This window comes from Hoplias malabaricus, chromosome 16, assembly GCF_029633855.1.
Source record: "Hoplias malabaricus isolate fHopMal1 chromosome 16, fHopMal1.hap1, whole genome shotgun sequence".
In the NCBI taxonomy this organism is placed as follows: domain Eukaryota; kingdom Metazoa; phylum Chordata; class Actinopteri; order Characiformes; family Erythrinidae; genus Hoplias; species Hoplias malabaricus.
The window spans coordinates 15958420-16094921 of record NC_089815.1 but is presented as its reverse complement, the minus strand read 5'-3'; the positions used below and the strand labels follow the sequence as shown (position 1 = coordinate 16094921).

At 37.8% G+C, this 136502-nt stretch overlaps 6 protein-coding genes and 1 long non-coding RNA gene across 10 annotated transcripts; 4 read left to right on the top strand and 3 right to left on the bottom strand.

Annotated features, from left to right (window-relative positions):
• The first annotated feature begins 2523 nt into the window (after positions 1-2523).
• Positions 2524-12404, top strand: plekhb2 (pleckstrin homology domain containing, family B (evectins) member 2). Of its 2 annotated transcripts, none has more exons than XM_066647109.1 (8): positions 2524-2856; positions 3100-3155; positions 3744-3896; positions 4027-4129; positions 4799-4838; positions 5104-5190; positions 9011-9089; positions 9307-12404. In XM_066647109.1, exons 2-8 carry the CDS (start codon positions 3119-3121, stop codon positions 9441-9443), a joined length of 636 nt encoding a protein of 211 aa, XP_066503206.1. In that variant the 5' UTR covers positions 2524-2856; positions 3100-3118; the 3' UTR covers positions 9444-12404. The 2 variants fall into 2 exon arrangements, with proteins under 2 accessions (XP_066503206.1, XP_066503205.1); XM_066647108.1 differs by having other exon boundaries at positions 2527-2856; positions 9011-9131; positions 9307-12401.
• Positions 12405-12468: 64 nt separating this feature from the next.
• LOC136671437 (vacuolar protein sorting-associated protein 4B-like) lies at positions 12469-21811 on the bottom strand. Its single transcript, XM_066647107.1, has 11 exons — positions 21610-21811; positions 20493-20604; positions 19361-19505; positions 19225-19283; positions 18963-19082; positions 18166-18322; positions 17085-17233; positions 16917-16998; positions 16421-16640; positions 15507-15647; positions 12469-14335 (listed from the first exon to the last, which is right to left on the bottom strand). Exons 1-11 carry the CDS (start codon positions 21622-21624, stop codon positions 14234-14236), a joined length of 1302 nt encoding a protein of 433 aa, XP_066503204.1. The 5' UTR covers positions 21625-21811; the 3' UTR covers positions 12469-14233.
• A 1654-nt stretch (positions 21812-23465) lies between these two features.
• On the bottom strand, positions 23466-43289 carry ankrd29 (ankyrin repeat domain 29). Its single transcript, XM_066647122.1, has 10 exons — positions 43140-43289; positions 34361-34471; positions 33892-33990; positions 32993-33091; positions 29084-29182; positions 27822-27920; positions 26865-26963; positions 26329-26424; positions 25253-25351; positions 23466-24254 (listed from the first exon to the last, which is right to left on the bottom strand). Exons 1-10 carry the CDS (start codon positions 43149-43151, stop codon positions 24171-24173), a joined length of 897 nt encoding a protein of 298 aa, XP_066503219.1. The 5' UTR covers positions 43152-43289; the 3' UTR covers positions 23466-24170.
• A 3676-nt stretch (positions 43290-46965) lies between these two features.
• Positions 46966-51301, top strand: cts12 (cathepsin 12). Its single transcript, XM_066647121.1, has 7 exons — positions 46966-47203; positions 48209-48331; positions 48758-48922; positions 49255-49476; positions 50304-50472; positions 50605-50710; positions 51138-51301. The coding sequence occupies exons 1-7, from the start codon at positions 47066-47068 to the stop codon at positions 51235-51237; spliced, it is 1023 nt and encodes a 340-aa protein (XP_066503218.1). The 5' UTR covers positions 46966-47065; the 3' UTR covers positions 51238-51301.
• Positions 51302-55580: 4279 nt separating this feature from the next.
• Positions 55581-109174, top strand: lama3 (laminin, alpha 3). 3 transcript variants are annotated; one of them, XM_066647812.1, is made up of 36 exons: positions 55581-56076; positions 58880-58993; positions 59600-59718; positions 63064-63144; positions 63563-63660; positions 63768-63806; positions 66719-66870; positions 66957-67067; positions 67500-67602; positions 68902-69042; positions 70882-71051; positions 75705-75821; positions 77409-77551; positions 77884-78025; positions 78142-78241; positions 79377-79499; positions 79613-79783; positions 80364-80515; positions 82226-82414; positions 83589-83737; positions 84016-84178; positions 85823-85950; positions 86604-86742; positions 88452-88556; positions 92370-92521; positions 93903-94008; positions 95199-95339; positions 96562-96672; positions 99066-99163; positions 99774-99951; positions 100154-100306; positions 103092-103257; positions 103614-103744; positions 104746-104839; positions 107249-107362; positions 108610-109174. In XM_066647812.1, exons 1-36 carry the CDS (start codon positions 55906-55908, stop codon positions 108750-108752), a joined length of 4707 nt encoding a protein of 1568 aa, XP_066503909.1. In that variant the 5' UTR covers positions 55581-55905; the 3' UTR covers positions 108753-109174. The 3 variants fall into 3 exon arrangements, with proteins under 3 accessions (XP_066503909.1, XP_066503910.1, XP_066503911.1); XM_066647813.1 differs by lacking the exons at positions 58880-58993; positions 59600-59718; XM_066647814.1 differs by lacking the exons at positions 104746-104839; positions 107249-107362; positions 108610-109174 and having other exon boundaries at positions 103092-103293; positions 103614-103748.
• LOC136671926 (uncharacterized) lies at positions 78279-102526 on the bottom strand. The gene is made up of 4 exons (XR_010795756.1): positions 102475-102526; positions 102285-102402; positions 101973-102075; positions 78279-78491 (listed from the first exon to the last, which is right to left on the bottom strand). It is a non-coding gene; the product is annotated as an uncharacterized lncRNA (long non-coding RNA).
• A 2190-nt stretch (positions 109175-111364) lies between the features above and the next one.
• Positions 111365-136216, top strand: ttc39c (tetratricopeptide repeat domain 39C). The gene is made up of 14 exons (XM_066647800.1): positions 111365-112207; positions 114492-114540; positions 118562-118690; positions 118859-118973; positions 124061-124430; positions 125802-125970; positions 126525-126618; positions 126710-126817; positions 127267-127376; positions 128134-128257; positions 128653-128750; positions 129326-129430; positions 129959-129997; positions 131211-136216. The coding sequence occupies exons 1-14, from the start codon at positions 112062-112064 to the stop codon at positions 131298-131300; spliced, it is 1746 nt and encodes a 581-aa protein (XP_066503897.1). The 5' UTR covers positions 111365-112061; the 3' UTR covers positions 131301-136216.
• The last annotated feature ends 286 nt before the right edge of the window (positions 136217-136502 follow it).

Here is a 136502-nt window from a genome sequence, read left to right as displayed (position 1 = left end):
TGAATAAATAAATAAATATAGGAAATCAAGTAGCACTTTTTATTTATATATTGGTACTTTTTACAGCATGTTTTGTTCTTTAATCAACATCCTGCTAAGTTTTGTTAACTGATAAAAGTTAGAAAAAGTAAAATAAAAATAAAACATGAACACAACAGGTATGTAAAACAACTCAAATATGTGTGGGAATGTGTGTGTGTGTGTGTGTGTGTGTGGGGTGGGATTCAAGAAAATTATAGATTAAATTATAGGTTTCTGCTGCCCAGAAACCAAAACACATCATGATACAATGCACAAAGATAAAGGGCTTTGAGCATTACAGAATAAAGCCCTGATTTAAGCTGGCGTATTGACCAAATAAAATTACCAAATACTTTTAAATAATAGGATTTAATGTCTAACTAAAACAGTAAAACTTTTTTCAGTCTTGCTTTTTCCATCCGTTTAAACGCCATGTTATGACATTTTCTGTAAATTTATGTAAAGCATAGTTACCTTTCATTGCAGTTCCCATGGTTTTAGAGATGCCCATACAAACAAGGAGCCAAGTTTTCCTCCTGTGTCATATATTCCATTTATCCTGACAACTTTGACCATTTCTTAAAAAAAAAAAAAAAAAGCTCAGCTCCCACGTCCATGCTCACTCATACTATCCCTCTGGTGGCCGACAATTGGTTTTGCATGGTTAATCTGTTCAAAAAATCAAGCGGATTAAGACAAAATGAAATCCACCCATGGCCAACCATTGGCCGAACATTGTTGCACAAATCTGCTCCAATCTGGGGCCTGCTGGCCTGGGCTGATTGGGTGAATGAGGTTTGGATGAGATTATTTTGAGCACCACTGAAATTAAGTATACTGTGCCAAATGACAAGTGATGTCACTTATGAGAACTGTCCTCAGAACTCAGATTTAGTAGATTGGCCACTGTGGGAATTACTGCATCATGTTGCTATCATGTTACTGTAACTTGGTAGTTATTTTTAAAAGCCCCATTCTGGTCATTGATTATGCCCCTGAAAACTCATCTCTGTTCTTCAAAATTACATATTTAAAAGTTATTTCCAAGAAAAATAAAATCCCATTATGCCTTAGAAGAAGCTTAGATAACTCTAAACTTTACCTGCAGTCCATTTGATGGGAGTAGTTCCTTAGGCTTGTGACGTATGAAACCCTGACTATCTGAATTGGCCCTTGCCAGTCACTTCTGAACACTACAGTTTTAAAGACATTCTCACCAATGTCATTAACTGCTTATTTTGAGCACAATATATATTCTAGCATATGAACAGCACCACAGGTTAACACAATTAAACACTTGGTTTTCACTGAAGGGCATCTTTTAAAGCTATATTTCAGTTGCCATTTTGAAAAATGCTAATTTCTTTCATTAGTGGCCTTTCATTTGACCTTCTTGCAAGATGCCATAATCTTGGTTTTGACACTTGTGCCAATTAGAGCCATGAATAAAAAAAACTACTTTTACCATCTGTCAAAAACAACAGTACAAGTGGAAACATACCGTGTTAGACTTACTCCATATGGAGTTGGATTCATCAGTGGATAAAAGTGCTCTATCTAGTGGTGAAAGAACTGAAGTACTAGTCACTGTATATTACTGTTCAATATAATATATGCCGTCATCCCAATAGTGGGGATATCGGTTTCTTATCGGAACAAGCCAATCTAATATAGAACTGAAGGAGTATATAATCACTTTTTTTGTCAATTCGCTAATCTGTTTCTAATGTCCGCCATCATGATGTTCCCTACCCGGTGCCCGGTGTGTTATGGCACAATGGGCCAATATCAAACGGATCCAGTTAACAGATCCAGGCCAACGCTGGCGCACTGCAGGGCCAGTTCTCAGTATAGTATATGCTCAAATGCAGGCGACATCCGGTAGCCTCATTGTACATCTGGATCACCTCTGGCCCAGATCCGCACACCGGCATTTCAGATGTTTGTCCTGCAGCATCTGCATATCCTACATTAGTTTTACACATTTAAAAGGAATTGAACTCAATTTACATTATACCATGGAAATAATGAGATCTTTATTGAAAGCTTCTTTTTATTAGACACAATGTTATTGTGTAATTTGCACAAATACAAATTACTCCAGCTGATATTTTACATATTGAAAGTTTAAAATGTCCATGCTTGGGCCTCCTGTATACTGAGGCAATTCATATAATTTATTGTTAACTAAAAGTTGTTTTACAAATTCGATCCGCTATCCGCAGCTGACTTTTGTGCGGATCTGCCGGAGGACAAATGGGTACGGATCGGAGTCGTTCGCTGTCTGGGATGGTATTACAAATGAAATGACAAAATGCTGTTTTTTAATTATAATTAGTATTTACATTTTTTACATATGGCCTATGCTGGAGTGTAAAATTAAATATTTTTTCATGATATTTGCACCTGCATTTGTGCCAGGCCTGTCTTTCTTTCGGCACTCACGGTTCAGCTACGGCACTGGGAAGTGCTCTATGGGCCAAAATCACGAGCCGGGCTTTACTTGGGTTATAGCGCGTTCTGTGTAGGCCAAACTTTCCACGACACCAGGCGGACTTGTTGCTGAGTTGATGCAGCCGTGTCATACTGAGTAAACACCGTCTAATTCAAGGCCAAATGTGCAGCTGTTTTTACAGCTTTCAAATCCGACAGTTTAAGACAACACCGACATGACATTTTCCCTCAGTTCCCTCAATCCTTTTATGTAAACCAACTGCATTTCCCAGCTTCCTTGGGTATGCCACGCCTACATCCGGGTAATGGGCAGCTGATTTACATGACGTCACTCCCCAGAGCAGTTCATCGCTGACCAACAGAGAGGGAGAGAGTGGGAAGGTAAAGCATTTTATTTACTCTTTTTAGCCACATCACTTTTAAACGGAGTTTAAATTCATCAACACACGCTAAGATATATTTTCTTCAAAGCGAAACATGTCGTTAGCGGTCTACACAGCTTAGAACCTTCACTTAAGCAGTAAATATTGACTAGCATTAGCTGGAAACACGGAGAATACACTATCAAAAAACTGACATGACAGTAAGGAAACACAAAAATAACGGCGACTGTAAATTTTACAGGTGATTGTTGTCTTCAATCATGGCGTTTGTTAAAAGCGGGTGGCTCCATAGACAGAGTGAGTAGTCTTATTGTTTGATATTTATTATTATAAAGTATGTTATACCTTTATACTTAGATACTGTCATTCCATTATAGTTAATTTTGAATTAAATTTTTAACAAATCAACTTAATGTCTAGAAAGACATAATTAGATTATGTGTCCCATAGAAGTATGATTCACATGAGATAATGTATCATATTGCTTTGCTGAATGAACCTGTTTATACCCTGTAGAGTTGAGGGAGTTTTCCAAAAAAGCAGGATTTTTCAGTTAGCCAGCTAACTTTTGCCCAAAGTTGAGGACTGGCCAATAGAGATCTCCATCAGCTCTGTTCCAATAATATACATTATATATATATATATAACAATCTTTAAAGAGCCTAAATAATATTCAATAATAATATTTTTATGCTCGCACCTTAAAAATTTTCATTAGTTACAGTATATTTTGCATTCTAAAGCAGTATTTGAGTAGTGATTTCATGCATTGATGTTGATGTTGTCAGTCTTACCCATGACTTAAATTGTTATTTTTAGATGTCATGTGCTTAGTCAAACATACTGAATCACTTTCTTGTGTTGTAACCCTACATTCAAACACAGGTACCATCTTGCGTCGATGGAAGAAAAACTGGTTTGACCTCTGGTCAGATGGCCGTCTCATTTTCTATGATGACCAGCAGCGGCGTGACATGGAGGATGAGATCCACATGAAAGTGGATTGTATCAACATCCGTAATGCCAATGCATGTAGAGGTAAGAAGCACGTTTTAATATAGATTTTTCCTTATTCTTTATTTCTGTTTCAGTATCTTTTTTCTCCTTGTGATTGATTAGCAGGATTTATGTGATTTCATGAACTCATTCTATGCTTACTTGTTGTTAGATCTGACCCCTCCTGAAGGAAAAAGCAGGGATGCCCTTCTTCAAATTGTGTGTCGTGATGGACGTGTCATCAGCCTTTGTGCAGACAGTGCAGACGATGCTCTGTAAGTCAGCTAATCCAGGCTCCTTTTATTTTTGCGTAGGACTAAGTGTGTCACACTGTCATCAGCATTGGGCCCATGTTAGTAATTTCTGAATCTAAAATGGGTTTCTGTATTACAGATATGAATATGAAAATAGAAACTACTGTTGCAAACAAAGTTCTAAAGCTTATAGGTTTGTCATATTGTCACTTTCCAATGGAAAACATGTATTGCCAGTATTGCTGATTTGTAGTTTACCACATCATTTGAGCACAGCAGCTGTCCTTTACATTAGGGGAAAATTTCATAATGAATGGACGAATAGAAATTCTCCAAAATTACTTGGAATAAAATAATTTTTACCTTGACGTTCATTTAAAATTAAGAAAGTTTGTTTGCTATTATCATAATAGGATATAGGTCATTCTGGAGATGCATGGTTTTCTTTGGACAGAGACGATATGTTCACTTTTCCATTCAGTGTCCTTGGACTCTCTGATAAATGAAGCTGTTTCAAAAGTAAGATTATGGATTGTACACTAGTCTGTATTGCAAATTGTGATTCAAAATAAATAGTGATCACAGTAAATACATAAAAGAAACACATAATGTTGCTGAGGGTAACTTTCACAGGCAAGACCCACGATGTATTCATCATAAATAACTTTACCTTTTGCTCCTTCCTCCAAGAGCTTGGACCATGGCCCTCCAAGATGCCAGAATCAACACTGTGAGTCATTTCTTACACACACAAACACATAATGGGTGGAGCAATTGACTTTTTAAGCTTTGTGCCTGTGTGTTTCTCTATACTTTGACCTGAGGGCTGTCAGCTTTTGACATAATAGAGAGAATTTTGTATGTACTTCATTAATGCCCAAGCTATGCATTCATAAGCAGTAAATGTTCCACATTTTCCTGTGTTAATTGCTTCAGTTTAATCCAGTTTTGAAAAGCTGTAGTGTTTATAATCATGTCCTTCATTCCTCTAACAGGTGGTGGCACCCCCTGAGTTTGGGTTTACTCAGAATGTTACTGCCTCTGCTCCTCCTTCATATGCAGAATTAAATTCAACTCCTCAGGTACACACACGTTTACTTTACTATACTCTTGTTTATATGAAATACTCTTTTGTATATATTTTAAGAGGTGATACTATACCACACTTTCTGATATTGATTCGGAAACCAATCAACCAGTACTAACGACAATTAGATGAAAAAATAATGCTCAATTGGAAATTTGCTATTTGTATTGTGAGCATTTCACATAAGACAAGCATCTTTACTTTTGTAAGCCATAACTGGAAGACGTATGATCAAACAGGAAGAAACAGCTGCAAGAAATGTACAAACCGGATTCCAAAAAAGTTGGGACACTAAACAAATTGTGAATAAAAACTGAATGCAATGATGTGGAGGTGCCAACATCTAATATTTTATTCAGAATAGAACACAAATCACAGATCAAAAGTTTAAACTGAGAGAATGTATCATTTTTAGGGAAAAATATGTTGTTTCAAAATTTCATGGCATCAACAAATCCCCAAAAAGTTGGGACAAGGCCATTTTTTCCCACTGTGTGGCATCCCCCCTTCTTCGTACAACACTCAACAGACGTCTGGGGACAGAGGAGACCAGTTTCTCAAGTTTAGAAATAGGAATGCTCTCCCATTCATGTCTAATACAGGCCTCTAACTGTTCAATCGTCTTGGGCCTTCTTTGTCGCACCTTCCTCTTTATGATGCGCCAAATGTTCTCTATAGGTGAAAGATCTGAACTGCAGGCTGGCAATTTCAGTACCCGGATCCTTCCCCTACGTAGCCATGATGTGAATGCTGCAGAATGTGGTCTGGCATTATCTTGTTGAAAAATGCAGGGTCTTCCCTGAAAGAGATGACGTCTAGATGGGAGCATATGTTGTTCTAGAACCTGAACATAGTTCTCTGCATTAATGGTGCCTTTCCAGACATGCAAGCTGCCCATGCCACAAGCACTCATGCAACCCCATACCATCAGTGATGCAGGCTTCTGAACGGAGCGTTGATAACATCTTGGGTTATCCTTGTCCTCTCTGGTCCGGATGACATGGCGCCCCAGTGTTCCATAAAGAACTTCAAATCGTGACTCATCTGACCACAGAACAGTCTTCCATTTTGCCATACTCCATTTTAAAAGATCCCTGGCCCAGTGCAAACGTCTGTGCTTGTGGAGCTTGCTTAGAAATGGCTTCCTGTTTGCACTGTAGAGTTTCAGCTGGCAACGGCAGATGGCACGGTGGATTGTGTTCACTGACAATGCTTTCTGGAAGTATTCCTGAGCCCATTCTGTTATTTCCTTGACAGTGGCATTCCTGTTTGAGGTGCAGTGGCGTTTAAGGGCCCAGAGATCACGAGCATCCAGTAGAGTTTTACGGCCTTGACGCTTACGCACAGCAATTGTTCCAGATTCTCCGAATCTTTTGATGATGTTATGCACGGTTGATGATGATAACTTAAAAGTCTTTGCTATTTTACACTGGGTAACACCATTCTGGTATTGCTGCACTATCTTTCTGCGCAACAATGGTGGAATTGGTGATCCTCTTACCATCTTGGCTTCAGAGAGACACACACTCTGAGAAGCTCTTTTTATACCCAATCATGTTGTCAATTGACCTAATTAATGTTAATTGGTCTTCCAGCTGTTCATTATATGTTCAATTTCCTTTTTACAGCCACTTATTGCTACTTGTCCCAACTTTTTTGGGATTTGTTGACACTGAAATTTTGAATCATATTTTTCATTTAAAATGTTACATTTACTCAGATTAAACTTTTGATCTGTCATCTATGTTCTATTATGAATATAATATTGACATTTGCCATCTCCACATCATTGCATTCAGTTTTTATTCACAATTTGTTTAGTGTCCCAACTTTTTTGGAATCCGGTTTATACTCCTGCTTCACAGATGACAGTTTTTTTCTGGTTGTTGTGCACAAAACTTGTATATTATACACATTCATTACACACAGACTCATATATTTCAAGTGTTTTTTTTTTTCTTTTAATTTGATGATTATAACTGAGGGCGGCACGGTGGCGCAGCAGGTAGTGTTGCAGTCACACAGCTCCAGGAGCCTGGAGGTTGTGGGTTCGATTCCCGCTCCGGGTGACTGTCTGTGAGGAGTTGGTGTGTTCTCCCCGTGTCCGCGTGGGTTTCCTCCGGGTGCTGCGGTTTCCTCCCACAGTCCAAAAACACACGTTGCAGGTGGATTGGCGACTCGAAAGTGTCCGTAGGTGTGAGTGTGTGAGTGAATGTGTGTATGTCTGTGTTGCCCTGTGAAGGACTGGCGTCCCCTCCAGGGTGTATTCCTGCCTTGCGCCCGATGATTCCAGGTAGGACCCTAAATTGGATAAGCGGTTACAGATAATGGATGGATTATAACTGACAACTAATGAAACTCAGTATCTCAAAAAATTAGAATATTGTGAAAAGGTTCAATATGGAAGACACCTGGTGCCACACTCTAATCAGATAATTAATTATTAATTAACAGTTGTCCAAAAGACGACCATTAACACTTTACACAAGCAGGGCATGGCACAAAAGGTCATTGCTAAAGAGGCTGGCTGTTCACAGAGCTCTGTGTGAAGCACATTAATAGAGAGCCAAAGGGAAGGAAAAGATGTGGTAGAAATAAGTGTACAAGCAATAGGGATAACTGCACCCTTGAGAGGATTGTGAAACAAAAATGTGGGGGAGATTCACAAAGACAAGACTGCAGCTGGACATGGGTTTCAGCTGTTGCATTCCTTGTGTCAAGCCACTCTTGAACAAGAGTCAGCGTCAGAAGCGTCTCGCTTCCAAAAAGGACTGGACTGCTGCTGAGTGGTCCAAAGTTATGTCCTCTGATGAAAGTAAATTTTGCATTTCCGTTGGAAATCAAGGTCCCAGAGTCAGGAGGAAGAGAGGAGAGGCACAGTCAGTGATGGTTTGGGGTGCCATGTCATCTGCTGGTGTTGGTCCACTGAGTTTTTTGAGGTCCAAGGTCAAAGCAGCTGTCTATCAGGATGTTTTAGAGCACTTCATGCTCTGATCAACTTTATTGAGATGCACATTTCATTTTCCAACAGGACTTGTCACCTGCACACAGTGCCAAAGCTACCAGTACCTGGTTTAAGGACCATGGTATCCCTGTTCTTAATTGGCCAGCAAACTTGCCTGACCTTAACCTCATAGAAAATCTATGGGGTATTGTGAAGAGGAAGCTGCAATACGCCAGACCCAAAAATGCAGAAGAGCTGAAGGCCACTATCAGAGCACCCTGGGCTCTCGTAAAACCTGAGCAGTGCCATAGACTGATCGACTCCATGCCACTCCACATTGCTGCAGTAATTCAGGCAAAAGAAGCCCCAAATAAGTATTGAGTGATGTACATGCTGATACTTTTCATGTTCATAATTTTCAGTTGGCCAGCATTTCTAAAAATCCTTTTTTTGTATCGGTCTTAAATAATCTAATTTTCTGAGATGCTTTTCTTTCAATTTGGGGCTTTCATTAGTTGTCAGTTATAATCATCAAATTAAAAGAAATAAACACTTGAAATACATCAGTCTGTGTGTAATGAATGAGTATAATATACAAGTTTCACTTTTTGAATGGAATTACTGAAATAAATCAACTTGTTCATGATATTCTAATTTTATGACCAGCACCTGTAAATTGTTACTGATTCCAGCCTGACACTGGTGCCCACACGCTATCTATCAATATTTTAATTAAAACAAGTATTACCTGAACATTTCTGTATTGTTTCTAATTCATGCTATGGAATGTATGTAATAAAAGAAATAACTTCTGAGTATTTTTCCTTAACAAATTAATTTATATGAATTTTCTTTATTTATTTTTGTCCAGGTGTACTATCCAGACCAATATGGAGGCTACGTTCCTCATCCTCCTCCACCCTACACAGCCCACGTGGTTTACTCTGCAGGTGGGCAGCAGTATACATATGCATCCCCATATAATTACCAAGGTAAATTAAGTTGCTGCTGGTCAACTGTCATCATTAAGTGTATCTGGGTGTACCTTTTACTTATTTTAATAATAATAAATACATTTTATATCTGTGTGAACACACCCTTGGGTAGCTGATTCATTTTTAATTGAGATTCTAGATTCTTTTAAAAAAATAATTTTTCCTCCCTCAGGAACCTACCCTCCACGTGAAGTTAACCATGTCATCATTGAGGATCGTCGCCGTGACGATGCTGGAGATATGGCTCTCGGGGTGCTAGCTGGTGCTGCAACAGGATTGGCTATCGGTTCCCTTTTCTCCGTGTTTTAACGTCCTCATGGGGTTAAGATCCTGTCGTTTCTGTCCTTCTGAGACCCCTTGCAGTTCACAGTGTGTTCTGCTACAGTCTTAGCATTGCTGCAACCCCTCTGTAACTTTAATTAGGTCTAATGCATTAGCTGTGTTTGGGGATGCGTTTGTGATCTGTTTGGCTGTTAATCCCTCTCTATGTACTAAAGCCTCATGGTAGCATTTTACAACAGGGGTGCAGTAGAACTGAGTTTGTTTTGCACTTGCACTGCTATATGTGAAAAAATATGAAGTAGTTGTAAAAACAAAATCATGTTCAAAGGCTTGAGAGTGACTCTATATTAAAACAAGGTCATCTGCATAGATTACCTTTGAAGGTTATAAAGGGACTAAATGAAGAAAGACTGCACTCACTGTGGTGTCTGTTAAATTTGAAATGATTGGCCTTGTAATCTTTCCATTTCCACCTCAGTATTGCTGGCTCTAGCAATTGATTTAAGACATACAAACAATAATAACTAACACTGACAAGGAAACCAAATTTAAAGGAGATTAAAGGTGATTTTTGTTATAAAAACTGGTAGTACTACAAGCACACTATATGAAGCATCCAGGAAAGATGGTCATTTTCAAAAAGGCTTATATTAGCTTTGTTTTTTGGACGATGGGTACTCTTTAGCAAAGGCATTGACATTTCTGAGTGTCTTGCTGTGTCTATCCATAGACTTCCATTATGGAATTTTGAAGGGAATCAAATGGCTGTTGTCAAATGTCGCTTGGTTTGAGAATTACAGAGCTTTTTATTAAATAGGCACTTTAACTGTTTAATAGCAGTGCACTAAAATGTGTGGTATGGACATGATCCTTGCGGTAATTTAGAATGGTTATAAAATACAAGTTAACTGCGAGGTCAGTAGGCTGTTTCTGAAAGTAGCATACACAGACCTGTGTGCATCTTCAGTGCCCATTGCCACAGGTATCATATCTCACAAAGTGCATTTATTATTTATATCCACATCAAGAAAAAGTAGCAGTTTTAAAGGAATGGCATTCTTTCCCATGTTTTACCCATATGTAGTTAATCAGACATGGAATTATACACAGAACATATACACTGGATTAGGAACACCTACCTTGCATCTACACTCATTGTTCATTTCTACAATTACAGACTATAGTTCACCTGTTTCTCTGCATAAATTTATCCAAATTTCACTCTGCTCTTCAATGGTCAGGAACCCCCACAGTGCAAATACAATGTGTCATTCTCAGAGCTGTAGTGTCACTGATGTTAGTGTGTTGCTTTGGCACGAGTGGATCAGACACAGCATAAATAAGTTTAAATTTAAGCTTATATTTTCAAACACTGTGTCCTCTCAGTCCACTCTGTTAGACACACCAGCCTTGTTGGTCAACCTTGTAGATGTATCGTCAGAGAAGTTTGTGTTGGTCGTCCTCTAGTCCTTCATCAGTGGACACAGGGTGCCATTCACAGGATGCTGTTGGCTGGATATTTTAGTTGGTGGACGATTCTCAGTCCAGCAGTGGCAGTGATGGGCTTTAAACATTAACAACCCTGCTGTGTCTGATCCGCTCGTACCAGTGTACAGCACACTAAGACACCACCACCATGTCAGTGTCATTGCAGTGCTGAGAATGATTCACCACCCAAATTATACATGGTCTGTGGGGTCCATTGAAGAGCAAGGTGAATCACATGAATAAAGTGTGCAGAGAAACAGATGGGCTACAGTCTATAATTGAAGAACCACAAAGTGCTCCTGTATGGTCAGTGGAGTAGACAGTGTGTGAAGATACAAGGTAGGTGTTCCTATTCCAGTGATCATTTAGTGTATATTTCCATATAAAGATTTTTTTTTTTAACTTTCTACTACCTAGCTCCCAACTTTACAACATTTGCCTGGTTGCACCTGTGCTGCACTAAAAATAGGCAAATTCATTGGGTAAAGGTCCTTTTTCAGAAATATTCCGATAAAATATTGTTTGGCTTGACGTTGTATTTCTTTTCTGCTCTGAACGATGACACTTCAGAATGTTGCCATCAACTTGTTTACATCCGTTCTACTGATCTGCAGCAGAAATCTGCTTTGGATATGAATGTCTGTTCTGCTGCTCCCAGTCGTAATAATCATTAGAGATTGAATGTAAGAGTAAACACTAGAGCCTCTTCTCCCTCTGGCTTCAGCTTTACTTCTTAGTTTGTGTGTGTGGCCTTCACCGAAACCTCATTTGACCTACACTCCTAAGTGCTTATTTCCTATATTTTCATGTTGCTTTTTCCAGAATTGGTCCTCTTCCATATATAATTATTTATTCTGAATGTGTTATGACAAGTTTTCTTTGTGTTTATTTTTCATATTGGTTGAGTAACAATTGTCTTTCATATGAATCAGCACAAATTGTGACTTAGCAAGGTCAGGAATGAAGAAATTTGCAGGGAATATGTGTTTACATTGGATTGAATCATCTGTTCATTTAGTCAGTTTTTTTTTTCATTTCAGACATTGCAATGGTTGTATGTTTTCTTGTATTTACTGGTAACGCTTGCTTTTTTTGTTTTATAATGGGAACATTTTCCAGTAAAGGACGTACCACATTCAGATCACAGTTTGACCAAGGTCCAGTTGACATGCTGAATTGTAGAGATGATTAACAGATATGACCTGGCCTGTATTTTATGTGTTATGTTGTGATTTAATCCAGATGAAATGTGATGCTCTTATTCTAAATATTTTCTCTTTGTTATTGTTTGGTTCTCTTCAGTTGCACTAGTTACTCAAACATTTAACTGTTTGCTGCATTGCAATATTTTTCTTTCATGATTGTAATCAATAAAGTACATAACATTCATTAAAGCAGTGCAAAAAACTTTCTAGTTCAGAGAAACCAATCCCAAAATCAGTGTTGTCTCAGACCTCTGCAACACATATTTAGTTAAGTTAGTTAAGTGAAAAACTAAATTCCAATGCCAGTGCCATCTAATTGATTACAGTATCATACAACACAGAATGAAAACTTTTCATTTGTTTATTTAATAAACAGGAGAAATATGGTTTCTGGAGCTGTGGTGGTTATATTTGACATAAAGTTTAGTCCTACATGCACTGGCAGGAAAATATACCCTATCTAAGACGTAGCAATGCACAAGCTTCTTAAATTTAACGCTATTTTCATTCCAAATATTGCAACCTCTCACCTACAGTATGAAGAAAAATTGATTTACAGCTGGATGACTTTGTTTACATCTCAACCACTAAATGATACTGCTTTGTTTCAAACTGCCACTAACATAACACCACTGATGATAATTCACATCAGCTGACAGATGTCCATACTAGCTAGCAATATGAGCAGGTATGGGTAGAGGGGCCATCCTACCCACCCAAACATTTAAACTGTATTTTCAATAACATCCAACAATAAACAGTGGCAAAGGGTAAATCACTGAAATCACAAAAAATGAATTATGGGAATCTAATAAACATTGATTTTCTTTATCACACAAATAGGCCAGCCACTTGTAGCATAGCTAAAATGTAATACAAACCCTTTAGGATTCAAAGAACTATGGTCAGGTGTCCAACGTTCAACACCAGGCTGTGGAATCAGATACTGTCCTGCTAAGAGGCCTTCTCTCTAACCTTTCAATCTTTGGCATTCTGTGCATTCAATTATTAAAATGCTCTTCTATTCTTTACAACACTGAACATTCAAGGGTGGTTCCCTCTACATGGATTAACCCTAGTCCTGGACTACACAGCATACTGAATGGTGATTTTCCTATTAAAAAGAAGTACAAAGTCCAATACGTCCAAGGCTTAATCCCTGTCTGGGAAACCACCCATCAGGCTTGGTTTTTAAGTCAGAGTAGGTTGTGTGATTTAGGGCCTGTTTCTCAAACAGTGATTAAGACTGGTCCTGAATTACAAGGCATTCCTTATACCCTCTAGCTGATTTTTGCCACTGAATGGTGACTTTAAGCTCACTTGCAGCTTCAGAGAATCTCATTTGATTTTATGCTTTCCTACAGTGCTTAAAGCTGTTTTCTTATTGATTGTCTGTGTTCAAAATGGGTGCATCTGAAAGCAGCTGAATTCACTCATTAAAATGGTGCATAAAGTATACTTCATATAGTATAGAAAATATGTTATATGAACTCACATACCACAAGGCTCTTCGATAGTCAGCAAACCCCCCACATTGCTTTGGAAATATCCCATTGAATGCTTGTATAAAATTTGTAACAGACATATTTAGTTAGACTTTACATTTAGATGTCACCACATAAATCTAACTATGTGACTCTGTATCCACTTGCAGTCAAATATTCCTGTGTAATTGACCTTATTCAATAAATAAACTCAGTTCATCAAAACACCCAACACCCTATTGCAGCCGTCCAAAAGAGAACCCAGAGTATCGGCAGGACAAAACATTTACAGTATAAGTAAATTAGCGTCTAAAGTAATTCATGTAAAGTGTTTGTATTCCAGAAATTTTAACATTTCCATTGGTCCATTCTTCATGAAAGTTTCACCCAGTACAAACTATCTACTGTGTTCTAATTATTTAAAAAAATAAAAATAGAAAAACACAGAGATATATGTTTTTGGACAGTGACCAAAGGTAAATAATTAAGTACAAAAGCTATTTCTCAAAAAGGACATGTGAAAGAGCAAGGGGCTTAACTGCCATAATGAGGTAATCACAAATGCATTACTGTATATTCCATTGTTCTCTATGAAGGAAACTATGAAGGAAAACAATAAAATGTTAGAAATATAGTGTATTTAGCCCTCTTGCCCAAAGTCCTCTGTAAACTTCTTAAGCTTTTCCAGGTCTTGCTCATTCACAGTGGGCTTGGTCTTTTCCAGCGACCTGAGCATGTCCGCCTAGAGAGAAGACACATGGACATTATATATAGTTATAGGTTAATCATTGTTCTCTTCACTTTACTTCCTGTATGCCTACACAAATACATGACACACCCACTCAAAAAAACAAACAAACAAACCCCAAAACAGCTATTCTGTCTAAAACATATTACACTGTATGATCACTGGATTAGGAAAATCTAAGTTGTATCTACACTCAATGTCCCTTTTATTAGCTCCACTGACCATACAGGAGCACTCTGCCGTTCTACAATTAAAGACTGTAGTCCACCTGTTTCTCTGCATATTTTCTTATCCCCATTTCACCAATCTCGTCATCGGTCAGGACTCCCACAGAGCAGTTATGAATTGGTTGGTGGATCATGCTAGGTGCTGCAGTGACACTGACGGTGTGGTGGTATGCTAGTGTTTGTTTCACTGGTATGAGAAGATAAATTAGCATAAATTCAAGTATCTTGCTAATTTTAGCTGGTAACCTGTCCTCGTCATCTGAGGAGTCAAGTACATAGCATAACACAGTAAAAGGGTTTCATTAAGCTGTTTGGTTTCCTACAAGTTTTAGAATAACTTGTAACTTAGTGATTATTTTGTTTACTAAACTATTTTTGTCACCTATCAACAGAATGTATGTAAGCCAAGTTAACTTTAGTTTAGTTTGAAGGATTCCCATTACTATACAAATTCAAAATTAACTTGTCTACCACATGTTTTGAGGTTCAGTGAACACGTCAATGTTTGTGAAGAGTGCTAACTGCACAAGACTTACTAAGCTTACAAAACTTTGATTCATTTCCAGCTTAGAAAGATATTCAGTTCAGCAATTCATTGTTAAGCAGGAAAAATTAATCCACGGCCGAATTGCCCTTGAGCAAAGCACCTATTTCTCAAACTGCTCCCTGGGCACTGAGGCAGTTGGCAGCCCACTGCTCTGCTTGTGTGTGAGCTCACTGTCACTAGTGTGTGTTTACTACCATGGATAGGTTAAATGCAGAGAAGCAATTTCCCTAAGGGAATGAATAATTGTAATTTGTCTGTTCTGCTTGTTCTTCATCATCATCACCTTCTATATGTATGTAATCTTCCACTACCTCAACTTCCCTGAGGCTATAAATGTTTGCACTGTAGTGTGATTCAAATCAATTTTAAGGTCTTTAAACATAATTCTCACCATGCTGACAACAGGCTCCAGCAGTTTATCACCTGGGACGTCTACCCAGGTCATCTCAATTGCATTAGGGTCACCCGGAGAGCATGGGGTCAAAAGATCATCTACCACAACATTAGGGTTGTTCCATGTCATACCTCTGACCTGTAAACACAAAAGATATCATTACTAAAATCTGTGTGGATAAGGAAAGCATTAGGGTAGTATCCCCAAACTGAATATTACATTAAATGTTTTCTACATGAAATATTAAAAATGCTTTTATTGTCATAACACAGGAGTACAACTAATCTGTGCCTCTGTATTTAATTTAATATACACTTGGAGCGGCAGGCCATTCAAATACCCAGGGGCTTAGGTTTGTGGCCCAAGTGCACATCAGCCATGGTAGTTGAGGAAGGAGAGAGCTATGTTAACACAATTTCCACAATTTCCCCTGCCAATCCAGGGGTCTGAATGGGCAACATTCTAGTCCCATGCCTGTTTAAATCTGCTTAAATTATTTTAAAACAGTGATTGTTATCTTAATATCTGTGACAATTCAGATGAGACAGAAATGGAATGTATATCAAATGCAGCAATAAACATGTTTTTGGAGAATTGGCCTCTTATTATAATTTATTTAATTTTAGGTTCTAACCACAATTCAAAATAAAATAATAATAATAATAATTGTTCTTACATGATTCTTTTCACATTAGGAAGCAGTCATTATACCATTACAGTTTCATCCACCACCCCATTCATTTTTTTTCCATTTACTACCTGAAAATTACCCTGGAGAGATTTAGCACCGCTCACAGTAAATGTTTAAGGTCAAAATGCACTTAGGATATTTCCCACAAGTGACTGGTCTTGAAAGAACTGCAAAACAAGATCAGTGTTATTCACAGCTGATTAGGTATTTCCTCTCTTACCTTTTTGAAGTGTGTGGCTGACTGAACTTTGCGTATTGGCTGCATGAGGGCATCTCTGACGATGATGCTGATGTCCGCACCAGAGTAACCCTCAGTTTTCTTCCCCAGGGTAATAAAGTCTTCCTCAGTGAGTTTATTGGGGGTAGTGCCAAGATTTAGCTTGAACATAAAAGATCTAGCATGCTCCTCTGGAAGTGGGATGTAGATGCGCTTCTCAAACCTGAATCACACAAACACAGAACCAGAAATATACCAATATTGACATTTAATTATGGAATTAAATAAAGGGCAAAGGCCATAATTATGCATGAATTTTGTTTGGGAAACCAACTCATTCTTTATACAGAACGGTTGGTACTGATATAAATAGTTTTTTTTAATAATTGAAAGGAAAATTTTAAAATGCTATTATCAATATTCTGCACCACATAAAGGTTATTTATTAGCCTCAAAAGTGTATTCTTTATGCAATGTACTGCTATATTGTGTTACTCACCTTCTCCTTATTGCAGAATCCAGTGTCCAAGGAATATTAGTCGCTCCGAGCACCAAAATTCCCTCATTGTCATTTCCTACACCTGCAAATCCAACCAAGAAAATATCATCCAACTAATATTTCTATCTACTGACAGTAGTCCTGTGATGTAAATGGATAAATGCTCACCTTGCATCTGGACCAGGAACTCAGTTTTGATTCTGCGGGCTGCTTCACTCTCATTATCACTCCTTGAGCCGCACAGAGAGTCAATCTCATCAATAAAGATGATGGAGGGCTTGTGCTGCCGTGCCAAACTGAAGAGATTCTTCACCAACCTGGGGAAATAGATGAAAAAAAAAATTATTCTAAGATAAGGTGACCTCTATTAATCTATGAAAGAAAATTATTTGTTTCACTATGCACTAAGGTATAACAAAGACACATTGTGTGTATGTATATTGGACATATACCAAAAGTGAGCGCCCTAATATTTCACTTGAAAGGACATGGATGACAACCACCGAGTTACTGACACATTTATTTTTGTAATCTGACATTAGAGTGCCTACAAATGAGTGATCTTATGAAGAGATGTTTAAACGGCAGCAATAACAGAACTTTCAAAAGTCTCGGTTAGTTTCAGTTGGTTGTCATGGGGTAAAAGATTTAAAAGTCTTTGGGAAAATAAAAATGGTATATGTTTTGTGTAAAATACCCCAAATCAATACTTTTAGGAGAAATGTTACTAACTGGTGTTACTAGTTTACTGGTGAAACACACCACTATACCCACCACTATATACACCTCTGTGTGTGTGTGTGTGTGTGTGTGTTCACAGCTATAGATGTGTTAAATGCTGAGTCTAAATTTCCTTGCACTGTCGTTTAATTTTTTGTTTTTTAAAAAGACAGGTTAACTAACATATATAATAATGATAAAACATTAAAAAAAACTAGACAAGACTAGTTTTGTAAGAATTCCTCATTGGTGGAAAAGCGCTATGTGACATATGGCTGAACTAACAACAGACGGCGTAGTAGCACCACCTTAAGTTCTCTCTGTGAAATATTGCTGAACTAACTGTTCTTATTCGCACATGTATGTTTCAGCATTGGGAATGAATGAGTGAGTGAGTCAGTCAGTCAGTAAAAGAAAAGGCCTCTTCCAAACATTTAAATTTTCAGCACATTAACAGTTAAAATATTTTTTTTTATTTTGGTTACTGTGTCTATGCCATGGTCTATAGTGTGGTAATTATCACACTTACTTCTCACTTTCACCCAGCCACTTGGACACCAAGTCTGAAGAGGAGATGGAAAAGAAAGTGGAATTATTGGCCTCAGTGGCCACTGCTTTGGCCAGGTAAGACTTCCCTGTACCTGGAGGACCAAAAAGCAGAATCCCTCTCCATGGAGTTCTTTTTCCTAGTGATGAAGGAATATGGATGTACATTTGTCAAAATGCCTTACCCACAACAATCAAAAAATTAAAAATAAGTACAATTATTTTATTAATAACATTTATTTGTTTAAGGCTACAACAACTAATTGACAGATTTGATAATAAAACACAAACTGATAATAAAAAATAGTTGGGAATAAATTTCTTTAGTGACTAGTTGGTCCATTGTGTATTCCATTGTAACATGGACATACACAGTTGAACCATATCATTATGACCACTCTTGCTGTTTTCTACACTCACTATTCATTCTCTCAGCTCCAAAGACCACACAGGAGCACTTTATAGCAAATTCACCAGTGCTAAATCAACACTATTAGTGTTAAATTAACAGCTTTAGTGTAATAATTTAACACTCTCAATGTTAATTTAACACTAATAGTGTTGATTTAACACTGGATAATTTGCTGTGGAAAATTACAAAAACGTTATCCATCTGCTGCTCTGCATACATTGTTTGGCCCCTTTCAAACTGTCCATCAGTGGTCAGGACCCTCTACTTTTTGAATGTAAAAAAAAAATCATTGTTGCTTTGTAAGTGTTGATCCATAAGTTTCTTCATAATCAGGGTATAAATATTAAAGAGTCGTATTTGACCGCTACCTGTGAAAAGGTGAGGGAATTTGATTGGCAGTATCACTGCCTCTTTCAGTGCCTCTTTGGCTCCTTCCAAACCAGCAACATCATTCCACTTCACATTTGGCTTCTCCATGACAATGGCACCTGCAATACATACAACAGCTAATATAAAGTAGAGTATCTACCATAAACAGCTATGAGATATTTTGATCGACATTTGAGAAACAACAGATAAAGCTGAACAAAACTAGAAAATGTTTGAACTGAGTTCAAACTTAGAACACACCTTGAAGCTGATTTTGCAGTTTCTTTTTCTCAGAGTTGTCGCCATCATCACTTTCATTCCTGTAAAAAGACCACCGTATATGGAAATGTGCTGAACAATTTATCAGAAGACAGATTAGATACAGACAGATTCTTACCCTTTATCATCAGACACTTTGACAGGCTTAGCAGGTGGTGCTTTCTCTTTCTTCTTGAGGTACTCTTTCAGCTGCTCAGCTCTGTCTAGGTAGTCTGTGCACTTTGCTCGAATACTCTGCTTGGCTTTATCTCCCTGAGCCTCATCTGAAGGATACAGAACAGTCTATTACATTTTGATGTGATGTATGAGGTCTTTGCCATCTCCGGCCAAATGTATTCAACATTCTAAAGAAGAAAACTGTTGTAATTTATACAAGTATATTGCACAAGTATTGAAATATTCCCTACCCAGATATACGTGATCCAATTCAAGAATGGCTTCTTTAGTCAACTAAGGAACTGGATCAGGGGTGTTATTCTTACAGCTGTGCAAAGCAGGGGGACACTTAGTCTTTGTTCACACTACGATGAAAATTCCAATTTTCCGATCCAAGTTTCTTAAAGGTTTTTTTAGACCAAGTGTGCTTATTGCAAGCAACAAGTGACCAAATCCCATTTGGATGATTATACTGTAGTCTTACTGGCTTTACCACCTTTGTCATAATAATGACAAGGGCATATAAATGCTGAAGGCATGCAGGCCATTGAACACTATTAAAAATAAAGGTGCTGCAAAGGGTTCTTTGCACATTTGTCTCCAAATGCAAAATATTTGCTAATTTTTAATTTAATTTTTAATTGGTAAATAAACTTTACATCAAGTGAAAGTCCTTCAAACCATTAAAATATTCTTCACACTCATAAATTTCTTCCATACATATATACATATTTCTTTCATACATATATATACACACACCACATTAAGAGAGAGCTTCAGTTCAGAATCACTGTTAGTTTAGGTAAAAAAAAACCGAAACGAAATAACGTAAGTTTTTAAACTTCTTAACATGTCCTTCAGGTGTTTTTTGTGATAAAAGATCTAAACAGTCAAAACTCATTTTACAATGAGATTCTCAAAACCACAGATTCAAAAAGTCAAGGTTTCATAAATCCCACAAATAAGGAACCATTCAATACTAGAGAAATTCAGGTGTTGAAGAATTTGTTAAAAACAGAAAATGAAACCAAGTAAAAGAGCCAGTACACAGAAACAAGTGCACTTAAGTAGATCATAAAGGCTTGTTCACTTACACTTCACTGCATGTAAAAAGTACTGAACAGAATGCTGGTACAAGCGAAGAGCTTCCTCATAATTTTTGGCCTTGTCCTCCTCTGCAGCCCTAGTGGCTAAGTCAATGGCTTTCTGTAAGACAAAAAAGGGAAGGAGTTTAAATGTGACAAACATCTAGTCTAACAGGAATCTCCTGTTTGTAACTGGCCCCTTTTCCATAGATTAAATTCCTAGTTTGGTGATTTAAAAATCTGTCAGGTTGGACAACTTACATGTTAGAATAATAATAATAAAAAAAAAAAATAAGACTTTATCATTTATGTACTTTGGAAACCTCACTTGATGAAACTCTGTAGACCTGTTTGGCTACTTTAAGCAATAGGTGCATACAACAACATATTCAAAATGAAATGTAAAGCATATATATATATATATATATATATATATATATATATATATATATATATATATATATATATATATATATATATATATAAAATATTACTCTTACATATGGAAGTGATTTTGAAGAGTATTCATAAAATAAGGGTAATTCCTTCTTAAGTTTAATCATCTGGGCCTGTTTTATTGGTGGCTCACAACTCACTTTAAAGCATTAGAGCACAACATTTTTATTTAAGACTGAAAAAATCCAAACAGACATTTATTTCCTAACGATGACAGATACTGAATGGTCACTCCATAGGGAACAGAAAAATTATAGACCCTTTTCAACTCAAGTTCAATTTATTAACATAACACAATTACTGCATTGTAGTTTAAACTAATGTCCAGGTAGTTTACTCACTTGTTATGAAGAACACATACACTGGTAACATTAATTACAATTTAAACAGGCTTTACACCGTGTTTGTAGCCCAGTAAATATGGTTTAGATTTTAAGGGAAAACATGGAGCGTTTGTTATTGTTTTATGCCGTTGGCATCTTTCTTCCTCTGATAACAGAGACTAATATTTACCACACAGACAGACCGTGAGTTCAAACTAGACAAACAGAAATGTTAAACGTCTTTGTAAAGCTGAAGATGTTGTTTATTCGCCTTCTACTACTGTCCCATTTAAGGTGGAACGGAAAACAGGAATACAATCCAGCCTCTGGTTTGTAAAGTTCCTTACCTGCAAATTAGCCATTTCAATCGCGATAGAAACAGAATGTTTCCTGATAACTCCGTAAAAAATAACTGATGTGTTTATTACATTTCTATTCCACCAAACCTCGTCATAAACCGCAGCAATGTTGTGGAATTTATGTCTTTAACTCAATGTACGTTTATCTCAGTCTCTTCTTCAGGGCTCTTCCGCGGTGCTGGAGCGTGACGTCATTGGCCACACGCCCACAGGAGGATATGTCGTTTTTTTTATTTTGTAAAACCTCACCTATCAGCCAATACATTAAAACGACCTGTGTTTCTGCACTCATTTGATCAGCTCCATTAACCATATAAGTTAACTTTGTAATTATATATTTACAGATTGTAGTAAACCTGCTGTGCATACTTCATTCATTCTTCTTAACCTTTACCATGTTTAGGGGCCCCCAGAGTACCTCAGAGCAGGTATTATTTAGGTGCTGGATCATTATCATGGACACTGGCCTGGTGGTGGTGTTTTAGTGAATCAACTGCTGATGTTCACTTCATAGTCCACCAACCAAAAATAAAACCTAATCTTAAATCTAATCTTAAATACAGTATAAAACATCTACTTCATGAGCTTCAGCAGCTGAAAGGACATTCTGAAACAACTGATAAGCATATTTGAATGAATAAATCACTGACACGCTGACAAATATCTCATGAAGGTATAGGAACCACAGCTGTTTCCAAACTCAATTGGAGATATAAGCAGGTGTTGAAGTGCTGTCAATTACATGGAATTACATCATCAAAAGGGGCTTTCTGGATGGATTGTTGTTAATGTGGGTACACAACACCATACAGGAGTAGACAGAGAGAATGAGAGAATAAATACATTTTTTCCAAGGATAATATTGAAACAAAACTGTGCATTTTTATGCTTTGTGACACTTTCTGTGTATTTTTTTATACTATTTGTGTATTTTATTTTTACACATTTGGGACCAAAGGACATGAGCACTGGATTTTTTCGTTGATCACTTGCAGTATCTTTCATGATCCTACTGTAATAAACATATATACTGCACCAAGTCTGTCATGATTTTTTTTTTTCTCACCACTGCAGTAAATATTAGTCATTCATTGTAGACAGTGTGTTACCAAAAATGCACACATTTGACACTCAAGCAAAACATGTAGTGTTGTCCTGGAAAAAAGACAGTGGTCACAGCATCTACTGTTTGCTGGTAGAACTGATACATTGAAAATAATGCGGTTTCTGTAAGCTATCAACTGTCAGTATTTTGACATTTGTTGTGCTATGATTTATATGTTGTATCCAAAACCCCCCTTTTTGGCATTATCAACATTATATATATAATCTCAGAAGTCATGCCAAGCTAACTGGTAACTTTTGATGCTTAATTAAAAAAAAAAAAAAAAAAACACCATGATGGCTGATTCCGTTCACCACCACTGTAAAGATAATCAATGTTCTGCAATTAACAATTTCACATAAAAATTGTCAGTATGAGGGCAGCACGACTGCATGTGTACCTGCGACACACTTCCATGGACCTGGGCTTGTGGGTTTGAGCCCTCCCATCAGGTGACTGTCTATGATTTTGTGAGTGTGTTGTGCCTTGTGATGGACTGGTACCCTGTATAGTGTGTGTTCCTACCTTGTGCCCAGTGATTCCGTATAGACTCTGGACCACATCCCTGAGCTGGATAAGTGATTATAGAAAATTAAAATATAATACAGAATTTTTTGCTTTTGGTGTACTTCTCCTTTAATATACTTTCTGAGTTGTTTACTCTGTAACAATGCTAATTTCTGTGATTAATATTTTTATTATGTATTTGCTTAAATAGTTTAAATAATACAGACTAAAATATTACATACACTTGAACCCACTTTAAAAACACTTTTGTATTACATTTGAAAATATTCCATTTAACTCACACCTTTGTTGTAAATAAAAACAGGGAAACAACGCCGCAAAAGAGCTCAACAACTTTTAAGCTAACACAGCTATAATCATCCTTTAGGCTGAGCATATGTATTGCACAATTCTCCCTTTGTCATGAGGAACACAGAAAAATAATTCACAGTTTCACAAACAAACTGCACCACTTTCGCTGCCTCGATGTTCTGTAAGGACAACACAATGTAGTGAATTCTGTAAGATACATGAATACAGAAAAAAATAATACCTTTAGAATATTAAAAAACAGAAATATGGGATGAAAATTGTCAGTGCAGTTTTTTGTTAATATTCTGTTATGCATTAGGGAATTAAGTTTATCACTCATTGCCCTTTATTGTCTCTATAAGCAGTGTTGGGATTTGATTTGTTGACAAAAGCCACATACAATGTACTTATAAGAGTGTTTCACCAATGCATCTTCCGGACAACAAACCATTTTGCTTCTGTGTTCATGTAAGTGTTTGTGTTTTTCAAATAATGGTGCTAGTGCAAGCAGACACCATATGAAATATTTTTTGTTTGATATTTGGCTCTGCATATTGGCGGAGCATAGTGCATTTGTTATTGGACACTAAACCAAAGACTGTAAAATACCAACAGCCAACGGTCATCAACTTTCTCCGTTTAAGATTTGTGAATGCAGAATCCTCAGGATGCGCTCGTTCTTTGTAAGATCTGCTGGAAGGTCATTGTTCTGATGAAACATAGCAGAATAAGGTCAGTAACAACAATATGGTCAATGGCTGTGTCAGCAATGGGTGCACCATAAAGTAGCAGAAATCACTCACTTAGTCTGTAAAATACTTTGCATAAATAAGTTATTAACTTAATTCCACTTATCCCAGAAGTAATCGATTATCCAAGACATGATGGGTGTCTGAAATGTTATACATTACTTTTGCACCGGAACAAAAAATTAAACTAATAAACTGTTTTTGTAACAAAAGATCTTGGAGGGGACATAAACCTAATAATAATTGTTCGCTACATGAGCTTCTTTTTCCATCCCTAAATAAACACCAGACATTAAATTTCAGACACTATAACTTTTCAGTGAACCACTCCATTAATTACATACTTAATATATCCATAATAAATCCTAGGAGTAATAAGTGAATCATAAGTCTAAGGTTCAATTTGTAAAATAAAAAATACTTGAAAGAATGGTATTACAGTCTCTGTAATACTTTGCATCAGCCAGGAGAGGTCAGTATTAATTTGAAAAATAACTGCTTAACTGCTAACTAAAAGTAACATAATGCAATCTTAAAATATATATGAAAAACACAAAATATGAAAACAGAAAACATATTTTTATTACTGTCATAGGTATTTTGATGCTCTTTAAGACTATCTGATAAAAAAAAGTATTGATGACTGTAAGGTAGACTAAAATGCTGTTCTTAAGTCACCTTTTTTTAAAAAACTTTCTGAGCTACCTTAAAGCTTTTTAAAATTAGCTTATAATAAGTCTGGAACAAAGTTTTTTCAATTTAAGACAGCAGTGTTTCTATTATATATTTTAGAACTCATTAATGTGCAGGCTCACCAGTGTCTACATGAGGTATCCCATAAAGCTTTAACAAAATCCAAATCATCTCAAAACCTAGAGAATGTGAGTGTTGTAAGATGGGGTGTGAAAATAAATCCTGAAGGCTGGTAAAGCAACAGATATCCATGAGGTATATATACCTTGTTGCGTAAGTTAGGATCAGCATTTGCTCCCAGGAGAAGCTTAACAGTTTTCAGATTTCCACCCATGACTGCAGCATGAAGAGCTGAGGAGCCATTCTAAACAACATGCAAAAAAAAAAACAGAAGACAATACAGAAATGAGGGAAGCAGTAAAATGGTGTTACTTACAATTTTATTTTATTGGAACCGTTCGGTGGTGGCCAGAGGTCCTCTGTTCCCTGGACCTAAAAAAATGCCTGTTCAAGTGTTCAAGGGTACAGAGAGTTAAGAGGTGAATTGGGACACCTCTCAACTTCAGCGCTCCACCATCCACCGCAGTGAGTGGCTCGGTGTTTTACTGGAGCCTCGAACAGAAATGTGTTGAACGTTGTTGAGGTAATATTTATCATAGTCTCATCTTTATGTTTGGAGAATGTGTCTGTGGCACAGCCATTTGTTTTCTACTATGTATTTAACCAACAGAAATCTTGTCTGTCCCTATAACGACACGAATACACGGACACATCCCATTGCCGACTTTCTGACGAGTAAATTAGCTACATATGCAAAGCTTTTTTTTCAACTTTATACGAAAACGGACAAAATCTCCAAATTATTAAAGCCAGAACACCAGAGCGAGGTGTTACTCAAAATAAACGAGGCTGTGAATTATTTACGGCAGTTTTATCAGTCGGACCCTTATAGAAATCAGAAAATGTTAAGGTGCTTGGTTTTAGAACTATTCAAAAACAAGAAATAAACTAATTTTATAGTTTATTACTTGATAATATCATAAACAAAGACATTGATGTGAAGTACCTAAGCTTCTCCAGACCTTCCAATGACAAGGGTATGTATTTTGGGCTTTTCTGTACTAGAAAAACCTCTTGCCTATTTTCTACTTGCTACTTGTTGTTTGTTTGTTATTTTGTCATTCAAAATAATACACAATGCAAAGAACAACTGATGTGTTCACATAATGTAAAAAACTGAAAAATGTTACAAATGACAGCAAACGGTTTTCTTTGGACAACATATTATAATTTGGTAAAGAATAGGGTCAGGTAACAGGTAAGAACAAATATTTTTCATACCTTTAGAAGGCCTAGAGAGGGACTGAACTTGAGGAGCTCCTCAATGACATTGCAGTGTCCTTTGTGTGCTGCCTTAAAAAGGGCTGTGGAGCCATCCTTTTGACGAGAAATTAGAAAGAATTGAATAAATCTGTGAGAGAATATTTGGACAACTAGTAAAATATAAAGGCAGTTTTAGTTTTCTTATCAATTTAGTCATCGCCACACTTTATGTCGACCTGTACCATTCACAAAGGCTTCCTCTGATACAGGTGAAGCCAACTACAACTTTCAGGATTGTTGTTAACATCACAGTTACTTAACACATTTGAAGAATAACATAAAATGCCAGAGCTGTCATATCAGCTAACAGATGTACTCATTGGCTTGCATCAGATTGCGTGATGAGGAGAGAGTGAGCCATCTTACTCACCCAGAGAGAACGTGTACACTTCTAATGCACGCGATTTTAAAATATTCAGCAATATTTCCCTAGCAAAAGACAGTGATGTGTACAAAAGACAGTAATGAGTACATTGTGAGGTTCGGTGTCATACTTTTCTGTCAGCATCCCGATCTGCACCACGGAGTAGCAGAACTTTCACAACCTCGCTATGTCCCATCTGAGCTGCCATCCACACTGGGGAAGTGCCATCCTGCAACCCAAGGTGAAAATAGTACTAAACTAGGGAAGTGCATGCCCTTGAAGAAAGTGCAGACTGACTGATTTTGTCACAAAGCAGCTTTACATAATTGATATCAGGACCTATGTGAGCAAGCCAAAAGTGATAGTGGCAAAAAATAATTCAATCACTGTAATTAAAAATTGTGACTGTATCTACGTCCCAAACACTAGCTGGAAAATTTTTCTAGAGCTGGGTGGCTTTGTAGCAGAAAGCTTTTCCCCCACTGAAATCTTATGAATTCTCTGAACTAGTAAGAGGCCAGGAACCTGTGATCTGAGTAACCATGGTGGTTCATAGTGTGTGATGATGTCTCGCAGGTATTCAGGGGTAGATGGTTGCTACAGTATTCCAGGTGGTTGATAATTGGTGTTGGTAAGTAGTTACTATACTATTCCAGATGGTTGCTAGGTGGTAAAATATTATAATTAAGTCACATAAAGAGTTTTTTTCTTTTCCTGTTGTTACCTTCAGCAGCAAGCTGATTGGCTCTTCTTTTTTTTTTTGGTTTGTATTTAAACAAACACTTAGTTTAGCATTATGATGATTATGATGCTCCAGTGAGTTGTATAATGGAGAACAGAGCCTCTGCCATTGCTACTTTTGGCACAGCACAGCAGAAACTGTACAATGTAGATTTTGGAGGAGGGTATGAAAAGACCCTTTCCCTCCTCCTCCCTACTGATTTCATTACAGTGTTGTAAAAATGATTTACACTGGGGGAGCCCCAGGAGCAAAAAACCCCAATCTTACCTAGTGTTCCTTTAAGTGGCAGTGCTGATGAGCTAAGAACACTTCTGTAATGGATAAGCAATAGAATGTATTCTCTACCTCACGAGGCTGGTTCACTTTGGCTCCATATGACAACAGCTGCCGGATGACAGTCACATGACCTTCTTGGGAGGCTAAGAAGAGGGGTGTGGCACCGTCCTGTAATGTGATATGACACATAGACTGTGAGACAAACAGAAAACAGGTTCCAACACTCCTATATGGCAATAATGGCTAATAGCCATCCACCCTGAAAAATATTACAAGCCTGAGAACATCTAGTACAAACGAAAAGTAAACAAATCCCAGAACACACACTCTTAGAGTATAAGCAGCTGGCTCTTTTATCTCATTCATCCAAGATATTACAGTTTTCATTTTTTTTCCTGTGTTTCCTGATTACAAATGTTTCTGATCAGAGGTGGACAGAAATATGAATGACTCTGTCCTTGTTGCATACTTTTGGTGAAAAATAAACCAGTAAGTGAGCAACAGCAAAGCACTTCATGAGGTAAACATTAAGTTTAAATACAGATCAGTGATTCTTCTCATGTAAATGGCATGTATATATAGCAATTTTTAACCAATATGGATTGGATCCAGGACCCCAACCACATACCAAAATTTATGAATGCGCATTTGCTTAAGCTGTCATAGCATTTGCATATAACCTATGCACACCCTCCTGTATATTTTAAATCTATAGACTGTTTATTGGAAATAATAGCATGTAAATATTTTAGTTAAATATTTATAAATAGTTGATATCCTATGCGTCCTCTCACCATAATAAAAAAAAAATTTAATCAACAAAAACCGAATAGAGTAAACATGAAAAAACTGGCTAAACGTCTGAAAATAATCATTAACCAACCAAGTTTAGAACTAAGTATGACTTTGATTTGGCTATTTTTTCCTTTTTCTTTCCATTTTAACCCCGTTTTTCAGTAACTTAGTGGTTACTGATTCAATAAATTAGCTAGATCTTCTGAAAATACCTAATCTCTTCCCAAGATGGGAGAGTCATATGAAGCATCAACCCATCTTTTAAAACTGCTGCCTAAACACAACCAGTAGTTTCAAATCATTCTAATTTTCATTCCAAATAGTATCCCTCAGGTTTTAAAGAGAGCTATTTTTGTTTGTGTTGATGTGCAAGGGTGCAGTGTTTAGACTGTGCGTCCAGCTCAGATCTCTGCCAGCAACATGTGACCGCTGATACTCTGAAACAAGAGGAGCTGGCACAGCTTCTACACACATGCAGACACATTCCTAGTCACAGCTTCTATAAGAGCACTTCAATCAGAGAAGTGTGGACTCACACTAAGCTGGTCGTGGACACCAGCTCCATTCTTCAGCAGAGTCTCCACCACTTTGCAGCGTCCATTCTGGCAGGCTGCAGACAGGGCCGTTCCACCATCCTGCAGAAAGCACAACATGCAAGGCAACACATTTATGTATCTGTCAATATACACCAGCCTGAGCCATGCTGAGTTCTAGCCTGATTTACTGCCAAATTTAAGCACTTAATCTGAATTAAACAGAATAGGGTCATTCATTTATATTTGTGCATTTATTTTTTAATTTTCAAGAAATATTTTTTATAAATTCATTCATTCATTGTCTAAAACTGCTTATCAAATTCATGGACAGCAACGAAACTACATGGAAACAACAAATCAAATTTTTCCATTATTTTTAACTTAAAAATGTATTTGTGCTCTTGATATCCTGCTGTAGTATATTTTGAGAATGGGACGTAGGAGATGTGCTTTGCTTTGTCTTCACTACAAAGCTGATGTTATGGGGCCATGTGAAATTTTCTGCCAGATAAACAAAAAGGAATTTGGTGCCCTTGGTGAAGCCATCCAAGTTCATCAGAGACCGATCATACCTTGTTCTTCTAAAGTCAAAAACATCTCTTAAATTCTGTCCACATTCAGAGTTTGTTGTTTCTGCACCAGTCTGTTAGCCGTTTCACCTCTTCTCTGCATGCTGACTTGTCATTTTCGGAGATGAGACCCACCAAGGTCATGTCATCAATGAACTTGATGATGTGGTTTGAACTGTGCATAGCCGTTCCATTCCTGTTTCTTGCAACCTTGTGCTCTCAAGTGAACCGGCCTGTATTTGAATCAGTTTAGATGGGAAACAAGGTGGTGTTGGAGAAACACTTGGTTCCAGAGTTGCTGTGGCTGAACTAAGTGCCACAGCCAGAGTCAGAGATAAACAGAATCCTGTTTATAAACAGTCAAAGTTGTTCTTTTTTTGTACATCTGGTTTAGATCAGTATGATACACCTGTTTTTTTTATTTTATTTTTTTTTTGCAGTTTTGAACCTTCCTGTTGAGCTCATTAACAGCGGTGAAAATAACATAGGATAACATAGGATGCTTCTTTGGCACTAAGATGATGGTAGTTCATTTGAAGCTACCTAGGATGACAGCACTGCTCTGGAAGGTGTTGAAGTGTCAGTGAAGAAATCTTTTGAGCACTCTTCAAGAAATATTTTCTGGTCCAGCAGAGTCAACTCTGCATGGTAAGCTGTGGTAAGACACAGCAACTTAAGATTATTGGAAGGATGGGTGGTCTGACTTGCTGCTGTGTCTTACTGAGCCTTGAACTGAGCATGGATGTCGTTCAGTGCATTTGGAAGGAAGGCATCACTCTCACAGGCATGTAGCATTGTTGTGATGGCCTGGATGCCCAGTCACATGCACATTGTGTCACCGCTGTCCTGGAAGTGGCTGTAGATGTTCTTGCAGTGTGCTCATTTTGCCTCTTGAATGGCCCATGACTGTTCAGCCCTTGATGTTATCAGGGCAAAAGTGCACATTTATCTCAGCAGTGTGTACACATTTATTGTCAGTTTTTAAGTGCTCAATTTATTTGTCAATAAACTCTTTACCCTTTTTTAAAAGCACTCTATAAATACTTTGAGCTGCATTTGTGTGTAACTGGGGCAATTCATTCATTCATTGACTGTAACCGCTTATCCAACTGCTTATACACAGGGCCAATTCAAATAAAGCTTATTATTTATTTATTTATATTTATTTATTTATTTATTTTATCTGGGGTTTTATACAAGGTAAGAAACACCTAGACAATTCATATGCAGTTGCTCCAGGAATCTACCTATTTAATTTAATTTAATTGTATGCTATACAATTTGTTTGTGTTTAGATTTATAGGCTATCGCAAAGTGTACATTTTTTTCAGGTAGGCACTAGTCTATCAATACATATTATAAAGGAATAGTAGTGACGGAGATAATGGGATGCCTGACTGTAGCTACAGATAAGACTGTCAGCTATAGATTCTCCTTCACTGTAACAGAAGAATGTGTCAATGACACAAATTACAGCTTTGTGTGGGATGAGAGAAGTAATCACTGTAATTAATCCAGACCCAGTCTGTCTGCAACGGCTCTACCAAAGCAGGTATTAAACTTACTGTGAACAACGGTCAGCACATTTGCCTGCTTTCTAATTGCTCTAGATCAACTCTCCGGGCTCACTCTTTCTATTTCAGTCCCTCTTTCATAAACATATACACACACTCAAACTGACAGTGCAGTATTCTGCAGTATTTTGCTTACTTGTCAAAATGCTTTATGCTATTTAGAACTTAGCCATAACACCTTGCAAAGTCGGATCCTAACTTATTAGAATCACCATTACCGGTATCAGCTTCTTAAATCTATGTCTTTGATGACTGTACACATCAACCACATACAAAAATATATTTATACAGTCTCTTTATTAGGCTGATATGCCATGCTACTTAAATAGTGCTGTTAAGTGAGAAAATCAAAGTGCTGCAAAGTAGAAAATCGATCATGACAAAACCCTAAAACAGCTTTCTATCTATTAATGTCCAAAAATAAATGTGTAATCCTATATTTAATTTCCAGTCAAAATTAAGTTAAATCCTTTAAATGTTGAAAATAATGTATATTGAAAATGTGTTTAAAAATCATATCATTGCTACTGAAACATTTTATATTGCGATGATAAATTATTGTCCAGCCCTAAGGTAGGGAGAATACTAAAAAAATAAAAAATAAAAAACAATAACAATCATGCCTGGTACAGCCTAGTGGACCTGGAGGAACACTGAAACTGATCCAAACAGTTAAAAATGTTATTTTTGAGAGAACTCTAGCTTCAGATCTAAGAATCCCATGGGTCTATGCTTTCAGTGGGAGAAGACATCTCAACATTATGGGCCTGAAAATATATTTAGCAGTTTAGAAACTGATACTGAGAAAAGGAGGGGCACAGAACTCACACCTCAACATCACTGAATCTGTTTGTGACTGTTGAATCAGCAGAAGCAGAAAATACTGAAAGCTAATTTACTCAAAAGAATAGAAATTGTAATAAAGGCAAAAAATGATTTATGATGATCGTGAAAATGAGGAATTATTTAATGACAATTTAACTTATTTAAAGTTAATTAAAAGTGCAAATTAAAATTGAAAAAAGCATAGAAAATTCAGCAAGTGAATATAAAGATTATAAAAGGTGCATTCTCCGAAGGCTCAGACTTTGCAAGGTCACTGCTCATAACTTTATGCAATTCATGACAAAATTGTCATATAGTTCAGAACATTTTCACAGAACATTCAATGCAGGATTTTAAATAATTTGGGACTCTGATCATCTACTGTACTTAATATTGTGAAATGATTTAGGAAATGTGGAGAAATACCACTCCATGTAGAGTAAGGCAGGACACCAATGTGGAATGAACATGACCCTCAAGCCCTCAGATGGCACTACATAAGAAAGTTTCATGTAACAGTGATAAGTATAAGTACATGGGCTTGGGAGGTCTTGAAATATATTACTGTCATCCAACAGAGTCCATCACTGCCTCAAAAAATGGAACCCGAAACCCTATTAAGTAAGAGGAAAGAAAGAAAATCAATTCTATGCAAAACTGCTGACAAGTTCTCTGTGCACTAGCTCTTAGATGGTCCAAAAGACGGTATCATCAGTGACAACAGAATGGGTGACTTGCATTTTATGAGAACTTTCCACTAATTAGGTTTTAGGTGCTGCGCCACCGTGCCACCCAGGGAGATCTTTGTGAATTGTAATTGTAAGTTTATAATGATGGACTAATGAGTTTCCTACAGAATCAGAATAAGATACAATCATAAGATATCCTACTCCCCTAAGATTATACTCCCCTACAAAATAAGCACAAACATTCTCTGGTACCTTAGTCTGGAATTCAGTGGAGGCGCCGAATTCAAAAAGGAGCTTGATGATTTCATCATGTCCTTGTTGTGCTGCAAAGAACAGGGCAGTAGAACCTGTCTGAAGAAACAACAAAAACACAAACATGCGAAAGTATATGTCACACTCTCATTCAAGCCTACGCAAGGTCAACAACAACATGCACACCCTTCATACATTATCATCAGCCACAGGGCACACATCCTTAAGTAGAACCATTAACGAAACCCTTCATTGTCCTATAATCCTCCACATGGCTTCACTGAAACTGTTACAAGTGTAGCAATGCTTCTGAGGAAATAAATGGAGATGCTACAAATCTAAACACCACAATTACTGAACGGTTTCAATTTTGTAAAGAATGTTTCAAAATTTAAATAATGTTAAACAAATCAGGAATAAAATAGAAAGTATATATTGACTGCTTTTAGCAACATTAAGAGAGATATCAGATTTAAAAAAAATTTATGTCCATCCTAGGCCTTTCTTAAACTTATTTTATGCTGCACAATGTCAATTCTAAACTATTTATTTTTACTGTTGGAACATACCTGCTGTCCTTTAACCTTCATTAACATGCCATAGATCACTGGAAATGGTCCAAAGTTACTTAGTAGTATAAGAAATCAGACCTTTTAATTTTAAAAAATTCTTTACATATTTCATATAAGGTGCAAACCACATGTCTAAAACAGATATAATTCAGAATCACTGACACATCCCCATCCATTCTGTTATCCAATAATATATATTAGTTATTATTGTCCAGAATACAAAACCATGTACTTAAGATAATTCACATGCATGATAACTTTATCAGGAGTCCCATCATAAGAAACGTTTCTCAGTTCCTTCAGCCTAAAATCCAGCAGAGATATTACCTCTCTCTGGAGGTTGACATCTGCGCCCTGCTTGATGAGTTCCCTCACACACTCATAATGACCACTGTAGGAAGCCACCATCAAGGCTGTTGTACCATACTAGTAAAAAAAAACAAAAAAAAAAACAAAAGCGATGCATAAAATATTAATATTAAAGCAATGACCTTATCCAGTGTAACCAGCATTTTAACCACCAAAATATATATATTTATATTTACATTCATATATTTATGAATGCTATTTTCTTTCTTTTTTAAACAACTTTTTAAGCAACTTACATGAGGTTGCAAGTCATAATTATGGGATGCTAAGTTATAATTAGAAGACACAATATTGTTATTTTGTCTAATGAAATGGCTATATAATTTTTTGTGTTTTGGAAGTTGGCTTCCATGTAAATGTGAACTGATTTGATTTCAATGCTGAATGCTGAAATAATGGCTTTAGTAATGAATGAGATATTCCATACATTGTCTTTGCAGTCGACATCTACTCGACCGCTGTTGAGCAGTAGTTGAAGAAGGGCCAGGTTCCCCTTTCTGGCTGCCCAAAACACAGCATTGGCCAGGGGTGTTTCCTTCTGCCAGAGACAAAAAAACAGAGTAGGCTTTTTCATCATGTGCCCAGGTGATGTAATGGATTATGTAACTAAAAGATTATTACATTGTGGTGTGTGCCATTGCTGTCCTAGCACAAAGGACAGCAAGGGGAAGGAAACATGCAATGTGACTCAAAGCATGCCCCAAGATAAATTCTCTGTTTAAAGTTGTGTTGTTATTGCTCATGAAGTTGTGGTAATCGTGTTTGTCACGTTATTTTGTGTTCAGGAATCCTGAGTGTTTGTTTTGAGGGTACTTACCACCTCAAAGTGTCTTATACATGATTATCCCAATCCCTTTATTTTGTGTGTTGATCAATGCACTCGTTATGATTTATCTTAGTATAAGCTGTACAATAGTTAATTAAAGAACATGTATCCCATTAATGAGGACATCTACGATTGTGGGGATATGCTGTTCTCTGGTTTGTTTACGTTCAGAAGCTCCGTGTTTTTTAAGGTGGGACAATATGTTTGAGGGAAAAAAATAAACTGTTGTTTGTACATGGCTGAAATGTAAAATGTAAATTTTTATTCACTGTTTGAACTACCACAGAAGCTCATTTGATACTTAAGTTGATTAGTTTTGTAGTACTTTAGGTCTGTGATTACTTTCATGCAGTTAGGGCTCTCTCATGACCACTTATGGTTATTGTCTCTTTCTGCCATAAGCAGAGAGAGAAATCCTAGTACCCTGGACCAAGACACTTTTTTTGCCATTGAAAGACACTGGGGAAGGAGTTTGTTTATGGATTTTTGACCATTCTTCTAGAAGCACATTTGTGAGGTCAGACACTGAAGTTGGAAAGAAGGCCTGGCTCGCAGTCTCTGCTCTAATCCATCCCAAAGGTATTCTATCCAGTTGAGGTCATAACAGTCAAGTTCTTCCACACCAAACTTGCTCATCCCTGTCATTATGCACCTTGTTTGTGCACTGGTGTGCAGTAATGTTGGAACTGGAAGGGGCTATAGACAGGTGGTATCTACATTTCTTACTTTCTCAACATTTTAACATGGTATAAGGTATAATAAAAAGTGAGCCTCATACCTGTGAGCACAAATTTTGGAACATGTTGCAGGCCTCAAATTCAAAATAAGTGAATATTTGCAAAAAAACAATAAAGTTTATGGACAGCACGGTGGCGCAGCAGGTTGTGTCGCAGTCACACAGTGGGTTCGATTCCCACCCCGGGTGACTGTCTGTGAGGACTTGGTGTGTTCTCCCCATGTCCGCGTGGGTTTCCTCCAGGTGCTCCGGTTTCCACCCACAGTCCAAAAACACACGTTAGTAGGTGCATTGGCGACTCAAAAGTGTGAGTGAATGTCTGAGTCGGTGTGTTGCCCTGTGAAGGACTGGTGCCCCCTCCAGGGTGTATTCCTGCCTTGCGCCCAATGATTACATGTAGGCTCTGGACATGAATGAATGAATAAAGTTTATCCATTGGAACATTAAATATCTTGTCTTTGTAGTATATTCAACTGAATATAGGTTGAAAGGTATTTTTAAATCATTGTGTTCTGTTTTTATTTATGTTTTACACAACGTCCCCAGCTCATTGGAATTGGGGTTGTACATGCCTGACTAAAAAAACATTTTTCAGCAAATTTCAGCAAGTGGTGCTGGAAGAACAGAAAAGTTAATAAATAAGCAAAATAAGACTCCACACTGTTCAATAGCATAGCTCATTAGCTAACAGGCACTCGTGGTTTAGCACACCACAGCAGATGATTTTCCAGGAAAATGAGGCTCAAAACACACACACTTGGAGAATAAAATCCTCATATCTGTGAGCATAAAGTTGAGTGTAATGTCTTCTGAGTATATTCGGTTTTCATCTTCCCTCCTCTCTTTTTTAACCCAAACTCAGCAATAAACTCACAACTGCCGTGGTTACTGTTGTGTTTTTCCCCAACCATTTTCAGAGTGTGACATCAACAGCCAATGAGCTCCCCTCCTGTGGCCTTTTTAAATTCACATGAAGGAACATGAATGGGCTTGTAGTTAAAGACAAAAAAAAAATACAATTTTGACACACCACACATGTTTTTATACTGAAATGCCACATTCATTTTGATATGCCCGTTTGGCTGTTTCTGTACCCGTTTGGAAGCTGTTTTGATCGCTCGGGTTTTCCTGTTTACTCGTTTCCATTGTTATTTCTATATTTATATCTGTTTTTATAACCTACTAACCATCCATAGATCTATCTTTTAGATTGTCTCCGCAGGAATATTCATTACAGAGGCACTAAAACTGCCACCGGACCCTGGAGTAACGTTCTTGGTGTAAGTTACTAAAATTCACTAAAAGCGGTAAGTACCTGCAATTCCATGGCTACTACTGGCTGTTTTGCCTGCTCAGAGTGTGGCATGTTTAGTTTAACGCCCTTTTCCACCTCTAGCGATAAATATAGTGGTTGTATTTGTAGTAAGTGTCAGCTAGTTAGCTCTCTGGTGGATAAAGTGGACCAGCTAGAAGTGCGCATCCGGAGCTTATTATTGTTGAGGGATAAACAGCGAGATTCAGTGTTAGCAACTCCGGGTGCCTTAGGGAGAGTTAGCACCCCCACGACTCCGGCGTTAGAGCCCTCACAGCGGGGTGAATGGGTGACGTCTCGGCGTCATAGCCGGAAAGCGAAGGCTGATGCTAACGCTGAGGCCAAAGCTAGCCCACCGGGACACCACGCTCCTCCGATTCGCGTGTCAAACAGGTTTGCCCCGCTCAGCGAAGCACCCGCTGAGGAGCCTGTTAAGAGTGCTCTGGTTATAGGAGACTCTATTGTTCGGCACGTGAAATTAGCTACTCCTTTAGGGGCGCCGGCAGTAACAGTTAGCTGTTTATCGGGAGCCAGAGCGCCGGATATTAGTGGCAACCTTAGACTGTTAGCTAATAGGAGATATTCGAGGGTAGTCATTCATGTAGGGGCCAATGATATTCGTCTGCGGCAGTCTGAGGTAACTAAGGGTAATATTACAGAGGTGATTAAACTGGCCCAGACGATGTCCGATGCCGTAATCTGCTCTGGCCCCATACCAATGCGGCGTGGCGACGAAGCTTACAGCAGACTTTGGGCGTTAAACTGCTGGATGTCCAAGTGGTGTTCCGAAAATCAAGTGGGCTTTATAGACAATTGGTTACGTTTTGAGGGCAAGCCTGGTCTTATAGGTAGGGATGGTATCCACCCCACGCGGGAGGGTGCTGCCTTACTTTCTTGCAGTATAGCACATAGTCTTTTAGTTAGTCAGCAGAGTAGTGTAGATAGCTGCTGACAATCCAGAGCCGGGACCAGGCCGCAGACAGACAGGCTAAACCGACCGTCTGCGAACTGTCTTGAGACGTCACCCAGGTTCAACTGTATTGAGACTGTGTCTTTCCCCCGAACTAAATGTAAAAGTAGAAAAACAAAATCAGCCTGTTTCAGCAACCTAATCAATATTAAATCATACACAACACCTAGCAGCAACACCTCAGAACTAAAATTTGGGTTACTCAACATAAGATCACTAAACTCAAAAGCACTCATCGTAAATGATATTATAAGTGATCATAAATTCAATGTTTTCTGTCTCACGGAAACGTGGGTTAAACCAAATGAATATTTAGCACTAAATGAAGCCACCCCCCTAGGCTATAATTATGCACATAGCCCAAGAATATCGGGCAAAGGAGGTGGAGTATGTGTAATTTACCAAAATACCCTAGAAATTAGTCTTAAACAATGTGACACCTTCTCTTCTTTTGAGGTTCTCTCCACTATTATTACAAATCCGGTCACAAAAAAGGACGCATTTTTATTATGCAACATTTACAGACCACCAGGGCCTTACTTAGAATTTCTGAAAGAATTCAGCGATTTTGCTACAAACCTAGCGGTGTGCAATCATAAAGTTATAATTGTAGGAGATTTCAATATCCATTTTGAGAAGGAAAGTGACCCACTAAAAAAGGCATTTACCTCAATCTTAGACTCTATTGGTATTACTCAAAATGTAACAGGGCCTACACACTACTGCAGCCACACTTTAGACTTAGTTCTGACACTAGGTCTTAACATTGACAAAATTAATATCTTACCGCAATCCTCAGCAATCTCCGATCATTACTTAATTTCATATGAGCTACGTTTTATCCATAATATATGTAAGAACCCTCGCTATTCTACAAGGCGTATAATAAAACCATCTACCGCCCTACAATTTATAGAAAACCTACCAGAACTATCGACCCCAGTTCCAACTCCATCAGACCCAATGGACCTAGATGTACTAACTGATTACCTAGAAAATACCTGTCGATCTACTTTAGAAAAGGTAGCACCACTTAAACATAAAAGTATAAGACAGAAAAAGCTCGCACCATGGTATAACGATAAGACCCGTACTTTAAAACAAACATTACGAAAACTAGAGCGGAAATGGCGATCAACCAAGCTTGAAGTGTTTCATTCTGCCTGGAAGGACAGCCTTATAGAATATAGAAATGCCCTCACTAAAGCTCGCTCAGCATATCTGGCCTCGCTGATCTCCAATAATAAAAATAATCCGAGAGCACTGTTTAGTGTGTTTTCTAGAATTACAAAAAATCAAGCAGGTTCTGAACAACTAATTCCAGCAACTCTCACCAGTAAAGATTTTATGGACTTTTTTAATAATAAAATTGAGAATATTAGACAACAAACTCTAGCCACAGGATCAAATCCATCCTGGCTGCCACCCGATGTGAATGAAATAAAACATAATATAACTGTAAAAGAAAGACTTGAAACCTTTTACCCACTCCCACAATTAGAACTAGAGAAGATTATCACCTCCGCAAACTGTACAACTTGCACACTTGACGCAATTCCCACAAAGTTGCTCAAAGAAGTACTACCAGCTATTATTGATCCTCTTTTAACTATAGTAAACTCATCGCTTAGTCTGGGCCATGTACCCAAAGCTTTTAAACTAGCAGTTATTAAACCTATGATCAAGAAACCAAATCTTGATGCTAGTACACTGTCTAATTACAGGCCTATTTCTAATTTGCCATTTCTGTCTAAGATCTTAGAAAGAGCTGTGGCCCAACAACTTAGTTCATATCTACATAAGAATCATATATATGAAAAATTCCAATCTGGATTCAGGCAACATCATAGTACAGAGACAGCTCTAGTCAAGATAACAAATGATCTTCTTCTTGCCTCTGATCAAGGCCACGTATCCCTGTTGGTGCTTCTTGACCTAAGCGCAGCCTTCGATACAATAGACCACAATATTCTCATAGAAAGGTTAGAAAACATGGTTGGAATCACAGAGACAGCCCTATTATGGTTCAAATCTTACTTAACGGAACGTTATCAATTCGTAAAAGTAAACAATCTAACTTCAAATTATTCTAAAGTAAGATTTGGAATTCCACAAGGCTCTATTTTAGGACCATTATTATTTACATTATACATGTTACCGCTAGGCACAGTTATAAGAAACCATGACATTAACTTTCACTGTTACGCAGACGACACACAATTGTATATTTCAGCCAAGCCAGATGACAAACACAGATTAAAGAAAATAGAGGACTGTGTAAAAGACGTGAAAGGCTGGATGTTGCGTAACTTCCTCCTTCTAAACAGCAACAAAACAGAGGTCCTGCTTTTGGGTCCAAAAGTGACAAGAAATAAATTATCAGATTTAATTTTAAATCTCGCTGACTTTCCAGTTAAACCTGGTTCAGCAGCAAAAAATCTTGGTGTCATAATTGACCCGGATTTATCATTTGATCAACACATAGGTAGTATCACTAGGACAGCTTTTTTACATCTTCGCAATATTGCTAAGATTAGAAATGCCTTATCCCTCCAGGACGCAGAAACATTAGTACATGCCTTTATTACTTCAAGGCTTGACTACTGTAACGCACTACTGTCAGGATGCACCAGCAGCAATTTAAGAAAACTTCAACTAGTTCAAAATGCTGCAGCTAGGGTCCTCACTAAAACTAGAAAATTTGAACATATCAGCCCAGTTTTATCATCACTTCATTGGCTGCCTGTTAAATTCCGCATTGACTACAAAATTTTGTTATTAACATATAAAGCTCTACATGGGCTTGCTCCTGAATATCTTCAAGATACAATTTCCTATTATGAGCCTCCACGTTCACTCAGATCACAGAATACTGGATTTTTAAATGTTCCCAGAATTCAGAAGGCCTCAGCTGGGGGAAGAGCCTTTTCTTATAAAGCCCCCCAACTCTGGAATGATCTTCCAAAAAATGTTCGGGACTCAGACACAGTCGCAATCTTCAAATGTAGGCTAAAAACTCATTTGTTTAGTTTATCATTTGGTAGCTAATGCTCCCCCATAGATAAAGGCGGCAGATCCGGGGGGTGCATGGACACAGGGAATTATAGTAAACTGAGACGCTGGTGCTGTCGTCCCGCCGCTTCTCGCGATCACTCAGGTTTGTTGACGGTGGAGCGGAGGGATGCCAGTGTTTCAGGATGCTCCCGTGTCTGTGTGTCCTCCTGGTTCTCTCCTTTTAGTTAATGCTGTCATAGTCAGATCTGCCGGAGTCATTAGCCACACTCTGGAAATTTTTATATTTTCTACTTTACAAACACAAAACAGTTCAAAACTAATTCCATCCCTTTACATCTTTCCGAGTAAACGACTGCCCACCTGTCTGTCTGGACACTGATGGATGACTGTCGAGATCCTCCTCCACGCTTCAGACCAGCTGCCCACGCTCCAGCAACCACCAAGTGCCTTGAAGCTGTCCCTACACTGAAGTTCTCATGGACTACTAACTATCATCACCAGTAGATTGACCAGAGGAGGATGGGTCACCCCTTGTGAGCCTTGGTTCCTCCCAAGGTTTCTTCCTCAGCTGGGGGAGTTTTTCCTTGCCACTGTCGCCCCTGGCTTGCTCACTTGAGGGTTTTACATTTGTCTTTACATTTCATGTCAAATCTTGTCTTACTGGAATTCTGTGAAGCTGCTTTGTGACAACATCAGTTGTGAAAAGCGCTATATAAATAAATTTGATTTGATTTGATTTGATATACCATCCACATTTTTAAATATCACGGTATACGGTATTATCGTTATACTGCCCAACCCTAGAAGGGGTCATCTCCAAAGTGTTCCCACAAAGTTGGGAGCATGAAATTGTCCAAGATGTCTTGGTATGCTTAAGCATTAATAGTGCCTTTCACTGGAACTAAGGGGACGAAAACAACTGAAATTCCTGAAAAACATCCCCACAACAAAATCCCCCCTCCACCAAATTTTACATTTGCCAAAATGCAGTCAGACAAGTACTGTTCTCCTGGCAACCAACAAACCCATACTCATTTATTGGATTGCCAGATGGCGAAGCATGATTCATCACTCCAGAAAACACATCTCCACTGCTCTAGTGTCTATTGGCAGCGTGCTTAACACCACTGTATCCGACGCTTTGAATTGCGAACTATGTGTACTATGCACCATGTGTAATTTTACGTGGCCTATCACTTTGTGGCTGAGTTGCTGTGGTTCCCAGTTACATCCACTTTGTTAAAATACCAGACAGTTGATATTTAGTAGTGAGGAAATGTCATGACTGTTCTTGTTGTTCAGGTGGCATCCTATCACGGTACCACGTTGGAATTCACTGAGCTCCTGAGAGCCACCCATCCTTTCACAAATGATTGTAGAAGCAGTTTGTATGCCTAGGTGCTTGGTTTATACACCTGTGGCCATGGAAGTGATTGGGACACTTGAATTCATTGGATGGGTGAGTGAATACTTTTGACAATATAGTGTTTGTTATTGCTTTAAATAATAATTGGAATTTAAAGTTGGTAAACACCAATTAACTATTGCATCTTTTAAGCTATAAAGGGGAGTTAATAAGAAGTTAAGCTCACAAAAATGATGTGAAGCCAAGATTCGCATGGTACAGAACTAACAGCAGGACATGACTGTCAAAACATCTAAATTTAACATTTAACATCTAATTTTAACAAATGCCTGACAGACCAGACTTGGTTAATCATGAGAAGGGGGCGGGCCTGGCAGGCAGTGTCTGACCAGCCAGGCTGTCAATCATTTCAATTATAGTGTAACCCTGCCTCCATATGATATAACAGAACAACGTTTAAATAATTGATTTCTTGGACGGAAAAAAGAAATGGGCAAATATTAAAACAGGGAAAGCTAACTGTTGGAATGAGACTTTTGGCTGCCCAAATAAAAACATGGGGGTAGCGGATCGAATATCATACTGCCACCAGAGGCACTGAACCTGTGCTAGCTTCATTTTTCAGATGTTTTTGCTGTGCATGTTTTCTACAGTCGTTGATCTTCTTTACCACATTACTGCACCATTTTTCCATATATACTAAAAGGTAAAAGGCTATATGGCTATTCAAAACGTGAATTCAATGCAATGTAAACAGTAAACACTACATATGAAGGTGCTACTGCCAGACCCATCCCAATCTATGAACCAGGACATATTGATGTTTTAACGTTATTACACTGAGTCAGCAGCTCTCCATGCTCACAGCACATATTTTATATTTATGTCTTTGCAACGAGCTCTTTAAAACTGATTTTCTCGTGTGCGCGTTTGTGTGTGTGTGTGTGCGCGTTATTGCAGAAAGCTCATGAAGCCGTTTACCTTGAAAGACATGCCGAGATCATTCGAGCCTCATCCCGCGCATGCGCCGCACACTGTTTTATTGTCCACTGGTGTACGAGGAGAATGTTTCGTTTTAAGATTGCCTCGAGGTACTAAGGCTTACTGCAGAACTCGACACGGGGCGTTTACTTCAGCAGACATTCTCTCTCTCTCTCTCTCTCTCTCTCTCTCTCTCTCTCTCTCTCTCTCTCTCTCTCTCTCTCTCTTCCCCCCGCTGAGACACGCGCGCGCGTATTATGTACTTTGTGGGGACCATGTGGTTTAAAAAAATAGGGTTTTTTAAAGCTGCAGCTAAAGCTAGACATTGCGTTGAGGTTAAAAATATATTATTTCTGAATTCCAATAGAGCTTGAATTATGTATTGGCAATTTAATATTTTAATCTCTCGTTACCACATCTAGCTAAGTAATTAATTTATTCATACTGTCTGCAAACGCTTATCCATTTCAGGGTCGCAATGGGTATATACCAAGAATCACTGGGCCAGTACATCACGGCACCACGCACTCACTCACTCACATAGTCACAACTAAGGATAATTTTGAACACCAACACGTGCTTTTGGACTGTGGATGGAAACCAGAGCACACAGAAAAATTCCACACCGACACGAGAACACACAACTCCTTACCAGTGTGTGGAGCCACCGTACTACCATGAAGTAATATCATGTTCCCATGCTTTGTTAAGTTGTTCTTATTGCAATTTTGGGCTCAGTTTCCCAAAAGCTGTGTAGTATTAAGATAATCTGAGAAAACGAGCTAATATAAAAACAATATATAAAAGGGGATTAAAATACAGTGGGCGCAAGGCAGGAATACACCCTGGAGGGGGCGCCAGTCCTTCACAGGACAACACGATGATCCCAGGTAGGCTCTGGACCCACGGCGACCCTGAACTGGATAAGCGGTTACAGATAATGATTGAATTAAAATACAGTGACTATCAATGCATAGTGGATGGATTTCCATATTTATCAATATATATTTGAAAATAAAATATTTACATCAATATTAAATAAACTTCTGTATTAACCAATTTTGTTGCCAGCCCCTATTTTGGGGACAACAAATTGGGGACAAAGTGTAGTATGTTCTCCCCATGTCTGTATCAGTTTCTTTCCACAGTCCAAAACAATGGTTTGGTTGGTGGATTTGCTAAGTCACAGTGTCCATAAATATGAGTAAATGGCTGAGTTGGTAAACACCCTTTGAACTGGCACCCTGTTCAGAATCTACTCCTATTTTGAGCCCAGTTATCCCAGGTAGTGTTCTGACACACAGCAACCCTGAACAGGATGAAGTTTTTACAGATGATGAATGAAATGATGAATTATAAACAACCACTTTCATAATTATTGTTTGCTTGGCCGTACGGTGTCGCTGTTACACAGCTCCAGGTTCCACTGTCCATAGGAGTGAATATGAGTGAATGAGTGAGTGTGTTACCCCACAAAGGACAGGCACCCCCTCCCTTAAGCAGTTAAGAAGTTGGTGACTTTCTGGTGACTACTCATTTAAAATTTATAATAAATCCTCCCAAATACTACAATAACATTTTATTGAATGTTAAGATGAACATGAATTAATATATACTTGATTCTAATCAGAAACAACAGGGATGTGCTAAAATAATCTGAGATTAATATACTAATTATGACTGTTTCATACATTTTTAGACATCTCACTCAGCATTCCTTCTGACATGAAAGTTGTTAATAGGGATTTTCACTTTCGTTTTGCAATAACAGCATCTACTCTTCTGGAGGAGCTTTAAAATAGATGTTGGAACATTCTGGAGATGGCATTGAGCCATAGGAGCATTAGTGCTATCAGGTATTGATGGTGGATGATTAGTTTCAACTCATCCTAAAGCTAGGGGACTTTATAGCATTCTAGCTCATGCTTAGCATTAGACAAGGCTCGTGTAGCTGCTCAGGAAAGTCACATTTTATTCCATGATTTTCTGTGGATCTTATCCAAACAGTGCATGCTCCTCTTAGAAAATTTGTGTCTGAATTTAGTGCATCATAAAGTAGCAAATTCATACTTAGAGGTATAATAAAACCTATTATTATTATTATTATTATTATTATTATTATTATTATTAAATTACATATTTATTTATTGTTTGCTCTGGGACATATAATGATTGCATATAGCAGCCCTAGTTTCTAGTGTTTTCTATTCTCTGTCATTGTGGGAACATTTGGTCCCCAAAAATGGTCACAAAAACATATATATTCTGGTTATGTCTTTTATTATGATGGTTTAAAGTGAGAGTTCATAACTTATAAATCAGTTCTTAATGCCTGACAATGCATGAATCTCATACCCTCAAATCAAAAACGATTGAAGACAGAACACAAAGACATAAATGCTCATTATTTGGCAGGCCAAAATGTAATGGTTACTGCTGATATCATTGTGTGTGACCTCAGGTGATGATCTTCATGAACATCACTGTCTGATGGCTTGACCATAGGAAAGATTGGATCAGTGTGTATCAGGAACTGCTGTAATCATGGATTTGGTGCTGAATGGACTATTTAGCCATGCCCATTTCATCTGATGCCATTAGATGTTGCCACACAGTGCAGAGTTGAATGTGTTGATTGCAGGGCTGAATAAAAATCACCTGCTGGTGTCATGTTTCCTGAGCGCACCATTTGACGTTTGACGTCTGTGTAACGGTCCAGACGGGTATGATTATACTGGACTGGGTGTTATTGAGACACAAAGCTTATTATTTAAGGCCTGACTCTGTTTACTCTTGGCCGAGGAGGTGAAAACACACCTTCCCCATGGTATATAAACAAGGGAGGTTTCTTTTGTGACCTCCAAACAGCATTCCAAACAAGATCTGACCAGCCATCCATTCTCTGGACTGTCCATTACAATAACATGCCTGGTGAGTAGCAAATATTTTACTGGAAAACAATTGTATCTCAGAAATGTTAACTTCACAGGAGAAAGCAAATTTGAATCCGAGTTAATATCCAGAGATTTCATACCAAGCCATTTATTACTGGTTCTATTGCTATATTCTTGGCTTTACTTTCATAAATGGCATAGAACTATTCGTGTGCTCAGATTTTGCTGAAAATAATGCAGATACATTGTTTTCACTGGACAGAGCAATTATGAACTGTTTTTTTTTTCAAAGAATTTTTTGCTTATACTTTCTCTGAGCTTTGTTTACTTAAGATATAAACAAAAATGTATTTAGTTTTATCTCTTCATATTCCACCTTAATTGAGAAGGATTTTGACACCCTACTGATATATATCATAAAATAAAAGTATCTTATGAATGTGCTTTCTATCACATATTTAACTGTATTAGAACTGTTTCAATAATAATTTAAATAGCTTACAAATGTTATAGGAAATGTAATTGACTATACAAATATTGATATGAGCTCATGGACAAAACAAAACAAATAACAAACAAAAACCTTGCTGTGTCCAATTTCCAATTTTGTGAATTTTTAAAGATTTGTATTTACCACATTAATCTTACAATTATAATATTTATTAGGTAAGAAAGCTTGTTTTAAGTGATTTTATTTGGAGAGTGTTTATTTTTTAAAGTATGGTTTTTCAGTGCATTATTCAATCAGTCAAAATTCAAATTAAAATGGCCAATAGAATAAGACCATCTAGTTACATAAAATAATTTAAATCAAACAAAATACTAAAGAAAATGTAAATAATCTTATCATATTTTTACAACTACCTTATAATGAGAAATATTAGCAGTGACAGGAATTGCTAAGCAACATTTTATTATTTTTGTAAAGTGCAATGAATGGCTGTTAGTAATATAAGAACTGAGAATTCAGCAGAGAGGCAATATAACTAAAGGACAGTATTGTTTTGGACAGATACTTGTCGTGTCCACTGGATGGAGGTGTTTAGCTGGACAGTTTTGTTATGTCTGGTTGTGGCCATGCCAATCAGGGCAACAACAGAGTCTGAAGAGGAGTCGCCCACAGAATGGATGCGATGGAAGAAGGCTAATGGAATATCTTATGAAGAAGAGGTGTGTAATATACAATAAATTATATCAAACTGCTAAATAACATGGTGAAAATTTATTTAGCTTTATCGACAAAAAATAGCACTAATTATAGTTATATGGGGTGTCTCCAGACTTCGACACAGCTTACCTGTCTTTTGGTGCCCTCTCCCAAATTTCTGTTTCAAAAATATGATATACTGTGTTTGTGTTTTATTCAATGAAACACAGGGTTTTAAAATGAGATGTTTCTGATGTGGGGCACGCGCCCCCTAGGGGGGATGTAGAGCACCACTGTGAATTGTGAAGAGTTTGGTGTATTCTCCCTGTGTCTGCCTGGGTTTCCTCCTGGTGCTCCGGTTTCCTCCCATGGTCCAACAATATGTTGGTAGGTGTATTGGCTACTCAAAAGTATCCATAGGTGTAAATGAATGTTAGAGTGTGTGTTGCCCTGCGCTGGACTGGCACACCCTCCAGGGTGTGTTTCTGTCTTGCACCCAGAGATTCCAGGTAGGTTCTTGACCCACCGCAACCCTTAACTGGATAAGCGGTTTCAGACAATCAATGAATGAATAAATGCCTTAGTGTTTTCCCTCCACTTTCCATTTTACTTCCATTAATTTTATTTTGAATATAAAATAGGGGGAAAAAATCAATTAACGGAAGGTACTCAGCTCCAAAATGTATGTCACTTGTGATAATTCTTTAAAATAAATTCCAGTGGAGTCTGGAAGCTAAAGATCTGTATGTGCATGTCAGAATGAGGAGCTTAAAAAATTATAAATCTATAAAAGGGAAGCACTGCAGAGCAATTTTTGAACCACTGGTTTAAAATTATTTACACATAATTGCATTCCATTTTTATTTCCATTTTATTCAATTTTATTTAAAAGAGTGTTGTAAAGAATATTGGAAAAAAAACACCCAGGATTTGCAGTTAAGAGCAGAACAAAATAAAATGGAAACACAAAGAAAGAGAGATATTCCTGATTTCTGGAATGTAACTCGAAATGTTCTTCTTGCCCAAAGACTGATGACATGGAGAGACGGGCCATCTGGGAGACCAACAAAAAAATTATTGAGGATAACAATAAAAAATTCCATATGGGCTTGTCAAAGTTTACAATGGCGATGAACAGATATGGTGACCTGGTAAGTCATTTTCCTTCAAAATTAGCATGATATCTAGCACATATACTGACTTTTTCAACTGATTTTTAAGCAGTGGATGACATAACAGCTCCCATAATGCACTGTCTATCTCACCTACACAGAGGATTTTTGTTGTGTTTAGTGTTTACAGTAATGTATGTGTTCCATCTCTTGTATCATCTCTTGTATTTATGTCTCTTTCCCACCTTCATGTTATCAACCATCATGTTGTTTTACGCCCCTCTTGGAATCCCATCCTGTGTGGGGCAGAGAGTTAGCATGTTAATGATGTCCCCATAGTGCTTGTCTACATTTTAATCATATTTAAACCATTTAAGAATCAATGCAATGGAAATCCTGATGCCTGCCTAAGGGCATGTCAGAGTGAGAATATCAAAATGTTCTCTCTTTATTTGCATTGTATAGACTAAGATTGAGTATGAGCAGCTACAGGGAGCTAAGATCAACAGCAACGTGAAAAGAACAGGAAAGGTTGCCTCTGCAAAGAAGTTGCGCCATGATGCTCAGAAACGTGGATCAAATTTAGTGGACTACAGGACCATGGGATACGTCACTGAGGTCAAAGACCAGGTGCGGTTTGCCTCTCCTCAGCTACCAGTGTTAGGTAGACGGCTACATTGTTTTGTATACATGTAGAATAATATGATGATCTGAAAAGAACTAGCACATTGCTATTGCTGGAACAAAAACACTGCATTATATGGAACCTCAAAAGGTCCATGTACCATAAGGGTACATATTTGAGTAGTGTGGGGGAATATTTTTTTTGTAATTTCCTATGTGAGGCAACAACAACATATTTAACCTGTGTGTTTTGAAAGTTTTTATACTGTAGGCCTAAATCTAACATGTCTGTTTTTGCTTATAGAGCCCCTTTTAATTTTCTTGTTTTCTCTGCTCAGGGCTACTGTGGGTCATGCTGGGCTTTCAGCACTACAGGTGCCATTGAGGGCCAAATGTTCAAGCAGACAGGTCAGTTGGTGTCACTGAGTGAGCAGCAACTGGTGGATTGCTCCAGGTCTTATGGCACATACGGTTGCAGTGGGGCATGGATGGCCAGCGCCTACGAGTATGTCGTCAGTCATGGGCTGCAAGGCACTGACACTTACCCTTATACCTCTGTGGTGAGTGGATCAATATCCAGTTTGATCAGGACAGATGCTACGCAGCCTGAATCGAACAACCCAACATGAAATTTTACCTATTTTTTTCTGTTGGATTCAAACCATATTTTAGGAGTACTATAAAATCCTCCTATCCATTATCTGATCGTGTCAGAGTTTGACCGATCAGGGCCCAGTTTCAGTTTCATTTTCTAAATTTTGGCTCTGTCCGAAACAGTGTCCTACTGCCTACATAGTGCACATCAGAGATTATACAACTGATACTACTACACTTATGACCTACACTGTGCACTACACAGTGTGGATGGAGTTTTTTCTGTCTTTATTGAAATTGCAACTGCAATTTGGTATGACGTGCATTGTCATAGCAATGGTTCATTACATCTTGTTAGTAGGTAAGAGTGTAGTATTTTAGTATACATTGTTCTACCCTGCTGAACTCTATTTTAAGATTTTAATATTAATTGTTTCTTGTCTTCAAACTTAGGCTTGTATCATCGAGCAACTGCAACTACATTCTGACCAAACAAACTGAATTTGGTCACCTATAAATTTATTATATATATATATATATATATAAAACCTATACATAATTTTGGTTGCCTTGCAGTGTGATCACTGCCTATATGATTTGGTCAAAGAAGTGTACATTATATAGTATATAATGTGTGGTTATTATCTTACATATGCTTTCATTTACTTTTAGGTGGTAAAAATGACTTATTGGTTCTTTAAAGCGGTTATGGCTAATTTAGTAGCACTTATTCTGAATGGTCAAAATTTTTCAAATTAATAAATTTTTATCTGTTTTGACATCTGTTTTTTAGGACACACAGCCATGTTTCTATGACCGCAATCAAGCCATAGCCAAAATAAGTGATTACAGGTTCATTCCCAGTGGAAATGAACAGGCATTGGCAGATGCCTTAGCAGTCATTGGACCAATTACTGTTGCAGTAGATGCTGACCACCCAAGCTTTCTGTTTTATAGCTCAGGTAAGTGTAAAAGTTTGTATCAAGAATGCCTGAACTGTAAATGGAAAAAAAATCTTTCAAAGATTATAAGCATGTGCTTACTAAATAATGAATTCTTGATAAGCGTGCATTTTTCTGTAAATGTCATCACAGGGATATTTGAGGAGCAAAGCTGCAATCCAAATAACCTCAGCCATGCTGTGCTATTGGTTGGCTATGGCTCTGATGGCGGCAGGGATTACTGGATCATTAAAAACAGGCAAGAACTTACCCTCATATCTTCATTCATTTAGAGCACCTACTCTGTTGATATCCACATGACAAACATATTTTCAATTACCATCTACAAACACTGCATTGTACTATATCAGAAACTGGCCTTGGGTTAGACCTCTAACAACAGCAAAAGTTACGTTTATAATTTTCAGAGATTATTTACAGATTTACAGTAAAGTATCCTGAATCCATAGCCATGTAAACATATTGTTACTAATAAACAACTAGGCTATTAGACATTTCTGCCATGTACATGTAGCTAATAATATTTGTTATATAATTTACTTGTTATTATACTTTAAATGTGCAACTCACATGATAAAAATAATCAGCTTACTTTGGAAAAATTGTCTGACTGGTGCTTTAATGTTGAGTGTTATGTAATTTAATGTCTTTTCTTCTGTGCACAGCTGGGGGACGAGTTGGGGCGAGGGAGGATACATGCGCATGCTTCGGAATGGCAATAACAACTGTGGAATCGCCAGCTATGCTCTTTACCCAATATTATAAGGGATGTTTGTCAAATAAAGAGTGTTTAAATTGTAACTCTATGTATGAGATTTTTTTTAAATGTAAAAACTCAGACACCGCCCTTTCCATAAGAAAGTTCCATATACCACCACATGTGCTCGAATGGACTTTATGCCACCCCACTCCCCATCCCACAAATCACAACTACACATGCACGCATGCACACGCAAACATACACACACACACACATACACAGGTAACTAATTCAAAATGAGTACTTAGAGTTAAGAGTTATTGACTGCTTAATATATTAATCTTTTACATGCAAAAACCTTTTCCACAAATGTTGGGATGCTGTGCAAAATGTAAATAAAATCAGAATGCAATTTTTCAAAGGACAATATAAGTTCACAGTTTGAACATTTGAAATGTCTTTTTTCTGTTTTCATATTAATATAGGCTTTTCCATTTCATTTCCATTTCCATTTCAAAATGGAAATACATGGTGAAGTTAAGCTTATGTGCAGCTGATCCTGAGCATTCCTTTCTCTTGGCACAGCTTTTATTTGGTGGTAAAGTTATTGGTAAATAATCGGTGCACCTTAAAGGTGAGGTTCACGACTTTACAAAAAACAAAATGCACGTTTTATAAAATTCTGAGGATGTTTCCTCATCATCTGTTAGTTCGCCAGTCAGTTTGAATGCTCAAAACTGGACTAATGTGTTTTTACAAAAACCCCAGTGTCAGTGAATGGGTAAAAAAAGTGTCTTGGTCCAGTATATTACATTCTCCCTTATGTAGATCTGCTCAATGCACAGAAAAGGCATTCGGAATTAAGAGACCTTGAAAAGCATTAACTAAGATGAGGATATTGCTCTATTCCTGCACCATGGGTGCATAATATTTCCTTATTTTTCCTTATGTTATTTAGATTACATAGGTGGAAATTCAGGAGATGGTTAACTGCCTCAACTTAAACATAGACTGGAAGTACTACAAAACTAAACAACTTGAGTTGCAAATAAGTTTCTGTAGTTGTTCAAACAGTGAATCAAAACTTACAGATGTTTATCTACAGTACGTGTTAACAACTGTCATGTTTTCCCTTGCAAAATACCGTTCTACCTTAAAAGATAGAAAGTAGAGATTCTGAATGTAAACAAACCAGAGAAAACAGCATTTTACCAGAATTGTATACTTTCATTTAAAGGAAAACAAACTACTTAAACATGCCTGCCCCCTGTGGTGGATCTGATCTGTAGAGCACTTATGGATTCGTTCAGGGAATACAAAATTGTAGATTCTTCTTTTATTAACAAAAACAACTTTGTCTACATATATAAGGTTTTAAGTCATATGTTGTGTGGCTGTAGTATAACAGATATTATTCCAGTTTTATTTGTTCTTCTCACATAATACTCAGATTATGGTTTTGAGTCAGGAGTGCTGGACCTACAGGAGCCTAAGGGTGGTTTATTATTTTTTTAACCCATAGCTCGTTGTGAAAGGTGATGGTTATCTCATGTTTACGCCCACAGAGTAAACACATTCCACAGCTTACAGGCCCAGTGTAAACACCTTCACAGCATGCATCACTCTACAGAGCCTAATAGGTCCTCACCCAGTACCAATGACAGGCACAAGGCCTTGTGTTGCAGTGTTGTGTCTCACTGGAGTTTGTGGAGGACAAATGCTGACATATTTTGCACCAAAGACACTGTGTACTTTCCCACAGGGGAAAAAGACAAAGTGAGTCTAACAGCAGAACAGCTCAGTCCTAGATGATTTTGGTTAGTCTGAGCATTACATACATTACAGTGAACATACACACATATAATGTACATTCATACACCAAATTCCAAAAACATCAGGACATTTTGAAAAATGTAGGTAAACAATGTATAAAACGCAAACAAATGTGATTTTTTTCTGGTCACCACAGTGGCATGAAAATTCTTTTGTATACTTATATCTATAATCTAGGACAAAATTTGAAATTATTATGTATTAAATAATTCATTCATTATCTGTAACCACTTATCCAGTTCAGGGTCGCGGTGGGTCCAGAGCCTATCTGGAGTCATTGGGTGCAAGGCAGGAATACACCCTGGAGGGGGCGCCAGTCCTTCACAGGGCAACACACACACACACACACACACATTCACTCACACACTCAGCCCTACGGACATTTTTGAATTGCCAATCCAGACACCCAGAGCGGGACGCGAACCAATTACCTCCAGGTCCCTGGAGCTGTGTGACTTTATATATGAATGTTCATTAATATAATTTAAGGGGTGGCATGGTGGTGCAGCAGGTAGTGTCGCAGTCACACAGCTCCAGGGGCCTGGAGGTTGTGGGTTCGATTCCTGCTCCGGGTGACTGTCTGTGAGGAGTTGGTGTGTTCTGCCTGTGTCCGCGTGGGTTTCCCTCGGGTGCTCCGGTTTCCTCCCACGGTCCAAAAACACACGTTGGTAGGTGGATTGGCGACTCAAAAGTGTCCGTAGGTGTGAGTGAATGTCTGTGTTGCCCTGTGAAGATTGGTCCCCCCTCCAGGGTGTATTCCCGCCTTGTGCCCAATGATTCCAGGGAGGCTCTGGACCCACCGCAACCCTGATATGGATAAGCGGTTACAGATAATGAATGAATGAATGAATGAATGAATTTTAGACATATTCCCTGCCTTCTATCCTCTCTCTCTCACACACACACACACACAAAATACCCCCGTACAGCAAAGATGCCCCACGATCTCTGCATGCCTTACCCTTCCCTAAAAGACAGCAGATCTAAGCCTTCCATAGTAGTTTGTTTGTGAACAGAGAAAGCACAAGCCTGAGATGCTGAGGCAGGCAGTGAAGATGAATGGGTCAGGGGTGTACCTGAAGGAGACTTAACTTCTTATAGAGCATTCACTACAGGTGTACAGGTCTTGATGCATTCAATGAATAATTAGCCCATATGCTGGACAATATGATAGAAAGGACAATATGCTGAATGATAGAAAGATTTAAATTGTATGTTGTGATTTTTATATTTGTTAAATCCAAGTGCACGTAAACAAACCCAGCAGATTTCATTAATCCAATGTGCAGCAAAAGTCGATTTACTGTGATTATAAAACCAACTACAATTAATTGTTGTCATTATTCACCCTCTCCTAGTGCTGTGTGTCACATGTTTTGTACTGTGTTTTGTTTGCCATGTGCTTCTATTTCAGTTTCAATTCCTCACTTGTCCTTTGGTCATTCCCTACACCTGTGAGCTCTCAGGGATAATGTGACAGCCATGTATTGTCAGTCTTTTTCTTTTTTTTTTGTAGTTCTGTAGCTGTTTGCTGTTATGCACGTATTCATTCTAATGAGCTCATGTTCTTGGGTTTTGTTTTTAAAGTTTATGTTTTCTGTTCACATTTAATAAAATTACAACCTACACACATGTATCAGACATTCCTCATTCCTGTTCACTGCATTGCAATTGTTCATACTGTATATTGCCAGAAGACATGTATGTATGTTTCTTTTTCTGATTTGCATTTGATGCAAGGATCTGTGAGTGTATATCATTGCTGTCCATTAAAAACATGTATTTTTGTGGATTTTCAGTTGACTACATCATTTGAACATAGCAGCTGTCCTTCACAATGTGTGAAAACTGCATGAAGAATGGACCAATAAGAATGATAAAAAAATATTTGGAACCTTTTTACATGTAAAAATCTTTTTACATTGACTTCCATTGAAAGATAAGTGTTCTTTTTCCCCTTCTACTGTAAAGTTACTGTTTTGGGTGATATATATTTTTAATTAAACAGCGATGACAGTTTGTCTAGTTGTGTAAGAAATATTACATTTCAAATGCACAGAGTTTAAGAACACCAGAAAGCAACAATTTTCTAAGACTTTAAAAGGGTGATAACATTTCCCTGCAAATTTCTATGAAAATGAATCTCTCCTGAAAAGAATGGAAAATACAGTAAAGACAAATAGTGGACACATTAAACAATGAAGCTGTTCACGATTTTATTTTTGTTTTACTGTTGTTGAGTGTACTTTAATGTAAGTGTTTAAATTCTTTATATAGACAATGACTGATTCCAAAATTATTAATCAGCCTCTTTCTTCAATATTTTTTTTAACAAATTTTCACTCATTTAGGGTCCACATAGTGATCTGATTCTTTTCTCATATTCAAAAGTTAGTAGGAATTCACAAGGGTGAATTTAATTTTCTACATTTATTATAATAAAATAGCTTGTACGGACAATGCATGCCCCCACCCTTATGAAGGACTGCAGAGTTAGGGAGGGACTTTTAAAGAAGGAAGTAGGTCAAAAATTGGTGCAAGAGCTATTCCTTGGTGATTACACTAACAAGAAGTCTTGGCCGGGTATGCAATGTTATCACAAGAAAGGAGATAAGAAGTGATCTTTGAGTCTGGGGAAGATCTAGACCCAGGACATTTTGCCCTTGTTGCTGTTCTTGTGTTTTTGCATAGTATTTGAACTTTTTTCAAGTCTGGATTTAGAATTCTCTGCAGTGAAGGAGTATACAGCAGACCCATAGATGAGGACTTTTCTGCAGAAGTAGAGAAAACCAGCTGTAACAAATTTCAGGTTTTCTTCTTTCTGTCAGTGGATGAAAGAAATTATTTTGACCCTGAACATTGCCTTGATATAGAAACACATGTGAGTGAATGAATGCAGGATGAACTGTGTCTGGATGCTTCTCTTCTTCTATCTGTGTGGACTATGCCTTTGTGCTGCTGACCAGGGGACACCATCAAGTTATGACTGGTTCAGGTATCAGCATCAAATGCAAAGGTCTTCCAGAACAGACTGCAACCCCACATACACCCACCACATGGCAGTTACACAGGTAAAGACCCATGCACCAGTCTATTACTCAAAAGTACATATATATACATATGAAAATGATTTTGGAAAAATCATTCTAGTTCATACATATGTCAAAGAATGTACAGAATCCTTAGTATGTCAAGGGCAGAAAAACAATATTTAGAGGCTAAACAAATTCTATCATTATGTTTATCAGTTTAATATAAAATTGTAACAATTTAACAACAAGCTCCCTCAATGTTAAACTCCTTCCCTCAGGTTAAGTAAGTTTGAAATTAATGTCTCAGTCATTTTAACTAACTGGAGGAATGGTTTATTATTCTGAAGTGAAGTGAAATAAATGGGGAGAACACTTATGTCAAACTGAGGGGATTATATGTGGTTATTCATAACCTTATATATATATATGTGTGTGTGTGTGTGTGTGTGTGTGTGTGTGTGAATGAAAAAAAATCCATATTGTGATAATAAGAATATACTGACTTTAATGACGTCATGCAGTTATGCAAAATTTGGCACATTTTCCTTACGTCTCCTTTTCCTTGAGTCATTTAGACAGCAACAAATTTGGCGGAAATTGCCTCTGCGATGGAGCAGTTGTTTCAAAAAGGGGTGGGACTTCAGTAGTGTGGAGGTGGTTTGGTTGCAAAATATCACATGTACCACAAACTTATGGAGAGAAATTAGTCTAAAAATACTTTATAAATGCGTAAATGTTATTCCACAAATAAAACACAAGTCACAAATATGCTTCACAATCTACAAATGAATACATCCCAATCTGTGTCTCACGGTCTGCAATTTGTACAAATACAGTTAAATGGTCCAAAAACACACATTTATAGCTGGCTTAGCTACTAAAAAGTGTCCATAGGTGTAAATGAGTGTGTGAGTGAGTGTGTGTGTGTGTGTGTGTGTGTGTGTGTGTGTGTGTGTGTGTGTGTTGCCCTGTGAAGGACTGGTGCCCCTTCCAGTACTCCATGTACTTGTAAATTGTTAAATCGTAGGTCACAGGTTTTTGGATTTTGAGATTCTCCTTTCATGTTTCACCCGATCCAAATACAAATGCAGCCTTATCCACAAATGTGGAACAGGTTGTTATGTACTGCTTCTTATGTAGAGTGCTGACAAAATGTGCTGAATTTTTCAATGTAAATTTAAAGATGAGGTTAAATTGAGTAAAACAAACACATCAAGCATGGAGAAATATGTGTACTGACTCAGCATTTTGAAAAGGAGTGCGTAAAATAAGAGAATAAATCCAAATGGCAAAACTGGTCTTCTGTTCCTCAATACTCTCCTATGCTTCCTCTTTGAACTGAGCTGTGGCTCATTCTTATTTAAAGAAATAGGGACTGAAATTGACTGTTCTGAACTGTGCTGTTTAGACCAGGTGATAATGGTAATGTGTCAATGGATTGCTGTGGTATTTGTTACCAGAGCATGTAAAAGATGTTTCATTAAAGGCAACATTCACATTGTGAATCACATACGGGCTCATAACCAGTCTAATGTGTTTATGAAACCCCATTTTAATTAAAGGCTAAAAAAGTGTCTGGGATTGGTATGCTAGGCTTTCTTTCTCTCTCTGCTAACTGTACAGAAAAGGAATCTGGGATTTTTAGACAACTGAGATTACTACAAAGCAATATGAGGATATTATTTTATTCCATAGGTGGGTAATATTAACATTATTTTGCTGTTTTAAATTACAAGGTGGAAATGTTTCTATATTAATTTGACAGAAAACTGTATGAAAGGAAACACAACGATAACAAAAATAAAAGCTTTCAGACCAGTTAAACTTCAAGCACATACAAACAAGAGTATTTTATACTCTCAAACATATCGTTCCCCTTAAAAGACACAGAGCTTCTAAATGTAAACAAACCAGAGAAAGCAAAATTCTTAGAGAGAGAACTTTATTAAAATCATATACAAAGTTTTAGTTATTAGTTTATAAACGCCAACTATTCATTCATTCATTCATTCATTGCCTGTAACCGCTTATCCAATTCAGGGTCATGGTGGGTTTGGAGCCCACCCAGAATTACTGGGCACAAGGCAGGAACACACCCTGGAGGGGGCGCCAGTCCTTCACAGGGCGTCACACACCCACACATTCACTCACACCTACGGACACTTTTAAGTCACCAATTCACCTACCAACATGTGTTTTTGGACTGTGGGAGGAAACCGGAGCACCCGGAGGAAACTCACGTGGACACAGGGAGAACACACCAAACGCCCCACAGACAGTCACATGGAGGTTGTGGGTTCGAGTTTTGCTCCAGTTGACTGTCTGTGTGGTCCCTAGAGCTGTGTGATTACGACACTACCTGCTGTGCCACCGCGCCTCCCCAAATGCCAACTATACTAATCCCAAATATCTTAAATGGTACTCCATCAATTCAGATAATGCACCTCCATTTTATACCTCTCTAGCATATGTGTAGCATTAAACTTGATAACTTAGCATTATAAACTTTATAAACTTAGCACTGAAGTTTATAACCATAAACTTTATGCAGGTACACCAAATGTCTGATTTTATTCCATGCTTTTCCCAAAGGTTTATGCAAACTGTGTGTGCACAATTAAATATTGGTGTCCACTACAAGTACATAAAATATTTTCTGCAAATGGACATTTTGGGAATAAATATTAGAATGATGTAAGATATTTTACCAGTTCTGTAAGGAAACCTGCAGAATATTTGACAGTGTGGTCAACAGAAATGCAGCGATCCATTTCTCATTTAGCTAATGTTTATATATGTTAAAAGAGATGCTCACCTGACTTTTGTTCTGTAATTATTATAGCCATGTGGACCTGGTCAGTACAGGGCAAGAGTAGGACGTTACAGGGGTCATTGTGTGCCTTGTGATTGCAATGGCCTGACCTATGACTGTGACCCATACACAGGAAAATGCCTGGTAAGTGCCATCATTAGTAACATCAAATTTCATGAGAATGTCTTCATGCTAAGGTTCTGTAGTCCCAATATGTCTGTATGTGTATATCACAACTTCACATAGGGGGCTTTTGTATGGCGCTAAATAGCCGAGATAAGTATTAGAAAATTAATGTTAAATATTTAAATTATATTTCTCTGAATTCATAAATTAAGGCATTAAATATTTCAAGTTTGTCAAATGCTATTTAAATATAATTCAAGGAACAGTATGTTATTTTTACCACCTAATTGTAGTGAACAATACTTAGGAAAGTGATTATTACAGTTATTACATTTTTTTTCTATGGATTGCAACTCACATGAGATAAAAAAAAAAGACAGATTCTCTATAGAATTCTCCTACCTTCACACAAGAACAAACTTGCTTATTTATCTTTAGACATACTGAACAATGTAGAAGATGATTGTAAAATAGAGATAACAAGTTTTCACTTGAAAAGTAGGTATGAAAACTGAGCTTGAGAAATGGCTAATCAGTATATGGTTTGATATTTAATAGTAACCAAATCTTATTTAAATTCAATATATATACTCATTCTGGTCTGATATTTGCTTGATCCTTCAGAACTGTCAGTTGAACACAGCTGGGGAGCACTGTGAACACTGTAAGGAGGGTTACTATGGCAATTCATCTCTCAGGACCTGCCAAGTGTGTCCATGCCCGTTCTCTGATCCATCACATAGGTGTGGTTATATATTTTCAATCACATAATTCACAAAAGTATGAAACATGTCAGGTTAATAAACAAAAAAAATTTTCATAACCAAAACTCACAAACAGGTTCGATTCCCGCTCCGGGTGAGGAGTTGGTGTGTTCTCCTCGTGAGGAGTTGGTGTGTTCTCCTCGTGTCCGTGTGGGTTTCCTCCGGGTGCTCCGGTTTCCTCCCACAGTCCAAAAACAAATGTTGGTAGGTGGATTGGCGTGAGTGTGTGTGAGTGAATGTGTGTGTGTGTCTGTGTTGCCCTGTGAAGGACTGGCGCCCCCTCCAGGGTGTATTCCTGCCTTGCGCCCAATGATTCCAGGTAGGCTCTGGACCCACCGTGTCCCTGAACTGGATAAGCAGTTACAGACAATGAATGAATGAATAAATGAAACTCACAAACAACATTTAAATAACTGTATATTCTTATAATATAAAGTACTTCTCATGAAAGACGAAGAATCAGATTCACTTAATACTACTTAGAGTGGGCCCTCATATTAGGAAGCCATGTTTAAAACATGTTTAATACAGAATCTTTGATGCATCCTGACCACTATGTATCAGTATATTTGCTATTTTATAATGTGAAGTAAAAAACATTAATTAATTAATTAATTCATCCATTCATTCATTCATTAATTAATTCATTCATTCATTCATTATCTGTAACCACTTATCCAGTTTAGGGTCGCAGTTGGTCCAGATCCTACCCGGAATCACTGGGCACAATGCAGAAACACACCCTGGAGGGGGCGCCAGTCCTTCACAGGGCAACACACATATTCACTCACACAGTCACTAAGGACACTTTTGAGAGGCCAAGCCACCTACCAAATGTGTGATTTCAGACAGTGGGAGGAAACCTGAGCACTTGGAGGAACCCCATCCACACACAGGGAGAATACACCAAGCTTCTTACAGATTGTCACACAAAGCAGGCTCAAACCCACAATCCAGCAACACTAAAAACTTCCTGAATCAGGGACTTGTTGTGGCAGAAGGGCTTCTGTGGTCAAATTACATTACCCTTAGTACCCATTTTGAACGCCAGAAAAAGAACATTGTTACCCCACTTAGCAGAAGGCAACTATCCCTGGGGCCAGGCCTGGGGTAGTGTCAGACTACTAGTACCTTAAAAGGCAATGTGCCAACACCCACAAGATCCAGATTAAGGTTGTGGTGCAGTGCCTGTTGGACACAGAAGGGGGGCGAAGGGGCCCCTGGCAAAATGGACCTTGACAGGGGAAACTCACCCTGGAACTGGAGTGAATATGGAAGAGCTGCCTGCCTGATCTGACCCCAAGTGGTTGGACTTTTGTGCTAGTCATGATTTGTCAGTGACGCTCATGCTCATAATGCTCATAAGTGTACTTGGTACCAGAGCACCCTAGGCCAAAGATAAATGATTGACTTTATGGTCTTGTCTTCTGATTTGAAGCTGTATGTATGTTTTGGACACTCAGGTAAAGAGATGGGCTCAGCTGTCAATTGATTTCCAGCTGATGGTGACTTTATGATCTTTAAGATGCTGGGGAAACTGCTTGAAAGACCTGGTAGACCAAAATGTATAATGAGAGGTTACAGAGGAATCTGCCCAGAATGATTTCAACTCTCATGAGTTCATATAGAGACATAGAGTATAATTGCATACTGTTTACACTCTCCTCTTCTGTACAAGAGGCTGCATATAGCTGTGGTCAAATGTGGTGCCTATTACAGTGGTAACCCAAGAACCTGGTGGTAGACACTAGTGGTGCGGGAAGTCATCACGCGGAAGTGGCTTATTGAGCTTGGCTGGCTCTGGGAACTCCTGATTCAGTGGATGGGTACTGGCAGGTGAAAAAGTCTGAGGCTTTGGCAATTACAGAAACAAAATCTAGAGCATGGGAGGAGTTTGGAGAGGCCATGGAACTTAGTTATAAAGAAGTTATAGAAAACAATCTGACAGCTCAAGAGGGGCGTGGAAGCACTATCCAAGCTGTGCTCAGCAAGGATTTTGAAACTCTAAACTCAACTGAGTGTATTGTCTGGCTTTGAAAGGAGCACTTTGAGAAACTCATAAACCTGAGAATCATGTCTCCTATGAAGGAGGTAAGGCAAGATGTGTCTGAGGTGTCAGGTTCCATTTCCTTGTCCAAAGCCATTGAGGTAGTTAGAAACTTCTTAGGCTTATCCGCTGTGGGCCCTGGATTCTGTCACTGTTGTGCCTTTTCTCCATTCCTGTTCCTGATAATCATCTTTGCTATTAACATATGGTGATGATGTCTTTCTTGCGTCTTCATACGGAGGTTTCCAGCATGGACTTGTGTGAAGCGATTGGTATGTGGATAATCATCTCCAAATCTGAGGCTATGTTTATCTCCCTGAAACAGATAGCATGCTCCCTTCAGATGGAGGTAGAACCTACTCCAAGTGAAATTCAAGTATATTGAGGTATATTGAGTGATGAGAAAATGGATCTTGAGATTGACCACAGGTTAGGTTCAGGCGCATTGTGGTAAATAGGGACCTGAGCTATAAAGCAAAGGTCATGAGCTAAGGGTGATGACTGAAATGACAAGACCGAAATTAATTCTCTCCATGCTGTGAGTGATCAGGTGAGGAGTTCAGCAATTCAGGAGGAGACCAAAGTCGAACTGCTACTCAGTCACTGAGAGATGCCTCCTGGAACACTTCCTTCTGATTGTACACCAGGCATAGCCAACTGGGACGAAAGTTTACCCAGGACTCACTAGTGGGATTATATATTCCAGCTAGTCTAGAAACACCTGGGGATCTTACAGGAAGAGCTCTTGGAAGTTGTTGGGTACAGAGATGCCTGGGCCCTGTTGTCACCCTTGGGGGCAAGGGAGTAAAACACCCTGGATGGGGCACCAGTCCATCACAGGGCATTAGACACTCATGCAATTACTTACACACTCACAACTATGGCCAATTTTACACAGCCAATTGACCTACAGACAAGTGCTTTTGGAAAGAAAACTGGAGCACACAGATTAAACACACAGACACAGAAAAATAGAAACTATATAGAACATATACTGTGAAAGTAAATGTAGAGGTTTACTTCTTTAGTTTGGATCTGGAGAAACTAGGCTAATGTACACATACTTGTGCGTTTGCTTGAATCAATATACATTTGTGTTAAAACTGTTTTATTGTTATAGAATTTATTGTTATCTATAATAATGCACAGCTACAACTTAGGCTAGCTAGCTACATTAGCCTTGTAGCTTGGTGAAAGATGTCACACAGGTTAATATGTTTGGGGAAAGGAAATAACTGGACATAAGTGAAAACATAAATTTTTTTCTTTTCCTGCAGTTTTGCTTTTGGTTGTATGGAGCTCAGAGATGATTTTCAATGTCTGTGCAAACAAGGCTATTCAGGAGCTCACTGTGAAAGGTGTGTATAATTAAATTTTAATCTGTGATCAGCTGAACACTATTTTAAATATTTCCCTGAAGCAAGAACAATTAAATTAATTAATTGAAGTTAACCTCTGATTATTTTCATTTAAAGGAGAAGTAATTTATTTTTATCACCAAAAGCAGCAAACAATGAAGAAAACTCAAATGAAATAAAGAATCAGAGTTCTTTTTAGTCCCTGACTGAACCAGTTTATGCTCCATAGTTCCGCTTATGGGGCAGTCATGTTAAAATTGATTTTGTACAGAATCTCAGATACATTCAGACCATTAGGTGTTAATAGTGTGGCTGCCAGCTCTACAATCGGTAAAATGGAATGTTGCATTTTTAAATAAAAATAAAACTTTTTCGGATGCCTCACACAAGTATATCCTGCTTCTTTACATACAACCAGATGTGCGGCTGGTTACTATGGTGAGCCATTAAGGTCTGGAGGCAGTTGCCAGCTTTGCACATGTGATGAGGGCTATTTGTGCCATCCCTCTACAGGCGGTAAGCACACTCCTTTAAAAGATTAAATAATAATAATTTTTTTTGTTTGTGTGTAAGCCTTATCACTATGTGTCTGTTATGACTATATTTTGTCTGTGTTTCTACAGAGTGTGAATATCCATACCCCAACACTGATGACCTTCGAGGTTTGTGTTCACAGACAGTAAATTAAAGACAGCTGGGAATTAAGTCCCATCTTAAATTTTGTCTGTATCTGATATTTCTGATTATGAGATTATTAGTAAGAATATTATAAGATTATTCAACATATTTTTTATTTGTTTTAAGTGATTAAAACTAGAGAAATTGTATTGTTTTGTAGTAAAATAATTATTCTCCACGTTATACATAGCAAAGTCAGTGATAATTAAATATTATTTGATTAATAACTAATTATTTAATTCATTTTGTTAATCTCCATGTTTGGGAGGCATTAAAAATAATATGTAGTGTCTTTACCGGTCCAATTTTAGCTTGGACACGTAGGTCATCATGTTAGATGACTTTACATATTATATAGCAGAATTAGCTAGAATGAATTATTATTAGGGCGGCACAATGGTGCAGCAGGTAGTGTCGCAGTCACACAGCTCCAGGGACCTGGAGGTTGTGGGTGCGATTCCCTCTCGGGGTGACTGTCTGTGTGGAGTTGGTGTGTTCTCCCCGTGTCTGCGTGGGTTTCCTCCGGGTGCTCCGATTTCCCCCCACAGTCCAAAAACACACGTTGGTAGGTGGATTGGTGACTCATAGGTGTCCGTAGGTGTGAGTGTGTGAGTGAATGTGTGAGTGTGTGTGTTGCCCTGTGAAAACACAACTCCCTGCCACCACCATATACAGTGTTGGTGGAAAACCGTTTTTCCCTCGCCTGATGGTTTGCCATCGGATGGAGCCGACCGAAAGTCGTTTTCCATGTCCTCACCGAACTCCACCCACACCCGGGTTTTTGCGAGCCACTTGGCTCTTCGGTACCTGTCAGCTTGCCAGATGTGGGAGTTGAAGATCTTCATGACAGGTTCCTTTGCCAAACGTTCCCAGCAAATCCTCAGCATGTGTTTAGGCCTCCATTCCTCCCAATCACGCCTCTCCAGGTCTCACTGTCATTACCCACGTGAGTGTTGAAATCCCCCAGCAGAACAATGGAGTCCTCAGAATGAGTACTCTCCAGCACCCCCTCTAGGGTTCCCAAGTACGCCTGGTACTCTGAACTGCTGTTCGGTGCATAAGCACAAACAACCTTCAGAGCCCTTTCCCCAACCCGAAGGTGCAGGGAAATTACCCTCTCGTCCACTGGGGTAAACCCCAACATACAGGCACTAAGCCAGGGGGCTATAAGTAAGCCCACTCCTGCCTTACGCCTCTCACCCTGGGCAACTCCAAAGTGAAAGACCATCCAGCCCCTCTCAAGGAGATTGGTTCCAGAGCCCATACTCTGTGTCGAGGTGAGCCCAACTATATCTTGCCAATACCTCTCAACCTCGCGCACCAGCTCAAGCTCTTTTCCCACCAGAGAGGTTATGTTCCATGTTCCAAGAGCCAGTTTCAGTAACCAAGGATCAGAACGCCAGGGTCCCCGACCTCGGCTGCCACCCGATCCACAATGCACCAGACCTGGATTACTACCTCTCCCACAGGTGGTGGGCCTATGGGAGAGTGGACCCATGATGCTCCTTCAGGCTGAGCCTGGCCCGACCCCATGAGTGAAAGTCCAGCCACCAGGCGCTTGCTGAGGAGCCCCTCCCCCAGGCCTGGCTCCAGGGCGAGGCCCCAGTAACCCTGCTCCAGATAAGGGAAGCTGTGTCCCTGTTTTTACTCTCTTCATCGGGGTCTTTATGGATCACTTTTTGTCTGGCCCATCACCTAGGACCAATTTGCCTTGGGAGACCCTATCAGGGGCTATTGCCCCCGACAACATAGCTCCTAGGTTCACGCAGGCACGTTAAGGTGGTGATCCAGGGAGGGTTCAGCAGAGAATAAGTTAAATAATCTAGGTAAATCTATTTATAAATTTTGAAAGGCAAGATTTGGTAGGTAGCAGAAAAGAATAAGGGACTTAATAAGGGACAGAATGAAGTCAAGACGGCAAATAGAAATAGATAAAAACCTATTCAGGAGTTAAGCTCCCAAAGCAATGGAAGCAAATAGGGGAAAAAGAAAGGGAGGGTATTAAATCATTGCAAAAAAGAGACTAAGGATATGTTGAGACCTTAAGGAATGGGAGAAGAAAGAAGGATGTTTTTCTTTAAGGTGTGTTTCTGCCTTGTGCCCAGTGATTAAGCGACCCTGAACTGGATAAGCAAATACAGACAAGGAATGAATTAATAAATAAACTTAGTTTTATATATATAAGTGCTTTCATAATGATTTATACCTTTATTCTCAATTACTCTTCAAGTCTTTTATGTCCCTTTAGGTTATGTTTGGCAGTGAGCATAGTGACCCTACCTAGAGCCTGCCGGAATCATTGGGCACCAGTTCTTCATAGGGCAACACACACACACACACACCTTAGAGTCACCAAACCACCTACCAATGTGTTTTTGGACCGTGGGAGGAACCAGAACACCTGGGGAAACCCACGACAACACTGGGAGAACACACCAAACTCCTTACAGTCACCCGGAGCAGGACTTGAACCTACAACCTCCAGGTCCCTGGAGCTGTGTGACTGCCACACTATCTACTGTGCCACTGTGCAGGCCCCAATGAAAACATGTATTTCCAAAAATAGTACATTTTACAGGAGAAGGAAAAACCTTATTAACTCTCAATGGAAGTAAATGTAAAACAATTTTATTCTGAGTAATATTGGAGCATTTTTTATTGTTGATCCATTCAGTATTTATTTTTACACAATATTAAGTACAGCTGCTGTGTTTAAATGTAATAAACAAAAAATGGACATAAATGAAGATACAATTTCATTGGACAGCAACAATATACAATTTGAACATCTCTGCCCACAGTAGTGGATTAGAAGCAGCTGAAATCTTTACTTATAATGGGTATTATAATGGGGATCGTGATGAAAATGTTACAGTTACATGTTTTTCTCTTCTAGTGTGTGATATCTGCATTCAGAAATTAACAGATGAACTAGAGCAAAAGGATTCAGATCTCTATACACTAAAAGATGAACCTGAAGAGATTAGAAACATCTCTGCATCTCTCACTGCTCTGATGAAAATGGAAGATACTTTGAATGTTACAGAGGTAGCTAAAATATTGTGATCACTATCATGCTAATCATTCTTGCATATTTTAAAGCCATTCTCAATTTGACTGTTTCTTCATTTCAGGTATTAGTGATGAATTACAGTACCTCTGTGCAACGGCTGGAGCCCAACATGAAAGAACTAGAAAGAGATGTGAATAGTTTAAGACGTGATCTGAGAGAGCTTAAAGCCAAGGTATTTATACTGTACCTCCTTCTCAACTGCTAGGTGTCAATTTATAGTTAGTGATTAATGGCACTACACAATAATTCCAGCATTTATAGATTTACGTCAGGTTATATAATGGCCAAAGGCACAAAAAGAAATGTCACTCTGAAGCAGCTGCACGTGAGCCTAAGGTCACCATGATCAAAACCAAGAGTCAGCAGAATGGGTTTAAAACTCCCCAGCACTGGGCTTTGGTGTGGTGAAACTGTGTTCTCTAGGGTGATGGACCAGATCATAAGTGGAATGAGTAATAATAGCTTCTTTGCGTCAACTATTTGAAAGACTTACCAGAAGAATAGAAGCTGTAACTGCAGAAAAGGGCACAGCATACACAGTACATTTACTCAAACTCTCATATCGCAGGTGTTTAATGATGTGTTTGTCTGTGATTATCTTCAGGCAAAAGTGATGTCATCGGTTGCTAATGAATTATTAAAAGACTTGGACAGAACACAGCGAGAGCTACTGACCAATACTGAGGAGCTTTTGAAGAGAATAAACGGTAAATTTAGTGTCAGGTTTGGGGTTGGTTTCCTTCCTTCCTGTGTTGTGTTCTCTTGTACACAGCTTCAGGGACCTGGAGGTTGTGGGTTCAAGTCCTGCTCCGGGTGACTGTCTGTGAGGAGTTTGGTGTTTTCTCCATGTGTCTGCGTGGGTTTCCTGCAGGTTATCCGGTTTCATCCCACGGTCCAAAAACACGTTAGGTGAATTGTTGACTTAAAATTGTCCATAGGTGTGTGTGTGTGTTTGTGTACTGCCCTGGGAAGGACTGGCGCCCCCTCCAGGGGGTATTCCTGCCTTGCGCCCAATGATTCCAGGTAGGCTCCAGACCTACCGCAACCCTGAACTGGTTACAGGCAATGAATGAATGAATGAATGAATGGTTCTCTTGTCTCTGTTCTGTTTTGTTTACATTCTACATATCTTCCTCATGTTTCAGTAGTCACACACCCTGTCACCTGTCTGAATCATCCCCAGGTGTTCCATGTTCCCTAATGGTTTATATTCCCGGTTCCTTGTCCCTGTCTTTGTCTGCCATTCAAGGTTTTTAGTGATTTTCTAGTGTCTCTTGTTCCTAGCTCTCACTGTTCTCACTCTTGTATTTACTGTGTCTCTATATTTCTAGCTTTCGCTGTTCATGGTTGATGTTAGTAGTTGTCTTCTTATCTTGTTGTTTAGTATTTTGCTTCTTTATTCTCTTAGACTGTAGTTCAGTATTTTGAGCTTTGTCTTCTTAGTTCTCAGTAGTTTATATTATACTTTGTATGCTTGTCCTCTTGTGTTCCGTTCTTCAGTTTCCTTGTACGTTATGTAAATAAATATATCTGTGTTTACCTCTGCTCCCATTTTCCTTGTAACCCATGTGACACAACGACAATTTCATTTTGGGGTGTATTTTGGATGTTACATTTATCAGTGTATTTGCTATCTACACAGAAAAATGCTCTACAAATTCTTGTTTCTGTGGTACCAATTTAGAATAAATCTACATTTCGAAAGGTATGCATGGTTTACAATGAGTTTCTTAATGACATAATTCTTAATGACATAATAAACGAGAAGTTCTTCTTCGTTGGGGTATGTCGTTGTGTTTGTGACTGAGGAACAGGAAACACACTCTGGAGCTCCTCACTTGCACTGATGGACATGAGGCATTTTGGTTCCTTTTTTCCATTTTCTAGCCGCTGGCCTGATTACGAGGCACTGGCGGTGCTTGATTGGGCTGCTCTGTCTCCCTCCTCCATGTGTCTGCTTGGTCCACCATCTATCTATCTAACCATACATCTATCCACCATTTTAGATCTACTGGAGCAGTTGAGAATGTCTAACAGCTCTGTACCCACTGAGGATGAACTGAGGCAGACTGTGAATCAGATGCGAAGACAAAACTGCGACGTGCATATGACACTGGCTGTGGAAGAGCTTAGAGAAGCTCGGGAATGTAGGTTATGATTTTGCTTTATGTGCAGTCCTAAAGTTTACCTTCAAGTCACAACCTCTGTTCATCCATTTCATTGCCTTATTCTACTCAGGGACTTAGAGGTATTTATGTTCCTGATCTGAGAACTGGTAGAATAAAATCTGTACTTGTAGTTTTGATATGAAAACTTGTAAACTAATATGTTTAGTTCTCATATTAAACATACAAACAAAAATGTATAAATATTTCTATATTTATAAAGACATCCTCCAGTGAAAATCAAGTGCTTAACCTTGTTAACATATGTGTGATGTTGCTTATATGTTAGTGTAATGAGCAGTCAAAGCCACAGCTGAGTATTTCCATATTAAACATGCAATTGTTCCAAAAACAAATAAGCAAAAAAAAATATATATATATATATATAATATAATAATATATATACACACACACACACACACACACAGTGGTGTGAAAAATTGCATGCACCCTTCATGATTTCTTATTTGTCATGTTTGTCACTCTTAAATGTTTCAGATCATCAAACTAATTTAAATATTAGACAAAGATAACACAAGTAAACACAAAATGCAGTTTTTATATGAAGGTTTTTATTATTAAGGGAGAAAAATATTATCCAAACCTATATGGCCCTGTGTAAAAAAAGTGTTTGCCCCCCCAAGTTAAAACATAACTTACACTATGTTTTATCAAACCTGAGTTCTACTTCTCTAGCCACACCCAGGCCTGATTACTGCCACACCTGTTCTCAATCAAGAAATCACTTAAGTAGGACCTGCCTGACAAAGCCATAAAGACCAAAAGATCCTCAAAAGCTACACCAAGATCCCAAGAAATTCAGGAACAAATCAGAAAGCATGTAACTGATATCTATCAGTTTGGAAATGGTTATAAAGCCATTTCTAAAGTTTTGGGACTCCAGCGGAGCACAGTGAGAGCCATTATCCATGAATGGTGAAAACGTGGAACAGTGGTGAACCTTCCCAGGAGTGTCTGGCTGACTAAAATTACCCCAAGAGTGCAGCAAACTGTGGAACCATGAATTCCGCTGTCTACCAAAAAATCCTGAAGGAGACGGTCCAGCCATCTGTTCGTGACCTAAAGCTGGGTTCTGCAGCAGGACAATGATCCAAAACACACCAGCAAGTCCAACTCTGAATGGCTGAGGAAAAACAAAAATGAGGATTTTTAGTGGCCTAGTCAAAGTCCTGACCTGAATCCTATTGAGATGCTGTGGCATGACCTTAAAAAGGCAGTAAATGCTCAAAAACCTCTCCAATGTGGCTGAATTACAACAATTCTGCAAAGACGAGTAAGCCAGAATTTCTTCACAGCGCTGTGAATGACTCATTGCAAGTTACCGCAAAAGCTTGATTTCAGTTGTTGCTGGCCCAACCAGTTATTAGGTTTAGGGGCAAACACTTCTTCACACAGAGCCATGTAGGTTTGAGATTTTTTTTTTTCTCCTTCAATAATAAAATCCTTCATTTAAAAACTGCATTTTGTGTTTACTTGTGTTGACCAGTATTTAAATTTGTTTGATGATCTGAAACATTTAAGAGTGACAAACATGCCAAAAAATAAGAAATCATGAACACTTTTTCACACGTGTGTGTATGTATATATATATATATGCCTTTGTAGCTTTAGGTGAGTGGCAGTACAGTTACAGATGGGGACTAATTGCATATACATAGATCAGCCCATACTAAATGAAGGTGAAGCTGAATGGACCGGTTTAAACTCCACTGTGTTGGTCCCACATTCTTGGTGTTTTTAAAACATCACCACATTTTTTGGATGTGCATCTAGCAATGATTTGTTGTTCTTTTTTCCTAGTCTTAGATGACATCATGACAAACCATACTGATGCACTGGACAGTCAGAACCTCCTTTCTCAAGTCACTGAGCTTAAGGATCTAGAGGAGACTCTGCAAAAATCAGAGGACACCATAAACAAAACCAGTCTGATAAGAGATGGACATGAGGCAACTCTTTCTGACATTCAGGTAAGTTGACATTTTGAAATACAGGTATTAAACATATTTGCAAAAGCTAGCATAATTTTTTTAAATGATAGTTTTAAATGCGACATCCATGACTGCAAAAAAACCAAACATTTTTTTATAAAATTCAAAATATGTTTTCTCACTATTTGCTAACTGAATTGTTAACCCTCTCAGTCCGGTATGTTTGGATTTTTCTCTCTCATGTCAACTGAGAGTACTAGATATTTCTCTTTTCCTGCTCCATAGGTGGGTAATACTAACTTACTTTTCTGGTTTGGATTACATAAGGTGGAAACTTATGTAAACTAAACAACTAGAGTTACGGATTAGTTTCTGTGATCATTCAAACAGTGAGTAAATGTGCCTACACACCAGAGGCCGACGGGGCATCAGAAATGCATGTATTTCAGTTAGGACTCTGCGTCTGCTCTGATGGACTACAAACATGCGGGTATGCAGTTATTAATGCGTTGTCAAGCCTCAAATATGTTCAGACCATTCCAGCTTTTGCTGCAGTGGACTCTTTCCCAGTTCAGTATGATACCAGATTCGCAGAATATAAATATTCACTTTGCCATGCAGCAGTCTGGCACAGTGTGTTTTTGTACTCTGGTTTGTCTGGTTTCAATGATACATTTTTCTTTCCAGTAGTAAAATGTCTTATTTCCCGCTGGATTTTGAGCTATACAAACTCCGCCCTTGCTCCTGTTCTTGCATTGTCTAGTGTGTAGGCACCCTAAAACTTATAGACAAGTACATACAAACTTTCAGCCACGTACACACAAGATTCAAATTTTTTTCCACAAACAAACCGTTCCACTTTAAACTATAGCTTCTGAATGTAAACACTGTTCCGCACAATCATAGACATTCCCTTTAATGTAAAGGTAAGTTAAGAAACTCTATGCTTTATGTGTGAAAGGGCAGCCATACTTTCTCCTGACATTTTCCAGAGTTGCCCTTTTACACATGTTGTTTATTGTGTTTCTCCGTTACATATGCACACAGTTTCCACTACAACACCAGCCATTTTGCCTCACTCTCATCTCCACAAGTGTCTGTTAGTCATTAAAAGGTTGTTTTCAGTCATGTGGTTCAGATGACATGTGAAATGAAGGTGGGGGGCTATAAGAGACAACCAGACTGAGGAGACTAAGGCGAAGAGCCTGTATTGTGTTAGTTTAGGCAATCTTGTGAGAGAAATATGCAAAAAAAAAAAAAAAAATCACAACATATGTTGGAGGTGATCTTGTATTGCGAAGACAGGTTTTTAACTGACCTGTATAATTAGGTGCTATCGAATCAGAAGGGGAACTGCCTTTTTAGAAGTCTGGAGAAATCTGAAAATCATTTTCAGACTACTTCCTGCCCCATGACTCCTTTTGACGGTAACATTATGGTTGTTTACTTAAGGTAACGTTAGGTTTAAAGTCCATCATCTGTTGGGAAACACAGCACTCACAAAACTGAGCAAAAAAGAATATTCGTTCCTCATAGACACAATCAAATCAGCTTTCCATTTCCACATTAAATTGTGTGGCAGTATACTGAGGCCTGCTGTAGAGCACTTGCAGGTTGGTATGAGTGTGCCCACACGTTTGTGTGTTAGTGCCCATACTCATATGCCTGCATCTCAGTGTACCATACCCTGGAGGGGGCGCCAGTCCTTCACAGGGCGACACACACTCACATATTCGCACCTATATACACTCTGTGTCGACAATCCACCTACCAAAGAGTGTTTTTGGACTGTTTGAGGAAACCCCCATGGACACGGGGAGAACACACCAAACTCCTCACAAGTTTACAAAAAAGGGCAAAGCAGGAACAAGAAAAATCCAAGACCAAACAAAGAGAAACAAAGGCAGAATTACATACATGCGAAGACAGAATAGAAGAAAATTTGAAGGGCGAAAAAATGTGGCCATTCTTTACACAATTATATTCCCTAAGCACCATTAAATACTACAAGCGCTGCCCCTCCGTCCGAGGGCCACTGTGAGCACCTGCTTCAAGTGCCATGCTGTTGTCACATAAATTTAAAGCATATAATTTATATGTATTCAGTTGACCTCTCCTCATTTTTACTTCTTTCAGAACACTTAATACCATTTCCCCATGCTCATAAATGCATAATTGTGTTATAAACATTCAAGTAGGCCTACGTATTTTTTTTTTTGGTCTATGTCTGTTTTTTTTCTGGAATGGAGGAAAAACCAGGAGCGCATGTGTGATAAGACTCATAGGTGGTACTTGAAGGTTTTGGTTTGATAATGGGTGGTAATTGGCTTAAAAAATTTGGGAACCACTGACTTAAATGATAAATATTACCTAATCTATGAGCTAGACTTCTGACATCCTTCTTAGGCCTTTAGCTGAAATCATATTAAAATTATATTTAAATAAAATTATACCCCCTAGTAACAACCTTTTTAATTGTGAGGTTTATATTTTGTTCATTTATGTTCAATTGAACTGTACTAATTCACAGATACTTACACAGTAAGTCTGCATTAGAAATGGTTCAATCACTCTAAATAACACAGAACCCTTTGAACATGTCATAATACAGTGGAACCTCTACTAATGAACGCCTATACTAACGAACTTTCCAAGATACAAACCGGGCATTTGAATAATTTTTGCCTCCACCAACGAACCATGACTCTAGAAACGAACCCGAGCCTCCGCCGAGCAGGCAGCTGGAAATGGCCACTGACCCCAATAGGCGAGTCTTCCAGCGCGCCCAGACTTGAGTGAGCTTTTAAGATTAGCAAATTGTAGTTTTAGAAATTTAGCATTAGTGTAAATAGCAGACATCGAAATTCGTGCTAAGTTAAGCCGTATCTACGCTTTGTCTCCCCACATTCACCTGCCTACTCTTCGTTATTCCACCCACCCCCCACCTCCCGTCATACAGCCAGTGCCTGTGTTACTCCTCCAGCCAGTTGTCACGTCTCCAAGGTAGCGATATGTAACCACTTAAAACTTTATTTCTTTTTTTATTACTGTTACCACTGTATTGCCTTTTAATTTCTAGTAATGCTACATGTATTTTTTTTTACTAATTTGAGAGTTTTGTAAACATATATCAGTGCAAAAAGGGTGACTTTCGGGGTGGGGGCTGGAACGCATTAATTGCTTTTCCATTATTTTAAATGGGGAAAATTGACTCGAGAAACGAACTTTTATACTTACAAACCGGGTCACGGAACGGATCAAGTTTGTAGGTAGAGGTTCCACTGTATATTGTAACTAAAAAGTTGACATTTAAATTTTGTCTTCAAATGAGTATACTCACATAAATGGATTCATGATTTATGATTCTTATCTGTCAACCTTCACTGTGGATTCCTTTTGTGAGTCTTGGTTCCTCCCAAGGTTTCTTCCTCCAGCCTCGAGGGAATTTTTCCTTGCCACTTCAGCTTGCTCGCATTAGGCTTTGATTTAAACGTTCTGTTCTGATACTATGTGAAGCTGCTTTGTGACAACGTCAGTTGTAAAATGCGCTATATAAATAAATTTGATTTTTGGATACATTTGATTTTGTTAGTTGTTAGACTTAAGAACAAACTTGAACAAAACTGTGTTTTGAAAGTCCTTGGAAGTGTATCAAAACATATGATCATTTTCACTGATTATGTTTATGTGATATCATGAAGATGAGTTTAATTCTTCTGATGTTGTGTCTACAGTTGTCCTCCAGCAGTATGCCAGGTTAGTTTCAGGATACTGAGTAGAATCAGGTCCTATCACCAGATCTGTGTCATGCTTCAGAAATCATCAAACATTCCCTAGGCATTTCCTGAAAATATATAAATAGGGCAGCAGCATTGTCTTATTCTGATAGTACATGTTATAAAAACAATTTATTGGGAATACAAATGCTGTTGTTAGTTTTCAGGCTAAAGAGCAAACTCAGTTTTAAATAAACCAAAGCATTCTTAGAATTAAAACTGATAACTAAGATTCTGGACTGTATATTTCTTCCACCCTATGTTCTGCCTACATCACTCCTAAAAGCTCAGAGAGGGAAAAACCATTACATGTTAGGTACATGTAAGAGATATGCACAAGACGGTATGTCTTGTTTCATTTACACTGTAATGTAATGAATGAAAAAAGGTATCAGAAGTAGTTTGTCTTCACTTCTGTTACAGTAATAGCTTCTATTCTTCATGGAAGAGGCTTTTTTTTTTAGTATATATTGAAACACTGCTACAAGGATTTGATAAACATCAATCACCCCAGAGAGCACATTTAAGCTGCTCCTTAGGTGACTGGTAACCCCCTGGCCCACAATTTGCACTGAGTTTGGTGAACTCCAGCTTATGTGTGGCTGCTCCAGAGTTTCATATGCAGATTTTCTATAGAGATTGTGTAAACAGTGTGTGCATAACTAAATACCTGTGTCCATAATAGATGCACCTTAAAGTTACTGAATTCAATCATTTGAACTGGACATAAAGTTTAGCTGTCCTTTTAGATTCTGTCAAACATTTCATGTGGATATGTAAATGATCCAAAAACACTAAAACTGAATTATTTCATATTAACCTACTTTGAAAAGTCTCAAGTGTATTTTTTCTTTCCCAGTTACAATTTACAAGATGACATTAATTGTATTTTCTGATGACATTGTTTCTTTCCCAGAAACACTGTAGGTTAATGGAGGAAGATAATGCTGCCGTCTCTGGTGATTTGCCAATGGTTCGAAAAAATTTGAGACAGATAATAAATATTCTGATGATGATGGAAATTCTCAAAGATGTAAGATTCATTCTTAACACTTTACAGCTCATTGCACTATAAGTTAATAAGTGACAACTTCTTAAATCTAATCAATATATCAAATATTATGCTTTGTGTAATTGCAGTATAGATATTATAATATTACTCAATATTAGATATCTAGATATATTTGCTTTTGTTAAGTATCTTGTAGGGTATTCATAATTTCTCCTCATTATTTCTTGAAACAAGCGAATTTTTGCCCATGTGTCATGATGAGCACCCAATTCCTCCTGTGTTCCTGTTCCTTCTGTATTACAATGTTCTCTCTGTGTTTGTTTTCTTTAGCCATACGCTAATGTTCACTTTGCCACTTCCTTGTCACATGCCCTCTTGATTTCTCACCATGTGTTCCCTTTTATCCCTGTGTATTTAGGCCTTTGTTGGTAATTGTGATTCACTTGTCTGTCTAATTTACAATGTTTCTAATTTTCTTAGTAACCACTTTCTTGTTCTGCTTCTGAGCTTTTTTCTTCTCTAGTTTGCTCTTGGTTCAGATTTTGTTTTGTTGTGTTTTCCCAACCTGATACAAAGTCCGTCTCCCTTATGGCACACAAACTTCTCTTCTATGTCTATGTATGAGTGTCCCACACTGCCCAGGATGTGATGGCAGTGTTGCCTTGTGTTCAGAGGGTAGTGGCTATGCTCTCTGCTGCCCATAGAGGAACAGTCAGCTGGCCTTCAGTGAGGCCATCCAAACAGTGCACATTGTGACCACCCAGTCTATCTTTTGTGTCCAGCCAGCTACTTTGCTTAATAGCCTCCAAATATGTTCTGTAGGATTCAGCCTACATTTCTTATTATATTTATACATTTTTTAAACAATGTATAGTTATGTTTACATTGGTCTTGTAAGATTTTTTCTTTTTTCTGCTTTGTTTCTTCCTTGGGTGTTTTGTTTCTTGTTTTTAAATAGTTCTTATCCCCAGATCTTTCTTCTTTTTCTCTTAGTCTCTGTAGTCACATTTTTTTTTCTGTTCCATTTGATGGAATTTGGTTCCACGTATCATGTTTTTCTTTTCTTTAGCCATGTTCTCATGTTCACGCCTTTATCACATGCCATCTTGAATTCTCTACATGTGATCCTACGTCCCTTTGTGCATTTATGTCTGTAGAATATTTGGCAGGTAATTGTGCTCCTCTTTTCTTGTTTGTTTCTGATGTGTTTCCAGCTTTGCTTAGCTGTCTTTTTAGTTCTGCTCCAGTTCTTTTTTCTTCTTCTCTAGTTTGCTCTTGGTTCACGTTTGTTTGTCACTGTATTAACTAAACTTCCACATCTGCATGTAGCCATTCTCATCACTACTCCTGCTTCACCATGATACAGTGGAATAAGCATTTCTGCAGATAAAATCACAAAAGCATGGAGAAATTGATTGAATAATATTGTGGTATACTAACAACAATCTCATAGTTGGGTATGTTAGACATACTGTCTAGATATCAGACCAAGACCTTAAGCCAAGTTAATTATTTAGATTTCCACTGACATCCCTCTGGAAAAAACAAAGAGCAATATTGTTTTCAACTCATTTTCTATCAGCACTGATTAAAATCACCCCTTTTCAGGAATTTGCAAACCTTGCTGCTGAGTTGGATGGAGCAAGTCAAAAACTCAGGGGACATTTTAGTGCAATTGCCAAGGACGATATCTTCAGCAAGGCAGAGGAGCGTGCCCAGAATCTCATGGATATTGTCATGCAATTACAAATGTAATTTCATATGCTACACTTTCAGTTCTCATTTCATTTACACCTATATAACTGTTTAACAACTCTGGTAATTGGGATGGCATCCTCTTTAACACAGCAATATATCATTTTTTAATGTGATTTGACATTTTATATTCAAAGTTCAACTCATAGATTGTGTCCCACCCCATGTAGCAGGTCATGTTTAAAGGGTTTAGTACATAGTTTCTGATACATTCAGGGCACTAGGTGTCTGCATATATTTACTGTTTAATAACATGTAGAATTTTAAAGAAAACGATTGATTATATTCCTTGTGTTACAAGCTGAACACTGTCTACGCATATTTGCAGGTCTCTGCTAAATTATACCAACACTCCAACTGTTCAAAAAACTATAGGTTCCATCAGTGCTTATACAAATGTCATTGATGCTTTGAAAATGGCTGAAGCAGTAGCAAATGAAACCCATGAGGCTGCAGACCAAGCCCTAAGAGTAAGTGATGTTTGTAAATGCACTATAATATGTCAGTGTTAATTGATTGTAATTAGAGCACATCATAAATGCCACCAGACGACAGACAAAACTTTTTTTCCCCCCACTTTCAACAGGGTGTGAAAACACAAAATCAGACCAAGATGGCAGAAGAACTTAAGAACTCTACAAGTATCTTATCTGAGAGGGTTAAAAAGACAGAGAATTATCTAAAAGGTGGGTTGCCAATTTTATTTGTGTGCTATACATAGACAATAATACCTTATTATTATTTAATTAAGCAACATTAACATCTGTTGCTAACACAAGGGGGCAACACAGTGGCACAAAATGTAGATTCGCTGTCACTCAGCTCCAGGGTCCTGGGGTTGTGGGTATGAGCCCTGCTCAGGGTAACTGTCTCTGAGGAGTTTGGTGTGTTCTCCCTGTATCCACTTGGGCTTCCTCTGAGTGCTCTGGTTTACTCCTATGATCAAAAAACACATGTTGGAAGGTGGATTGGCCACTCTAATGTGTCCAAAGTCATGGGTGTGTGAATGATTGTGTGTTTGGCGCTAGGTGTGTGGACAGACACACACATTCATGCACAAACTCACACCTATGGACACTTGAGTGGCCAGTCCACCTACTACCATTAAAGAGAGAAGAGAGGTATAAAACTTTCAAAGAAAGCACAAATACAACACATTACACTCAAATGGGAGAAAGGTAGCAGACAGTGCAGTGTTCTAGTTACAACATGTTGTCCTGGAACCTCTCAGTTAAGTATAGTAACAAGCTTGCTCAGGTGATTAATCAGGCCTGTAATATTGGAGACAGAAAATTGTTAAGGTTATGCAAATGTATAAATAAAAAGGCAATTTCTGTCTACAGTGACAGCACCCATCCCCTTCACTCGTCATCTCTGCTTCTGCTTTAAATAATACTTCTACCTAATCTATATGCACTGGTACTCATCTAAAATGTTTCTTTCTATTAAATGTTAACTATTTTATATATATATATATATATATATATATATATATATATATATATATATATATATATATATATATATATATATATATATATATATATATATATATATAAATGGCAGACAACAACTCTAAACACATAAAAAAGCCTAATTACATAAATAAAGGGCACTGGTGCATCATGGAAACTATAAATTCTTCTGCTATTCCTTGTCACCTCCCACATACGCACACATGGCAACTTCTCTCTGGAGCACAGTCTGGTTCTTTTGGAGACCGCAAAGCAACTTCTCATGTGTATTCCCATGATATACCCGTGTGTATACCCATGTATCATCAATTCTTTGTAGAGTTTTAATCCCTTTCTCTTTACACAGATGATATTCATGCCCTTCTAAACCAAGCTAAGGATACTGTCAAAATGGCCAATAACACTTTGAGCAACACGACTTTACAGCTAAAGGACATCAGCGATGACTTGAACAAGATTCATATTTCCAGTGGAAGTTCAAATGTGGACAGTATACTCAGCAGTGTCATTAATACATGTGAAAATCAATGAACATAGGATTTGATTGGCATTGTTGGTTTTAATCCATTTCTCTTTATACAGATTATACGGCTGTTCTTCTAAGCCAAGCTAAGGATGCTGTTGAAGCTGCCAACAACACTCTGAGCAATGTGACTGCATGGTTAAAGGACATCAGTGATGACCTGGACAAGATTCATATTTCCAACAGAAGTTCAGATGTGGACAGTATACTCATCAGTGTCAATAGCACATGTGAGACTCAATGATTAGAGGTTTTGACGATGTAAGGTTCAAAACAGGAAAAATAATCAGCACTTTTGGCAGAATTTTCAGGCAGCCATGAAATCTAACATAGTTAATAACCTTTGTCTAGATTTGCACTAACAGCCTCTTATAGAAAGGCTTTTACTATATGTTGCTGTGGGGATTTTATAGCATTTGGTCCCATGCGTGCTAGTGTGGTTAGTTTCTAACATTGGATGATTCCTTCTAGGTCACTAACAACACTCCAACTCATCTCTGATGTAGTCACTCCAGAAAATGCTGCTCCATAGCTCCTTAGTCCTTATTATAAGTGTGTTATACCAATGTCTTACATATATATAATAGTTACATTTAATGTGTAGGAAAAATAAAAAGTAATATTCCCATTTTCACAAAGAAAATAAATAAATATTTCCTTGAAATGCCACCAAATTCTACATAGAATTCGATTCCAAAATTAATCCTTATAGAACTGTCTAAGACAAGACCCGTTAATAAGGTACATATTAGGGCTTTCCAGATACTGTACATTCTAAGAAACTTTAAAAAAAACTGTGTTTTTCTTCAGTAAATGAGCTGTCCAATGTGCTACCTAACCTCACTGAAACACTTGCTGATGTAGAGAACCAGAGCAGCCAAGTGTCCATCAGAGCCAACATTACAGACAGCATCATGAGGATCAAAGACAGCATCGAGAACACCCGGAATATGGCTAATCAAGTGAGTTTATTTCAGAACCACATTACTGACAGGTACAAGGTAAAGGTAGGGGTTAATGGGGGAAAAAAAATCACTCATTAAAATATATTTTCTGGTTATTTTGATAGGAGGACATTAGTGTGGTTAGAGGAGATGCAGGGTTTTTCTACTTTGGGACAGGGCAACTAAACACATGTAAAGTTTACATAATGCTACCACAAACCAAATAGTTTAACTGGCAACACAGCAGTGACATGACTGCTTTTTAAAGGAGCATCTCAAATAAGCAGAACTGTTCAGAACTAAAGATGGGGAGGGGTTTGCCACTATGTGAAAGACTGTACAGACAAATAGTGCAACAATTCAAGAAGAAATTTGGCAACTCAATAGTAAAGAACTTGGGGATTGGAGAAATCTCTATACGCAACGGACAATGCCCTAAACCAACATTGGCTGGCTGTGATTTTCAGCCCCTAAAGTTGCACAGCATTGCAAACAGACACGATTCTGTAGTGGAAATCACTGCATTGGCTCAGAAACACTTCCCAAAGCCATTGTCTGTAAACACAGTTCATCTCTGTATCTACAAATGCAAATGAAAACTTACAAATGCAAAGATGGACTGAGGCAAAGGAACTAACAGATGCAATGTCCTCCAGGCTAAACGAGAGGAACCATCTAAGTTGTTATAAGGGCAGTTTGAAAGCCAGCATTGCATCCATGATGGTAAAGGCGTGCATTAATGCATATGGCATGGATTCTGGAAAGGCGGAATATCTTGCATATCTGCTTCTGCAAGGCAGAAACTCACCCTGCACAGGGCAACACACACTCACACCTATGGAAATATTTGAGTTGCCAATCCACCTATGAACGAATGTTTTTGGACCGTGGGAGGAAACCAGTGCACCTGGAGGAAACCCACGCTGATACAGGGAGAACACACCAAACTCAAAGACAGTCACCCGGAGTGAGGCTCAAATCCACAACCCTAGGACCCTTGAGAATTGTGTCAGCGATACTACCTATTGTTGCACCGTGCCACCCATATGGAAAGTTGTGGATCATCTGAAATCATATAACAAGCAAGAAAGCAAATCCCTTCCAAAACTACAGAAATTGGACTATTCAGTTCCCAAATGTTTAGAGTGTTGTTAAAAGAAGAGGTGATGTAACCCATCATGCCCATCCCAACATTTTTGTAATGTGTTGCTGAAATCTAATTCAAATATTTAAAATATTTTTCAAAAAATAAACTTTCCCAGCTTAAATGATTTGCATATTGCTGAATTTTGATTTTATTTAAGTTTTGTATAGCTTTTATTCAGAGGTTTGTGGTTTAAACATAAAATTAAGCATACAATAAAATAAAATGTATCTTGCTTTTGTCTATAAAATTATTTTATTGACTATACATAATTAAAATGATTTTGACTGACAGTGATTTTTTCATTGCACTGGGCTGTTACTATTTGGTTTGTGTAGCATAGTGGTTAACACTGCTATCCTCCACACAGCAAACTAGCAGCAACACAAAGGAATTACCTTGGGCAAGCCTTCTTACTTACTTACTATGCATTAACGTACCATTTAACCGTAAAACAATCAGCTGTGAAAATCTTTCTGGTTAAGAACATTAGTCAAATGCCATAAAAATACTTTTCATTAAAATGTCACGGATGTTTTGTGCAGTTAATTTAAAGCATTGTGAATTTTTTCCTGTGTCTCTAGATTAGGGGTCCCATATTGTTCACTGGTGATAGCCACATAGAGCTTCGTCTCCCTAAATATCCAGAAGATCTCAGAGATTTCACAGTCTTCAACTTGACCCTTCACCGGCCCAAACATGAGAACCATACACGTCACCAGAGATCAGTGGATGAGGATAATCTGTTTGTCCTTTACCTGGGTAGCAAAAAGGTATGCTGTACTTATAAAAGTATACTAAAATGTTCAAAAGTTCCTAGATGCCTGTGATAATCAATAAATTCAGCTAATTTACTCTCTCATATGCTCAGTTGTGTACACGCAGTGTGCATCATTTCCAAAGAAAATGTGAAATGAAATGGAATGCTCTGGAACAGCTGAATGAGTTTAGCTCACCATGTCCAGTGCAAAGTAGTGGAGTAGAGGGGTATAAAGCCCTGTGGAGCAGTGGTGATGATGCTCCAGTTCTAGTGGGTTTAATGATCTTTTACTAATCATCCAACATAGGTATGACTTATTTTTAAACAGTATTACAGAATACTTATCAAATCCTCACACCAATATTCCAACATCTAATGTAAGGCTTAAGTTAAGCTATTCTGTAACAGTGGGAAACAAACTATTGAACAACACTGGGTAAGCATGTGTCTAGATTTTTTTTTTTATCATAAAATGTACCTTACAAGAACACAGAACAAACACACAGAAATGGAGATTAAAGGGGCAATTAGTAATTTTCTCCAAGGATACATCATGAAAATTCTATTATAGTAATATCTAGGGTGTTGAATGTAAAAGAGACTCTGTACTAAACTTATGGCTGCTTTGCTGTGGAGTACCTACTGTAGTGAGCATAAATTCCTTTAGTCAGGAATTAAATTTTTGTTGCAATAAAAGTGAAAATAGTAAATAATTATAAATTTAATTAATCAATTTCTTTTCTTAATATTCTTTTATTTGGGACAAATATTTAATAACTAAACATTTTAAATAAATATTTAATATTTAAAAGAGAAATATTCAACACATTTTCAACAAGGTAATATTTCTCTAGGGTCTTAATGATAAATCTGTGATATGTGTTGATTAAAATAAATCAGTATAGAATACCACAGCATATTACTCAAAAGTCCAGCTCAGAACAACTGGTTTCAGTGCCTGTTCCTTTAAATTATAATGAGCCACTGCACACTCTCAACCCTTAAGTGTGCAGTAATGAGAATCGAGTCTCATTTAAGATATTTTGTCATAATATAACCCTTTTAGAAAATATGTATTAGTACAGTTTGACTCTTTGTAATTCATGTAAAATATGAATCTTTTATTAATCCCACAGTGAGACAATTTGCAAATCTGTAGATATTTCTCACTGTGTTTCTTTTTACAGACACTGAAAGACTACGTTGCTATGGTGGTTAGGAACAGTGTGCTGTATTGTGTGTACAAACTTGGAGGTGTACTCTATGAGATAAAGACGAGAGAGATCACCAAGTCCAGGGTGAACAATTCATTTATGGATAGAGTAGACTTCCGCAGGTAAAGTCAATATCTTAATTTTTTTTTTAACAGAAATGGTGTAATTTGTAACACCATTGCCATCATTGTAACAACATACAGCAGGCTGGGTTTAGATTCCCAACTCTGGTAGGAACACCATGGTGTACCAATGAGAGACAGTGGGCAAGAGAATTAGTTCTATATTTGCCTACCCAAGTAACATGACAAAAGAATGTTACTCTCAATAAGAACCTTTACAATGTGTAAATGTAATAAGTGCCTGGTTTGGGACTGTGGACTTTATTTTTCTAAATTAGAGTTTATCAAGATGCTGAGGTTATCTACACCCAGAACTATACGTCATCTGAACCTCAAAAACTGCCACCAATGACAAATATTGCAAATACTACAGTGAGTTTGCTGGATTTCGACCCTGATGATGTCGTCTTATACGTGGGAGGCTATCCAAATGACTTCAGTGTAAGTATAATTTCTATACGAGTGATTATTTTTGAAAATGAAGAAATTAAACATAGCACAAAAAGTAGGGAAATTTGTTTTTGGTAGATTATTCTTTGTTGTAACAATGCTTCTTGACAATAAATCGTATACAGTTGGAAAGCCTGTTAATTTCCCTTTTAAATGGTAGAGTATGTGGGTTGCGCCAATGAAAAATTTTGCCAAATGCCAAACAGCTTGTTTTGTGTGATGTGTGGGGCGGCATCTCCTTCACTGGTAATATGAGGCTTGTCATAATTGGAGCCATTCTCAATGCCTCAAATTCTGCAACCAGTGGATATCTCCAGTCTGTGACTGAACTCTATGCTCCAAGATGACAACGCTCGGCCCCACAGAGGGTTTATCAGAGACTACCTCCAGAATTTGGGAGTGGAGAGGATCGAATGGCCTGCAAGTGTCCAGACCTCAACCCCATTGAACACTTGTGGGATCAGCTTGGGCGTGCTATTCATGCCAGAGGGACCAACATAACCATGTTGGCTGACTTGTGACAAATGCTGGTTGAAAAATGGGATGCCATCCCGCAGCAGCGTGTGACCAGCATGAGGGTGAGGTGCCTGGCTGTTAATGGTTCTTCCACATGCTACTGAGGCTCCTGTTTGTGAAATTAATAAATTGTTAAATTGCCAATATGTCTTGTTTCTTCAAACTTCAGTCACCAGTCCACCAAACACCAAATGAGTCAATGGCAGAATAAGCTCTTTAGCATTGGCAGAGACATACTCAGCTCTACTCCTAATCCCACAAATGCATGTTGTGGCACCATTTAAAAGGGAAATTAGCATGCTTTCCAACAGTATAAGATTTATTGCCAAGGAGCATTGTTACAACAAAGAACTAATCTACCAAACACAAATTCCCTTACTTTTTGTGCTATGTTTATAATTAAAAGGCTCATATTTTAAAATACAGAGTTTGAAGTTATATTATTAAAGTTTTAAAGCATACCATACTCTCCAAAGGTCATACAGTTTATGAATGGAAAATGCTTTAGTGATTTCACAAATCCTAACATCTAGATTCACTACATTGAACATATGTTCATTTTTATAATGAACTAGTTTTCATATATTCACTTTTATAATCTCTAAAGAAAAGGCATTAAAGTGTGCTTCAAGTGTGCTCTGTGAATTTAATGTCACCACTTTAAAAGTGTGTGGGGGGCTACTGAATGAGACGTTGTTCACAATTTTATATAGTGTATATAACCTATAGCCTATACAAGTTTGGCTATTCATGGCAGCCAATCAGAACAGATTAATTTGAAAGGAAAAACAGAGTGGAAAATTGTTTTGATATATCAGTTAAGGGCCTCACGGAAGCACTACAGGTAATGTCACTTCCATACAGCTACAGGTTCTTAGGGCCCTAGGTTCAATTCATGCCTCAGGTCACTGTCTTTGAGCATACTCACCTCTCCGACAGTATATGCAGAGCACATGAAGACAACAAAGTTAATGCCACAATGTGTTCCTTTCTATGTCAGCTATTATTTTTTTCAAAAACTGCATGTTAAAATTAATCCTTTCCTTCTTGTTGGAATAAAGTTTCTTCTTGATTTAGAAGTGATTTAACCATTTTCCATTATTTGAATTATAATTTCAGCCACCAGAGGAGCTCAATTATCCCAATTTCAGGGGATGCATTGAATTTTCCACTTTAAATGAGCACATCCTCAGCCTCTACAATTTCCAGAATGCTGTCAACATCACAAATACAGACAAATGTATGAGGTAATTGACTATATGACTCGTGTCAGACACAAAACATAGTTTATAAAAGTTATGTTCAAATCCAGCGCTACAATATTTGGGACTGTATGCAAAGTGCATAAACATGGAAGCTGTGCTTTTACTGTATTTAAACCAAAACATTAACAAAAAAAAAAAAAAAAAAAAAAAAAAAATTAAGCAAATAAACAGGTAACACCCAACATTAGAATAAAACCAAATAACATTCCAGTAAGTGTGATATTCTGTGTGAATGTGTTGGTTTGCCCAGTTTTACTGGTTAATAAATAATGATTTTAAATAATGAGTGCTTTTGATGTAAGCAGTTCATGCAATCACTCACACCTACTACTTTATAGAAAAATAATTCTTATGTCTCATTTGTTGTATATTCTTTTTTTGTATTTACTGTGATTATATATAACATTATACAAGCACCACCTGGAGACTTGTAAAACAGCCCCAAAATATTGTTAGGTGTTAGTTGGTGGACGATATTAGTCAACTTTTTTGGAACATATTGCAAGCATCAGACATGGAATAAACATTTATAGAGTAAAACATTGAAATAATCATTTTCTTTGTTTTCACTTGCATTTCACAATTTTAAAATTATTGTTGAGTCAAAGTTGAGTTAATTATCTCTTTTTTCTTAGAGATAAGGTCCCTCAGGAGGGACATTATTTTGATGGCTCAGGCTATGGGAAAATTAACATGACACACCGAAGTCAATCCGTCCGATTCTCCATCTTAAGCAGACAAAAAAATGCACTACTTTTCTATATGGGACATAAGGTGAGCTGATGTGATAAGGTTATAGCCATTCATTTTGCAGCACAGCTTGCAGAAGTGATTGATTAAATTTACTACAATTATATGCAAATGTTTCAACACACCCTATTTTTGATAATTGTTGATAAAATGACATTTTAGGACACTATCAAATGTGCTGCTGTCACATGGGCAGCTAGCACTAGGCTGCTGCATCACCACGAAACCTACCTCAGCAGACTGGTACCGTCCTGTGAAACCAGTAATTAATTAATTAATTAATTAATAGTTGAATTTTACACCTGTTCCAAGGCTGCTCTGAGCTACTGCCCAAAAAAATCTGAGTTTGCCTCAGATAAAATATAAGCCTACACCAGCATGGTACGTACTAGCAAATCAGTATTTCTACATTTAAATGTGCAAAAAATCTTACTATGCCAGTGAGTCATCCAATGCATTACAATTGTCTCAGTAAAACCCTTAAACTATTGGAAACTTGTCTGTCTGCTAGACTTCTCAACACAACTCAGTTTAGAATCATGTCCTAAATATAGGTTTACAAATGTATGGCATTTGTTCCCACTCAAATCATGAATTGGGATAACTTTGTTCGAGTTGTGCTCGAGCAAAGTGCAAAATAAAACAAAACAAAAAAAAAGTCATTGCATGCACAAAAAGAGAACTAGAACATTAACTAATACAATTATTTATTAATATAAAATTGATTTATTTTAATTAATTATTTATTAATAACACTTCAGCAATTGATAGCTGAAATTAAGCCAGCCACTAAAACCAGGTAACACTAGCAGTCCTTTGTTCCAATGTCAGGACCAGACAGAGAGCTGACACTTGCGGATCACAGTAAGCAGTTTATTAACGCTTATTCAAAAGAGTAGTCGAAAAACAAACAAGGTTCAAACACGGGGAGCAAACAGTACCTCAGGGAAGAAGCGATAGGCGTAGTCAAAAATCAGGCAGAGTCCAAATACCGATGAATACAAACAATACCAAAAGGGACGAGGCAAAAGCCGAAATAACATACAAGGAGTAGGCAACAGGATATCTTTAGACTAGTTTCAAGAGACCGCTTTGTACGCTGGGACAAACCACGCCAATACTCGGCAGTAAACAATACAGGGAATGGAGTATTTATAGGGATACAAACAGTTGTGCATGATTAGAATTCTGGTGAGTGAGAACGGTGGATAGTCATGTGTCTGTTTGGTGTGTTCTGGGAAATGGAGTCCTGGGATGTAGGCGTGACATCCAAAGTAAAATTCCCAGCTTTATAATATGGTTATTTTATATTAAGTAGCCCATCAGTTCAGAAAGCATCATACATTATACATATGAATAATTCATTTGATATTTTAGCTTGAGACTAATCCCCCAATTATTTATCCATAAATTGTTACTTGAATAAATTGTTACTTGAATCACACATGAATGCACTAAATTTCAGTTTTTTAGTATAGCAAGTCAAAAGCAATAAAACTTTACTCTATAGCATGTGTTTTATGCATCGTCAAACCCCAATGAATTCTGATCTTCTTTGCTTGGCTTACTCTTTTCACACATGCAAAGCATGAATTTGCATGCTCTAGGCTCAAGAACCTCTGGTGTTTACTTTCCCTGCACGTATTCATGTCTCAGTGCTTGCCAATGAACAACATTTCTCATAGATGTCCATATATTCTAACATGTCAAATGACATTTGTGCTTTTTCCTAGGATTCCTTTTTCACAGTTAATGTGGAAGAAGGCGTAATAGTTTTGCAGATAAGACAAGGGAACCTAACTTTAACTGAAAAGAGCAACAAAACTGTGTTCCCTGTGGTAAGTGCTGCAAAGGTTTGCATTCAGAATTGCAGATGCTATAAAAATAGTTAAGTAAGTAAATGTCATCACATTGCTTTATACCTACTAATGTCATTGTAAGCATTTAATAAGACACACCTTAGCTCTGAACCTGTGCTTGGACAGAGAATTAAAATAAATTAATCATTTCAAATTTGTTACCACCACAATGATATACATTCTTGTATTTTAGGAATCTTATTTCTGTGTGCATGGAAAACAAGGTTAATTTGCCCATATATATTTTATTATTAGAATATTTCAATATCCATTACATATGATAAAAAAGTTTTTGTTCATATTCTGTTATTCTGTTTTCTATTTCTGGTTTGAAAGAAAACAACTATTACAAAAAAAAGGTGCACTTTAAGTCAATGAACGATAATAAGTGATAATGTGATATCTTGGATTTGAAAACAGAAAATCAAAAGGAAATACAAACCGGAAAATGCTCTGTTTGCTGTTGTCAGGGCAACAAAGCACATCCCACTTTCCTGTTGCTCTCTCTGTGCACAGAGTTGCAGCTCAGACAACTGAATCAAACTAAAGTAATCTAAATATTGGATATTATTTCCACCTTAAAAACCCTCTTTCTTCCTCACAGTCCTGCGAAATGGTCCAGATATTACTCTGAAATATCCAAAGTTATATTTGCAAAGCCATCCACCTGAGCAGCATCTCAATATATGTGGCAGTAAACTGAACAAATGAAGAAAAGTCGACTCCCAAAGAATGGTTCTTTCAAGGGTCTAGGTGTCACATATCCACTGTTGGCCAATGATTCATAATCTGTGTCTGAAATGGCTTTCTGTTCACTATTCCATTTATTAATTTCTAAATAGTCTACTATTATAGGGAACAGAATTCCGGAGGGTAGTGAAAGGTTTTGGACACTACCTCATTCAAGTTTTTTCGTTTTACAAAATAATGCAGTGAAGTAGGTAATTTGATAATCTGATAGTGCTTCGTGGGATTGAATGAGTGCAATGGAAATTGTCCACTATGTTTTCAGATACTACTACAAAATGGTGGAACCCCAAAACAGTGCACTAAATAGTGAGTAGCGTTTCGGACACAGCAAAAGAGCTGAAACACTTTGAATCTATTGTTTATGAAATGTTGTAATAAATAATTTAATATAGTAACCATTTTTAAAATACATTATTAAAATTAGGCTTTTTAATATAAAAGATTAAAACGACTAAAATCTAAAAAAAATACTTACAGTAAACAATAATAAAATGATTTATATGCGACTAAAAATAATACACATTTTATTAAAAAGTCTAACAGTGCATTTACAGAGGTTTGATGTGGCATCGTACTGCAACAGATCCAATTCATTTTCAGTGGGGACTGTAGGCTCCATTTGCCACTCTTTCACATTGTATGATGGTCTGTGCATCTGAAAGTTGAACAGAGCTGAAATTTATGCAATGAGTCCTGCAAATGCTATGGGTCAACCCAATCAGAAGATAGCTGGTGTTTGAGTGACATGTCCACGATAAAATATGTGAAACATGGACTTGACATGATTTAAATTGAATGGTGCTAGGAATGCCTTTATTATGCCCACATGCAGCTAACCGAAATGGGGTGTTCTATATGCCTTTTGCCACACAGGACAAGGGTAAATGCACCATAAAGATAAACTAAACCAAAATCAGTTGCAAAAAATGATTGGCAGGTAGTATCGCTGCCATACAGCTCTAAGATCTCAGGGTCCTGGGCTCACACCCGACCTTGGGTGACTGTCTGTGAGGAGTTTGGTGTTTTCTCTACATCTGCTTGGGTTTCCTCCAGGTGCTCTGGTTTCCTCCCACTATCCAAAAGCATTGACTTGACTATGTATATTGTCCACAGGCTGTAATATGCAGCAAGCTGTTATAGAAAATTTGACTTTCCAAAAATGGTGGGTACAAATCAACAAATTCAAAAAGTGGTGGGGACATGTCCCCAGTGTGTCTGATGTGGATTATATTGTTTTTGATATGTACATGAATGCATTAAAACATTCTTAGGGAATAAGAAGCATACTGAATGCACAACAACCCTTCCTAAAAGATATCTAAAACTTTTATCTTAACATTACTTTCATTTCATACTTTCATAAACATACTTATTTCATTAGAAGAGCTTATAAGGTTCCCTTGCCAACGTAATGCATACATAACTTGTTTTTGCCAGACATTTAGTTAAGGGTTGGATCTAGAATTTTTCCAAATCAGGAGCCACAAGGGGCCCTATTTAACACAGAGGGTCCAAGGATATATCCTCCATTTAAGCATCATTCTTTATTCAGTGAGCTTAATACTTGTATGAATTTGACTCTGCATACTTGGGCAATTAACAGGACACTCATACTGAATACACTTTGTAAATAGTTAAATAATGCCATTTAAATTTAATCTGGACTTGAATATTGGTATATAACACACAGATACACACAAAGAAATTGCACTTTACTGTGCATTCATGTCCAGATACATAAGTATATGATTTAACATATCTACCACTTTATAATACATTCATTTAACACAAAAATTTCACTCATTCACAAATTAGAGAAATACAAAAAGTAAAATAATCTCCAAATGATAACCACAGCTGTAATGAGGATTGTTTCCTTCCATGGAACCCAGGTGACACACAAAATGTATATTCTTGTCCTGTTGAAATAAGGACAGTTCAGTGACTTTTTTATGGGTCTGTTAAAACATGTCACTAGGGGGTATTGATTTATTTATTTTTTTATTGGGATGAGTGGGAGGAGGGGGGGAGGCTGTGTAAGTGAGTATTCAAATCAATATCATGACTAATTGTACATTTTACCATGATTACGATTAATAAACAATTGTTTTGTTTTTTATTTTTGACCCTCACAATTCAGTGACAAGGCTTGTACTGTAAAGATGCTCCAGTATAAAAGCTGGGAAAGTTTTTTCTAATGTTGCCGGGAGCTTGTTCCTCTCTTGTTTTCTGAGCACTGTTTATGTATTTGGGGTGTGATTGTCCTTTGTCGCTGAAACTGGTTTTCTCAGTGTTTACATTTGATTTCTTTTTGTTCAGCATTGTCTTATAGTCAAAACACATAATGTCCAAACCACAGACACTGTGATTTTCTTTGGTACTAGCTGCTCGAGTCGCTTGGCTGAACTCTGCGTTTAGGTTGCTTCCATGTGGCAGATAGGGGCAGAGACACGCGACTACAGCTTGGTAGCATGGTTTTAAAGGAACATAACAGAATAAATATAATCGATATAGACAAGATTATGTCGATTAGAAGTTCTGAATGTCAATTTCAATTAATTGCCCAGCTTTAATTGGATCATATATGTTCCAAAAAATGTGAATTTTCAGGTACTATGGACATATCGTGTCCCTATAATCAGTCCCAGGTTACTGATTGTGTTTCATTATTGAATCCTTTTTGTTGCATGCTTATTGCTCAGTAATAAATGGATTATATAACTGAAGTGTATGATGTAATTGATACTGAATTGTCCATTAATGGGCCATAAATGTTTCATATTTAAGTGGTTACTGTAAAGCATTAACCCTTATTTTGATAGCAGATAACAATTTTATGGTTTTAATGGGGCCTTAAAGTTTCTTTATTTACTGTCACATGTCTCTAATGTACTTACTTGAAAGGATTATACAGCATTTAAGTTAAATATAAATTATGCTATGTAAGCTTAGTCTCAGTCTCAGCATTAAAATAAAATGTAAAAGTTTTTAGCTTTATTTACCTTTATTTTCAGTTTGTTTGTGTGTTTTGTGTTATTGTAGAAGTCATATCAAGAGATTCGACTGATCCTGAACTCTACAACTCAGGTGTTGGTTCTTGGAATGGCAGTCAATGTGACAATTGACTACATGACTCTACTGACTACAGACACAGAAGCTTATGTAGGAGGCATTCCAGCAGCTATTGCAGCTAGGTAATGAGAGATTAAGTATATGAATGCTTGCCCTAAACTGATTTTGTGATACAGGAATTTAATATGAAAACGTACAAAATTACATCAAAATATTTTCCCCTATCATGGGAAGCTTGCAAGTTTAATCTGAAGTGATGACTGTTAAACAAATGCATTTTGCCCAGCATATCAGCCGGAAATGGGGTTTGTACTTGAATCCTACATTGAAACGCTCACATAGCCATCTCCTGCCGAATGTCATATGTTAATGTCATAAATTATCATCACATCATGTTACCTCCTTCTGGGCTATAAATGTGTTTTATGTCCTGCCAGGTTCTGCTATATGTGATTTGCTTAGCCAAATTAATCAGTAAAAAACCTAGAAATTCTTTCTCCCCATTTTATCAAAATTATCTCAATATGCATCTTTAAATTTATACCAAATGGGGTCCCCTGATGGCAGAACTGGTCCTGGAGGAATGTTGTTTGTTTTCACTGTGTCCTGGAGATGTATATGGTTGAAATTACAATGAAACACAGCTGAATTTTAACTTGAATTGAACAAATTTGGCCTCAAATTCCCTGAGTGGGTAGGACTGCACTACATCCTCATCCATCATTTTAACGGATGCTAGCCAATGCTAGCTATTGTTATATAACAATAGGAATAAGCAGTTAGCATCCTATGCTGAAAAGTGCTGAACTGTATTTAGTTTGCTGACTAGTTTTTCCATCTAGCTTTGAGCACTGAGTTGACAATATTGCACTTACTACATTTTGATCTTTCTAAGTATCAGCAATGGCCCTTGTTCTGACAAGAGTCTGAGATCAGAGGGAATTTAGGGTCCTAACTTATCCTACTAGCTAGGATACACATTCGGTCTGAACCCTAAGCACTTTTGTGAGTCGCTCTGGAGCATCTGGTAAATGCTGTAAATATAAATGTATTATACGAGTTCATAAGCCATAACGCGATGGAGCCTTATAGGCATGACGGAGTTCCCAAGAGTAATGAGTATTCCTGAAACCTGTACCATAGCATGACTTCAGCAATACACTGCATTCATCAATTACACTGCGGTTTGTGTCTGCCCCATTATACAAGCAGCAAAATATTTCTGCTTTTTTTTTTCAGCATTTATCCGCCTTTAATCTAAGAATCATTTTTACATTATTCTCAGAATTATTCAGACTTTATTCTCAGAATTCTGGCTTTATTCTCTGAATCTTGTTTTTTTTTTTCAATGCAGCAGACCTAAAACTCTGTTACAGTTTTCTGATTATTTTCAGTACCACACAGTTGGTACTTTAGGCACAGTTGGTCTGCATCGGTTGCTGTATCCTATTGTTCTAGGACATCAAGTGAATATATGACTCACAAGTGAAACCTTAATTACAGACATAACATTAACGATCCTCCATTCAGAGGATGCTTGAAATTGGATGAAAATGACACGTTTATAGAGGAAGTTGGAATTGTCCCTGGATGTCCAGTGGATTTACTAGTAAGTACAACATTCAACATCATTCCCTCAGGCTACACCTCATGTTTAAACAAGCTAAAGGAAATCACTTTTCAGTTCTTCAGTCAATTTCCCTACACAGCAAATTCACCAGTGTTAAATCAACACTAATAATGTTAAATTAACACTGTTAGTATAGTGTTGTTTTAACACTGGAGGATTTGCTATGTAGAATTATTTAACAGCCAATGTGTTCACACCTACTGCCCTGTACCAGAGATTCTGTATTCATTTGATAAACAATTTTAATGTGGCCTCTACCATGTAGGGGGCCTGGGCTGTGGAAAATAAGCTGGTTCAGTCAAGGACTACAAACCAGTTTGACTCTTCATCTCAAGAGAGAAATGTTTAAATATCGAAATATTTTAGGTTTAATAATATATGGAGAGTAGGCCTGTCACAATAATTACATTATCGACTTATCATACAATATATGGACAGTTCCTAAATTTTTGCTGAGCTCATTTTGTTTGAAAACAGTGGTTTTATATATATATATATATATAAATAATATTTTTTATATTCCAATTCCAATGCCTGAATGTTCTTGCTAAAGTTTTTGCTAAAATAAAGTACATTGCTTTTTACATTTTTTTAAGTGTATCATTATTATTATTATTATTAGTAGTAGTATTTAAAAAAAAAATGCTATTGTGACAGGTCTGGTGCCAAGAACAATGGCCTGGTGGTGGTTAGGGAACTGGGCTTGTAACTGGAAGGTTGGGCGGTTTGATTCCCAGGGCCAGCAGGTCATTACTGAAATGTGCTTGAGCAAGGCACTTAAACCCCAACTGCTCCCTGGGCGCCATGGTTAGGGCTGCCCACTGCTCCGGGCATGTGTGCTCACTGCGCCCTAGTGTTAACTAGTGTGTGTAAACATGTGTTTCAATGCATGGATTAGGAAAAAATGCAGAGAACAAATTCCTCTGTGTGGAAGCACAGTAGCCAGTAGATATGATATCATCCAGTGTTTTGAGGGCAGTTTTGACCTCAGTTTTGAAGGGAGTCGGAGTGTTGTTTGTGACCTAATACATTAGAACCTGACCTCAGTTAATGTCGTAATGGCATGACAAACTATATGTTTATACACTATATTTAAGTAATGCTGGAAAAGGTGTCCTTAAACATTTGGTGACATAGTGTATATTGAATAGATGTTTTTGTTGTTCCAGGGGTTGCGAGAAGCTTCTCTTAAGTTGGGGAGCTCGCTTGCTTTTACTCCAAATATCTCACAGAATGGTACAGGGGCAAGGGTTTCAATGGGCTTCAAATCCACCAACACCAGTGAAGTCCTGCTCTACCCTGACAGTGTGGTAAGTGAATTAGTTTCTCCAGAAATTACCTTAATTACCATTGCACTCTTGCAGCCGATGACCCATTTTTAATTTCACATTTCATAGAAACTGGGGTGGAAAACAAAAGTAACAGAAAACTGTAATGCTATGAAAAAAGATAAAACAGGTCAGTGACATGTCAGGGCTTAAAAAGGACATCTCACAGAGGCAGAGCCTTTCAGAAGTAAAGCTGGGTAGGGGTTCCAAGATATCTCTGAATTTAAAGGACAAGGTCTAAAACTAATGTTGGCTGGTTGTGATCTAAGGGCCCTCAGGTGGCACTGCATTAAATATATATACGATCCTGTAGTGAAAATTACTGCACAGTGTCAAAAACAACCCATTATCTGTGAACACAGTTTCTTGCTGTATTCACAAATGCAAAAAAAAAATCATATATAATCACAATGTAGAAATGCTGGCACCATCTCTGGTCCCAATCTCATTTAAGATTATTTGAAGAGGAGAGAAGCCAGCATTCATGATTGTATGTGGTACATTAGTGCATGTGGCATGGGGCACTTAAATGTCTGTGAAGGCACCGTTAATGCTGAACAATATATTAAGATTTTAAACAAATGTGCTCCCATTCATACTTTGCTTTGTCAGGGAAAACCTTGCTTATTTCAGCAAAAAATAAAATAACTACTAATTTACAGACTATTTAATTACAACAGCATTGTCCTGTAGTAAAGGAGGTGTTAAACTAGCTCAGATTCACTGAAAATATTTGATGCATAACAGAGACCCTAAGCTGTTAAGCAACTGTAATCCTATATCAGGCAAATATGGGAAAACAGTTTATACTGTTATACAGTTTATACTAAAACTGTTTTTGTTAACTTACAGCAACTGGTCTCTTCGGTTCTCAAATGTTTACAGAGAGTTGTTAAAAGACATTTTACACAGCATCTATGCTTTTATGGAAATGGGATTTGTACATCTAACATCAGTTAATTTTGTTTGACAAATTAATAAACGAGCTATAAAAAATCTGCATGATTTGTAATTGCCCTTAATCTCTAGTTGCTGATTTTATGTGATTAGAACTACATTGTATACTCACACCTCATAAAATTATGCTGTCATAGCATGGCAAACTATATGTTTATACACTATATTTCAGAAGAAATGCTGGAAAATGTGCTCTCAAACATTTGGTGAAATAGTGTATATTGAATAGATGTTTTTGTTGTTCCAGGAGTTGAGTGAAGCTTCTCTAAATATCTCACAGAATGGTACAGGGGCAAGGGTTTCAATTGGCTTCAAATCCACCAACACCAGTGAAGTCCTGCTCTACACTAACAGTGTGGTAAGTGACTTAGTTTGTCCAGAATTTACCTTAATTACCATTACACTCTTGCAGCCGATGACCCATTTATAATTTCACGCTTCAGAGAAACTGGGGTGGAAAACAAAAGTAAAATAGATAAAACTGTAATGCTATGGAAAAAAAAATAGGTTAATTAGCAACAGGTCAGTGACATGACAGGGCTTAAAAAGGACATCTCACAGAGGCAGAGCCTTTCAGAAGTAAAGCTGGGTAGGAGTTCACCATTCTGTGAAAGACAACACTGGCAAAGAGTAATACAATTTAATAATCTTGTTTCCAAGAAATCTCTGAATTCAAAGGACAAGGCCTAAAACTAATGTTGGCTGGTTGTGATCTTAGGGCTCTCAGGTGGCACTGCATTATATATATATATATATATATATATATATGATCCTGTAGTGAAAATTACTGCACAGTGTCAAAAACAACCCATTATCTGTGAACACAATTTGTTGCTGTATTCACAAATGCAAAAAAAAAAAAAAAACAACAACAAAAAAACTCATATAATCACAATGCAGAAATGCTGGCACCATCTCAGGTCCCAAGCTCATTTAAGATTATTTTAAGTGGAAAGGGATCACCCGGGTTTTTATCAGCATACAGTTCAAAAGCCAGCATTCATGATTGTATGTGGTACATTAGTGCATGTGGTATGGGGCACTTAAATGTGTGAAGGCACCGTTAATGCTGAAGAATATATTAAGATTTTGAACAAATGTCCTCCAATCCAGACTTTGCTTTGTCAGGGAAAGCCTTGTTTATTTCAGCAAAAGAAAAAATCCTACTCATTTACAGACTGAATTAATTACAGCAGCATTGTCCTGTAGTAAGAGGTGCTAAACTAGCTCAGATTCACTGAAAATATTTGATGCATAACAGAGACCCTAAGCTGTTAAGCAACAGTAATCCTATATCAGGCAAATGTGGGAAAACAGTTTATACTCAAAATTACAACAACTGGTCTCTTCGGTTCCCAAATGTTTACAGAGAGTTGTTAAAAGACATTTTACACAGCATCAATGCTTTTATGGAAATGGGTTTTGTACGTTTAACATCAGTTTATTTTGTTTGACAAATTAATAAACGAGCTATAAAAAAATCTGCATGATTTGTAATTGCCCTTAATCTCTAGTTGCTGATTTTATTTGATTGGAACTACATTGTATACTCACACCTCACAAAATCATCCACTTACTGTCCACTCTTAGACGCCCTTACCTTGTTGGTCCACTTTGTAGATGTAAAGTCAGAGACACTAGCTTATTGGTTGCTGCAGAGTTTGTGTTGTTTGTTCTGTAGTTCTCCATCAGTGGACACAGGACGCTGCCCACAGGACACTGTTGGCTGGATATTTTTGGTTGATGGACTATTATCAGTCTAGCAGAGACAGTGAGGTTTTTCAAAACACTGATTCATTCGTGTTAGCGCAAAACATGTTAACACACCACCACCACCATGAGGGTCACTGAAGCACTGAGGATTTTCACTACCTTGACCATTGAAGAACAGGGTGAAAGGGGGCAGACAATGTATAAAGAGCAAAAGATGACTCGACTCTGTAATTGTAGAACTACAAAGTGCTACTGTGTTCATCTGAGAGAATATACAGTGGGTGTTGACTGGTGTTTCACTGGTGTATATTGGATGTTCTTGAGCAGCTGCCCATGAGCCTAAGTTTCCCAGTGTATGTTTGTATTGAGTAGTGGAACTCAAGAGAACTGTTCTGGAGCCATTGAGTACCATACTATTAGGATGAGCTGGAGTATCCAGAACTAATCAATAATCACCTGTCCACAGTAATATCCATTTATATCAATATCAACATCAATCAATATTAATAGCCATCAAATTATGAAATTATCCAAACAATTCTTAAATTTCCACGAGGAGTAAACATTGTTCCTGCTACTAAGAAGTGGGACAATCTACAATCAGTGTTCTTAATTAATATTTCAGTTTTCAAAGACCTCTGGTTTCCAAATATTTTGGCCATGTGGCAACGTTCATTTTGACTGCACAACGTGTGTTCAGACTTCACACAACAGTGTCTTCCTGCTGGAGATATGTTGTGTTCTTGTGGCCTGACACAAAATGTGTTAAAGTCCAAAGTCCAGTTTTGCTATTTAATGCTTAATTTTTCAGAGAGTTTTGAAATATTTTGGCCATATTTGGTAAGAATACTAGCTTGTATGAAGTGGATTGTATGGATGGATTGTAAATGCACATACATTGTGCATTTTACCTAGTAGTAATCCAGGAAACCATGGAGCCTTGCAGAATACAGTTAAATACATAGATTATCACATTTGTTTTTCTAAATATTCTGTGTAATCTGTAATGTAAGCATTTTACATCTTTTATTCTCCTAGGATTTTTGTAATAAACTGGTTGGTCAAAGCCTGGCTTATCATCTTTATGCTAGCAGCCAGCTGCAGTACAACATACTTCCACAGGAGCTTAATTTCAGGCAAGTCATGCTCATACACTAGATACTCATCCAAATAAGTGCAGTAAACCATACTTACCACAATGCTCATAAGCAGCCTGTAAATTATATTTCAGTTGCCATCACAATGTACTAGAATGTTTAAATGTCTTCTTTGCATTGGCATTAATATATATCCTGTATCCAGACATTTTCTTCAACTTTCTCTTCAATTAAATCATTGCCAGTTGCACTCATTCACACCCTTATCAGCTCCAAGACTGTCACTAACCCTTTGCCACTAAACTGCTCAAAACACTTGGTAGCGTATATTAACTGTCTGGATATTTTATGTAAATTCTTAAACAGTATGAACATTTAAACTACAAGTGTAACTGCCTTTGTGATCAGAATGTTTTCACGTTTAGCTCCACATTCAATTGCTTGCACCATGTAATTCCACCTTCATTTCCTAGTGTTGTTTTTGCCCTCTGGTTTTTGCAGTGATTTAAGGCAATTAAAGGAAAATGAGACCCAACCAATATCTGCATAGAGAAGCATGATTGGCTAGCGTTTTATAAATGCATGTTAGTGCCAAGAGCAAACAGGGTCATGTTGAATTTTTTGGCAGTATCTTTATATGTGTCCCCAGACCTCATTTCTCATTGGACGTACGGACCAGGTCAAAAAATGGTCTGCTGCTCCACATCGCAGACAAGCAGAGGATCTCCCGTGTGGTTTTGTTCATGGCTCATGGCATGGTTAAACTGTCTGTTGGGGGAGAAGTACTAATCTATCAAAAGAAGATTAATGATGGTGACTGGCATAATGTAAGCTGCATGTTTTATGTTACTGACCATACTGAAAACAATAAGCCGGCTTATTGTTATTTAGTAGCGGCTAGGTACAGCATTGTTCGAATCAGATGCTACAGTACCTTTATATCATTTTTTTTGTCAAAATTGCAATTAAACACATTCTCTGCTTTACAGCTAGAAAGAGTCTGACATCTGACATGTCTAATCTGTGCAGATCAGATTTAGTGTTGAGAAACATACTGTCCATCTAGTGGTGGATGGTGTCCGGGTACCAGATGGACAGCTAAAGATGGATGAAGGAATTTCTATGGTGCTACAGGCACCTGTTTTTGTGGGGAAAGAACAGGTTCAGCTAGCTAGAGCTCAGGTAAGCTCCTGAATCCTAATGTTACCAATACTTCTACTACTGCACTGTAAAAAGGAACTGGCAATGACTAAATTGATGACAGGAAATGAGGTATCCATTCACGCAGATCCTCCCTTTGTTTTTGAAAATATCCCCATCCAGACAAATAAAAGATGGTTGCATTATCATGCCAGTAAAATAGGGAGCCATAGTACCGATTAAAGAGAGACATCAAAACACCATGAAACATGAGAAAATCAATCACCCCATACTCCCTGTATAGTACACTACACAAGTCAGGAGATTACAGAATCTAGATATAAATAATGCATTATATATTTCTAATACAAAATCATTTATATTTATTCATATGTGGGGAATATAGGAAATAGTGCTATTTGCATGTATACACTTTAGTTGAATGACTTATGTAATTTAACATATAGGGAGTGAGGAGCTAATTGAATTTCAGCCAGAGACAGGCACTCCAAATGCATCTCAGTTTAGGGGCTGCAACCTTCGAAGGGCATGGTCTAAAAAGGTCTGTTCTTTGAAGTCCGTTGAGTGTCATTCAAAGGCCAAACCAAAATGGGACAGTCTACTCTATGGCAGATTTCCTGTTTGAACGCTTTTACACTCATTGTGTTTTAAATCAGAGCCAAAAATGTTAAATACATTATTTTTCCCTATTTATTAGAGCTGGAAATGAAACTGTTATATCATGATGGATATCACAGAAAAGAGTTGAATTATCTAAATTCTAAAAGAGTTTACTCATCTTATTTTTAATACAGGTTACACTTTAGTTTAGAATGAAATAAATCAAAATTTGAAACAGATACACTCCTTTGATTGAATGCTCTCCCATTGTGTTTATATTTATGATACTTTTGTGGCTTTTCTATTCTTTTTTTTAGTAATAGTAATAATTTGTACACACTTTAATTATTTTACCCAGAGAGAACAAGGTCATTTATGATCTCTTGAACTGAATGATAAACAACCAGGCACTCAAATATGTTTTGACTATTTTTTCATATCAGAATAATATCTAATTGCAATGAAGTTAATTTGGTGAATTTAATTAAAGGTCCTTTTTGATCACAAAGTCACTTTTTGCTAATTAATGGAAGACTTCTGACTGAACTGGATAAACTTGAACTGAATAAATTGAAATGGAAATCAAACACTCTGTTCAAAGATGATTAAAATGTTGCTTAGAAGACACAATATTAATCAATGATAAACAGTGTGAATGAACTAAATATGTCTAAATTTCACTAAAACAAAAAGGTTGAAAGTGCAAGTTCTAACCATTTAATTAGTATTCTAGTTGATGTTTTATATGAAGAGAAAAGTGTGAGAATTTTGTTTTGTTTTCCAGAAAGTTGTATATTTCTGCCATGTCATTTTTAACATCATGTCACGCCCTCGTCAAGTCTGTTTTGTCCGGCCATGTGCTTAGAGCGAGCACATGGCTATGTTTGTTGTTGTTTCTTGTCGCCTTTGTTCCACCTCCTTGTTCGTTACCCTCGTTATCTGTTTCAGGTGTGTCTCGTCTGTTCGTGTATTTAAGTCCCCTTTCTGCACTTCCTGTTTGTTGGTCATTCGTTCTTTGTACCATGTCAAGTCTGTCGCGTTCACAGCGACAGTCACACAGCGACCTGCATGTATCTTAGTAACAGACCTGCACCCGCTTCGGTAACCACAACTAGGAACTCCTCCACTGGTTATGAGCTTCCATCTGGCACCGCGGTCTTTGAACTGCGTCCCGTGTACAAGTTCCAATCCTAGCAGCGTAGAGTCATCCTTTAAGTCAATGTCTTACTTGTACTGCTACTCAAATTAAAACATTCTTACACAGTTCACTAGTGAGCGGAAATAATTGTTAGTTTTCTAACAGTTCTGCAGTTACAAATTAACTAAAGTGAGCATTAGTATTCCCAGCTCTCTCTCTATTCACTAGCTAGTACTCCAAAAACAAAATGTTAATACTCACACGCCCTTCCCAATGTAATCAGCTAACTGCAGTATGTTTGTTGCACCCCGTAATAGCGTGCACACGTAGTGATTTCCAACACACCTCGCACCTTTATGGCTCTCGAGGGCTACTCAGCCTGTAGTACAATAAAACACCGTTCAGCATCTAAAATGCACTGACATGTATTAATCGCACAACACATACCTACAATATCACGTCTCCAACCAGCAGTAAAAGTTCGCTGCAAGCATCCACCATGCCAAACAAACGCTACTGCGCAGGGCAATACATATAGGCACCTCCCCCGCAAATTAACACACGTCATCCGACTTCTGCCTCCACCTTGCAGGCCCAGGCACAAAAAAAAAAAAAAAAACAGCACACCCAGAGCTCCCCCCACAGGAGGGAAAATTCATGCAACACTACAGGTCCTACCTGTTACATGTAAAATAAAGTTTCTGTGCTTTAGCGTGTGCATCCGCTCCGTCAGTCCGCCCCGTGAGCCTGACACATCACAACAGATGGAAAATCAAACATTAACATGAAACAAACATGCAGTCAAACCTATCTATACAGAATATAAAGGAAATGTAATGAAAATGCAATTCATTGTGTTACAGCATTACTAATTTGATAATACGCTTGTAAATATCATACACAGCAAAATGACAAAGGCATTGGGCATCTAGTGAAGTCATCACATAAATTGGGACACTAATTAAATTATTTAAATAACAATTTAATGTCATGTTTAAAAAAAGAAAATAATACTGTCAAGTGTCATTTGTCCAAAAATATCTATATATCTATTTCATTTGTCTGCAGGGCAAGCCCTTCCCTAAGAAGAGTGTGATTGGGTGTATCCGTGACTTCAGGTTCTATGATGTTCTGGTTGGAAAGCCTGATGTCAATTGTGGAGGAGCTCCGTGTTTCGATGGGGCAACAGCTGAGGGGGCATACTTTGATGGCGATGGCTCTTACATAGTTTTAAGTATTTCATTCCATTTGTAATGACCTTTATTATTTGGTAATTACCTTTATTACCAAACATAAAATTATGTTATGAGATGTTTTATTGTGTCTCAGCTTATACATAAATATGCTCAGTTGGTGTGACTTGTGTGAAAAACAATGGCTTTCAAACAGCAGAGCAGGGCAGGGTTTCTTATGTTGTATTAGCCTACTTCTGTAACATAATATAAACTATTAGTTGCTCTAGATGTATCTGTAAATGGGATTGTTTATTTGTTTATATAGATTCTGAATTGTGCTTTAGGTTTGAATGAAATTATAACATATTTAACTGAATTTTAAACATAATTTTAATACTGCCTTTTACATTTTCAGAAAATTACTTTGTGCTTGGTATGGATTTCTACCTAACCTTTGAAGTTCACCCTAGAAATGGGACAGGCTTACTGTTCTACTGCAAAGGTCATCAGGGTCACAGCTTCAGTGTGTTCCTGAAGGAGGCAAAGGTGGATCTTTGTTTGAGCTCATTAAAGTTTGTGTCAATGGCCATTTATTCTAAACTAAGCAGTAAATATGCAAGTATGCAGTTTTTAGACACAGAGTTGGGTCAAGTAGCTATAGTTATTTAATACTAATTTAAACATGGAATGTTCTCTGAAGGGCGGCACAGTGGTGCAGCAGGTAGTGTCGCAGTCACACAGCTCCAGGGACCTGGAGGTTGTGGATTCAAGTACCACTCCGGGTGACTGTCTGTGAGGAGTGTTCTCCCCGTGTCCACGTGGGTTTCCTACTGGTACTGCAGTTTCCTTCCACGGTACAAAACACATGTTTGTAGGTGGATTGGTGACTCAGAAGTGTCTGTAGGTGTGAGTGTGTGAGTGAATGTGTCACCCTATAAAGGACTGGTGTCCCCTTCCAGGGAGGTGATCCCGCCTTGCTCCCAGTGATTCCAGGTAGGCTCCGGACCCACAACGACCCTGAACTGGATAAGTCGATACAGACAATAAACGAATGAATGAATTTCTCCTAAAAGAAAAAAAAAACTAAGTACCTTCCACAAACAGCTAGAGAAGAAGCATCTGCAAAACTACATAAGTGCTTAGTTACATATAGAACTATAATCCCTCCATCTCTCAGCATAGGAACTGAAATTGGGTGATTCTGTTCTTCAATTATCAGATACTTTTTGACTTTTTGATCTAAAACAAAACAAAACAGAAGAAAAGAAATTTTAAATAATTATATTAATACTGAATTAAGCAGGAAAAACATGGTTAAAATGTTAATGAGTAAGTAAGAAACCACCCTTAAATTAATTAAGACACAGTACTTGAATAAATGAATAAAAACTAGCTCCGATTTATCACTGGACACAAATATTTGTTAATCTAAAAGGTCTCCTTATGAGATCTGTGGTGTGTGTGATAGTTCTGTAGCTTCCTTTAAATAATATCAATAGCCATTTTATAAACTAGTGTCAAGACTTTCTGACTGTTTTGTGTTGTAGATGGTGGTGCAGATGAATGATGGAGCAAGGGAGTACAACACTTCTGTTACAGTTCCATCACCACTATGTGATCCCTCCTTCCATCATGTAACAGGTAAAAGCTTTACAGGATTGTAGTGTTTTAGTGGTTTAGCATTCCCCCCTGCTCTTATTTAACTCAGTCTTTACCTGAAAATAGGACTTTTGGGCCATATTACAGTCATATCCTATGACTTGAGTGTGAAGAAGTCAGCATATAGATCAGCACCTCCAAATCTGAGGCCATTGGAAGAGTTATTATGAGATCGACCACAGCATAGGGTGCAGCATATTGGTAAAGAGGGCGCTGAGCCATAAAGCTAAGCTCTTAATTTACTGGTTAATGTACATCACCACCATCACCTGTGGTCCTGTGCTTTGGGTAATAATTAAAAGAATCAGATCATGGGTTGCTGGGCACATTCTCCGGGATTGAGTGAGAAGCGTTATAGTCCTGGAGAAGCTCAAAGTAGAACTGTTGCTCCTTCGTACTAAGAGGAGAGCCAATTGAGGTTTGGACACCTGATAAGGATGCCCCCTGGATATTACCTGCTGGAGGTATAACTTCAAGAAGGCCTTGAAGTTCAGCCAAGGCTCGCTGTATGCTCTGGTACCCCAGGGGGAATTTGTTGAAGTTGCAGGGGACAGTGACACCTGTGATTCTTTGCTTTCACTGTTGACACCATTACCGTGACATGGACTACACGAAAAAAAAGATGATGATGATTATGATATTAGAAATGCTTACCTATCTTAAAGGAGCAATAAAAGATTTTTATCAACAAGTACAATCAATAGATATTTATTTAAGTTCATCATCATCATCATCTTTTCCGCTTATCCATTTCAGGGTCATAGTGGAAACAAGGCGAGCAAAGAAGCCCAGACTTCTCTGTCCCCAGCAACTTCCACCAGCTCCTCCTTAGGGATCCCCAGGCATTCCCAGGTCAGCCGGGAGATATAATTCCTCCAGCATGTCCTGGGTCTATCCCAGGGCCTCCTTCCAGTTGGACGTGCCTCCAGTGGGAGGCATTCGGGAGGCATCCTTACCTGATGCCTGAACAACTTCAACTGACTCCTTTCAATTGGAAGGATCCCTCTTCCCATCACTCATGAACAAGAACCCAAGACACTTGAACTCCTTCACTTGGGGTAGGTTCTGAACCCACTACCTCAAAGGAGCATGTCATCTAATTCCAGGAAATAACCATGGCCTCAGACTTGGAGGTGCTGATCCGCATGCCGAACGCTTCACACTTGGCTGAAAACTGCTCAAGTGAATGCTGGGGGCCTCCATGCGAAGAAGCCAGAAGAACAACATCATCCGCAAACAGCAGAGATGGCACCTCAGCTCAGCCCCTCTCATTACCCGAGAGCCCACAACATATGGCTTCAGATCAGAAGACACGATCACAAAGTCGATCATTGACCTTTGGCCCAGGGTGCTCTGGTACCAAGTACACTTATAAGCAACCTTATGTTTGAACATGGTGTATGTTCCGGACAAACCATGACGAGCACAGTAGTCCAATAACATTACACCACTTGGGTTCAGATCAGGCAGGCTGTTCCTCTCAATCACTCCTCTCCAGGTTTCCCAGTCATTGCCAATGCAAGCATTGAATTCACCCAGCAAAACCATAGAGTCAGTGCATGGAATCCTGTCTAGAACTCCACCTCCAAGTAGGCCGAATTCTCTTAGCTGCTGTTAAGTGCATATGCACACACAACAGTTAAAGTTTTCCTCTCTGCAAGCCCAAGCTGCATTGAGGTGACCCTTTCGTTTATTGGAATGTACTCCAACTGTACAGCCTCCAGCCAGGGACTTGTGAGTATCCCACACATGCCCGGTGCCTCTCACCCTGTGCAACTCCTGAGTAGAATAGAGACCAACCCCTGTCTAGGAGTTTAGTTCCAGAGCCCACACTGTGTGTAGAGGTGAGCCCAACTATATCTAGCTGGTATCTCTCAACCTCATGCACCAGCTCTGGCTCCCCCCCCAGTGAGGTTACGTTCCATGTACCAAGAACCAGTTTCCACTGACAAGCTCCATGATGCCAGAGGCCCCTTTGCTTCCACCCTGCACTGCATCTCTACCCTGGATCTTGCGGGTGGTGAGCCCACATGATCTCTCCATGTTGCCTTTTCGGGCTGAGTCCAGCCAGGTCACATGGGCTGCCTGGCCACCAGGCACTCTCCGTCGGACACTATCTCCAGGTCTGGCTCCAGGGGTAGGTCCCGATAAACCTCTCCTGGGCAGGGTACACTTAGTTCTAACTGTTGTACTCATAGGGATGCTTCTTGGATCGTGTTTGTCTGGATCTTCACTCCAGACTTGTTCGCCATGGGAGACCCATGACCCATTTTACTGAAACAAACTAATGCTGTATCCTGGACTACTGAGAGATTTTAACTTTATATACAGTTATGTAAGTTATTGTGGTTTGTCAAATGTAGTAAATGATGCACTGTTACTTTTCTCCAGTGACCAAAAGTGGAAATGCCCTTGAGTTAAGAGTGGGCAAAGATTCTGATCGTGCGCTCATACATTCTGTGCCTTCCCAGGCTCATGAAACACTTTATATCGGAGGAGTCCCAGGTAACACTCACCATACTGTACTCCTTTTTTTCAAGTAAAACAAGTAAAACAAAAATGGAACAATATACAGTGTCTGAAACCTTATAATGACGTCTGTTTAATATTATTTAACAACTCTGTCAAGTTTCAGGCAAGGTAATTATTTAGGCATGTGGTTTTCTCAATTCTGTTCAGTGGATTTTGTCTTTTTTATTTAGCTATACCAGACTCAATACTCCAGTTCAAATCTAAATAAGCAGGCCACCTGAATGGTGTAGTGTTCAAAGCATAAACCCTATCCCTAACAGTGCCATAGTCATCCAAATTTCAATCTGGGAGTTCAGTAAACCACAGTTGGCCTCTCTCCCACTGGTTGGGTAGGATGGCCCACCCTGTTCTCCATCATTCCAAATGATGCTGGCCAATGCAGGTGTCTGATTGCTAATATAACAAAACTGGGTAGATAGCATTCCAATGATGTTGTGTTAGCAGCAGTTCAAAAAAAGCGGTTCATTTTTCAAAAAATGTCAGCCAGAATACATTTGATCCTTAGAAAGCTTGATACTTTGATCCCATTTCTCGGATGAAGCATTTACTCGCCTTCACATTCCTAGCATGGTAATATTGCTTTATTGATGCTTTCTAGCTAATGGGTGAGATTAGTAATGACTATATTATGGGGAAAATATAAAGGTCAAAGGAGCAAACATTCCGAGTGTCATATGTGACCTGGCTGACTGATGATATTTGGAGTAAAGGGAACAGTGTCAGTAGGCGGCACGGTGGCGCAGCAGGTAGTGTCGCAGTCACACAGCTCCAGGGGCCTGGAGGTTGTGGGTTCGATTCCAGCTCCGGGTGACTGTCTGTGAGGAGTTGGTGTGTTCTCCCCGTGTCCGCGTGGGTTTCCTCCGGGTGCTCCGGTTTCCTCCCACAGTCCAAAAACACACATTGCAGGTGGATTGGCGACTCCAAAGTGTCCGTAGGTGTGAATGTGTATGTGTCTGTGTTGCCCTGTGAAGGACTGGCGTCCCCTCCAGGGTGTATTCCCGCCTTGCGCCCGATGATTCCAGGTAGGCTCTGGACCCCCCGCGACCCTAAAATTGGATAAGCGGTTACAGATAATGGATGGAACAGTGTCAGTTAGGTTTTTAGTTGAACTCATCATCTCAGAATGAGAAATCCTAAATATACAGACTAGATTTTATGTGGTTTAGTTTGTTAATGTACTTTTGTTAATGTCATTTCATTCTCTCTCAATCTCAATGCAGAGAAGAACCGTAAGAGAGTTCATGTTTGGACCTCCTTTGTAGGATGTATGAAGAATGTACAGATCAACCAGATTGCGGTTTCTTTCCAATCTCTTACAAGTGTGTTTGGCCCAGTCAACACTTATGAGTGTCCAGCAGACTAGGAGAAGAGCAAAAGAACCAAGCAGGAAAAGTTCATTGGAAAAGAGCTTGCAAGTTCAATTTGTGTCTTTTTTATGAGACTGTATCCTTTATAACAGTGTGATTGGTGTTACATTTCTGGAGTGTTGTTGTAGTCATGGACAGCATGTATGAATTAAGAAAATGCAGTGTATTTTCAGTTACATTGCCAGTGCCTAACTACACTCTTTCCAAAACATTGCACCTGAGTTCTTTAAGATCCAGTACCATCCAGTACATTGGGATTAAGTTGCAGTGGTGTTTGTGATCCAAACATAGCCATGTAACAATGCTGTAATGTTGGAATGCTCGTTAGAATTCTCATAGTAATGGTAAAAATATTTAAAAAATTGTAACTGCTGCAAAGCAGGACAAACACTCAATAATATCCTTCATTTAAGATATATATATATTGTATCTATATGTTCATGCACAAGCATATCTATTTTATACCGTTCTAATAGACATTGTGGTGCGACTCAATTGAAATATTTTATATGTTTGCACATTGTAACAATTTTCTGAATGTAACATTGGTATAAAATGTGGCCTAATGGAAAGGTTATGGCACACTTAAATGTTTTTTTTTGCCAATATAATAAATAAATAGAAATGGGCAAACAAATAAAATCCATATTTAATTTTTACCCTATAATAGATAGGGATCACTGATTTTCATTTTTTAAATAAAAAAATATGTAATTTTTCCTGTAATGTCCAAACTACACGGCAATAGTAAAATATTTTACATTAGAATTACTGCCATGTCAGTACTCACAGGCCCTTAATGGTCACTGAAAATAAATCTCACTCACTGATGTACTTTTGAATACTGCAGTCAAATACAGGCCTCATAAGCAAAATAAAATGTTATTGTGATGAATGCTGTTTGCTATGATTTTGGCAACACATTATATTTGTATACTGATACCATTTAAACCAGATTCCCAGGTCTTCTTGACATAAATCTATGTGGACTGAGAGGAGGATATACTCACAGACTGTGAGCACAGACACTGAAAGGATCTGACATAATTTATTTATGTTATGTGCTGTGTGCATTAATGTGTGTCTGTGGTTCTCCACAGAGACTAGTCTAATACTGAGCAGGTGGTCCTTTCTCTCACTCTCTCTCACTCTCTCTCTCTCTCGCTCTCGTATTTCCATCGTTCTTTGTCTCTGTGTCCATCCCTTTGTGGGTGTGGTACCTATTTGTCATGCAATTCCAATATACTTTTAAAGCATTACAACATGCTTCTAAACAGGCCTTCCAACACCTCAAGGCAGGCTGTCAGCAAAACCAGAACTACAGAAACACAATAATAACATGTATATGCATGGATAAATATGATATTATCAAGTATTAATATCTAAAAACTACAATAAATGCAAATGTTTCCATGCAATGGAGCAGTTGTCTGATCACTGTGCACTCTCTATAGCCTATCAGTATTCATTATAAATATCAAATCAAATTTATTTGTATAGCGCTTTTTACAGCTGATGTCACAAAGCAGCTAACAGAAATCTGGTGAGACAAAATACATGAATGTATATGGTTTATTTTGCTCAGTAGTCAGTCCCTGCCGCATAAGAAAAATGTTGGTCTACTAGATAAATGTAAATCAAAGAAAAAATAAACAAGATTTCACTTAACTAGCATATTGTACAACATATTGATATAAATATATTTTTTGTGTGTAAACAAACAACCTGTCACTGATAAGATTCTTTCTCAAGCAATTAAAATTATTTTGAATGCTTTTTGTCACCCATTTTTGCAGAATATTAAACATTAGCAAATGAGTTTGTCACATGAGATACTATATACATTTTTTTAGAAGATTCATATTTTTACCTTTATTTTAAATAGTGTAGTCTGGGTGATTAACGTTTAAAGACCCGGTGCAGCATACCTTTTTTTCTATTATTATTTTTTACTTTGTTAACATGTCTTTGTGTGTGTGTACTCACAATAAGCGGTCAACTGCCCTACTAGACATCTGCTTTGAAACTGCAGTGTTCCAATGACTATCTCAAAAATATGTTAATATGTTATGTTAATAATGTTAATACAATATACTACGTCATTAATTTCGAGATATTTTTTCATTATTTTGAAAAGTCAATATATTGAGATACTCCCTCATTTAGAGATGCTAAGTCAATATATTGAGATCAATATACTGACTTAGTATTTCAAAATAATGAGATACTCTCGAAATGTTGAGATAGCAACTTACATATTATTGACAAAAAATTATTGGTGCCTTTGGTATTTTATTTATTTATTTAGTTATTTTATTTATTGTACTTTATGTGGCGGAAACGGGTATATGATAACAACCCTAAACCTAAGGAAACCAACCTCGTTCACTTGGGAGGCGGGGTTTTTTAAACTGCAGCTGAGCGGCAGAGGGGTGGGTAGATAGAGGCAGTAGCTAATTGCATAGGTGTTCCTGGATTAACGCAAATGTGTACAAAGTTAAATTCCTTAAAAACGAGATTATTAGGAAGAACGTTTGGGGTTATGGGGCAATATAGTGGGAAACTTTGTGGCAGCCATTTTATATACATTATTATTTACTTTAAAGCGTTAATTTTTTTCTTTGTATGCATAGAGAACAGGTGATCCAACTGAATTATTTTTTTTATTTGTGAGAACATACTGAGAAACTGCCCCGAGATGTATCTAAAGGGGAAAAAAACGAATAAAATTAAAAGAAAATGTGCGAACAATTTCTAAATCATCCTCTGCTTTTTAATCCTATCTGGGGCTCTGTAGTTAAGGTTGTGCGTGCTACTTTCTGAATCTAAAAAGCTGGATGCTGAGGGTGTGCCACAAGCTGAGGACTGTCCGTTTATTGTGCGCACCAGATACCAGGAGCAGTGACCGTGCGCTGAAGACTGCTGTTACACAGACCTCATTAGCGGGATGCTAACAGCTGAGGTTGCAGCACGACGGGGCGTTTAACGGTTCCTCCCCTTCTTATTTCTCTTCTTAAACATCATGAGGAACTGTCAGCAGACGCTGAGGGTCGGATTTGTGTTCCTTCAGACAGTGTTTGACCATTAAATATCACGAAATGTCCGTCGTGTGTGTCAGTGACGGGTCCGTGTTCAGAGCTCTATTCTGCTCGCTGGATGAGGGAAACCTGGGCGCGTGCGGAATTAGGAGAAGCAGAGAAATATAAAACGTTTTAAAGCTGCGTTTTCTGCTTTAATTCGGCTGTGTTTCCTCGTAACTTGCTGTGGCCTGATTTGAGAGAAGGAAAACCCGGTGCAGAAACATAATGGCGGGGCCAGAGGAGCAGCAGCAGCAGCGAGTAGAGGAGGAAAAAGCGGAAAATATTGAGGACGCGGAGCTTGCTTTCCAGGGCATCAACATGCTGCTTAACAACGGCTTCAAGGAAAGTGACGAGCTCTTCCGGAGATACAGGTAAAACATGCGAGATTAAGAATTCAGATATGTTTATGTTTTCATATTCAGTGTTTACAAGCTTTCATTAACTGAGGGACGTGTAATACCAGCCGAGAAAGAGGGATGCCAGCTCTGCCCATCTCTGTTCAAACAGCAGAATAATCACTGGGAAAACAAATCATAAAACAGCATACAACAGTAATTTACATAAGTGATTTATTTATTCAACATTTATTAAAGATATCGGCGCTGCACACCTCCATTAAAATAAAAATCACCGCATACAATAAATACTTAGTATTTGTTGATACATAATACATTCACTAATAGATTAATGTTTATAATATTGATCAATAGCAAGGAGTAATTACATTAGAAGTGATCCAAGTCTGCACGTCTCTACTTAAACAGCAATATGACGGCAAATATGGTTCATTCATTGTTGATGGATTTGGTTAATATATCCTAGGATTTGAATAATCAAAAATGCTCACTAGGCTACTAGATACATTTTCATTTGTTCAACAAATGTGCAGTTATAAGTAGCACTGTACAATACAGGGAAACCAGCTGAACACCATCTCTTCACATCTCTGTTCAAAAGAAAATAGGCCTACATGCAGGCCTAGCTATGCATGCCTGGTCCATTCAGGAAGACATGAATACTGAGGATGAGGGAGGCACACATGACAAGACCAATAAGCAGTAACACTCAAAACTAATCAGCATTAGTGTTATAATCAACATTTACCATAAGCTCAGGATAGTGATACCAGTTTAAGAAGGCTCTGCATTCATTCATGGTCCATTTAGATGGGCTGAGTACTGAAGGGAATCCAAAAGACTAATCAATAAAAATGCTTAATACCTACCAATGTACACATTACAACATTATAATAGTTATCACAATACATCAACGCAGAATTCCACGAAATTTATTTATTTAATTTAATTTACCAATTGAAATGTCTTGTTTTCATTGAATTATTCCAATAATAACACTGTGTCTACAACCCAGATATTTACTATTTCCTAACTATACAAAATGGTAAGTGGACATTCTGAGTTTCTATAAGTGTCTTCGGGGTTTTTATAAGTAACTAAGTATGATAAAACAGTAACACATTCTTTTGTTTGGAGACTCTTTTAGGGAGGTTTGCCTTGCAACACCCCACATGTGCTAGGGGCTAGAAATAAGTATACTCTTGCGTGAGCTTTACAAATGTCTGTAAAAAATAAAGGCAGTGCACATACAGTTCAATAACTTGTAGATGACTGGGGAGGAGGGGTGATTGGCCCATAATAAAACTATTCAACACAAATACTAAATACTGATCTGCAGTTGTAGATTGTCTCTTTATTCACCAATTACAATGAGTGAGAATACTGCATTAAAGTCAGAACAGCTGTGTCAGCTGAAGAAAGGATATCAATTTTCTGAATAACACATTAACACATTGGTTCCCAATGAAATGGGTAAAGCACAACAAATAAAAATGCTTTGCTTGTTAATTTAGATTTAGATAATACTAATCAGTAGACATTCTCCATATTAATCAGCTTATAATATGATTGCATTGCATTTAATTCGGAACAGGGGTACTAGCTGAAAAAGAGGGTTCAAGATCTGTCCAGGACCATCTATTAATAAATTATCAATCACAGTGTAGGTTTGTCATTACTTGAACAAAACCTGCTTGTTCCATGACAAACATAACATAACCAGGCCTGTTTAATTGGATTGAGGGCAATATAGTGTGAAATCAAAAGTAAAACTCATTTTTTTTTACTTTTGCTCAGCTATGAAGAACGAAACACCACTTTATATTTTAAACGATCAAACCTGAGAAAACTAAACATCACCATGCATATCAACTAGGGTGAAAATGTCTCCATGTTTCATGATCCCACTATATAGTCAATACTTTGTGGACCCCTGCTTATCCAACCTGCTGAAGCAATATCTTATACATTTCTATGGAGCTCAGTCACTCCAGGAATTAGAGTTTCATTGCTCCACAGCAGGGGGGATCTAAACCTCTTGTCCAAGTATGGCATTTGAAATTGTGAAATTAGAAGAGTGGCTGATCCAAAGTGACCCATTTCTTTTCATGTTTAGATTTTTATGCAGATTTAATGTCAGCAATGGGTGCACCTTGATCAATCATTTTAAGATTTCTCTGCAAAATTTAGGATATATTGTATGATTTAACTTTCTTAGGTTAAAACATGAATGCATAAGGACACTCATACATATGGTCATTACACACATTACTAAGTTCATATATTTTTTTCTCTGCAGGACCCAAAGTCCACTGATGAGCTTCGGAGCCAGCTTTGTGTCCTTCCTGGTCAGTGTTCTTACGTTTCTCCTTTACTGTCATTGTGTGAGGTCAACCATATCTATATCCTAATCCTGAGTGTAAACTTTTAATAAACCTGATCATTGTGATGGAATGTGAGAACATTTTATTAATTTGTGAAAGAGGAGAGTTTGTCAGATCAAATAAAGTCATCAAATAAAAAGAAATTTAAAAATGTAATTTAATCACCAAAAATAGCAAACAATATTTATTAAAGTTGTTATTTTTTATGTTTTGTCTATAAACAGAAACTTAGGAGTTAAATAATAAAATAATATTGTTATCCTTATATGAACCAGTTTATGATTTATAGTGCAGGCCCTCTGATGGAGTAGACATGTTAAAAATTGTTTTAGTACAAAATATCTGAGGTACACACACTGGTCCTGACAACCGATGTCATTGGGCACATTTAAAACATATTGAAGCACAGAAGGCCTGTTTACTCCAAGTATTAACATGCATTTTATATCCAGGTATATAGATATACGTTCAACTGTATTCTGTTATATTTGTCATTAATATCTAGTGAAGCACAATATGTCGGTGGCTGGTATATTATTTGCCGATATGTGGATTTTTTTAGGTATTGTTATAGGTCCAATATTGGAATTTTAGGGGATATTGCAACTGATACCCTGGCGCATTTTTGTGCTTGTGTGTTGACATTTTTCACAGTTTCAGAACATGCTCACACAGATAGCTGTGTAAACACACACACACAAAGCAGGTTAAACGACAGAAAGTTACTCTCAGCCACCACATAGCAGGAGCCCTTCTAATATAAAAAACATGAAAATATATATAGAATAATTCAGCATCTGAATTTATTACTGAACCACAATGATAATCTATGATAAAAACTCATTCAAACACGCTTTATACTGCTCTCCAAAACAAACTTAGTGCTGCACTAATTTGCACCCCTCTAGAAACCATTCATGCAGAAACAGCAGTAAATTAAAATATGAAATTAAAACGTACGGAAATGTACAATTACTGAAGAAAAGGCTTGTCCTATGACAACCTATGATAAAAAGAATTTGTTCTGCTTTAATCCAATGTGAATTGGCTTTAATTACAAAAAAATGCAATTATTGGTTATTAATATCGGTATTGGCTACTCCAAGGTGCTAACTATTGGTTATCGTATTGGCCCAAAAAATTTTAAATCGATGCATCCCTATTAAAATATGTCCCCAGCCTGACCAGTTAAGGTCCTATGTAACATTCTCAAGAAAAAAAAATCATCTTAGGGGGTGTGTTTAAACCTGACTTTACACGGCAATAGTAAAATATTTTACATTAGAATTACTGCCATGTCAGTACTCACAGGCCCTTAATTGTCACTGAAAAAGTGACTTAAAATAAATCTCACTCACTGATATACTTTTGAATATTGCAATCAAATACAGGCCTCATAAGCAAAATAAAATGTTATTGTGATGAATGCTGTTTACTATGCTTTTGGCAACACTTTACAAGTGAAATCCAAATGTGATCAGCAAAAATGCAGGTAATGCCAGATGTAAACAGGCCCAGAAAAACACAATAGATCACATGTGGTTTGAAATGTACAAAGCTTAGCCTTTTTCGGCTCATATTTTTCATGTGTAATTTTTTTAATATGAAATATTCATTGGGGCTTTCACTTCGACACATCATTGCATAATGCCAAGTGGTGCATCCAGCATGCAGCAGCCTTTAGACAGGTCTTAAACACACAGTTAGAAGGGGATTTTCCTATACGTTAAACCAGAAATTCTCACTCTACGATCTAGTGTGACAATTCTGTAAGAGGAGTGTAGGCAACTTTACAGAGGATTTATTGATGGTTAAATGTTTAAGTTTTCCTTTAACATGATACAGCCACCTATAGTACTTTGAGCTTGGAATTAAACCAACAAATACAAATGAGTCTAAATATGGAGAATGAGTTTTGACAACACAGATTCAGTAACAGGCACAACCAAAACTCCATATGGTGAAGCACTGGGCAATGTAGGTTCATGTGCGGGTGCTCCAAAGCATACTATTGTATATATTACTTTTGAAGCTCCTCAGAATGGGTGCAATTTAAAGTGGCTGCATTACTAACTGGAAGAAGTGTTCAGAAAGGTTTGGACATATAATGCATATTAGTGCATGAAGGAATCAACAGAAATTGTTCAATATCACTCACATCTGGTTCCTTTCAATTCCAAAAAGGTTTTTAAATGGTACCTCCTTTTTTTGTGACAGCAACTATGTTTAGATCATATACTACACTGAGTTTTCATATGCCACTGGAGCTGAATGTTAGAAAGCATTTATGTGAAATTTCTGTGGTCCTTAAGAAAGGGCTCTTTTGTTCGGACCACACACTGTGACCACAATTGTTTTAACTTCTTCCAATCCGATTAGCACATTTTTCTCTTTGTTCTATTCTAGCAGAGTATGTTTAAAACAGAAAAAACTTATCTATGAATCAGTGCAATAGTTCAGTCATTTATTTACATGAAATTAGCCTTTCATCCTACAAAACAAATTATAATATAAAGTGTTATTTAAAACAGTATAACATTAACTGGCCAAATTTTATTAATAATGTACATTAATTTTCCAACTGTATGAACTCTATTGTGTGTTAATATCCATGTTGTGTACAGTAGTCCTGGGTTATATTGATTCAACACTGAAATTTTCTGTTAATATCTCTCTACTATGTTTTGAATTTTGCATTAATAATGTTAACAGGGGGTGGCATGGTGGCCCTGTGGGTAGTTTGCTTTGTTCTCCCCTTGTCTGTGTGGCTTTCCTGCAGGTGCTGTGGTTTCCCACCACAGTCCAAATGTTTGTAGGTTGACTGGCTGTGAGAAATTGTCCAGGTGTGTGAGTGAATAAGTGAATTGGTTAATGTGTGATGCCTTGTGATGGACTTGAATCTTGTTCAGGGTGTGTTCCTTTCCTTGCACCCAATGACGGACCAACTGGGACCCTGAACAGCATGAAGTCATTACAGAATCTTTTTTTAACACCCTTCTAGCCAACATTTATTATTGAATATACTGACCAAAGGTTCATGTGCAGCTGTTCCAGAATACATCATTTTATTTTAGTCTTTTCTATGTCCACAATGAATACCATTTAAAGTAGCGGAATTCCCTAATTATTAGGGTTGTGTGCAAACTTAAACATATAGAGATGGTGTCCTAGACAGGCATTAAGCCTTGTCCTGGACTACACAGCATTTTGAATTGTGATTTTTCCATTAAAAGGAGGATTTAGTCCAAGACTTTTTTTAATTCTATTAGTTGAGCTGCATTGGCTACCCTTAGCTGCTCGCATCAAATTTAAATCACTAATGATGGCCTTCAGAGTATTCACTGGTTCTGCTCCCATCTACCTCAATAAACTCTTAAAACCATACGTTAGCGCCCGCCCTCTTCGTTCCTCAGAGGAGCGCCAACTAACACGACCAACCCCCCAGACAGGTCAGTTGAGGCTATTCTCATCTCTGGTACCACGCTGGTGGAACGAGCTTCCAAGCACTATCAGAGCAACAGGAACCCTCTCTGCATTCAAGAAATCCTTGAAAACCCAGCTCTTCCGAGAGTATCTTTTGCACTGAAAGTCTTTCTTTAATGCACTTATTACTTCCTGGCATATTGCGTTTAATGTAAGGTATTTTGTATAATTTGTGCTGTAGTTTGAATGTTAGATCCTTTTTTTGTAAGTCGCTTTGGATAAAAGTGTCTGCCAAATGCATAAATGTAAATGTAAAATGGTGGAATCTGAATCATAGTGGTACAGTTGTGTACTACAGTTTAGTGTGCAATAAACAGTTTTGTAACATGCTGCATATCTAGATGAACATATTGTACAAAAACTGGAAAGCCACTCAGGTGTAATTTTGTTTAATTTTCATTTTGATTGGGGCTGTGTCTAAGTTCAGCATTTGGTCCGTAGAAATGAATCAAAACCTGAAAATAAGCTGACTGAGGAATATGCACATATTTATGTATTATAGAATGCCATGATGACGTTTGAAGAGGAGAAGATGCAGATGGCCTGTGATGACCTGCGAACCACAGAGAAGCTTTGTGAGAGTGAGAATGCTGGCGTCATCGAGACCATCCGTAATAAGATCAAAAAGAGTGTAAGTATGTGTGTAAGAGTGTGAGGAAGGACGTTCCCAATGTGCCGTATCATTGACTGTGATGTTGAGTGAGAAAGAGTGTAGCATATTGCATCATATTTTTATACATAATATAAAGTCACATGCTCCTTAGGGTTGCCAGATCCATTTCTATCCTTAATCTTTCAGATGGACTCTCAGAGGTCAGGGATGGCAGTAGTTGACCGGCTCCAAAGGCAGATCATTGTGGCAGACTGCCAGGTCTACCTCGCTGTACTGTCTTTCGTCAAACAAGAATTGTCAGGTACTGTTCATATATACGGGGGAGGTGTAACAGGGCAACAACTTTTTAACATTGTGCTACAACAACTACAACAGCTTTCTCTTAACCTGAAAATCTAATAAATAAATAAATAAATAAATAAATAAAATGAAAAAAAAGACAGTGACGTCATCAGCCCCTCCCCCATGCGCTCCCTTTGGGAATCAAAGCTCAAGAAATGAACCGGGTCATTGTTCGATGATATAAAATCCATTGATATTTTTTATTAAGTTTTTAATAAATAATTTGCTTTGTGTGGCGTTTGGACGCTTTGAGGAACTTACATGATGGGTTGAGTGTAGAGTTGACTCATTGAGTGAATCGGTTCATGAATCAAGTGCAAAAAAAAAAATATATATATATACACACACACACACACACACACACAGGGGTTGGACAATGAAACTGAAACGCCTGGTTTTAGACCACAATAATTTATTAGTATGTGTTACGACCCAGTCTAGGGTTGAGCCGTAACAGAATGAGATGATGTGTTGGATTAATATATGTGAAGGGAATAACTGTAACAGATGTAAATGGTGAAACAAAAAGGACACAAACGGAAACACAGAATGAATAATGAATAGAAGTTATATTTTAAATGTGATATGTACAATGAAACCAAACACCAGTGAACTTCAGGATGGCCTTTAGCCGACAAAAACAACAAACAAACACCCCTACTAACTGACCCACAAACAGCTCTAACTTACCTAAGTGTAAACAAAAGGAAACAAAAGACAACACCTTACCTTCCTCCCTGTCTATCCACAAAAACACACACAAAACCCACTCCCAAAACAAACGGCAGCCAACCCTCCTCTGGTGAAATATATACACAGTGTTACAATAATTTACAAAAGATAGATCTATCTTCATCAGTATTCAAAAGGGCAAAAACAAACTCGTAGTCGAAGTAGGAATGGATCAAAGTCAAAACCAGGCAAACAGAATTCAATATACAAAACACAAATCACAGCACAAAACAAAGCTTCCTAACAGCGTACACAGACACGTATTTATGATTCCCGCCGCGATGACGTAGACGAAACGTTGACAGACAACACATGGACTGGATGACAGACCGGACTCAGGACGATGAACAAATACACGAACTGGAACATGGAATGAACTCTAGACGGGTGAACAAACATGGACTAGAACAGATTGCAGAACCTATAAATTTACAGAGATAGTGAGAGAGAGAGAGAGAAAACACACATATATACAGCGCAGAGTAACATATGGTGTAGGGCCTCCTTTTGCGGCCAATACAGCATCAATTTGTCTTGGGAATGACATATACAAGTCCTGCACAGTGGTCAGAGGGATTTTAAGCCATTCTTCTTGCAGGATAGTGGCCAGGTCACTATGTGATGCTGGTGGAGGAAAACGTTTCCTGACTCGCTCCTCCAAAACACCCCAAAGTGGCTCAATAATATTTAGATCTGGTGACTGTGCAGGCCATGGGAGATGTTCAACTTCATTTTCATGTTCATCAAACCAATCTTTCACCTGTCTTGCTGTGTGTATTGGTGCATTGTCATCCTGATACACGGCACCGCCTTTATGATACAATGTTTGAACCATTGGATGCACATGGTCCTCCAGAATGTTTCGGTAGTCCTTGGCAGTGATGTGCCCATCTAGCACAAGTATTGGGCCAAGGGAATGCTATGATATGGCAGCCCAAACCATCAGTGATCCACCTCCACGCTTCACTCTGGGCATGCAACAGTCTGGGTGGTATGCTTCTTTGGGGCTTCTCCACACCGTAACTCTCCCAGATGTGGGGAAAACAGTAAAGGTGAACTCATCAGAGAACAATACATGTTTCAAAAAATCAAATGTAAATCATTTAGAGGCAAACAATTTAAATAATGCTCATAAAAGTAGATCTTCAGAATTACCAATCACATTCCGACACACATTAAATAGTATTCCTGCACACCTGCCAGTGAATAAAATAAGACACTCCAGTAACTTTACAAAGCATTGGATGTCCCTCCAGAACTGATGAAACATGAGAAGAAAACTGGTCCGGGAATTGCCCAAGAGGCTTACAGCAACATTAAAGGAACTGCAGGAATTTCTGGCAAGTACTGGATGTGTACTACAAGTTACAATAATATCATCCTATTCTTCCTATATCTGAGATGTTTGGTAGGGTGACAAAACACAAGCATTCACAAATGTTGAAAGTTTTGGCCATAATTTCAAATGTCTGGCATAAACATAATGCAAATATCCAAAAGAATCTCATATCCACAGAGAGGCATTATGGTTTGGGACGGTTTATCTTCAACTGGAACTGGGGATTTAGTCAAGCTGGAGGGAATCATGAACAGTTGCACATGACACAGAACATTCTGGCTAAAATCTGAGGATGAAGAGGAATTTCACCTTTCATCACAACAATAACTCAAAGCATACAGCCACATCAACAAAAGTTATATGATCGTGATTGCCAAAATATGATCAAAGTTTTGGAAAGTCCCAGACAGAAAGCATTAGTTTAAGGGTTGGCATATATAAACATAGCACAAAAAGTAAGGAAATTTGTGTTTGGTAGATTATTTCTTTGTTGTAACAATGCTTCTTGGCAATAAATCTTGGAACCATTGGAAATCCTGTTAATTTCCCTTTTAAATGGTGCCACAACATGCATTTGTGGGATGAGGAGTGGAGCTGAGTATGTGGGTTGCTCCCATGAAAAATTTGCCAAATGCCAAACAGCTTTTTTTGTGTGATGTGTAGGGCTGCATCTTCCTCACTGGAAAAACTAGGCTTGTCATCATTGGAGGCAATCTCAATGCAGAGAGATATCAAGATTAAATTCTGCAACTAGTGGCAATCCTATATCTCCACAATGTGGGACTGAACTCTATCCACCAAGATGACAACGCTCAGCCCCACAGAGGGTTTATCAGAGACTACCTATAGAATTTGGGAGTGGAGAGGATGGACTGACCTGCCAGCAGTCCTGACCTCAACCCCATCTAAGACTTGTGGGAATAGCTTGACCAACACAACCATGTTGGCTGACTTGTGTCAAATGCTGGTTGGAGAATGGGATGCCATCCCACAGCAGCGTGTGTGACCAGGCTGGTGACCAGCATGAGGAGGAGGTGCCAGGCTGTTGTGGCTGTTAATGGTTCTTCAACATGCTACTGAGGCTCTTGTTTGTGAAATAAATAAATTGTTAAATTGCCAATATGTCTTGTTTCTTCAAGCTTCAATCATCCAGTCCACAAGTCAATGGCAGAATAAGTTGTTTGGCATATACCCACATACTGAGCTCTACTGCTCATCCCACAAATGCATGTTCCTTACAAATGTGGCACCATTTAAAAGGGAAATTAACAGGCTTTCCAACTTTATAAGATTTATTGCCAAGAAGCATTGTTACAACAAAGAAATCTACCAAACACAAATTCCCTTAATTTTGTGCTATGTTTATATGCAAGCGCAGACACGGGCAGAATACACCAAACTCCTCACAGACAGTGATTTGAGACGGGGCTGGAACCCACAATCCAAAGATCCTGGAGCTGTGTGGCAACAAAACTACTTGTTGCACAATTATTATTGTTTCCCCACTTGAATTGTACTTACGAACACCTATACTAGCAAACTTTCCAAGATACGATCCGGGCATTTGAATATTTTTTGCCTCCACCAACAAACCATGACTCTAGAATTGAACCGACCCTTGAGCTTTTAAGATTAGCAAATTGTAGTTTTAGCAATTTAGCATTAGTGTAAATAGCAGACATCGAAATTTGTGCTAAGTTAAGCCGTATCTGCGCTTCATCTCCCCACATTCACTTGCCTACTCTCTGTTATTCCACCCTCCGTTATTCCACCTCCCGTCATACAGCCAGTGCCTGTGTTACTCCTCCAGCCAATTGTTTATTACTGTTACCACTGTATTTCTTTTTTATTTTCAGCAATTCCACATGTATTTTTTTACTAATTTGAGAGTTTCGTAAACATATATCAGTGCAAAAAGGGTGACTTTCGGGGTGGGCTGGAACGCATTAATTGCTTTTCCATTATTTTAAATATGGAAAATTGACTTGAGAAATGAAATTTTCTAGTTACAAACTGGGTCACGGAACAGATCAAGTTCGTAAGTAGAGGTTCCACTCTATATGTCACATTAAAGGAGAAAAACTTTCAGAAACAATTAATTTGTTCTCATTTTTATATCATAAATACCTGATATTTTAACAGTGGAATGTTGATGTTTTAATAACAAATGTTATATTATTTTTGTTACACTCACATATACATTGTCATTAATGATAATGATGAAATAATATTAAACTTACGTCCTTTTCGAGGACTCAAAGCTGCTTACACATTACTATTATGTTGAATGAGTTACATCTAGCATTGAACAAATGCAATACAAATGACAAAAAAATGGATAAGTCTGAATTTGTGTGGCTTCTTGCTGGTTGATTGCAGAAAGAAAATCTTTCCTTCTCAAATCTTATTTGGTGAAACTGCTTATCCAGTCCAGGATTGCGGTGGGTCCGGAGCCTACCCGGAATTACTGGGTGCTAGGCGGGAACACACCCTGGAAGGGGCGCCAGTTCTTTGTAGGGTGACACACACTGACACTTATGGACAATTTTGAGTCCCCAATTCACTTATCTGTTTTTGGACCATGAGGGGAAACTGGAGCACCTGGAGGAAACCCATGTGGACATGGGGAGAACACCCCAAACTCCTCACAGACAGTAGCCCAGAGTGGGACTCGAACCCACAACCTTAGTACCATGGAGCTATGTGACAGCGACCCTACCTGTAGTGCCACCTACATTGGAATCAAATTGATGTATTTGCTATAAATGTGCTAAAATATTTTCATATCCATTTGACTACATTTATAACCCTAGGAACAAATATTATATTTCTCCACATTTCAAATACAGACAGATGTTCTTAATGACCACATGTAAATAAAGTATTTTGGTATTTTTTAGTATTTTTCAGTATTTGCATCACTACTCTGATTGAGATAAGTATTACAACAGCTTCTATTTTTCCATTTATTCCAGCATATATTAAAGGAGGCTGGATCCTCCGCAAGGCTTGGAAGATGTACAACAAATGCTACAGTGACATCAGCCATCTTCAAGAGGCATGTCGGCGGCGGTCATCCAGCCAGCAGGGGGAGCTTGCCTTTGATCAGGCCAACCACAACACAGCTGTGGTGGAGGGCACTGGAGGGGTAACAGATGAGGCTCTGGGGCGTCTGAAGGGTTCTGTCAGTTTTGGCTATGGCCTTTTCCACCTCTGCATTTCTATGGTGCCTCCACACTTGCTGAAGATAGTCAACCTTTTGGGTTTCCCTGGAGACCGTCACCAAGGCCTGGCATCTCTGGCCTATGCCAGTGAGAGCAAAGATATGAAGGCACCTCTGGCAACGTAAGCTTCGATTTAAAATCTTTATTTTTTTTTTTTTCATTTATATTATATTTATTATTGCTTATCACACAGCAGACACTAGATATTTTGCCACATATGCATTTGTGTCAGGTACTAATAATGTGTCCTGGATCAATCTCCACTGTAACTCGTTCCATCACTTCAGACAACCCAGTCTCACTAATTCACAGCTCAGTGCTGTCAGGCTTTATACCTCTCTAGCCAATGTTTTGCATTAGGCAGGTTGCCTTGTAGTATTATTTTAACAGTGACTCAACCGAGATTGTTCAAACTTTATATACACAGTTCAGTATCTTTACCTGCTGTAGGTGTGACATAAAGTAGCTGAGTTCACTTATTCATTATTAAGATGTCTACAGACATTTGGACGTATAGTATATGTTTTTGGGTTGAATTAAGTGTGATAGTAGTTACTAAAATAAGAGAGGTGGCAAGGAAATTTGCAAACATCAATAAGATTAGAAACATCTAGTCAAGAGAAGAAGAAACACATGAAGCAAACATAATTACAAATCAGCTGAAAATACCATGAATGATGCAAATGTGTTTACAGATTGTAAATAGCTACAAGCACAATTATTCAGATATGGTTATGAAATTCTGCCTACTGTGTGCTACTACAGAGCTAAAATGTATTAAGTGAGCACAAGGATAAGTATTATGCGTCAGACCTAAACTCTACACAGCTAACAACGGTTCTGCGTTTGATTTGTGCTTCAGTCACATTTGTGACATAAGATATTGTTATCGATGTAGGTCAAGTTAAGTGTAATGGTTTTTGTACTGAAAAACACAAATGAGCGACTGAATTTAAATGAGGTACATTCTACATAATCCTCCTATGTGCTTTAAAAAAAAAAGGTCCATCTACTGTCATGGCCTAGACAAAATACATGAACAGACCTTTAGCTCAACAGGATTTTGAGAAGTCAGAGCACTTGGTTCCAAGTAGCTTCATTGCCAAAGGCTGACAGCTTGTGAATAGATGAGCTAAGAATAGAACTGAATGTAAGAGTCCTTAATCCAGTGTCTTGAGACAATGGGACAAAGCCCATCAGAAAAATTAGCATCCAAATAGAAGCCAATTTTTTTTCAATCAAAGTTTTTTGTTATGTCTTTATAAAAAAACCTTAGACAGGGGTGCCCGATTGTTCATGACTGAACAGTTGGTTACACCATGCACATAGTAGATCATGCCTCGTTTAAATTAAGTGAATTAGCCTTTTCCTACATGAAAATAATTAAGTCCAAATATCGGTCCACACTCACTGATGATTACTTAGAAGCTCACTTGAAAATTGTGCTCTCTTTTCCAATCTTCATGTTTACATTTTCTCGCCCATCTCTTAGGCTGGCTCTACTGTGGTACCACACTGTAGTGCAGCCCTTTTTTGCTTTGGATGGCTGCGACTCTAGGACTGGTCTGATGGAGGCCAAGTCCATCCTGCAGAAGAAAGCAGTAATCTACCCTAACTCCTCACTCTTCATTTTCTTCAGAGGACGAGTGCAGAGGTTAGAGGTGAGTATATTCTGTCACGGCCCTGGACACTTTCCCAAAAACATTTTTGTGTTAAGATCATCTTAACATGGAGAAAATGTGTTCAGACACTTAAGAAACTACTTTGTTCTAAGATGTTTTTGGGAAACCTAGCCCTGTTTATTGTGAACTACACTGTAAATGGACCATAATCTACTTTGATATTCTCCCTGATTTGAATACAGTTGTGTGCAAAAGATTTGGTAATACTATGATGTGCACATATTAAGGTATAAATACTTTGTAAAAAAAATATATATTGTATGTTATATTTTCTTTTCTACAATATGTTCAAATTTCCTGTTATTTCCTTTTTGCAAAAATGACTGTCCAAATTTATGCATACTATTTTGCATCATAACTACATGGCAAACCAAGAGGAACTGTACTTTTGTGGTTTATGCAGGGTCAATAACTGATGGAAGTATTGATAATTCCCTGCAAATTTGCCACTTCCGTTCTTTAAAGAAACAACCATAAAGTGCTGCTGCTAAGCTCTTTCTACATCAGTAATGAGCCAGATTTTTTTCTCTCAGTGTCAGATCAACAGTGCACTGGCTTCTTTCCACGATGCTCTTGAGTTTGCCTCAGACCAAAGAGAGATTCAACACGTGTGTCTCTATGAAATTGGTATGATGAATTCCTAATTGTATTAATAATATATGTCAATATATTGACACAATGCATTTTCAATGTTATATATTTTTTATTATTGTTTCAGGCTGGTGTAGTATGATTGAGATGAACTTTGAAGATGCTTATAAGGCTTTTGAAAGGCTGAAGAATGAATCCCGATGGTCACAGTGCTACTATGCCTACCTAACTGGAGGTGTTTCATTATATGATTTAACTGGATATATTCAGTTTGCTGAAGCTGAAAATAATGTTTTTTATAAATTGCTCTTATTTTAATGTTAAAGTATGAAAGTTGGTAAGACTATATTTTGATCGACCATTGTAGATTCTTTGTAGTCTCAGTGTTCAAATAAGTTTCAATTAAATATCTATTAAATGCAACTCAGAATGTTAAAGGTTCTATTAAAATGTAGCCCTAACACTACAATTTTATTTTACTTCAACACAGTCTATACCAAATCCTAAACTGAACCCTTGCTGATAATATTAATGAAAAAAGAATCAATAAATATCAGTAAATATTGGCTACCATCAAAACAGTGTGACCACAGTGTTTATATATTGCAGCTCATGTTTAACCGTTTTTCTGGTAATTTGTTTCTTTTTTTATTTTTATTTTTATTTTTTTTCCTTTTTCCCAAGTATGCCAGGGTGCATCAGGTGATCTAGAAGGGGCGAAGGCCATTTTCAGAGATGTACATAAGCTCTTCAAACGCAAGAACAATCAGATTGAGCAGTTTGCATTCAAGAGGGTGAGTAAATTACTATTAGATACAGTGTAAGTAAACAATTATATGTCTTAAAGTATACTTTGTGCAATAACAGTGGTCTTATATAAATACTGAATGTCACACTACACAAGATGATTCAGCTGAAATCTTTAAGTATCAGACAAACTAGGCAATCTTAGGCATGCTAAAGATTGTATGATAAAGGATTTCGAACAGTAAACCTACAATGTGAGAAACACAATCAAAAAAAATTCTACTTGCGTCAGTCCCAGCCGATGCCTGGTGTGCTTTTAGATGTTCATTATAGCAGTGACTCATTGTAAGTTTTTAGACCAATATTTCAGACACTATAAAAATTTCAAATCACACAAGCATAGTGCTGGCTGGGGCAGGCATCTTTAAGCTGATTAAACAGATCTGGGATGTTGCCATTCTCAAGTGCATTGAGCTGACAAATGATTCTATACTAAAGACAGTTTGAAAAGAGGTGGTGGCTGGCTTCACGTCTCAGAGAAAACATGCACTTACCTTCACTTTCTCAAGTTGGTTGCATTGTGTGTGAGATTGCCAGAGTACTATCTATCTGGTGGAACTGGCAAAAATTGAAATTGGGAGAGAATTGGGATAAAATAAAACTTTTCACATTACAGATTTAACCCCCCTCATTCTAATTCAAGGCATTTTTCACGGTTTACAAATTTCTTTATCTGTATGATTACTGCACGCTTTAACTCTCTTTATCTATCTATTATGCTCTATTGCTTTAAATACTTTTCAGGCAGAGCGGTTAAGAAAAGTAACGGCCACCCAGGAGCTTTGTATTTTGGGAATTATTGAGGTCCTGTATCTGTGGAAGGCTCTTCAAAACTGCTCATCCTCCAAACTCCAGCTCATGAGCCAAGGTATATACATGTTGCACAGTGGAGATAAACTCTGAAGAGTTAAGATATAACTTACTGCCTAAGCAGATACACAAAATGTTATCCATATGTACATCCACATATAAATGTAAGTCTGGTTTGAAGTGACGTAGTATGTTATTCATATCAATATCAATAGATGTCATTATATATTTCCAGCAGTTGTTTGTATATCAGAGGTATTGAACATGTACATATTATCATGAAAAATTTAACAGATATGTTGAAAGAATATTAATATTAAGAGAGAGAAAAAACAAATGTTTACAAGCACTTTCAGTTAGTACATTCCTACTTCATTTTACTTTTTGGCTTATTAAATACTGTTTGTTAGTTTAAAAACATGAGTTGGTTATGAAAAGACTTTTTTCTCTCAGTGCTGCAGGGTCTGGATGATCCTTCCTGCCAGGGCTTAAAACACCTGCTTCTCGGTGCTATTCAGAAATGTCTTGGAAACATTAAGGATGCCATCCAGGTGTGTTAACCTAACAGTGATTTCCATCAATAAAGAGATTATTTAGATTATATTCATCCTTAAACGAATATAATATATAAGCCTGAAATAAAAAGGAAGTTCTGGACAGGCAACAGATGAGCTTAAACCCACCATGCTTAGTGGTAAATGTGAGCTAATGGGTAGAAGGCCTCCCCCCAGCTTTGGAGCAGTGATGTAATGCTGTCCAATTTTTTGGGATTAGTTGAATTCTACATTAATGCCTAAGTGGCTGAATACCATCAAATCCTCACAGAAAATTTCCAAAATTTCTTGTATAAGGCTTCCACTGAGGTGCAGGGGCTGTTACTGTGGCAGTGTTAGGTGAGCAGGGGTCCAAAAGCATTTGGCAATTTAGATTGTGTATTTTTAAAGCAATTCCTACATGAAATAAACATTCCAATTATTAAAGTGTAGTAGTACCTCCTAATATGAAGTAATTCTAAACAGTGGTTCTGGATTGTTGAAGGTTTTGATGGCTGGATCCCTGATCTAGACTCCTACAGAACATGTGTTGCCAGCTAATGTTTTCCATGTATGTTCTGTCTCATTCCTAGTCTTACCAAATGGCAGCGAGGGATGACCTGGGTCGACAGACAAATTCTTATGTGCAGCCATATTCCTACTATGAGCTGGGCTGTGTGTTATTGGCTAAACCTGAGGTATGTTTATGATATAATATAAGTATACTGTAGAAACCATAATTTTGTATGAGACCATTATGGGGAAAAAAAATATTTAACTTGGGTACTTGGAGTTTTTTGGCAAAATAATAAGATTCTTAAAACCGACGTGTGCAATTTCTGATGTGTATTTGTGTGCTATATATCATTGTCAGCAGTTCAGACCCTGAATTCAGAATATAACCACAAGTTAATCCTTGGGATTTATCAGATATATCACTTCAGTGATCACAGTTCTTCCGTTTTTGGATTGGAAAATCCTTTTCCAGAAGGACTACAGTTATCATCATCCACAAATTTCCAGTAGTAAAATGTGCAATTATTATAGCTTGGGTAACCTAGGTAGTTCAGATGCAAGTAAATCCTCCAAATATTTGGCCTGTTTAATTAAGCCAGACCAGCAGTACAGGTATCCAGGCATTTGAAACAGAAGGAGTTTTACTATTCTGAAAGATAACTGCATGCACAATGTCTACCATAAATATTCTAAATTATATTTTCTTCTAGACTCTGAGTAAAGGGAGATCATTGTTGCTTCAAGCAAAGGTAAGACAGTAATTCACATTCGCCACCTGAATTTAGGCCCTGACCACACAAATGTTTATGTTTTTGAAAATGTATATTTTTTTGCACTCAACATAAAAATACTGGTTTTAAAACAAATTGAGGGTTTGAGAGAACATGGAAATACAGCTTCTTCAAAAAACACTAACTGCATCATTAACTTGCACTTGCCAGTTGTTTTCATTTATTGAGCATGCACAATGACTGGGTTTTAATGATCTTAGTTGTATATTTGCTATAAACTATATATATAAACTATAGTGCTGAGTAGGGATGAGCTGTGTATCCACATTTTTCATACCGTCTCAAAATATTAATGCGGTATAGAGTTTTACCTTTGGAGGGGGGGTGGGGGTGCACTGTCAGGCTGAGTGAGCCTCATATTTGTAGTGTGGGTTGAGTGAAGGATTTTCGCCATTGTGCATTTCAAGCTCAGTACAACCCGACAGTGAAAACTGACAGGTGTGTTGACAATAAAAAAAAAATGTTTCTGAGAGCAAATGACAGGATGAAATTTTTGGAGGAACAAAAAAGTAAGACAGACTCTACACAGTTTAGAAGCATAGCTGGACAGCTAAAAAAAAGTCACTTGTGGTTTAACACACCACAGCAGATGATTTTCCAGCAAACTGAGGCTCAAAAACACACATTAGAGGATAAAGCCTCATATCTGTGGCCAGTCAAGTGAAGTGTCTTCTGAGCATTTTGTCTGTTTTCAGCCTCTTTCCTTTATTTTAACCCAAACTCAGTGCTAAACTCACAAATGCAATGAGCTACTTTGCCTGTTTTGTTCCCCAACTGTTTTTTCGAGTGTGACATCACCGGTCAGTGAACTCCCACAGTGCCCTCTCCCTGTGGCTCTCTTAAATGCATATAAATGAAAGGCCTCTTTAGCTTTGAACATAAATTTGACACACCACACATGTCATAAAAACCCATTTTGTTTATTCTTTATTTGCTCTAGGATTTGTGTAAAATTATCAGTCAAAAATGAATCAGTACATTATGGAGATCTGAGTGTATGGCATATCCCACTTTCTTGTAACAAACAACTTTTTCTGAATATAGCACAGGTGGCTCACATTTTATACAATATTATTATTTAAACATGTACAGTCATCTCAGGTGTTTCCAAATGTCTGCTTCCCACGGAAGTTGTATAGAGTTTGACTGCTGAGCATGCCTGTGCTTGCAGGAGAACTATGCAGGATACGACTTTGAGAATCGACTGCATGTGCGAATACATTCAGCCCTGGCCTCCCTGAAGGACGTTGTGCCTCAGTAACCCTGCCTCATCCTGGACATGCATCATAAAGTGACCACACCTGTCCAGCACTTTTATCAAATGCAAGCCATTGGAAACAACAGTGCATTTTCCTGTTCTTTTATTTGTTGGTCAAACAAAAAGCAAGAAATCTGTTTTGAAGAATTGGGTAACTCCCCTAACATTGAAAACCTGTAGTGTTTCCTTTATTCATTACTCATGTTCAGAGTGACTCACATTAAAGTAGCTGTTAAGTTGGTATTTGTAATTCTGTGCTAGTCTGTGCCTAAATATGTAATGAACATTCTTTGATTTTAGACTTTCAGTATTAATTACTTTACCCATTACATTCATAGAGCTTTCCATTATCTTAATGACTTCGATTCTCGCATTCAAACTACACATGTTAATTTTTTTATTTTTGGAAAGGGTCTGAACCCAGCGAAATTTAGCAAAACTGCGAGGCTCGTTCCTGTTAGGAACAACAATATTTAAACATAAGAGATTAATCATATGTATTAATTAACAATGAGAAACAAAAACAATAGAGCTGCATTTCAGAATCACACCCTATTACAGTTGTACACAGTGTCAGTCATTTTGTAGTGATGTTTAAAATCGCAATGGTACATTGCACTCCCTATATAGAAGTAGTTGTTGTTTTTTGTCAGATGTATCACAGAGCAGCTGGAATACACAGATGGCCCAAAATGCTAGTTTTATCTACAAATATGAGTAGATATAATTTTTATTTACAAAAATTATAATGCTTATATGAGTGAATTAACAGTGCCTAATTATTAAGTTACTTCACAGTTGTGTTTGTTGATGCGACAGAGTATAAAAGCCTCACACAAATGTCCATAGCTTTTTTTATGAAGCAGTATTTCTGAACATAGTGTCCGAATAATATATAACACTATGTCCAGCTATATAGTGAATGAGGTAATGAGTTAGTGCTGGGCACAAATCAATATCACAATTAATTGTACATTTTACCACGATTAAGATTAATGAATCATTATTTCGTTTCTGTATTTTTGACCCTCATAGTTAAGTGACGAGGCTTGTACTGTAAATATGCTCCAGTATTATAAGCTGGGATATTGCTGGGAGCTTGTTCCTTTCTTGTTTTCTGAGCACTGTTTATATTTGGTGTGTGAATGTGCTTTGGTCGCTGAAACAGTGTTTCTCAGCGTTTACATTTGACTTGTTTTGGTTCATGGTCGTCTTAATTCTAGTCAATACACAATTCACGTCCAAACCACATATGTTGTGTTTTTCTTTGTTACTAGCCTCTCGAGTCACATGGTCGGCCTCTGTGTTTAGGTTGCTTCTATGTGGCAGATAGGGTCAGAATCACATGACTACAGGTTGGTAGCATGGTTTTAAAGGGACAGTACATGAACAAACTGTGGGGACATAACAGAATAAAGATAATCAATATAATCGATATAGACAAGATTAAAGACAAGACGATTAAAAGTTCTGAATGTCGATTTTGATTAATTTTCGATTAAGTGCCCAGCCCTATAATGAATGAACCTTTGCAAAGATAGCACAGGAACTTGTTTTCACACACTGTGATGTATATTATTATAGTCAGGTGGCTAAATTCTGATTAAGGCACATTTCAACAAACCATATTAAATCAGACATATTCCAACTGTAAGGCTCAACTGTAAGACCCCTAATTTTCAGATTGGTTTAAAAGCATTTTGTTTCAATCTTAGCTTAAAACTACATGTGGCAGAAGCTACATTTGACAAATGGCAGAAGCTAAGGTCTTGACTACTACCTAAATATAAGACTGTGATTGCATGCTTGAATCTGCTCTGAAAGAGAACAGGTGCCAGCTCCATGATGCATTAGATTCAAGCAACAGTCTTCGCTTTGCAAAATCAGATTTCCTTGTCAGTTTATTGATGCAGTTATCAAATTACTGCAGTACTGCAGTAATACTAGTATGTGTTGTCTGCATTGTGTGTAGGCCACATGCAGTTATGCAGACACATGATCAGAGATTAGCTTCTGCTATCAGACCTTGTGACTCTTAATCTTCCATTACGGTAGTTCTAGTCCTGCATTAATATGGATACTGGCTTAAGATGTTTAAAAGAATTCCAAGTTAATCACTTGCTAAAGCTGCTGGGTAATTTTCAGTCAAACTTTCCAGTCAAAATTTCTAAGAAGTTTGTTTGCCACTGCCTCATTATGGCAGTACAGATGAAAGTATGCATAGCTTGAAATCTAAATAAACGTGGCACTATTGTCTACTTCAGGGATGCTAGCAATTTAAAGGTACACAAGGACATTATGCTGCTTGTCTTTTATATTTTAATATTGGCCAACTATTTGGGTTATTTTTTGCTCAGAAAAAAATGCAGGTAATATGCATTATACCAACACTGAGACACAGTTAACTTCTTTTCATGTTGTTGCGGGATGTTTTAAATTCTTTAGAGCACCTTGTGATAATTGTTTCTAAAATGGATTACTCCTGAAAAAATGTACTGTTACTGTGAAATTAAAAACATATATCTCCCAAAACAGCAAATTTACACAAGAAGGAAAAAAAATCTTAACATTCATTGGAAGTTAATGTAAAAAGATTTTATTCCAAGTAATTTTAGAGTGTTTAAAAATAATTTTTTTTTTAATTAGACAGGAACAATAGGTCATTGTATAATTAACACCGAAATTTGTCTTCCACCTTTAACACACTCATACACAACCTGGTCTTACACCTACTCATAATATAGTCACATATATAGGCGACTGCAGTTTGTGACATAGTTGCATATTTTCGACATTTTATGTGACAATAATAACAATTATAAGTGTATGGGTAATTACCATACAAACCTCATATCAGTGCCCCGTGTTATGCGACAGTAACACGAAAACTTTTCCTCATTACAGGCGTCATTACCATTTGTTAATACCACCATCTTATTTTTATTTACGGAAAATCTAACCTTACTAATTCATTATTTGCTAAAATATCAGCACAAATAATGGCTAGAGAAATGTCTTTTTCAGTATTAACCTTTTGAAAATTAGTCAAAATAACATTAAGTGAAAGAAATGTTCTTGTTAGAGTTAAAGCTAAAGTAGAACACCAATAATAAGCATTGCTTAGGAGAAATATTACAATAAAATACTTTATGCCTTTGTTGGAATAACAACCTATGATGTATGTAATTTGCATTATGCCTTTTTCTATGTTATATGAGTAATGTTGCCTGTAATGAGGAAGAGTTTTTGTGTTACTGTCCCATAGTGTTTGTATGGTAATCACCCATACACTTATGATTGTGATATTGTTGCATAAAATGCCAAAAATATGTGACTATGTCAAAAATTGCAGTCACCTATACATGTGACTATATCACGAGTAGGTGTGTGACCGGGTTGTCATACACTAGTGCACTAGGGGCAGCCATCCCCTGCGCCTGGGGAGCAGTTGGATGTTAGGTGCCTCACTCAAGGGCAACTCAGCCTTGGATTGAGGGAGGAAGACAGCACTGTTTATTCACTCCCCTGCTCCAAAATTTCCTGCTGGTCATGGGAATTGAACCAGCAACCTTCCAGTCCCAAGCTCACTTCTCTAATCATTAAGCTTAGTGGTTTCAAGAAGTGGGGCTGATAACACTTTCTAGACTTTCTTCATATTAGCCAAAGCTTGACTACTGAGGTCATCAAAACTATCCTCATGGAGAAACTCAGTGACAAACACAACACACTCCCATGAAATATTTATTGTGGGTTAAATGACAAATAAGTCTTTCAAAACCATAAAGTCTCTTGTTTAAATGTTTGTGATATAAATGGCTGCAATATGTAAATTCAACTTGTTGATACTATCAGCACTTTGATATTCAGTTCTTGATTCCAGGATATTTCATCACATCCTGAAGTCACTGACAAGCTTGATCTGAATTGCTGTATGGTAGACCTTCAGGGAGAAATTGATAACCATTGCTCTACTACCTTTAAAGATATATATTCCCAATCTTGTTACTTGCTCAGTCAACTAGAAAAAAAAAATACTTTTTTTTCCACTTAGCCTAAATTTTTATGCTTTGCTTTTTGACCATGTCATTGACAAGTGCATCTTAAAAACAAGTATATTCCAAGCTGGGTTGAAATTGATTACCCATGACATGCACTTTGAAATATGGAGGAATGAGCAAATGTGGTTTCTTCCTTTTCCACAGTTGCAAACTCCTTTGATTTACACTGAAATTTAAATTTTAAATCCAGAATGTTGAAAATACAAACTGACTTTTGTGTATGTTAAATGGTCATTGCCCGGCTGTTGTTACATTGTAAGGATAATAGACAATAATATATGCATAATCATAACTAACATTGTGTAACCTAAGGTTGCAGCTGCCCAGTGCTGCCTGAGATTGTACTGTGCGTGGGTGATGTTTTTGCAACTTGTCCACAGCTGCACTGATACTTAAAACGTATTCTGAATACCTGTATAAATTGTGACTACTGGAATAGTAACCTGTGCATCTGTACTTTTGAATCTACCCCAGAATCTGAGACCCTACAAGTAGGGTCCTGAACTAAGCCAGCATAATAGCCCACACACAAACTTTGCCATCTTATTCACCAGTCTTTCAACATTTCTGACATATTTCTGAAAGCTCTTGTAAAATGCTTATTTTCAGACTTTTTTGCAAATAAAACATCAATTGCTGAAATATGAACAAATGACACAAAACCCAGCAATACCAGTTCTGGACCATAGATGAAGTAGAAGGCTCAGATTTTGGGGCGTATGTCCATGCAGCTACAGTATGAGGAGTCCTCACTCTCAGGGGATAATGGTTGACATCTGTTAGAAGGAACTGATCAGTATCACAGGAACTGGCCTTCCTGTCTGTAGTGTTACCTTCCTTAAACTGGACAAACTGTAAAAAATAAAGTTAAATAAATACAAATACATTTGTTTTTTTTGTTGTTTTTTTTACTACCTGCTAACAGTTATTCCAAAACCAAAATGCTGTTTGTATTAGCAATAGGGTTTCCTAACAAGGACTCTGTGGTTGTGCAAACACAAATATGGCCAAAATTTATATCACAATATAGTTCTTAATTTTGGTCAATACTATATAATTCCAATATCAATATGAACAGGGGCGGAACCAGTGGTGCAGCAGGTAGTGTCGCAGTCACACAGCTCCAGGGACCTGGAGGTTGTGGGTT

What these genes read in the sequence shown, in the direction of transcription:
- plekhb2 (XM_066647108.1), top strand. Translation starts at nt 3,119, where the DNA reads ATGGCGTTTGTTAAAAGCGGGTGGCTCCATAGACAGA. An exon ending in TAATGCCAATGCATGTAGAG is followed by an intron (nt 3,897 to 4,026) that starts GTAAGAAGCACG and finishes ACTTGTTGTTAG; the next exon opens with ATCTGACCCCTCCTGAAGGA. An exon ending in ATCCCCATATAATTACCAAG is followed by an intron (nt 9,132 to 9,306) that starts GTAAATTAAGTT and finishes TTCCTCCCTCAG; the next exon opens with GAACCTACCCTCCACGTGAA.
- LOC136671437 (XM_066647107.1), bottom strand. An exon ending in CTTTTTACATGCAGTGAAGT is followed by an intron (nt 19,506 to 20,492) that starts GTAAGTGAACAA and finishes TGTATCCTTCAG; the next exon opens with ATGAGGCTCAGGGAGATAAA. An exon ending in ACTGCAAAATCAGCTTCAAG is followed by an intron (nt 19,083 to 19,224) that starts GTGTGTTCTAAG and finishes TATGTATTGCAG; the next exon opens with GTGCCATTGTCATGGAGAAG.
- ankrd29 (XM_066647122.1), bottom strand. An exon ending in ATGTCAACCTCCAGAGAGAG is followed by an intron (nt 33,092 to 33,891) that starts GTAATATCTCTG and finishes TTGTTTCTTCAG; the next exon opens with ACAGGTTCTACTGCCCTGTT. An exon ending in GTGTCCACGACCAGCTTAGT is followed by an intron (nt 27,921 to 29,083) that starts GTGAGTCCACAC and finishes ATCACATTACAG; the next exon opens with GACGGTGCCACACCCCTCTT.
- cts12 (XM_066647121.1), top strand. Translation starts at nt 47,066, where the DNA reads ATGGAGGTGTTTAGCTGGACAGTTTTGTTATGTCTGGTTGTGGCCATG. An exon ending in GAATATCTTATGAAGAAGAG is followed by an intron (nt 47,204 to 48,208) that starts GTGTGTAATATA and finishes TCTTGCCCAAAG; the next exon opens with ACTGATGACATGGAGAGACG. An exon ending in TGAACAGATATGGTGACCTG is followed by an intron (nt 48,332 to 48,757) that starts GTAAGTCATTTT and finishes TGCATTGTATAG; the next exon opens with ACTAAGATTGAGTATGAGCA.
- lama3 (XM_066647812.1), top strand. Translation starts at nt 55,906, where the DNA reads ATGAACTGTGTCTGGATGCTTCTCTTCTTCTATCTGTGTGGACTATGC. An exon ending in GCTATCCAAATGACTTCAGT is followed by an intron (nt 84,179 to 85,822) that starts GTAAGTATAATT and finishes TTATAATTTCAG; the next exon opens with CCACCAGAGGAGCTCAATTA. An exon ending in TGGCTCTTACATAGTTTTAA is followed by an intron (nt 103,258 to 103,613) that starts GTATTTCATTCC and finishes TTACATTTTCAG; the next exon opens with AAAATTACTTTGTGCTTGGT.
- ttc39c (XM_066647800.1), top strand. Translation starts at nt 112,062, where the DNA reads ATGGCGGGGCCAGAGGAGCAGCAGCAGCAGCGAGTAGAGGAGGAAAAA. An exon ending in CGTCAAACAAGAATTGTCAG is followed by an intron (nt 118,974 to 124,060) that starts GTACTGTTCATA and finishes CATTTATTCCAG; the next exon opens with CATATATTAAAGGAGGCTGG. An exon ending in CGTGTGTCTCTATGAAATTG is followed by an intron (nt 126,619 to 126,709) that starts GTATGATGAATT and finishes TTATTGTTTCAG; the next exon opens with GCTGGTGTAGTATGATTGAG.